The sequence below is a fragment of the Amphibalanus amphitrite genome, unplaced genomic scaffold, assembly GCF_019059575.1.
Source record: "Amphibalanus amphitrite isolate SeventyFive unplaced genomic scaffold, NRLGWU_Aamphi_draft 000956F_arrow, whole genome shotgun sequence".
NCBI lineage: Eukaryota > Metazoa > Arthropoda > Thecostraca > Balanomorpha > Balanidae > Amphibalanus > Amphibalanus amphitrite.
The window spans coordinates 146,300-275,445 of NW_024882450.1; the positions used below are offsets into that span (position 1 = coordinate 146,300).

The following is a 129,146-nucleotide window of genomic DNA, read 5'->3' on the forward strand; positions in this document are numbered from 1 at the left end:
CATATTTCAACTTTCTATCTTGATTTTTGCCCCCCAAATTGTAAAAAATAGCTCAAACATGCATAGGGCATAGTGACGTCATAAGCATTTTCGTGAATTATAGGCACTTCTGATCATCGCATGTGAAAACAAATGGCACCACTAGATTCCTGGGACAAAGCTCGTCTAGAAAAGTGCATTTTTATGTCAAAAATAAAAAGTTGAAAAATTGACCTTTTTTCTCAGCCCTCGTTTAGTTATGTATGGTATAAACGATTTTTTATGCTTTCAATGCACACTTATCACCAGCACAGTGACTTGGGGTCACATATAACCATTACCATCGGATTCGGCGTGAAAAATAAGCCATAAAACATGTGTCGTACGCCCATGTAGCAAAAAGTGAAAACCGTGACCTTCGTGTCCTGACCTGACCTTGACCCGTACTTAGTATGAACCCTATACGCACATGGTACCTTCACTAGGTCTTTGAGGTCATTTTTGGTGAGTTTCGAGCAGCAGCTATCGATTCCGCTGTCCGTAAGCCTAATCATGCCAAACCCCAGAATTTGACCTTTGACCTGACTTTGACCCGTAAGTTGACCTCAATCTTAAAATCTTAAGAGTGCTTTGGGAAGGTCTCGTAGAGACCTTTCGAACGCCGCCTCGCGGGGCTCGATGCGACCATTGGTTCTCGAGATAACAGGGGGGGGGGGGGTCGAATCCGAGCCCCCCCCCCAGGCTGTCGTGGGTACGGAAATAGCCCAGGCGGTGCCGGGTTAACAGGGTGAAATGTTACGTCGAAAAAGTTATGAGCATCATCAGATATGCTTGATATTTACAAGGTCATCACGAGGTTAAATGGACTATCCCACCTTCTAAAATGTTGTTAAAACTGTGACACGCCGTACTTTCTTTCGATATCGATGTTACCACCTTTTTTCAAAATTCCGAGGACGGAATTTTTCCAAGGTTGTTTCTGATGTGACACGCCGTACTTTCTTTCGATATCGATGTTATCACCTTTTTTCGAAATTCCGAGGACGGAATTTTTCCAAGGTTGTTTCTGATGTGACACGCCGTACTTTCTTTTGAACCAAAATCGATGTTATCACATTTTTTTCGAAATTCCGAGGACGGAATTTTTCCAAGGTTGTTTCTGATGTGACACGCCGTACTTTCTTTCGAACCGAGTTTCATGTAACACGCTGCCCTATCTCCGAGCCGTGTGGGCCGATCGATTCCAATCGATGCGCTTCGCTGCTCCATATAAGAGCAGCGACGACGCGAGCGCGGACACACTCTCTGGTTGGACACTCGAACCTCGTCACCGGACTCTACTGTTGGTGCCGTGTGGGTCGCAGGACCATCCGGTCCGGGACATTTGTCCTGGACGTCGAGACACTCGCTCTGTGTGACCCAGCCTGTGAACACCCGCTTCGGCCGATGCGGTGCGACGCGGTTGCCGATTTGTCAGCGTGGGTGCCAGTCCGGTGCTGAAACCGACGAACTGCTATCATGTAAGTCCGGCAGCGCGTCGCCGGTCATTCGGCGGCCTTAGATTCTCCAGCCTATTGAATGCTTTATTTTTGGCCCACTAACATAAAATCTGAATATGTCAATTGATCCAAATATCTCGGTAAAATGTTCACCTGCCTGTAAATTTCCGACTTCAGCATTATTTTGCGCACTCTTCATGCCGTTGCAAGCATTCATTTTGTAGCCGTTAGCGTTCGGTTCCCTTTGCGAAGTTGATTTTCGTCATGTGTGTGTGTGTGTGTGGTTGTGTACACCCAAGTGTTTGATGGTCATACCAGCCAAATATGTCGTGCTCCCACTGCCACCCCTCCTCCCTCCTCCTGAAATTAGCACGTAACATACAAAATAACCCACTGACGAAACTAGACTATGATGGTGAATGAGGGGCTATAACGAAAGGGGAATGATCGAAGCGATGGGTTGACGAGGTCGGGTAGATGAGTAGAGTAGAACGGGGTTCGGAAATTGTGGTCTATAATTGGGTAGCAAGGCTAACAATGATATATCTTGGTCAAATATCAAGGGGAGTGGGTCGATTTGAGCGTTGAGGATCTGGGGGTTGTCCTCTTATTACTTTGCTATTAACCCTCGCCCCGTTGGGGGGGGGCCATTTTGGCCCCCCCCCCTGTGGTTTTTCCTGAATAGCAAGAAAACGGCGGCGCGCAGCGCCGCCAAAATTTCAGTACCTTCCCGGGCATCAATTTGACACCTTCACACAAAATTTCAAGTCTTAGGTCACCTTAGGTCAGGAGTTATTGAGGTCAAACTGAGGTCATGTTCGAGCAAAAATGAGCAAAAAACATGCAATCTTGAAACGCTCACCAAATCTACAGTTATCAAGCAATTTTAAAGTTCTTCATATGGTCTAGTAGACAAAAAGCGGCGCTACAAAACTGCAATCTCGGATTTTCAAAATTTTGGGTTTTTCACCCCAAAAAATTCAAAAAATTGATTTTTTTAGAAAAACTAAAAAAAAATCCAAAATTTTTCCGAATTTCGAAAAACCGGAATATATGTGATAGTCCCTGCGCTCTTCTATATACATACCAAATTTCAGATCGATATCTCGTTTTTTTGGCCAAGTTATAGCAAAAAAACTTCAAAAATGATGATGTCAAATTTTTGAACTCAATTTTTTAGCGATTCTACACCACGTACGGCAAAACAAAGACCACCATTGAACTCCCCGTGACGAGCTGCATCGATTCAATACCATTTTATGCAAAAATATCAACTTTGAAATTTGACCTAATTTGACCTGACCTTGACCTGACCTTGACATGACCTTGACCAAAATGTGACCTAGGCTGGCCCCAAAGGCTGCCTGACCCACATAATCGCATTTGTCATGTGAAATGGACCATAAAACATGTATCACACGACACTTTCATATTGTGACCCCCCAGTGACCTGACCTCTGTGACCTGACCTGGTATCAGTGACCTCATATAGCAAAATATGTGTCTGAAGAACATTTCCCCATCGATGATTTTCAATGAAATGCATTTTACTCGATTTTACAACGCATTTCTTGAAATGCCTATAAACGGTGAAAATTGGACCTTTGACCTGACCTGTGACGTCATCGGTTTGACCTAGGTCAATAAAATTGGGTCACAAGGTAGTTCCCTGATAGGGCTATCCAACACCGTTTGCCGCTTGTCGCTAGGTTGCGTGGTTCTCGAGATCTTAGGGGGGGGCCAAAATGGCCCCCCCCCCAACGGGGCGCGTTGCTCGGCAGAGCCCAACGGGGCGCGGGTTAACCTGCCGTCATTAGCTCATATTAACGCTTGGATGACGTCAACTGACAATACCAGATAATTTCAGTAATCAACATCTTTTTAAAAAATTTTTCAGAGCTCAGCATGCCATTTGACGGTAGTTGTCCTGTATGCAGTCGCAATTATCCGGATAGTTCTTACTTGCTAGTAGGTCTCAGTTCGCTTATTCATCAACTGCAGCTCAAGGAGGTCCAAAATGAAACACCTTTCCAGATTTGAAGTAATGATTGAGCGTTCGATTTTTCTGTTTTGTTTTTCGTAGATGACTCGTTAACGGATTAACGTATACTGTCGAGTAATTTGGGGTTCTCAAATCTGCAACAAGTAATTCAATGGATTGTGTACAACTATAATTCACAGAGCCAAATCGAAACCACTATACCAAGGTGGCAATAAAATCGTTCAAGTAACCGGCCCTACCGATTTACTGATTTCCGCGGTTCGAACTAACATTTTCGCCACATTCCCTCCTACATTGATGAGAGCCATATTTCATTTTGCACTAGCTTACTTTAAAATAGCGTGGTACTCAGAAACTTTGCAGTAAGTTCATTATTGATGAATTAAAAAAATCAAAGGCTGATTTTAAGAGAACTGAAGTAAATAACGAAAAGTAATGAAAACTTGAATTACAGACCGTAATTACTAACAATCGTGATTACAATCCACGAAACCTCTCAACATGTTACAAACGAGTTACGACAACCTTATAAATTACTAACTATTTCACCAAGAAAACCTTGCAAATTTGACAACGAACCCAGCACGCTCTATTATACGAAGTTTCGGAAGTTTAAGCAAACTTGTCAAGTAATTTCCGCCATAAACTGAAACCCCCCCTGGTACTACTTTTTCATGGTTACAATCGTGTTAACGGGCAGCGATGTAAAACAATGAGCAATTCTGGCTTAATTATTTATGACTATCATTTAAACTCCTACGTTTCCAACAAAGCAAATTACGCAATGCTGTCAGTCAATTACGCCCTATACACGCATTCAATGTTTTGCGGCTGAACGTTTTGCATTATATTTCATATAATACGTCATGGTTAAGTGCGGAGTACGTTGGTTTCCAACCTTACTATATTTCTCGGTAAAGGCACGTTTTCTATATGAAACCCAGGCATAGAAAAACGCATCATCAGTAACGGATATAGTGTCTAGTTTTATTACTGGTTAGCTTTCCCTCAAAACGTAATCGCGATGCTCGCTTTAATTTTGTGATGAATTCTACCATCAGTGCAGTGACTCTCAGCAGTGAAATTGATGCCAATGGGGCATTACGTAGATGTCAATTTATTCTATTGTCAACTTGTTCTGTTGTTCTTGTTGAAGTACCCTCTTATTGTCATTCAGTGTGACTGGTAGATTTGGTTAGCTACGTCAATATAACTTTGCCTAATTCAGTAAAATTCCAGACGCGCCGTTCACCCAATTAGTCGCAGCCGCTTAGTTTCGGGGACACCGTATCATTATCATTTAGTAATGTCCTATACTTGCTTAAGGACCATTCACCTAATTGACATTCAGTGCGTCTGGCATATTTGGTAAACTACGTCAATATCACTCCGCCAACCTCAACAGAATTCCAGGCGCGCCGGTTCGCCTAGTTAGCGTCAGCCATTTAGTAGGGGACGCCGCATCGTTATCATTATGTAAATTGTTAGTGCAGCAGATAACCGAACGATTTTGGGACCAAGTCAATAAGATAAACAATCATTGTCAGTTGGCTCCATTCCTCTATTCAGCGACTAATTTACGGGACAACAATCGTAGTGGTTAAGAGAGACATACGGCCTGGCGTTACACCAGCCGCCCTTACCAGGAAAATAGTCCAGTCGTTACCATTATATCGAATGGGGTAGATTATTACCAGTAAAACGCCTTTTGGGCGAAGAACGAGCGAGCGAGATAGTGAGCCCTGCACGTGCGGAAGGGCGAGAGGGTACTTCCAACGGGCTTGTGCAAAGCACCCTTCTAACCGGTCGCTAGGGGTGTACCAAATTTGAACGCAATCGGCCCAGCCGTTCCTGAGAGCTGGAGGCGGCATTCTGCACGTGCGCACGTGCAAACGGGGTCCAAACTGACTTTTGCACGGCACCCTACTAACTGGTCCCAAACCGTGTACCAAATTTGAGCGCAATCGGCCCAGCCGTTCTCGAGATCTGGAAGCGCCCCCTGCACGTGCGCACGTGCAGTAGCACCTTAACCGCAACACATGGGAATGCATTGCTTGGAGGGTGCCTACCTGTATGCCAAGTTTCAGCGAAATCGCCCCAGTAATTACCGAGTTATTAAAATGGGAACAAATTTGACACCTCTTATTGTTGTATTTTGCACGTGCACTGGGGGTGACCCACATGCATCGAGAGTATCCTATTTTTGGAAGAAGGGATGCTGCTACCCTACAAAAATTACCGCAAGTCAATCGCCCAAGCGGCTGCTGAGATATGAGCCTCTCAAAATCACTACTTTTGCAAAACAGCTTGAACACCCTTGACTTTTCACGTGGCACGTGCCACGACGGTCACTGAGATGTATCAAAAGTAGTCAATTACGGGGTAGAAGGGATGGGGCTACCCAGCAAAAAAGACCGCAGGCCAATCGGTTCAGCGGTTGCTGAGATATAAGCCTCTCAAAAGCGTTACAGGCCGGGCCGGGCCGGGCCGGGCCGGGCCGGGCCGCTCATACTGAGATTTTTCCCTTATATTGAAAAGACTCGCTTCGCTCGCTGCGCTCGCTCGCTCGTAACTACCAATTGTCATTATTGACATCATGCCCTGCACCAGTGAGAGCTGCGACGAGTCCACTTCTAGGACACATGTAATAGTGTGTGACGCCTATTTACTGTAAAGTTTCTACAGCACCAGCCCAGATCTCCCGACTGCTCTGTGAGCGCTGGGTTTACTGCCCCCATAAATGAGACAGCGACGGCTGGCCATGCGTGGCCGTAATTACCTCTCTATGGAAGTGAGCTGAAGCGTATTGGTACGGTATACACAATCGACTGGATTACACTTTTTCAATTGTCGGGGAATGAGAAATGAGTGCTGTCCCCCCTGTTCTGGTCAAGGTAGTGCAATTGTACTTAAAGCAGTGTTGGTCGTTGCGTGGAGATACCACTTGCATGCCTCCACACATTTCCGAATGATTGGAGACGTGCCATTGGCTGGCTGAAGGTCAGATCCAGTTTGGGGGCCCGTACTGTCGTGAGCCGGCAGTGAAAGGGGCAGGCGTCGTTGTTCGATTGCCTGTGCTGCCGCTGGTGAGAAGCGGCGGTGCAGAGTGCGTGCCTGATTAGCTAACCCGGATGTAGGGTGATGCATCACGCTGACGCGCCGTTGATGGATATCAGGGTGAAGTCCGCTGTGGTATTCCGGACGGTCCCGATGTGGTTTCCGGGTGTGGTCTGCTGTGGTATTCCAGACGTACCCCGTTATGTTGCCGGGTTAAGTCCGCTGTGGTATTCCGGACAGTCCCGATGTGGTTTTCCGGGTGTAGTCTGCTGTGGTATTCCAGACGTACCCCGTTATGGTTTCCGGGAGTAGTCCGCTGTGGTTTTCCGGACGTACCCCGAGGTGGTTAGAGTTCCGTGAGTCTAAGGAATCACGACAAAAGGGTATCTCATGTAACGGGGCTACATGTTGGTGCCATGATTAGCCGCATGGAGGGGGCTACTAATTTCTGGGATTCACTTCCGAAGTATGGTTGTCGTGCGAATGTGATTATTACTAGCTCGTTCCGGAAGCTCCTAATTGCCTTCAGAGTGGGCTGACTCTGTGGTCAATTTCAGCTGCAGGCTGCTTCCAGGATGACCTGAATAATGATTGAGAGGTGCATGCATGCAATAATGTCAGTTGCGGAAGCCCAGAGATAATGATGCTAGCTGCCCATCCCGACCGTTAAACACTTGCCAAAAAGGTTGATTGGACTACTCCATATAATCGGATCGATATTGTTCGGACCGCTCTGAGTGGGCCTGTATTGCCCGGGCGTGTCCACCAGTCGCACAGCATCACCAGCTGCTCGTTTATGACGATGAAACAGTGAAATCGATACTCAATCCCAGAGAGAATAGCACCGCTCTCAGTACAGCCGACCGACAGTGTGCAGGTGCCACTGCACTCATCGCTTGGTAACAATCCAATTCGGTAATCGTTTTACAGAAGCGCCGAGCCGCGCGCGCCGCAGGACCGGTGAGGCGTCATTTTATTGTGATTGTTGTCTCGTTCCACCCAGTACAGAATTGACAAGTGTCACCACCACGTAGGTACTTGACTGATACAACTTTGGCTCGGAACGAAACGAATTAGTAACTTGCTTCTAGCCTGTTCTCTCCGCGCGTCTAACAAAGTCTCGTCAGGTCACCCGGGCCGACAAGTTTTACAAGTAAGACGGTAGTACTGAGCAGGTGCGGCCGGGATCACTCGGGGTGTCCGCTGTCCGTTTTATGGCATGAAAACCGAATCGATAGTTGTCGACGAAACTACCCCCCCTCTCTCCCTCTCCCTCTCCCTCTCCCTCTCTCTCTCCCTCTCTCTCTCTCCCTCTCTCTCTCTCTCTCTCTCTCCCTCTCCCTCTCCCTCTCCCTCTCCCTCTCTCTTTCTCTCTCTCTCTCTCTCTCTCTCTCTCTCTCTCCTCTCTCTCTCTCTCTCTCTCTCTCTCTCTCTCTCTCTCTCTCTCTCTCTCTCTCTCCTCTCTCTCTCTCTCTCTCTCTCTCTCTCTCTCTCTCTCTCTCTCTCTCTTCCGTAACACGGGACAGTAAATGGTGCCATTGAGTTTCACTAACATTATTGGGACGCTTTTGTTTAGTTGACATCTTATTGTGCAGAGACTCTGAGCATTTACCGAGATATGAGAGTGCAAATTGGCACAATTCAGACTTTAACAAAATTAGTCAGTCACGACAGCTTGTTGCTTTTATGCATTTTGGGCTTTGGGAATCTTAACTGCTTAATGATCTGCCGACAAACTGACGGGCGAGCGTGAGAGGCGTTACGCGGCGGCGATGATGTTGAACAAAGAAAACAGGAAGACTAGTTGAGAGCATCACGACTCGAACCAAAGGAAACAGGAAGGGAACCACGACAAAAATCAGCATCGACACATCTTCATCTAAATATCAATGCGAAACGCCGCGTAACAGTATCATCATCGGATTCTTTAGATTCCCTTCTGTCGCGTCCCGGTCTGTTTCAACCTATACATGTATCCAGCCGTCCTCAGGAACACATCGTTTGAGATCACTACACATTGATACAAATTGACCTGAGGTCAAAACTCTTAGGTGCATTAGAATCTTATCGTAGAGTGCTTTCATTTGGTTCCTTTGTTGTTTCCGTAGCGCCTATATTTACAGAGTTAGACTGGGGGGTAGATATTGCCCCCCAGGCTGAGATAGTTGGGATTACCTACCTCCGGGCCCGGCCGGGTTAACATAACTGTCATGTCTTCTAAGCATAAATTCCGGATTCCAAAGAAAACAAATTTTCGAGAAGCTTTCGGCATTGCGCCATACTCAGCTCTTCATCGCCATCATCAGGGGTGATGTAGAGCTGATGATGGCGCAATGCCGAAAGCTTCTCGAAAAGTTGTTCCCTGTCGAATCCAAAATGTATGGTTAGAAAGGATAAGAGATCATTTAACCCTCGCCCCGTTGGGGGGCCATTTTGCCCCCCCCCCTGTGCTTTTTCCTGAATAGCAAGAAAAAGGCGGCGCGCAGCGCTGCCAAATTTTCAGTACCTTCCCGGGCATCAATTTGACACCTTCACACCGATTTTCAAGTCTTAGGTCACCTTAGGTCAGGAGTTATTGAGGTCAAACTGAGGTCATGTTCGAGCAAAAATTAGCAAAAAACATGCAATCTTGAAACGCTCACCAAATTTACAGTTACCAAGCAATTTCAAAGTTCTTTATATGGTCTAGTAGACAAAAAGCGGTGCTACAAAACTATTATCTCGGATTTTCAAACATTTTGGGTTTTTGACCCCTAAAAATTCAAAAAATTATTTTTTTTGAAAAACTCAAAAAAATCCAAAAAAATCCGAAATTCGAAAAAACCGGAATACTTATGATAGTCCCTGTGCTCTTCTATATGCATACCAAATTTCAGATCGATATCTCGATTTTTGGCCAAGTTATAGTGAAAAAAAAACTGTTCAAAAATGATGACGTCAAATTTTTGAACTCAATTTTCAGCGATTCTAGACCACGTAGGGCAAAACAAAGACCACCATTGAATTCCCCGTGACGAGCTGCATCGAATCGATACCAATTTTATGCAAAAATATCAACTTTGAAATTTGACCTAATTTGACCTGACCTTGACCTGACCTTGACCTGATCTTGACCAAAACGTGACCTAAGCTGGCCCAAAAGTCTGCCTGACCCACACAATCGCATTTGTCATGTAAAATGGACCATAAAACATGTATCACACGACACTTTCATATCGTGACCCCCCAGTGACCTGACCTCTGTGACCTGACCTGGTATCAGTGACCTCAAATAGCAAAATATGTGTTTGAAGAACATTTCCCCATCGATGATTTTCAATGAAATGCATTTTACTCGATTTTACAACGCATTTCTTGAAATGTCTGCAAACTGTGAAAATTCGACCTTTGACCTAACCTGTGACGTCATCGGTTTGACCTAGGTCAATAAAATTGGGTCACACGGTAGTTCCCTGATAGGGCGATCCAACACCGTTTGCCGCTTGTCGCTAGGTTGCGTGGTTCTCGAGATCTTAGGGGGGGCCAAATTGCCCCCCCCCCCCACTCGGCAGAGCCCAACGGGGCGCGGGTTAATTTTCTTACATTTTTGCTATGTCTCTCAAAATATCGTTGGATATTTTGACCTGAAAGGTCAGCAACAACAACAGGTGATAAAAAATTGACCTGAAAGGTCAACTAATAAATTGAAATTGGGTAAAGGTCACAGAAAAGGTCATAATGCTTAGGCTATTTGTGTACCGTTAAGCTGAACATATCTATTCTATGGTGTTTTCAGCGCTCTCTATCCAAGTTATCTCCTCTCTTCTCTTCTCTTCTCCTTCTTCTCTTCAATCATAAGTAATTTTAAAAAAAAAACTGTTGGAGACGTTTCATGTGCTGAGATGGCCTCAGGGACATAAAGGGGGTCACGGGTGCAATCTTCCGATTCAGTGTGTCATGCTTACCTCTGTCCCGATGTTAAAAAGTGTTCGTTCAAAAGAACATTTCAGTGTGCTCCGATTGATATTATGGGCATTAGAGAGATCGCAAAATGGACCTGACCTTAGATCACCGATATCAAAATTCCTAGAAATATATATTGTTCACACTGATCCCTTCATGCAATAGTCTGAGTTTCAAACTTCTATAGAAGTTTCTATAAGTTCTATAGAAGTTTTTAGAACTTCTTTAGGGTGTAAAGTGTGGCCTGACTTTATGCAACCTGGAATCAAAACTTTCATACACGATGCGAAATTGATTACCTATCACAAGCTATAGGTACCATAAGTCGCGGCGCTGCATCCGACGTTTTTTTACACACGAAAAAACTGGCTGGTGTGGCCGAAAACGTCCGCCCCCCCCCCCCCCACTGACCCGGTTGAAGTTTATCACCAAGAACAATAAGAAAAAAATACATATTCTTTTGTGTCTCCCGTGGTGCCGATTCATTGAATTACTCGGTATGAAAAAAAAACACATTTCCGTCTCCACCGCGGCCTCAATTCTCCTTGCAAGGGCTGGAGCTGCATGATTCCGAGTAACCACTGTTAGATGCCGTACACACGATGTGTGTATTTATGCCATGCGCCAGGCTTGCCAAGACGGTGGAACGTGTCACGAGCCCGGGACCACCTCCGGGCACCCCCGTCCTGCACGATCAGGGTCACCGCTGACGAATAGCCAGATCCCAAACTGCGCTGTTAGTGTTGTGGCGGAACGGAAAAGTGCCGACTGGCTGACTGGGCCGCCGCGCTGGTCCGACTTACGAGACCAGCTCGAACCGCGCGGAACTGGTAATACAGTGTGCGAACACAACATCGTGAATTACCTATGAAAAGCAGCATAGTGAAAATATAATGATCATTACCTTTTATAGACGACATTTGGCTAGATGTGTCAAACACCAACAACCACAAAGCAGGTCCAAACGCCATTTAGATGATAGATCAAAGCCTATCGATATGACTCGACAACCACGACGCTATCTTTAGTATGTGATAAACGAACAAGACCACAACGCTGCACAGTAAGCCCCGTTCGCGTTGGCTACGTGTCCAATCTCCCCGGCGTTCCCCATTCCGCTCTCCACGGAGAAGGGAGGGGAGGGGAGGGGAGGGGGGTCTGGCGGGCCGAGCGCTGAGCGCTGACGAGGCCTGTGCTCTGTTTACCCACGGCATAGGGTTATCGTGGCCACAGAGCACGGGCATGAGTAAGGCGCCTTATCTGCTCCCCCTCAACTACGGAGTCACTGATTAACAGATGGTGAGGTCCCGGGGGAACAGCGAAACACCCCGTCTATACAAAGAGGATTACCCGCACATCTCCCAACACTCATGGTACTTTTTACTCTAGATGAGGCCCGGTCATATCTTATCGAACTGCTTCACAATGCACAAAACAAAACAATGCTCGTGGGTAGGTACCCACGAGCCTCGTTGGACATATCAATCCTCTATTAATATCCAAGAGGGTGGGGATTATCGACTCCCCCCATCACCGTTTGCCCCAAAAATGTCTACAGCCACATAAAAAAACAGCGAGTGTGTCCGTCGTTAAAAGGTGCAACGACTGCTACCCGAATTTTATATTTCAGGTCAGTCGGTGACCTCTGAGGGTAGGTCTAGGCTGCAGTGCAGGAATCCAATTTACGGCAATTAACTCATTTAACGCCGAGTGGCAAGTTTCCAACTACAAAAAACCTAGTGCTGAAGGCAAGGTAACAACTTAACCAGCGCATGACTGGGGTATTTTCCATAACGCGAGTGACAGAGGGGGGGCTCTCCAGAGCCCCCCCCCTCCTATCTCCGAAACTACTGGGACGATCGACGATCGTCAAAATTCAAAGGGCGTCTGTCTGATAGCCCTGGAAAACTGTCGAGCGAAACCTATTTTCATTGACCTCGATGTCACCGATGACGTCACAGGTCAGGTCAAAGTAAAAATTATCGGCATTTTTGCTTGTTTACAATTTAGGCTTTGGCCGCCGACTGACAAGTCCGATCAGGCTCATTTTTGGTTTACGCACTCCTTGATATATACCTTAGATATCCTGAGGGTACCGAACTTTTACTTCGAATTTTTCAGGTCAAGGCCAGGTCATCCTAGGTCACGAAAACTGTATATCATGTATCGATCACGTGACGCATGTTTTATGGTCCATTTTACACGTAGATTTCAAAAATAATGTCTGTGTCATTTGAGCATTTGTGCACATGAACAGCATTTGTGGGATGCCTAATCAGCATAGTCTATTCTTATCATGATCAGACGGTTTTGGTCATGTCCTGTGCGCAACATGCTTCACAAATTAACCCGCGCCCCGTAGGGGGGGGGCCGAAACGCCCCCCCTGTCCTTTTCCGTCCATATCTCCTAAACGGCTGGAGATATCGCCACCGAACTTTCAGGACCCCTACGGACATCAATTTTACACATTGTGACCAAATTTTTTTCTCCAGAGGCTATAATAGGTTGGCCACAAATGACGTCAGAATGACGTCATGTTCTGCCATTTTGGACCGAAAAAAGACCTTCGCGAGAAGAGCTGTCAGGCCTACAGCTTTGAAGATACAGAAAAATGATCAACACGTAAAAGGTGTAGAATTGACATGGCTACAAAACTGCTATCTCGGATTTTTGATTTTTTTTTTAGTTTTGAACCCCCAAAATCAAAAATGCAATTTTTTGGATATATAAGCCAAAAAATCCAAAAAGTTTTTTTGAGTTTCGAAAAAACGGAATATATGTGATAGTACCTACCATCTTCTATCTAATCTACATACCAAATTTCAGATTGATATCTCGTTTTTTGGCCAAGTTATAGGGTAGAGTGGGGCAAAGCGCCCAGGGCGGGTCAAACGCCCACCCCTCTTTTTTATGAAGTGTTCGACTTTTCGAAGAATTCTTGATAGCCATTTTCAAGAACGAGCAGGAATCTACTTTTGCCCCCTTTTTCGGTTCTACAAGTGCGTTGTTCTAGACGTAAGATAAAAATTAGTTTATTTCAGACAATTTTTAGAAATTACATGTTTTCATACTACTAAAACTTTGTCTGATAGAGATTAAAGTAGGCAATGAAATTTAGCTACGCAGAACCTGCGGATTGAAGCTATGTTTTGAGCATTTACTGGTTTGCAACACAATCGTCACACGCTTAATTTTGGTGGACTTCGTTTTGAATGTGCTGTTGGGGTAACACACCCACTTTTGTGTGGGGCAAAACGCCCATCATGGGCGTTTTACCCCTAATGGGAGTTATACAGTACGGGTATTTGCGAACATTTTTGGCTGAAAGTGAGTGTCGGGATACGTTTCTAATGCTCAGGAGTCTTATGAAATATGCAATATACTGGTTAGTATCGCCTGGAACAATTTATTCGCACGAACTAATCTCCGCTCTCCAAGGCGGTGACAGCCCGTTGACTGAATGAGGAGTGGGGTGGTAACAACAGTGTTCAAGATGTGTTTAGTGGTGTAATCTATCGATTTAAAGTCAAACGAAATGAGAATGGATAAATACTGCATTATTTTGTCAGAGTACCGAGCGTGTAATGAAACGTTCAGGACTGGGAGTTATGCCCCACTCCACTCATATGGGCGTTATGCCCCATGGGTGGGGCAAAACGCCCGATTTGTAGTCCTCTCAATTCGGATGGCATATCTCAAAAACCATGCATGCCACTTGTTTCTGATGTGTTATTCGAAGAAAGCCAAGGTAATGAGCTACCAGATCAGCTACCTAGTTGTCTTTCAAATTTGTAAGATAAAGAGATACTGGGGCTGGAAAGTTAGGGTGGGCGCTTTGCCCCACTCTACCCTAGTGTAGCGAAAAAACTGTTCAAAAATGATGACGTCAAATTTTCAAACTCAAATTTTGGCAATTCTAGACCACGTAGGGCAAAACAAAGACCACCATTGGACTCCCCGTGACGAGTTGCATCAAATCGATACCCATTTTATGCAAAAATATCAACTTTGAAATTTGACCTAATATAACCTGACCTTGACCTGACCTTCACCAAAACGTGACCTTAGCTGGCCCCAAAGGCTGCCTGACCCACATAATCGTATTTGTCATGCAAAATGGACCATAAAACATGTACCTATCACACGACACTTTCATATTGTGACCCCCCAGTGACCTGACCTCTGTGACCTGACCTGGTATCAGTGACCTCAGATAGCGAAGTATGTGTTAGGCGAACAATGTACCATCGATGGTTTTCAATAACTTACCAATTTACTCGATTTCACAGCACATTTCTTGAAATGCCTGTGAACGGTGAAAATCCGACCTTTGACCTGACCTGTGACGTCATCGGTTTGACCTAGGCCAATGAAATTTGGTCACAAGGTAGTTCCCGGGTGGGGCTATCGAACGCCGTTTGAATTTTGAAAATCGGCCGGTAAATTTCCGAGATCTTAGGGGGGGGCCGAAACGGTCCCCTCCCCCCTACGGGTGGTAGGGTCCGCCGGTAGCCCTACGGGGCGCGGGTTAAGAAATACATAGACGGGGCAGAGACGGCCGCCATATTGGCTTGACGGTCCCAAAAAAAACGACCCTGATTTTTCAGGGTGCCCGATATTTCCGAGCATTTTCGGCTTATTTTGATCCAGAGAGGATGTAGGCATGCTACCAGCGTCTCAAAACTTCAAAGCACTCTACTCATTATTTTTGAAATCTACGAGTAAAATGGACCATAAAACATGCGTCACGTGGCCGATACATGACATACAATTTTCGTGACCTAGGATGACCTGTCCGTGACTTGAAAAATTCGAAGTAAAAGTTCGGTAACCTCAGGGTATCTAAGGCATATATATCATGGAGTGCGTAAACCAAAAATGAGCATGATCGAACTTGTCAGCCGGCGGCCAGAGCCTTGTGAACAAGCAGAAATGCCGATCATTTTTACTTTGACCTGACCTGTGATGTTATCGGTGACCTCGAGGTCAATGAAAATAGGTTTAGCTCCACAGTTTTTTCCAGGGCTATCAGACACCGTTTGAATTTTGATGATCGGCCCAGTAGTTTCGGAGATAAGAGGGGGGTCCTGGAGAGCCCTCCACCACCACCCCAGTCACTCGCGTTATGGAAAATATCCCAGTCATGCGCGGGATAAAAAATGAAGCTTAGCTAAACATCTATAAGCGACAATTTTGACTTGATTGAGAGGATATTGGGGAAAGATATTGGGGAAAGATGTCATTGCCATCGTGCTTGTCTGTGTTGCAGACTGCAGTAGAAGGAAAGGTTTTGGTTCGTGTCAGGCACGTAGCTAGGATTTGGCCAAGGGAGGGGCGGAGGAATTCCGGGGGGCCTCCTTTCTACAGAGGGCCTCCTCCCTAAAGGGGCCTCCTTTCTACAGAGGGTCTCATGCCTACATAATTACATATACAACATAATGCAGACTTTTGTTCAGCTTTCATATGGCCAGCGCACTGGTATGTTTTTTATTCTTACCGCTGTCGCGGTAAGAAACATACGCATATCACAAGTCTCCGAGTGGCATGGTAACTGGCAAAAAAAAAAAAATCGGGCGCCGGCGGCGGCGGCGGCGGCGGCCGGACCGCAGCAGGAGGGGGAGGATCTGCGAGGAATGGGTGGATACTGGATGACGGTCAGAGTAACACTTGGTGTATTATCATATATCGTTCAAGCGCTTAACCGTATTCCGGGCGGGCTCTGAAAGACTCTGAATCGGGCGGGGGCCTTTTTGGCCCCCGTCAGAACTCGAAAAGCACGAATCGTAGCGACAAACGGCAACGGCGTTTGATAGTTCGTTGAACGACTTACAACCTTTGTAAACAACTTTTTTGGGTCAGGTCAATATTGAGGTCGCCAGAGGTCATAACAAATAACATGGTTTATAACGACCTACATAGATAGGTCAACTTCAAAATCTGACCTAGGAAGGTCACTCTGGGTACCAATCGGCGCGTCATGACCAGGCGAACGGTTTGGTACACTAACAACTATTTAGCCCCATCATGTCGTGATTTATTGGCTAAAAGCTGTTGATGACCTCACCTCACCTCAGATGATCCTTCCCGGTGCCCCTGTCAGTAAATGCCACCTGGGTGCTTACAGATCAGATAATCTGACGTAATTCAGAAAGAATTGGGTGGTTTTGACTCGTTTTCTCGAAGCAGGACACAGTTCATTATATTTTCCAATAGGCTTGTCACGATTCTGACCTCACTGACGTCTGCAAGATTGAAACTATACGGTTATAAATTTTTTTTCTGTGTGAATGATGCCACGTTTATGCTGTAAGTAAAACATGGTTTCGTTAGTAAATTTTCCTAGGTCCAGGTGGTTTGCTTCATTTACGCCGTAGATGAAACAAACAATCGATGGATAGGTATATATTAATTTCCCGGTCAAATAAATTATTATGAGTTGTGCGAAGCATGGCTATGGGAATATCACCACGGTCTGATAAATGGTTTGGGTAATTGCATCCATCGTAAAAATACCAACACAGCCACAGGTACCTATATATTACAGAAATGGGCTGCTGTGTTCATGCATTAACCCGCGCCCTGCCGGGGGGGGGGGGTGTTAAACACCCCATGCAGTTTACCGTGAATATCTCAAAAGCGGCGGCGCGGCACACTTTATCCTACATCATTTCTACATATGTTGTGAAAATTTCAGACCCTGGTCACTTAAAGTCAGGTCACCAGGTCAGGTCAAATGACCTCACTACATAAAAAGTTTCAATGTCTGCCAAAGCTACACGGAGTGATCAAACGCTTTGAAACTTTCAGAGATGCAAATGCACAAGAGCGACAAAATGCAAAAAAATGTATGTCATGGAATTTTGATATCGATGACATAAGGTCAGGTCAATTTTGCGACCTTAAATTGAAAGTCGCCTTTTTAGACGGAAGTCATTATAAACACTCTAAAATACTGAATTATCTTATCTTTGACACACTGAACATGAAAATGGCACCCATGACCCCTTTTTATAACCCTGAGGTCATCTCAGGTCACCAATGGTATCTGACTTTTTCGCAAATAACTTTTGATAGAGGCATGCTAGAGCAATGAATACACCTTAGTTGTGTTTGGCTCGACGATACGGATGGACTGATATGGAACTTAGCCCTTATCGGTCAGGTCATGACCTTGACCTGAGGCCAAATTTTCAAGTTGACCTTTCAAGGTCAATTGATAGTTCATTCCACACGTCTTGACGAGAGGAACACGATGCTGGTAAAGGGAAGTTCGTGCAAATTTTGAGACGAAAGTTATTGCCGAAAACTGGTTTCCGAAAATATCGGCTATTTTGGCAGTTTTTGCGGCCACTGCAGGTAAAACCGTTGACGGCAAAACCGTTGACTGCACCCGGCATGATTTCTCTGAGCGCATTTATACAAATAATTTGTCTACACAGGATAGGGCCTTCTGTTTACAGAGGACCTCCTCCCCTGTCCCTTCCTACAGTGGGCGGCGACGCAGTTGGGAGTCTATTCTGTACAGTTTCCTGAGTTCTCAGTTCTCACTATAGTGAGAACTGAGAACTCTCTATAAAGAGTAGCAGGGAACAGAAGCCAGAAGGTAATTTGCTAACAGTGGGCCTCCACTCTATGTACTTAATATACGACGCTGTCTTTGACTACCGGGGGCCTCCTGCCCACAGAGGGCCTCTTATCTACAGAGGGCTTCCTCTCTACAGATTGCCTCTTATCTACAGAGGGCCTCCTCTCTGCTGAGGGTGTCTTTCTCTCCAGAGGGCCTCCTTTACAGAGGGCGTCCTCTCTACAGAGGGCCTCCTCTCTAGTCTCTACAGGGACCTCCTCTCTACAGAGGGCTTCCTATCTATGTAGGGCCTCCTCTCTTCAGAGTCTCGTCTCTACACAGGACCTCCTCTATACAGAGGACGTCATCTCTGCAAAGGGCCTCCTCTCTTCAGAGGGCCTTCAATCTACTGAGGGCCTCCTACCTACAGAGGACCTCCTTTCTACTGAGGGAGTCCTCCTCTACAGAGGGCCTCCTCTCTTCAGACGATCTCCTCTCTACAGAGGGCCTCCTCTCTTCAAAGGGCCTTCTTATTTCACACGGTTTCCTCTTTACAGAGGGCCTGCTCTCTACAGAGGGCCTCCTTTTCACAGAGTGCCTCTTTTTTACAGAGGGCCTCCTTTTTGCAGAGGGCCTCCTCTCTACAGGGGGTCTCCTCTCTACACAGGGCCTCCTACCCACAGAGGGCCTCCTCTCTACTGAGGAGTCAGAGGGGCCCTAGCGGTCAGACACAGACACTAGTGGTTATTCACAGGAGATGAGAAGGGCCCTAGCTGTCACTTGTCAGGCTGGTCAGAGGGCCCTGATTGTTCTGACGTCATTTTTTTAGATTCCCGCGTGAATTTCGTTCGCCTCCGACGTGATTTTGGGCAACGTGGGCCTTCGGCCCACGTTGGATTCAGGACGAAAGGATTCAGGCCAACGTGGGCCTTCGGCCCACGTTGGCCTGAATCCTTTCGGGGGGCCTCCTGAAAACCCCAAGGGAGGGGCGGGCGCCCCCTCCGCCCCCCCCCCTTGGCTACATCCCTGGTTCGTGTCTAGATAAGACCAGACCCGGGAGTAGGGCTCGACTCACGACGTCGCATTTAGCTCGCACCGTCACAGGTTACCCAGCCACGCTACGAGCACCTATTGCCCCGCGCAGCTTGCTCAGTGTTTCGGCTAAAGCTCAACCAAAGGATTTGACGGCTGTGTCGAGGCGAAACCCGAATGCAAACATCCGTCCCCGTAGATCAGTTGGTAGAGCGTTGGACTCCGTGTGGTAAGAGCGCACGTCCCGGGTGCAAATGTCCGGGCTCGAAACGCGACGTGCGGCTTGACGTTATGACGACGTTATGCTTGACCTTATGTCACCCATATCAAAATTCGTAGATATGCAATTTGTACAGCACTCGGCAAACTGCGTGGTAGGTATTCTTTTTTTTCGACAAAACCGAGAATAACGTGAATACTATGCTATCGGTCACTCGGAAAGCGTAACAGCAAGACGCGGGAGACTCCGCACCTTAGATTAGCATTATCATCGCATTAATTTTTCATCCAATTTGGCAACAAACTTGAAAGTTTATATTTGCCCCCAAAACAAACTTTTGCATTTTATTGCCACACAAGGCGTATACTTTGCTTAGTGTTAGACCCAATCGAAGGATTGGAGCATGGCAAATAGGGGAAGGAGGGTGAATTGCGGCACCTTAACCCTCGCGGGCCCGGGGGGGGGGCGTTTTTCGCCCCCCCTGGCGAATATTTGCGATAACTCCCGAACGCTTAGGGATAGGAAGGCGAAACTTTCAGTACCTTTTCTCCCATCAATTTGACATCTTCTGAAGTAAAAAATTTGGACCTAGCCCCCTTGATGACGTCACAAGGTCCATTTTTCTAGACCCCTGCACGGCAAACTTCGGCGTCACAGACGCAAACTTCAAATAGCTGCTAAAAATAGAGTTTTGGAGATAAAGACAAATTACGAGCACGGCTGTGTAGCTTTTGACCTAGAGAAAAATAGAAAAATAGTTTTGGTGACCTGAGGTCAGAGGTCAGGTCAACGACCCCGAAATGTGGTTTTAGTTTTTCGCAAATAACTTCGACAAAAATGGTCCTAGAGCTACGGCAGTGGTACCATCGCATTCGCCTTGTCAAGCCGCGTCGAATGATATATGTTTTGTTCGGAAAAGGTCAAGTTTCATGTTGACCTCATGTGACCTCGAATGACCTCTGGTTGACCTTGACACATGAAAGGTCGTTTATGATGGATTTGTACCCGCTGATCACGAATCTGGCATCTATTTTTCTCTAAGCCTTCATTTAGAGCTTCCGGATGGCAAAACTGTCTTATTTATTATTACTAACTTAATAAGTGAAATAGCCTCTAGCAGGGATACTCTTCTGTGACCTTGACCTTTGAGCAGCCTTGTATCGTAAGATGAACCACAAATAGGGAACTGATAAGCCTCAAAACATTTCAAAACATCTTGGAAGTTAGCACGCAAGATGTGCGAAAAAGTGCCAAGTTTGAGGTCAATTTTGAGCGTGACCTTGACCTTGACCTTTGATTTAGAGCACATTTTCAGAATCCTCAGATTCTCTTCTTTCGTTTGACACCCAATTTTGCCGGTTTGATGCAGCCTGCCGTCCTCTAGAAGGCTTACTTTGAGATCACTACACATGTGCCGGTTTTGGCCTTTGACCTTGACCTCTGACCTTGAAAATTGACCTGAGGTCAAAAATTTTAGGTGCATTAGAATCGTCTCGTAAGGACCTTTCGTTTGGTATCGCTTTTGTTTCCGTAGCTCTCTTATTTACGGAGTTAGACAGGGGGGGCGAAAAACGCCCCCCCCCCCCCGGGCTGCGGTGGTTGGGATTACCCCCCGGGCCCGGCCGGGTTAAGGAAAAACGCTAATTGTAAGAAAACCACTGGAGATGTAAGCATGAACTGTTCACCATTTCAAAGAGGAACTCATTGGCTACGATTTAAGAGCCTCCCGATCAATTAAGAATGTTTCGTTTGCTTCTGACAGCCGCTTTTTCAAAAACATGCAAAAGGGCGCGTTTACCAACAACTGATGTAAATTGCGCCAGGGGGATGGCGCAATTAGAACCCAATTGCGCCCTATCCTTTAACATGGCTAAGCAAAGGAGACGGAATGCATACACTCCGGCAGTCTATGTCATTGTGGCTTGTTACGGACGATTCGATGTTATGCCGAGGTGAAACATAATGTTATGATGTGAATGAATGAGGTATGAATGAAAGAAGTTATGATCGAGATTCGAGACGAAGCGATGCGAAAACGAATGAATGAATGAATGAGTATACTCGAATGAATCAATCGATGCAGTACAAATAATCGAGTCGATATACACGATAAACGATACTGTGTTCCGAATTAAGGTTCGAATCAAGGTTGGCATTAAACGAGCGTGTTCTACTTATTTTAGCACAAATTTATCACTGCTTTTGTAAGCTCGAGAAACTGTACTCGCGCTCTGATAATGGTAATACCGCTGCGGGCGGTGACATGGCTTACTTGAACATGTATTATGTGAATCAAGCTCGATGCATAATAGATGTAGATATAAATCGCGATGTTTTTTTTTTGCGCAGGTAAATAACTTTACTTGTGTCCGGTATGCTTGTGAAGTGGAACGAAAACGTTTGATGTAACCGACTAGATATATATGAACGTATGCGCCTAGATTGTTATATTTTAAATCGTTTCTCTCAAAATTAATATTTTTTATTGTTTCGACAACTTTTTTGACATCAGTTTCTAACTTTGTATCATAGCTGTCACCTCTCACGCCTGAGTCCATGTTAAAAATGCCGTATTTCGTCAATTACACTGCAAGTTCATAGCCTAAATGGCAGCTACATTATAAGTTCGACGAGAGAAATAATTTTTGGACTGACGATGGCGGGTTGCTCCCCTACCTGACATAAAACTCTTTCTTTATCGCAATCAGTTAATGATGCATTCATACTGTCGTGATACAATAGCTACACCATTATTCTATTTGCGCCCCCCTGGCGCAATTGCCATGGGCGCAATTAAAATTGAGGTACTTTTTAATAAAAGCGTAGAAGTTACCATAAAGATACTGAAGGATGTTTACTGTTTCAGTGAAATATAATAAAAAAAGGATTTTTCTTTCCAAATATCACTCTCAAAATCACACATGTATCGCCTATTTTTATAGCCAACGGTTCAAAATGCTGCAAAAAAAGTAAGAAAACGCTGTAATATCTTTGATGGCGTAATGAGCCTTGCTGATTGGCTTCATCGGAGAGCTTGGGCCATAAAAGGAACTATCCAGTGGTGAAAATAATGTTTTCGAAAACAAAATACTAAACATGCCATTGAATTCGTGGGAATGTGGGCGGGCGCAATTGGTTAGGAGGGCGCAATACACCCACTTTCCCCTATATTTGCAGTGAGATCCGACCGACTAATAACATAGCATTTGAGTTATTATCGGTTTTGTCCAAAAAAAGAATACCTACCACGCAGTCTGCTGAGGAGCGATCGGTCACATGGTGCAGCTATGGCAGGCATTGAAACCTTTCATGAGGTGAGCTCAAATGACGTGACCTGACCTGAACTTGAGTGACCTTGGTCTGAAATTTTCACACAAGTGCAGAAAAGATGTGTGATAAAGTGTGTCAAAAAACGGTGACGCGAATCGCCGCCGTTTTTAGACATTCGCGAAAAACCGCATGGGGTGTTAAAACCACCCCAGCAGGACGTGGATTCAGCTCGTATTGTCCTCTTTTACTTTCAGCAGTCGGAGGGTCTTGCTTCCCTATCGCATAATGCAATGGATTTGTGCACCATTTTCTGTAAATCGCTTGCTCCTATTTCCCTTTTACCCTTCTGCACATCACAAATAGTTGAGCTATTCATCGTGTATTACAATATGATGAATGACAATACACACGGCATGTTGGTTACTCCCCAACAAACAATGGACAAACCTGGCAAATTTGTTCGCATACACCCGCAGCTGACCTTACAAACTGAAAGAAACTAAGGTGGTAGATACTACAGTCTCTGTCAGGCAACGCAAGCACCTGCCTAATGCCAACGTGTGTAACCTAATTTCGCGAGCAGCATCTTCAAAATAAAACGGTGTCGTCACTGCTGACAACTCAAAGCTGCCATCAGCTAAGAGAGCCGACAAAACACGATTTGATCAACACATATCAACTCATCTTATCGTCTATTCGTATCAATCCGCGATCGGTTGCTGACATACCCGATTTACGTCAAACTCAGATCTTACAAAATCTATATGGCAACAGGGCCTCTCGGCACAGAAGAGACAGTCTGTCTGTAAAATACGCGCCACTGATCTGGAAGCTCGCCCCTGCAGCACGCACCAGCCATCGGATGCCGAGTCGCCGGCTGCCGAGGCGCCTGCCGCAGCTCCTCGGTTATTGCTGTTCGGCCGGCGCCGCTGGCCGCCCGGCCGGGCCGCGCGGCGACAGATGCCTCTCCCGGCGGGCCGGCCGCCCGCAGCGCCGCGCCGCGGCCGCCAGAAAGACGAGGGAGGAGCGCGCGCGGCGCCGGCGGTCATCACGAGCCGCCGTTGCCACTGTCGTCCCCGTTGTCCAGGTCGTCTGAAAAAGGTAAAATATCATAATCCAAATATCACGCTGAGGTTTGACTATGTAGAGTGCATGCTATGCTAGTTGACTGGTTTCAAACAGCTATGTAGGTGTCCATCAGAATGTATCCAGGCCATCAAAAGAAATGATGAATATAACGTATCGTTCCACCTACATCGTAAGCAAGTGGAATTCGCATTAACATCATAGTTGGTGAAACATTTTCAAATGATCCTCGAAAGGCGATACGTGACACAGGTAAACCAGTATAGCGCCTTTTGGGGCGACTAACGGAGCGAGCGAGGGGGTGAGTCTTGCACGTGCGAAATTTCGAGGGGAACCTCCAACTGACTTGTGCGCGGCACCCTACTGACCGGTTTCTAGCGATGTGCCAAATTTGAGCACAATCGGCCCAGCCGTTCTCGAGATCTGGGAGCGGCACCCTGCACGTGCGCACGTGCAAAATGGGTCCCAACTGACTAGTGCAAGGCACCCTACTAACTGGTCCCTAACCGTGTACCAAATTTGAGCGCCATCGGTCCAGCCGTTCTCGAGATCTGGAAACGACCCCTGCACGTGCGCACGTGCAGCAGCACCCCAACTCTGGCACATGGATATGCAGTGCCTAGTGGGTGCCCACCTACATGCCAACTTTCAGCGCAATCGGCCAAGTAGTTACCGAGATATTGCAACAATTACAAAACTGACACCTCTTCGTTTTGCACGTGGCACGTGCATAAGGGGTCACCCACATGGATCGGGAATAGTCCAATACTTGGTAGAAGGAATGAAACTACCCTACAAAAATTACCGCGTGTAAATCGGTCAAGTGGTTGCTGAGATATAAGCCTCGCAAAAGCGTCCGCACGGCCGGCCGCTCATACTCAGAAATTTCCGTTAATCTAAGGAAAGACTACGCTCGCTTCGCTCGCTCCGTAATCACATGCGTAACGCTTTGGTGTACTTCATACAAGAATGAGCTACCTACTGCCTACATTAAGTTACAATATTCAGGGGCGCTGCTGAAAACTTGCTGTTCAGACTACGATTGTGCTCATGAATATGTAAGGATACTGACCTACGGTTACTAGACGGATATTGACCAACGGTGACTGGAATCCTTACATATTCAAGAGCATAATCCTAGTCTGAACAACGAAGAAAAATATTTGCAAAGGTAGGGCCCAGAGGGAGACCCATGCCCACCCCATCTTCACCCCATCTTGCAGCCTGAAAACAAAATATCAGCAGTGCCCCTGAGTATGGCAACTTTATGCAGGCAGTAGATAGCTCATTCTCGTGTGGAGTACACCAAAGTGTTATGCATGTGATTACGGAGCGAGCGAAGCGAGCGTAGTCTTTCCCATACATGCAACATTGCACGTTTAAATCGAGAAAGCCAGGCATTAAAATGGCACGTGCATTATGCTACACTTTTGAAACATACAAGAAGTCAATGCTGATTGGTTTCCGAGACATGCAGGAAAATATGTTTTCCTGCACCTTTCGACGTTTTCCTGCACCCCTCGACGTTTTCCTGCACCTCTCAAATATATGACGTCATTATGAGTGACGTCACATCATAAAGTTGAAGAGCATCACTTTGCTCCTTATAACTTATTTTATCTATCGTCCATTTTATTTGATTGGCTTATGATATACTTACCCACATTGTGTTTGATGCAAGGATTTTATTATTTGTCATGAATAAAGTGAAACATCACCATATAAAACTTAAACTTTGACGCCATTTCGCAACAAACCATAGCCACGAAAGACTTAACAAGGTTGAAATTGGGGCGTTTTGGTTCCTCCATGACATTTGCAACGCTCCCTATAATGGTACGCATGTATGGGAAATAGCTCCCTGCCCTGAGCTGCGAAAATTTAATTGTGTCACCTCGTATTTTAATTGAAAGTACCTCGGGCCTACCGGCCCTCGGTACTTTCAATTAAAAACCTCGGTGACACAATTAAATTTTCCCAGCCCCGGGCAGGAATGTATTTTCCCATACGCCGAGATATCCCTTTAGCATTATCCTAGCCGTGCGGGAAACATTTGCACGTGATCTTTCCTGCACTGTTTTCCGGCACGGGTTGATGACCTACAGTTCTGGTGATTTTTTGATAAAACTCTTAAAAAAGGTGATTTCAATAATTAAATTGTGAGTTTCTGAATAGATATTAAACGACGTATGGGAAATATCTTACTGAACTTGCTCTGGGAAGAAAAATGGAAACCTCGGTCTTCAAAAAATCTCCGGCACTCGGCTACGCCTCGTGCCTACAATTTTTTAAAGACCTCGGTTTCCATTTTTCTTTCCCAGAGCCGTTCAGTAATATATATTCCTTAGATTAACGGAAATTTCTGAGTATGAGCGGCCGGCCGGCCGGCCGGCCGTGCGGACGCTTTTGCGAGGCTTATATCTCAGCAACCACTTGACCGATTTACACGCGGTAATTTTTGTAGGGTAGCTTCATTCCTTCTACCAAGTATTGGACTATTCCCGATGCATGTGGGTGACCCCTTATGCACGTGCCACGTGCAAAACGAAGAGGTGTCAGTTTTGTAATTGTTGCAATATCTCGGTAACTTTTTGGCCGATTGCGCTGAAAGTTGGCATGTAGGTAGGCACCCACTAGGCACTGCATATCCATGTGCCAGAGTTGGGGTGCTGCTGCACGTGCGCACGTGCAGGGGTCGTTTCCAGATCTCGAGAACGGCTGGACCGATGGCGCTCAAATTTGGTACACGGATAGGGACCAGTTAGTAGGGTGCCGTGCACAAGTCAGTTGGGACCCATTTTGCACGTGCGCACGTGCAGGGTGCCGCTTCCAGATCTCGAGAACGGCTGGGCCGATTGTGCTCAAATTTGGCATATTGCTAGAGACAGGTTAGTAGGGTGCCGTGCTCAATTCAGTTGGAGGTACCCCCTCGAAATTCCGCACGTGCAAGGCCCACCCTCTCGCTCGCTCCGTTAGTCGCCCCAAAAGGCGTTATACTGGTTACGGAGCGAGCGAAGTCTTTCCTTAGATTAACGGAAATTTCTGAGTATGAGCGGCCGGCCGGCCGGCCGGCCGTGCGGACGCTTTTGCGAGGCTTATATCTCAGCAACCACTTGACCGATTTACACGGGGTAGTTTTTGTAGGGTAGCTTCATTCCTTCTACCAAGTATTGGACTATTCCCGATGCATGTGGGCGACCCCTTATGCACGTGCCACGCGCAAAACGAAGAGGTATCAGTTTTGTAATTGTTGCAATATCTCGGTAACTACTTGGCCGATTGCGCTGAAAGTTGGCATGTAGGTAGGCACCCACTAGGCACTGCATATCCATGTGCCAGAGTTGGGGTGCTGCTGCACGTGCGCACGTGCAGGGGTCGTTTCCAGATCTCGAGAACGGCTGGACCGATGGCGCTCAAATTTGGTACACGGTTAGGGACCAGTTATTAGGGTGCCGTGCACAAGTCAGTTGGGACCCATTCTGCACGTGCGCACGTGCAGGGTGCCGCTTCCAGATCTCGAGAACGGCTGGGCCGATTGTGCTCAAATTTGGCACATCGCTAGAGACCGGTTAGTAGGGTGCCGTGCACAAGTCAGTTGGAGGTACCCCCTCGAAATTTCGCACGTGCAAGGCTCACCCTCTCGCTCGCTCCGTTAGTCGCCCCAAAATGCGCTATACTGGTTGTATTTGTGTCGTGTATCGCCTTTCAAGAATCATTTGAAAATAAATGCGAACTATAATGCTAATGCGAATTCGACTTCCTAACGATGTTAAATATATCCCAACAAGTTATCTTATAACCTGACAAGTGACCAATCCCTTTTCACATGAACAATGATTTTATTCTACATGAACTGCTGCTTTCAGCGGTTTTACGATATGGTGCCAGGTGGGAGCCTCTGTCGATGGAACGAACGGACGCTCTGCAGTTACCTCAGACGGAGTGGAAAGGATCGGAGCGGCCACTCAGGAGGGCGGCCAGGACTGGGGCGGACGCAGGACGGTCTCTGGCGCCGAGGCGGCCCGCTCGGGCGTCTCGGCCGGCTCGGCGGACGGCCCGGCTCCGTCGGCGGCCGGCCGGGCGGGCCGCGGCTCGGCCGGCGGCCGCTGGCCGCTGTGAGAGCCCCGTCGGCTGGCCATACCGCCGTCCGAGGACACGTCGTCGTCGTCGTCGTCCAAGTAGTCGTCATCGTAGAAGTCTGTGATGTCGACCGGCTCCGAGTCGGGCCGCGCGTGCGTCTTGATACAGTAGTCCTCCAGTGTGAGGGGCACCACGACGTTGTCGCGCTCGGCGTCGACCCGGGAGGAAGACACCTGCTTTCTGCGGAGAGCGCGGGGGAGGGGGCGGTCACAGAGAGGGGTGGTGTGGTACACTCTGGGACCTGTGATACTACGGCTACGTGGTGCTGGGAGGGTGGCTGACGTTCGGTATGCGTAGATCAGGTCCCCGTAGGGACTGTTCCTTGCCAAACGTCCAGCCACTCGTTAACCCGCGCCCAGCTGGGGTTCCTGGATTTCCACACCCTGCTGGGGGGGGGGGGGTGTTTGAACACCCCCCCCTCTTCTAACTCGGCTCCTGGGCCACGTAGCGATACGCGGAAGGCGGCGTTCGAAAGAGCGTCAAAAATAATGACGAAATCACTTCGGTCACTTTTTTGGTCAGGTCAAAGGTCAGGTCACCAGAGGTCATTGAAGGCAATATTTCGCCGATTTCCAGGTCGAATGTCGACAATTTCCAAGAAGCCAACGCATAACTCGGGAACCAATAGAGCTACAGCGCTGCGGAAAAGCGCATTCGATAGTCCTATTAACGCCCTTTCTGAGTTATTTTCTCAGATTTGACCTAACGTCAACGGTTTTGCCTGCAGGGGGCAAAAACTGCAAAAATAGCCGATTTTTTTCGGAAAGTTTTTTTCTGCAATAACTTTTGACCCAAGCCTTGTACGAGCTTACTTTTACCGGCATCGTGTTCCTCTCGTCAAGACGCATCGAATGAACTGTAACTTGACCTTGAAAGGTCAACTTGAAAATTTGACCTCAGGTCAAGGTCATGACCTGACCTGAAAGTGTCATGTTGCATATCAGTCGATCCGTATCGTCGAGCAGCTGAACACATCTAAGGCGTTTTCATCGCTCTAGCATGCCTCTATCAAAAGTTATTTGCGAAAAACTGTTAGATAAAATCGGCGTAAAAACGGCGGCGAATTCGCGAAAGACCACAGGGGGGGGGGGTGTTAAAACACCCCCCCTCCAGCAGGGCGCGGGTTAAAGGGACCCTCCCACCTTAACATTAGATTTGAGTTGAGATAGCCAAAATGGGGTCCCTGGCTCGCAATTACCGGTTTCGGCACTCACAACATCGAGAAATGCCTTAAATCGGAAATATTGAATTTAAAAATTGCAGCATTTTGATTCAGAGGGGCTAACGCATAGGAATACCCCTCTGAATGTGTGACGTCAGCGCAGATATATAACGATTTTTAAATGTTTGACTAAAACGTTTTGTAGCACGCGGTGGTATATCCTGCTTTGCGCGCAACAAGTGCCGCACTTTCAGCTGCCAAACTATTGCTTCCAAATAAAGTCGTTAGGAACAGCGGAGATCCCAAAAAGTAAACAAAAGTAAAAGTCTAATATCTTGAAAACCGGTGAATATTTTTCGATGAAATTTGGTAGCTATTGGTTTTCGGTCTTTCTGAACCGAGCGACATCACTTTCATGCCAATTCATAAACTTTTTTGAAGGTGGGAGGTCCCTTTAACCAGGGCTGCGGAGTCGATGGATTTCCTGCGACTCCAACTCCGACTCCGACTCCGGCTTTCAAAAACCAGCTCCGACTCCGACTCCGACTCCGGGCAGAATTGTCGACTCCGACCGACTCCAACTCCCGACTCCGCAGACCTAGCAGGGCTGCGGAGTCGACAGATTTTCGGTGACTCCGACTCCGACTCCGGCTCGGGTTTCTAAAATCGACTCCGACTCCGACTCCGACTCCGGTCACAACTGTCGACTCCGACCGACTCCGACTCCGACTCCGACTCAGACTCCGCAGCCCTGCCTTTAACTATAGAATAAATATGGGTCGTAGCACGACAATTGGCACTCGTCACAGGCCGGATCTAAATGCGCTAGGGGACGCTTTCAGGAAAACTCATTACTCTGGGTGACCCACGTTTGAACATAACGTATTGGGACAATTTATGGTGTGTTACATGTTAACAACATGCGAAAACAAAGAACAATCTGGCATTTCCACAGTACGCACTCAATTTCACTGCCAAGTAATGGAGATGCGAGGTAAAATGAGGTAAAAGGCAACTTAAAACTCCGCTTAAAACTTAAAACTGGCCACACGCAGTTGCTAGCACCATCAATGGCGTTGACACTGTAATCATAAATGTCGTTGATTTCCGACACAACAAAAAGCTCTAGGTGCTGGGCGTTGGCACACATTACACGCTATTACTGACATTCTAAAACTTGGGCCGTTGCTGTGCAGCGCTCACCAGTTCACCACATCTTCAGGCCTTTGTCTCACCAGTAACAAACACATCCGTGGTACTCTCCACGACATTTCACACATCCGCCGCCGACAATATCTCACCTGATGATGTTCTCATACTCCTTGTCCTTGCCCTTGGACTCCCTCCAGCGCCGGTACATGACCGAGGCGTCCACATTGGCAGGACTGGACGTGTTGGGTTCGTTCAGCAGCGATATCACAGACAACAGAATCGTCCTGCCGGGTGTGGTGAAGCTCTGCGTCACATAATGAACGACTCATTGGGAGGAGAGGGCGACTAAATACTAGGGTAGATACTAGATAGTTCTGAGGGTAGCGGCTTCACGCAAGGCGATACAAGTAAGCATATTCTGAATCTTTTGTGGTCCAAGTCTTGGTCCTTCTGCAGGCTCAAATATTTTCATCACCTAATTATATTTCAAATAGGTTTAAGAGTTACTACTCTGGGAGGCAGACGTAATTGCAAAACAGGAGGACCTAAGCAAACATCAGTTAACTATTTATCGGAGGCACGTTGCCCAGAATCAGAGGGGAAAAAATCGAATAAACAGATGAAAATCTTAGTGTCTATCAACGTTCATGTCTAGTACGCACTGATGCTCTGCCGTTACTGTGGACGCACCTGACGTTTTGCGTAGGGTTCCAGCGTTCGCAGGGCAGCTCCCCGCTCTGCGGATCGTCCGTTGGAGGGTGCAGGATGCTGATACACAGATCGCCATTCTGGAACAGGTCAATAGAAACGTCACGGTGGCTGAAACTTCACAGTTACGCTATACATAATTCAATGTCACGCTTAACAGTAGACAAAGACGCAAACACCAACTGAACCTGAAATATTAACAAAAAAAAAATGTTAATCGTGGTAATGAAATGATGGAACCAGATCTGTTTCAGGCGACCTGCATATCCGGGCCATTGACACCGGACACGCACAAGTCTCAGAGAGCACGGGATCACGCTCAACGCATGGAATGGACGCCACAGCCGGCCCAGAGGCAGGCATGGGTGACTGTAGCAGGTGGCGCTAGGATCGCCTATACGCCCTTGGACAAGACCCTGTCGGGGACAAAGTGACTGGCGACGACAGGGACGAAACGCTGGAGACGCTTCAGACGACAGGGACGGTACGCTGGAGATATCTCAGACGATGTCCGAGACTCGGGCGACGGTAAAGGTGGTGACAAAGTTGTGCCATTCGCCTGATCCTGGCGAAGCCAGTTCACTGGAGCTCTCGGGCTCATAACGAACGCGTACATGTGGGGTAAACGGAGTCAGGGGCGGTAGTGGAAGTGGAAGTGATCACTGATGTCTCGGGGGACAGGGGAAGTGACGTGTCGTGTCTCCTCTCTCAGGCGGCGGCCTGGCGCGAACACTGCGGTTAATGACCGACAAGTCGCGCTGTCCATTGCCAGCCAGAGGACAGGGCAGGCGGCGGACCCGTGACCGACGCGAGACTCGGCCGAGCGCTAGGGTAGAGTCGACTAGGGGTCAGGTCAGCCACCAAGTGGCTAAAGTTGCATTCTTAACATCAGTGGGATCCTGTTTGAGTACCATATTGGAACAATATGCCTCAGTCATTTTGTAAGCTCTTGATGAAATGAGTGGTTGACAAATGTATGTGAAACTCACCTCATATACATTTGGATGCCACACTTTCCCAAGGAACTTCACTGTAGGTGGTGAATATGGGTAGTCACTGGGAAAATTCAGGTGAGCCTGAAAAACAAGAAAAAATGTGTCATTTCATACATAACCAATTAATCAACCACTGCAGGCATAAAATGGTTAATTGTGCAGAACTGGGATAACTTTTAGTCCCTGGAGCCTGGAGCATTTAATACACATGACATATCAAAATATTGCATGGTATATGCCATCAACTAGCCAGATAGCAATGCAATGTTTTCTTGGCATTTGGATGATTTTCCTTAGAATTAGCCATTAGGGTAAGCTACTGGTAAGGGCATGAGGCATCTATCCTTGAATAGGCACAAGACACATGTTAGTTGATCATTACTTTTGTATGATAATTTGATCATTATTTACAGTAATACCCAGGTGAGTCCACCTGGTGAATTAGCAAATGGAATTTGTTCAGGATTCCAGTGGACCTGTATGCAGCTGCTAGAGCTGAGCTAATCATTCTACTTTCAAGAATGGTGAAAGACATCAAAAGATCAACCACAGACCTTATACTAACAAACCAAACATTATATATAACAAGAAGGCTACATAACTATCTATAAATCATGTATCATGGGACTTTAAAGTCGTCTTATATGCTTTTACTCAGGTTGATAAATTAATGGTATACCATCCAATAATTAAAAGTATAGGCACCATTAATTCATGTATCATTCTTATTCAGCTGAAATGGGTCACAGGAACTTTAAAAACTGTACTTTCAGTAAATTGTAAACTTACAATTTGCGTGCTCACTTTACACAGAGAACATACACTGCACAATACCACAGGAAGCCCCAATGAAATGGAAGACTGGACCCTAGTTGCACAAAGAAGGCTGAGGCTGCAATAATGTTTCATAAAACTGGCCTCAAGTCCCTATTTCTTGAAACCATTTCAACCTGAAAGCAGGCAAGCAATAAAATTTATTTTACATCTTAATTTGGTAATGTTATCGTTGTGTATGGTCGTGCCCGACTGGAAAAAATGCACGCTTTCGTCGAGAACTCGAGCGTAGTTGGGCGTTTGCGCCGAAAATTTTCGGCGTACTTCGGCGTAAATCGACGGCTTGCGCCGAAATTTTCGGCGTACTTCGGCGTAAATCGACGGCTTGCGCCGAAAATGTCGGCGCACTTCGGCGTAAAAAATAAGCCTGCGCCGAAATTTCGCCTTGATCCAGTGCTTCCGCCCGTATTCGTATGCTCCCAGAGTTCCAAACAAATAAAAAATCTCACCGTGACTGCGCGATGAGCTATATTCGTATAGGGCGGACGGTGGGACAACACAGAAGTTCAGGCTCTCAAATTGCATGACCTCATTTATTTTATTATTTTTGGCCAATTTCAACAGCCATACCTGGGACCATGTAAAGTTAACCCTCGCCGGACGCAACAGTTTTCTCTATCTCTATCGCAAACGGCTCCGGAGCAGTCGCGAAAAAAACCGTCAGGGGGGGGGGGGGGTGGCACCAACCCCCTCGGCCGGCGAGGGTTGAATATCTTCGGGAGTTAAACATCTTAAATGTCACTTATCTTGTCTCGTGTTCGTCTCAGGGTATTTAAGTCATGTTCAGTGAACCTGATTGTGACTCTCCCACGGCGGGAACAGTTCACCGATCGAGAGTGAGGTTATGGATTGTCGGATCCCCTAGTTCAGATAACGTATGCTATCGTGTGCGTATTGACCGTTGTGATTCCTGTATTTCCGGCGTGTGGTTTGTGAGCGGACGCCGGCAATCGGTCCCGCGTGGCCTGGTATCTGCCCGATCCCATCGGCCGTGCTGGCACCACGCCTGTTGAAGGCCCCGTCAGGCGTCAGTCACCGGCTGGGCACTACTGCTGATCAGAGCCGGGCAACAAAATAAAGGTTATGTTATGGAACATGCCAGTGAGTTTGTGAGTCAGGAGATTTTGTGAATTGTGATAGCGAACGCTGGTGCTCGGTCCCGCATGGCCTGCTGATGTCTATTGGCTGCCCGATCCCATCGACTGTGCCAACAACCGTCTGTAGACAGTAGTCACTGGAAGACAGCCACACACACACGCCAGCCCCCCCCCCCCTCGACGTAAAGTGCGTGGCTACAGCCTGCAGCCATCAGTAAGCCTTGAAAATTTTCGGCGCATGAAGCATGGCTTGGTAAAATAATTTCGGCGCATAAACCCTTGCGCCGAAATTTCGGCGCATCACCTCCGCCGAGAACTACAGCGTAGTGGAGGCATTTTTTCCAGTCGGGTGGTCGTGCTAGGTATCATCTTGAAACTTGAAAAAGTAAATTATACCATCAAATCCTTTATAATCTCACTTCAATTATAATCATCAGGATAACCAGTTCTTTACATTTATGGATCTAATCTTGATCTGCTTCATGCATAAACAAACGTATTTGGCTCGTAACAGCCAAACTTTTATGGGTGCCCACTGCCCGTTGCTCTAAAATAATGATACTAACCTTGAAATATCCACCCTCATAAAGAGTATGTGGAGGTCCAAATAATGCAACTTCCCAACAAAACATATTATCATCATCAGCAAGTTTTACACGAAATCCCTCCACGGGCTCCTCTTGCAAGCTCTTATACTCCAATGATAATGCTCTCAAGGCACTACTTGTAGGCTGCTTAGACCCATGAGCCATCGCATGAATGCTTCGTTACTTGCAATATTTCAAATTACTTTCCTCTGTGCAGATATAATCCAAACAAATCAAAATATAATAGAACTCCTTCGCTTTTTGACCTAAAAACATTTGGGACGCCGGTGAAAACAGGGCGCCGGAGGGCATATTAGTCACGTGACATTTGGAACTTCTCCTGCTCCAACGGGCTTCTATATGCCAAACGTCACGTGTAAATTTCACGAACCTTGATCAAATCGCCCCAGGCGCCCTGTTTTCACCGTCGTCCAGGGTGACATTCATAAGTACCAGAGTACAATTGTACCCAGGTTACACCGGGACCACGGTTACACAGGGGCCCAGGTTACGTTCGGCCCCAGGATTTGAAGGGACCATGAAGACACAAGTACCATACTGTGATTGGTCGTTGGCAGACGGGAATGACGTAATGCATCCATGTGGCGGCCGTGACGTTGACCAATAGGAGGGGCGGATACAAATTTGGACCACCTTGGTACACTACTTGGCAGTGTGCTTGGGATTGATTTTCTCGCCGCGGCGGCGCCCAGGCCCGATGATCATCCGGTGTGGCGGGAGGTAGCGTCCCTCGGCCCCCCGCGCGGCGGGAGGTAGCGTGATGCGCGGCTGCGGCGTCCGAAGAAGAAGTGAAAATGACCCCTTGCACGAATTAGTGTTCGCAGCGGCTACTTAACCCGATGTTCATCTATTTGGCAACATATTCGGATTCAGATTCATATTCGAAATAAATGGTCTGCGGACTACTCAGAATGACTCAAAAATGATTTTGACTATACAATTTGACCTTCCCAATTTAATGAGGGTAAAATCTAAGCGCGGCACGGTCAATTTGCAGAGCGACCTCAGGTCAAAGTTACATGGGTCATGTACTGCGGACTATTTAGATTGCTTCAAAAATCATTTTGACCTTTTGAGTTTTAATTTTAAGCATAACTTATATTAAATTTAAGCGCGGCACGCCCCAACAGCAGTTTTTCGTAGACTTGAAATACAAGGTCGTTAGCATTTTTCAGTTAAGGGACTATCTCGAATTTCGTGAGAATAATTTTGGTTTTACAATTTTGCTTTTAATAGTCAGCAAAAATAAAATCTAAGCGCGGCACGACTCAAATATAGATATGTGAATAACAATAATTACAAGTTTTAATTCAAACATGGCCGCCAGGCGTCTTGACTGACGCGTTTGATTCGATCTCGGCGCGTAAACAAAAGACCATTAGGCAAAAATATAGCGTGTTATAGTGTATTAAATTGTGTTTTTAAGTGTTTTTATATACTTTGGTGAGGTCTGTGTATTAGATTGCATGCTCTGTTGATACGCTAGGGTGGTCCTTCGCATATTTTTTGCAAAGAAACTTATTAAGCCTTGCCTAGTCAATCCTAAAGCCCTCATAACACCCTCTTCAAAAAATCTACTTTATCATGTAGGTACATACCTACCTGTACAATGCAATATGAAGTCCTAATTTATCCCAATATAATGCCTACTGAGACTTAACACCTACCTCTGCTTTTTGGTATCTGCTGCAGTATAAATGGAGATGAACTTAGTCAAAGCTAACTGGCCAATGTCAATTAGAATCGGGGGCAGCTCGGACATATGCAGCATAGATGTAGTAGAGCTGCTCTGTCTGCGTCATTCCCAGGTGATGTCAGGTGATGTCAGCCGCCCACTCTGCTGGTATGCAGAGCCTAGGGCTGCTGAAGCATTTGAGCAATCTTGTTCCATATGCCCGCTGCTTAAAATGAGCCGCAACAGCTGATCCGATCTGTCCGAGTGTGCTCAACATTCTTCCCTCCCGTTATGTGTCCACTGTTCAGTGAGGAACTAGTGCATCGATCCCCAGCCGTAGCAGGTGGTGCTGGAGACTCAGCTGGAGCTGCTGGTGTTTCTGTAACTCCCCCTTCCCCAGTGAGAAGCTGGTGCTGCTGATGTCTATAACTCCCCCACCCTATTCAGGAGCTGGTGCTGCTGATGTCTGCCTCTGTCCGCCACTGTCGGCCTCTGTCCGCCTCTGTCGGCCTCTGTCGACCCCTGTTGACCCCTGTTGACCATGTCCACCTCTGTCATCCCTTGTCGACCCTTTCTGACCTCTGTCGACCTCTTCTGTCGACCTTTGTTGACCCTGCCCTACCCTGCCCTGCCCTGCCCTGGCTCGTGTCAGCTCCTGTCAGCTCCTTGTTGACCTCTGTCAACCCTGCAATGCCCTGCCCTGCCCTGCCCTGGCTCCTGCCCTGCCCTGGCTCCTGCCCTGGCCTGGCTCCTGCCCTGGCCTGGCTCCTGCCCTGGCCTGGCTCCTGCCCTGCCCTGGCCCCTGCCAGCTCCTGTCAGCTCCTGTCAGCTCCTTGTCGACCTCTGTCGACCCTGCCCTGCCTTGCCCTGTCCTGGCTCCTGTCAGCCCTCCTGTCAGCTCCTGTCAGCTCCTTGTCGACCTCTGTCAACCTCTGTCAACCCTGTCCTGCCCTGCCCTGCCCTGCCCTGGCTCCTGCCCTGTCCTGTCCTGGCTCCCTCCTGTCAGCTCTCCTGTCAGCTACTGTCACCTCCTGTCAGCTACTGTCACCTCCTGTCAGCTCCTGTCAGCTCCTGTATAACTCCACTTCCCTATTCAGGACCTGGTGCTGCTGATATCTGCCTCTGTCCACCTCTGTCCGCCACTGTCGACCTCTGTCCGCCTCTGTAGACCTCTCTCGACCTCTGTCCACCTCTGTCGACCTCTGTCGACCCCTGTGGACACATGTCGACCCCTGTCGACCTCTGTTGACCCTGCCCTGCCCTGCCCTGGCTCCTGTCAGCTCCTTGTCAACCTCTGTCGACCTCTGTCGACCTCTGTCAACCTCTGTCGACCTCTTCTTCTGTCGACCTCTTTTATCGACCTCTGTCGACCTCTGTCGACCCTGCCCTGCCCTGCCTTGGCTCCTGCCCTGCCATGCCCTGGCTCCTGCCCTGCCCTGCCCTGGCTCCTGTCAGCTCCTGTCAGCTCCTTGTCAACCTCTGTCGACCTCTGTCGACAGGGGCGATGCCAGGTACCAGCAACAGTGGGGAATGGAATGACTGACCGAGGTGACTCGAGGTACCGTAAACAGTGGGGCAGGGGCGACTCTGTCCGACCTGACCAAAGTCTGTCCGACCTGGCAGAGGTATGTGGGACCTCACAAAGGTATGTGTGACCTGACAGAGGTATGTGGGACCTGACAGAGGTATGTAAGACCTGTCAGAGGTCTATAGGAGCTGACAGAGATATGTGGAACCTGGCAGACGTCTGACAAACCTGGCCGAGGTCTGTCAGAGACCTCACTGAAGTCATCTGACCTCAGACAGGTCTAACAGACCTCTGTCATGTCCCACATACCTCTGTCAGGTCTCGCAAACGTCTGGCAGGTCGGGCAGACCTTGGTCAGGTCTGACAGGCCTCATTCAGGTCTGAGAGACCTCAGTCAGGTGTCTGACAGACCTCGGCCAGGGTTGTCAGACGTCTGTGAGACAGAGAGACCTCGGTCAGATCTGAAAGACCTCAGTCAGGTCTCTGACTGACCTCGGCCAGGGTTGTCAGACGTCTGTCAGGTTCCACATATCTCTGTCAGCTCCTACAGACCTCTGTCAGGTCTCACATACCTCTGTCAGGTCTGGCAGACCTCGGTCAGGTCGGCGAGACCTCGGTCAGGTCTGAGAGACCTCGGTCAGATCTGAAAGACCTCAGTCAGGTCTCTGACAGACCTCGGCCAGGGTTGTCAGACGTCTGTCAGGTTCCATATATCTCTGTCAGCTCCTACAGACCTCTGTCAGGTCTCACATACCTCTGTCAGGTCTGGCAGACCTCTGTAAGGTCTGAAAGACCTCTGTCAGGTCGGAAAGACCTCGGTCAGGTCTGAGAGACCTCGGTCAGATCTGAAACACCTCAGTCAGGTCTTTGACAGACCTCGGCCAGGGTTGTCAGACGTCTGTCAGGTTCCACATATCTCTGTCAGCTCTAACAGACCTCTGTCAGGTCTCACATACCTCGGTCAGGTCGGAGAGACCTCGGTCAGGTCTGAGAGACCTCGGTCAGATCTGAAAGACCTCAATCAGGTCTGACAGATCTCGGCCAGGGTTGTCAGACGTCTGTCAGGTTCCATATATCTCTGTCAGCTCCTACAGACCTCTGACAGGTCTTACATACCTCTGTCAGGTCCCACATACCTCTGTCAGGTTTGGCAGACCTCGGTCAGGTCGGAGAGACGTCGGTCAGGTCTGAAAGACCTCAGTCAGGTCTTTGACAGACCTCGGCCAGGGTTGTCAGATGTCTGTCAGGTTCCACATATCTCTGTCAGCTCCTACAGACCTCTGTCAGGTCTCACATACCTCTGTCAGGTCTGGCAGACTTCGGTCAGGTCGGCGAGACCTCGGTCAGATCTGTAAGACCTCAGTCAGGTCTCTGACAGACCTCGGCCAGGGTTGTGAGACGTCTGTCAGGTTCCATATATCTCTGTCAGCTCCTACAGACCTCTGTCAGGTTTCACATACCTCTGTCAGGTCTGGAAGACCTCTGTCAGGTCTGGCAGACCTCTGTCAGGTCTGGCAGACCTCTGTCAGGTCTGGCAGACCTCTGTCAGGTCTGGCAGACCTCTGTCAGGTCGGAGAGACCTCGGTCAGGTCTGAGAGACCTCGGTCAGGTCTGAGAGACCTCGGTCAGATCTGAAAGACCTCAGTCAGGTCTTTGACAGACCTCGGCCAGGGTTGTCAGACGTCTGTCAGGTTCCACATATCTCTGTCAGCTCTAACAGACCTCTGTCAAGTCTCACATACCTCGGTCAGGTCGGAGAGACCTCGGTCAGGTCTGAGAGACCTCGGTCAGGTCTTAGAGACCTCGGTCAGGTCTGAGAGACCTCGGTCAGATCTGAAAGACCTCAATCATGTCTCTGACAGATCTCGGCCAGGGTTGTCAGACGTCTGTCAGGTTCCATATATCTCTGTCAGCTCCTACAGACCTCTGACAGGTCTTACATACCTCTGTCAGGTCCCACATACCTCTGTTAGGTCTGGCAGACCTCGGTCAGGTCGGAGAGACCTCGGTCAGGTCTGAAAGACCTCAGTCAGGTCTTTGACAGACCTCGTCCAGGGTTGTCAGACGTCTGTCAGGTTCCACATATCTCTGTCAGCTCCTACAGACCTCTGTCAGGTCTCACATACATCTGTCAGGTCTGACATACCTTGGTCAGGTCGGAGAGACCTCGGTCAGGTCTCGCATACCTCTGTCAGGTCTGGTAGACCTCTGTCAGATCTGACAGACCTCTGTCAGGTCGGAGAGACCTCGGTCAGGTCTGAGAGACCTCGGTCAGATCTGAAAGACCTCATTCAGGCCTTTGACAGACCTCGGCCAGGGTTGTCAGACGTCTGTCAGGTTCCACATATCTCTGTCAGCTCTAACAGACCTCTGTCAGGTCCACATACCTCGGTCAGGTCGGAGAGACCTCGGTCAGGTCTGAGAGACCTCGGTCAGATCTGAAAGACCTCAGTCAGGCCTTTGACAGACCTCGGCCAGGGTTGTCAGACGTCTGTCAGGTTCCACATATCTCGGTCAGCTCCTACAGACCTCTGTCAGGTCTCACATACCTCGGTCAGGTCGAAGAGACCTCGGTCAGGTCTGAGAGACCTCGGTCAGATCTGAAAGACCTCAATCAGGTCTCTGACAGATCTTGGCCAGGGTTGTCAGACGTCTGTCAGGTTCCATATATCTCTGTCAGCTCCTACAGACCTCTGACAGGTCTTACATACCTCTGTCAGGTCCCACATACCTCTGTCAGGTCTGGCAGACCTCGGTCAGGTCGGAGAGACCTCGGTCAGGTCTGAAAGACCTCAGTCAGGTCTTTGACAGACCTCGGCCAGGGTTGTCAGACGTCTGTCAGGTTCCACATATCTCTGTCAGCTCCTACAGACCTCTGTCAGGCCTCACATACCTTTGTCAGGTCTGACATACCTCGGTCAGGTCGGAGAGACCTCGGTCAGGTCTGAGAGACCTCGGTCAGATCTGAAAGACCTCAGTCAGGTCTCTGACAGACTTCGGTCAGGCTCGACAGATCTTTGTCAGGTCCGACAAACTCAACAAGGCATCCTCGGACCGATCAGCAGGGAGCGCCGGGCTGCACCGGCCGAACTGCTGCCGCATGACGGGCCCGTGAGTCATGACCGCCGGGATGACGGTGCGCCCCGCGTCACCAGTCACCCCACCCCTACCGTCCCCTGTGTGTCTGTATCTGACACCCACGCACCCCCTACATTCCTCTGTCTGCCTGTACCTGACACCCCCTCCCCGTCTGCCCCACAGCGGCGCACCGCCAGTTCGAGGCCAAGCGCAAGTCGCACTACAACGAGTTCTACGCGGTGAAGCTGGCCCGACAGCTGATGGAGAAGGAAGAGGAGTTGCTGGAGGCCAAGTCGGAGGAGGGCGCCGGCCCGTCCTCGGCTGCCGGGCCGTCCTCATCGTCTGCCGAGCCGGCCCCGGCCCCTGACTCGGCTCCGTCGACCAGCTCGTAGACGGACGGCCCGCCGAGACCGGCCCGGCGCCGGAGCCCGTCTGTGTATTGGTTTGGCAGGCGCACTGTGTGTCCGGCCCGGTGCAGCCATTTGTGATACGGTTTAGCCAGAACGCTGCTGCTCCTGCTAACGGTGTGACGCGGTGGATGTCACGTCAACACCACCGTCACGTCACTGCAACCGTCAGTCACGTCACGTCTTGTCGCCGGATCGACAGCCGCCGTGACGGGACCGGGAGGGCAGCCCAGCTGTGTGCCACAGAGGCTGACGGAGGACTCCTCTAGGACAAAGGAACAAAGGTGGTGGCTCATCCCACCATGGTGGTGCCCCGGCGGCTGGCGCGCGCGGAAGCCACTCGTGGTCGCCAAGAAGCGTCATGCCGGTCCGACCAGCTCTCGGTGGACACATCCGTTAGCGCCGCGTCAGGCGGGCAGTGCGGCCGGCGGTCGCGCTGGGGAAGGCGGCGTGCCCTATCGACCCGGCGACGCAGTGATGGAGGCCGCCGGCGGACTCAGACGGCCGCGGGACACGTATGTGATGCCTCGCTGACCGAGAGCCGGCCGGCCACCCGCTCCGGCGCGGAGCCGAGGCTTTATTTACCGCTGGGGACGGACATGCGCGTACCGCTGGGGGCCCGTGCTGATTCCGCCGACGGCGTTGTCCTATGATGCTGCAGTGCAGCGCGTACTCTGTAGAGTGTAGGGACGTAAGAGGCATCAAATTACGGCGCGGAAGTGCGCCAGCTCGGAAAGTCGCCGGCCGTAACCGGCCTTCTGATACAAACTCGGTACCTACTTCCAGGCCGCCGGCTCGAGGGACCGGCCCAGTGCCGTCGCCAGGCTCATCAGTGGAATAGCGCGCTAGGATGGATGTTATGAATGTAAAGTCAACGTCTCCGCGCGGGCCTGCGTTAGACCATCGATAATGTCCTGTTCGCTCCTCGTGCATGTCTGTGTTTGTTTGGGTGCGTGTGCAGTGCAGATTGTGTGGGTGGGCGTATCACAGATAGCGTCTGATTGTCGCCGGTGTAGCAAGGATTGACCTTCCGAATAATCCTCGCTGATTGTCGTTGCAATAAACGTCGAATGCTGGTGTCACACGCCGCGCGCTCTTTTGTCCCCTTCCATCGACCCTGCGGCGCCACCACCCACTCCGCCGTTGGAGGACATCAGCTCCTGAATAGGGAGGGGGTTACAGACATCAGCAGCACCAGCTTCTCACTCTTTCGTTCTAATACTCGTTCTAATACTCCCAACACCCGTTGTTGTCCAGGAGTTGAGTTGGAATGGGGGGGGGTGTTCACTGTTCAGTAGCCCTCCCCCTAGCAGGCGTGGGAATCGTGTGGAGCCCCAGTGTAGAGTGGGATAGCCTTTTCCGCTGGATTGTGATCAGGCTTTGCGTCGAATAACACTGATCCATTGAAAGATGTTCCGATTTACTTGCCCAGGCACATTTTTATTCAGAAAGAAAACATACATATGGTTTGCTGATGGATAATAGATTATGGCAGCAGGTAACACCCAGGCGGTGTGCCATCTGCTGCAGGGCCAGCAGTGTGGTGCGTCCCGAATGTGGTCGCCAAAGACGCAGCTCGCCGCCCAGACAGCCGGAGACCAGCACACCGGCCGAACCGCCGAACGACAGGCACGAAACCGACTCCTCGTAGCCATGCAGCGTGCTGCCGGCGAGAGGTCACGGGAAGGTCAGCTTATAATGTACACACAGACAAGACAGCACACAGAGCAGAGCTAACAGAGCAGAGCAGTGTACAGCAGAGCTGACAGAGCAGAGCAGAGCAAGGCGGGGCAGAGCAGAGCGAGCAGAGCAGAGCTGACTTAGAGAGCTGACAGGAGCTGACAGGAGGACAGGGCAGGGCAGGGCAGAGGCGACTTCAGGTACCGTAAACAGTGCGGCAGGGGCGACTCCAGGTACCGTTAACAGTGCGAAATGGAATGCAATAGACGACTCCAGGTACCGTTAACAGTGGGGCAGGGGTAGTCAACAGTTTACATGGGGCAGTCAACTGTTAACAGGGGCAGTTAACATGGGGCAGTCAGACTGAGGTCGGAGAGACCTCGGTCAGGTCTGAAAGACCTCAGTCAGGTCTTTGGCAGACCTCGGCCAGGGTTGTCAGACGTCTGTCAGGTTCCACATATCTCTGTCAGCTCCTACAGACCTCTGTCAGGTCTCACATACCTCTGTCAGGTCTGGCAGACCTCGGTCAGGTCGGAGAGACCTCGGTCAGGTCTGAGAGACTTCAGTCAGGTCTTTGACAGACCTCGGCCAGGGTTGTCAGACGTCTGTCAGGTTCCATATATCTCTGTCAGCTCCTACGGACAGGGAGGGTCCACATAGGAGGGCTGTCAGAAGTCTGTCAGGTTCCACATATCTCTGTCAGCTCCTACAGACCTCTCACAGGTCTTACATACCTCTGTCAGGTCTGGCAGACCTCAGTCAGGTCTAAGAGACCTCAATCAGGTCTCTGACAGACCTCGGCCAGGGTTGTCAGAGGTCTGTGAGGTTCCGCATATCTCTGTCAGCTCCTACAGACCTCTGACAGGTCTTACATACCTCAGTCAGGTCCCACATACCTCTGTCAGGTGTGACAGACCTATGTTAGGTCGCACGTACCTCTGTCAGGTCCCACATACCTCTGTCATGTCCCACATACCTTTCTCAGGTCCCACAGACGTCTGTCAGGTCTGCCAGACCTCAATCAGGTCTCTGACAGATCTCGGCCAGGGTTGTCAGACGTCTGTCAGGTTCCATATATCTCTGTCAGCTCCTACAGACCTCTGTCAGGTCTCACATACCTCTGTCAGGTCTGACAGACCTCGGTCAGGTCGGAGAGACCTCGGTCAGGTCTAAGAGACCTCGATCAGGTCTAAGAGACCTCGGTCAGGTCTAAGAGACCTCGGTCAGGTCTGAGAGACTTCGGTCAGATCTGAAAGATCTCAGTCAGGTCTCTGACAGACTACGGCCAGGGTTGTCAGATGTCTGTCAGGTTCCATATATCTCTGTCAGCTCCTACAGACCTCAGACAGGTCTTACATACCTCTGTCAGGTCTGACAGACCTCAGTCAGGTCTGAGAGACCTCAGTCAGGTCTCTGACAGACCTCGGCCAGGTTTGTCAGGCGTCTGTCAGGTTCCATATATCTCTGTCAGCTCCTACAGACAGGGTGGGTCCACATAGGAGGGTTGTCAGACGTCTGTCAGGTTCCACATATCTCTGTCAGCTCCTACAGACCTCTGTCAGGTCTCACATACCTCTGTCACGTCTGACAGACGTCTGTCAGATCTGACAGACCTCGGTCAGGTCAGAGAGACCTCGGTCAAGTCTGAGAGACTTCAGTCAGGTCTTTGACAGATCTCGGCCAGGGTTGTCAGACGTCTGTCAGGTTCCATTTATCTCTGTCAGCTCCTACAGACCTCTGACAGGTCTTACATACCTCTGTCAGGTCTGACAGACCTCGGTCATGTCGGAGAGACCTCGGTCAGGTCTGAGAGACCTCGGTCAGGTCTGAGAGACCTCGGTCAGGTCTGAGAGATCTCAGTCAGGTCTCTGACAGACTACGGTCAGGGTTGTCAGATGTCTGTCAGGTTCCATATATCTGTCAGCTCCTACAGACCTCAGATATATCTTACATACCTCTGTCAGGTCTGACATACCTCTGTCAGGTCTGACAGACCTCAGTCAGGTCTGAGAGACCTCAGTCAGGTCTCTGACAGACCTCGGCCAGGTTTGTCAGGCGTCTGTCAGGTTCCATATATCTCTGTCCGCTCCTACAGACAGGGAGGGTCCACATAGGAGGGTTGTCAGACGTCTGTCAGGTTCCACATATCTCTGTCAGCTCCTACAGACCTCTGTCAGGTCTCACATGCCTCTGTCACGTCTGACAGACCTCGGTCTGGTCTGACAGTCCTCGGTCAGGTCGGAGAGACCTCGGGTCAGGTCTGACAGACCTCAATCAGGTCTGACATACCTCAATCAGGTCTGACAGACCTCAATCAGGTCTCTGACAGATCTCGGCCAGGGTTGTCAGACGTCTGTCAGGTTCCATATATCTCTGTCAGCTCCTACAGACCTCAGATAGATCTTACATACCTCTGTGAGGTCTCACATACCTCTGTCAGGTCTGACAGACCTCGGTCAGGTCTGGCAGACCTCGGTCATGTCGGAGAGACCTCGGTCAGGTCTGAGAGACTTCAGTCAGGTCTTTGACAGACCTCGTCCAGGGTTGTCAGACGTCTGTCAGGTTCCATTTATCTCTGTCAGCTCCTACAGACCTCTGACAGGTCTTACATACCTCTGTCAGGTCTGACAGACCTCGGTCAGGTCGGAGAGACCTCGGTCAGGTCTCAGAGACCTCGGTCAGGTCTGAGAGACTTCAGTCAGGTCTTTGACAGACCTCGGCCAGGGTTGTCAGACGTCTGTCAGGTTCCATTTATCTCTGTCAGCTCCTACAGACCTCTGACAGGTCTTACATACCTGTCAGGTCTGACAGACCTCGGTCAGGTCGGAGAGACCTCGGTCAGGTCGGAGAGACCTCGGTCAGGTCTGAGAGACCTCGGTCAGGTCTGAGAGATCTCAGTCAGGTCTCTGACAGACTACGGTCAGGGTTGTCAGATGTCTGTCAGGTTCCATATATATCTGTCAGCTCCTACAGACCTCAGATAGGTCTTACATACCTCTGTCAGGTCTGACAGACCTCAGTCAGGTCTGAAAGACCTCAGTCAGGTCTGAAACACCTCAGTCAGGTCTGAAAGACCTCAGTCAGGTCTGAAAGACCTCAGTCAGGTCTCTGACAGACCTCGGCCAGGTTTGTCAGGCGTCTGTCAGGTTCCATATATCTCTGTCAGCTCCTACAGACAGGGAGGGTCCACATAGGAGGGTTGTCAGACGTCTGTCAGGTTCCACATATCTCTGTCAGCTCCTACAGACCTCTGTCAGGTCTCACATGCCTCTGTCACGTCTGACAGACCTCAGTCTGGTCTGACAGTCCTCGGTCAGGTCGGAGAGACCTCGGTCAGGTCTGACAGACCTCAATCAGGTCTCTGACAGATCTCGGCCAGGGTTGTCAGACGTCTGTCAGGTTCCATATATCTCTGTCAGCTCCTACAGACCTCTGTCAGGTCTCAAATACCTCTGTCAGGTCTGACAGACCTCGGTCAGGTCGGAGAGACCTCGGTCAGGTCTGAGAGACCTAGGTCAGGTCTGAGAGACTTCGGTCAGGTCTGAGAGACCTCGGTCAGGTCTGAGAGACCTCGGTCAGATCTAAAAGATCTCAGTCAAGTCTCTGACAGACTACGGCCAGGGTTGTCAGATGTCTGTCAGGTTCCATATATCTCTGTCAGCTCCTACAGACCTCAGATACGTCTTACATACCTCTGTCAGGTCTGACATACCTCAGTCAGGTCTGAGAGACCTCAGTCAGGTCTCTGACAGACCTCGGCCAGGTTTGTCAGGCGTCTGTCAGGTTCCATATATCTCTGTCAGCTCCTACAGACAGGGAGGGTCCACATAGGAGGGTTGTCAGGCGTCTGTCAGGTTCCACATATCTCTGTCAGCTCCTACAGACCTCTCACAGGTCTTACATACCTCTGTCAGGTGCCACATAGCTCTGTCGGGTCCCACATACCTCTGTCAGGTCCCACATACCTCTGTCAGGTCCCGCAAACGTCTGGCAGGTGGGACAGACCTTGGTGGTCAGGTCTGACAGACCTCAGTCAGGTCTGAAAGACCTCAGTCAGGTGCCTGACAGACCTCGGCCAGGGTTGTCAGACGTCTGTCAGGTTCCACATATCTATGTAAGCTCCCACATACCTCTGTCAGGTCACACATACCTTTGTTAGGTCCCACATACCTCTGCCAGGTCGGACAGACTTCGGTCAGGTCGGACAGAAGAGTCGCCCCTGCCCCACTGTTTACGGTATCTCAATTCACCTCGGTCAGTCATTCCATTCCCCACTGTTGATGGTACCTGGCATCGCCCCTGTCGACAGAGGTCGACAGAGGACGACAGAGGTTGACAGAGGACGACAGAGGTTGACAAGGAGCTGACAGGAGCTGACAGGAGCCAGGGCAGGGCAGGGCAGGGCAAGAGCCAGGGCAGGGCAGGAGCCAAGGCAGGGCAGGAGCCAAGGCAGGGCAGGGCAGGGCAGGGTCGACAGAGGTCGACAGAGGTCGACAAAAGAGGTCGACAGAAGAGGTCGTAAGACGAGGTCGACAGAGGTTGGCAGAGGTCGACAGAGGTCGACGGAGGTTGACAAGGAGCTGACAGGAGCTGACAGGAGCTGACAGGAGCCAGGGCAGGGCAGGGTCGACAGAGGTCGACAGGGGTCGACATGTGTCCACAGGGGTCGACAGAGGTCGACAGAGGTCGACAGAGGTCTACAGAGGCGGACAGAGGTCGACAGTGGCGGACAGAGGCGGACAGAGGCAGATATCAGCAGCACCAGCTCCTGAATAGGGAAAGGGAGTTATACAGGAGCTGACAGGAGAGCTGACAGGAGCTGACAGGAGAGCTGACAGGAGCTGACAGGAGCCAGGACAGGGCAGGGCAGGAGCCAGGGCAGGGCAGGGCAGGGCAGGGCAGGGCAGGACAGGGTTGACAGAGGTTGACAGAGGTCGACAAGGAGCTGACAGGAGCTGACAGGAGCCAGGACAGGGCAAGGCAGGGCAGGGTCGACAGAGGTCGACAAGGAGCTGACAGGAGCTGACAGGAGCTGGCAGGAGCCAGGGCAGGGTAGGAGCCAGGGCAGGGCAGGAGCCAGGCCAGGGCAGGAGCCAGGGCAGGGCAGGAGCCAGGGCAGGGCAGGGTCGACAGAGGTCAACAGAGGTCGACAAAAGAGGTTGACAGAAGAGGTCGTAAGAAAAGGTCGACAGAGGTTGACAGAGGTCAACAGAGGTCAACAAGGAGCTGACAGGAGCCAGGGCAGGGCAGGAGCCAGGGCAGGGCAGGGCAGGGCATGGCATTGCAGGGTCGACAGAGGTCAACAAGGAGCTGACAGGAGCTGACACAAGCCAGGGCAGGGCAGGGCAGGGCAGGGTCAACAAAGTTCGACAGAAGAGGTCGACAGAGGTCAGAAAGGGTCGACAAGGGATGACAGAGGTGGACATGGTCAACAGGGGTCAACAGGGGTCGACAGAGGCCGACAGAGGCGGACAGAGGCCGACAGTGGCGGACAGAGGCAGACATCAGCAGCACCAGCTCCTGAATAGGGAGGGGGAGTTATAGACATCAGCAGCACCAGCTTCTCACTGGGGAAGGGGGAGTTACAGAAACACCAGCAGCTCCAGCTGAGTCTCCAGCACCACCTGCTACGGCTGGGGATCGATGCACTAGTTCCTCACTGAACAGTGGACACATAACGGGAGGGAAGAATGTTGAGCACACTCAGACGGATCGGATCAGCTGTTGCGGCTCATTTTAAGCAGCGGGCATATGGAACAAGATTGCTCAAATGCTTCAGCAGCCCTAGGCTCTGCATACCAGCAGAGTGGGCGGCTGACATCACCTGACATCACCTGGGAATGACGCAGACAGAGCAGCTCTACTACATCTATGCTGCATATGTCCGAGCTGCCCCCGATTCTAATTGACATTGGCCAGTTAGCTTTGACTAAGTTCATCTCCATTTATACTGCAGCAGATACCAAAAAGCAGAGGTAGGTGTTAAGTCTCAGTAGGCATTATATTGGGATAATTAGGACTTCATATTGCATTGCATAGGTAGGTATGTACCTACATGATAAAGTAGATTTTTTTAAGAGGGTGTTATGAGGGCTTTAGGATTGATTAGGCAAGGCTTAATATGCTTCTTTGAAAAAAATATGCAAAGGACCACCCTAGCGTATCAACAGAGCATGCAATCTAATACATAGACCTCACCAAAGTATATAAAAACACTTAAAACACAATTTAATACACTATAACACGCTATATTTTTGCCTAATGGTCTTTTGTTTACGCGCCGAGATCGAATCAAACGCGTCAGTCAAGATTGGTCAAGATGCCTGGCGGCCATGTTTGAATTAAAACTTGTAATTATTTTTATTCACATATCTATATTTGAGTCGTGCCGCGCTTAGATTTTATTTTTGCTGACTATCAAAAGCAAAATTGTAAAACCAAAATTATTCTCACGAAATTTGAGATAGTCCCTCAACTGAAAAATGCTAACGATCTTGTATTTCAAGTCTACGAAAAACTGCTGTTGGGGCGTGCCGCGCTTAAATTTAAGATAAGTTATGCTAAAAATTAAAACTCAAAAGGTCAAAATGATTTTTGAAGCAATCTAAATAGTCCGCAGTACATGACCCATGTAACTTTGACCTGAGGTCGCTCTGCAAATTGACCGTGCCGCGCTTAGATTTTACCCTCATTAAATTGGGAAGGTCAAATTGTATAGTCAAAATCATTTTTGAGTCATTCTGAGTAGTCTGCAGACCATTTATTTCGAATACGAATCTGAATCCGAATATGTTGCCAAATAGATGAACATCTTAACCCGGCAGTTGCTGGGGTGTTTCGCCACCCACCGTTTGCTGGGGGGGGGGGCGTTAAACGCCCCCAGCCGATAACTCGAGAACCAATAGGCGCAGCGAAACGCACGAGGCGGCAAACGAAAGAACGCGACGAGACGCTTCAGATGAGTACTTTAAAGTTGAATTTTGAGGTCACAGGTCGGGTCAAGGTCAGGTCAAACACCTGAAATCGGGCTTTCAGTAGCATGGACTTCAGGACTTCGCAATGGGCGCCTCTCGTCATAAACTCTGTCAAAACGGTGCACAATCCATCATATAAGGCCTACAAGAGTGTCAGCTCCATGTAGGGGTCAGTCATGCATAGGTCAGGGTCAAGGTCAGGTCAACCGGGTAGGCAAATATCCCCGAAAATCAAAACTGATATTCGCAGCCTGTGACACATGTTTTATGGGTAATTTGGGGCGTAGAACACGATGGTGACATTCATTTTATCATATGTGTACGTGTTTGGCTCAAAAAGTTCAATTTAAGAAATGCATGTATCATGGTCGTTAAGTAGTCACGAGAAATTGCCAAGATTCAGTTCAAGATTTTGGAAAATGCGGAACGATAATCAATAATCGAAGATGGCCATTTGATTGTTCATGGTATTGGCAGTCTAATGGCGTTTACGGCATGTCTGTATGTCTATTCTGTGATTTTATATGATTTTTTGAACATATGCCGTTTTCGGTCGAAAACTCAGAAATCATGACGTCACTAAAACCTCGATATCTCAAAAATTTTCCGACCGATTTTTTTGAAACTTTGTCACAATACACTTCATTCAATTCCCTACAGGTAATCAAAATTTGGCGCGCCTGCGGCGCGCCGTTTTTATGCTATGGCCCGGCGAAAAAAGTGGGGGCGTTTAACGCCCCCCCCCAGCAACTCGCGGGTTAAATTGCAGGAGGGGGAGGAGGCAGGGGCGTCGCCACGGCTTTTTTAGTGGGGGGGGGGTCGGGTTTCCGGTCTTCGTCTTGATGGGTAGAGGTGTTATTAGCCACACTCCCGGTTTTTTCATGTGTTGAGAAAAATCTCGGCGCGCAGCGCCACGAAAGCAGCGGTGTATCTTATTGTACATACTACATACATCACTTTTGCATCGTGCATAAAAATCAAGCACAGGCCACCTGAGGTCAGGTCACAATGTCATGTTCTGTTCAGTTTTAATGCCTCTAAAAGCTGCAATCTTGTCATTCCTATAGATTATCTCCTATAAGTCTGAAATTTGGTCTAATGAATGGGATTATAAGTGCCAACAGTTCATGAATCTGGGATTTTACATCTGAAAAGTGAAGTCAGGTCAAATAGGTATGTGACCTCACCAATCAATCATGATAAGATATGGGAAAATGCACGAATGCCCTCTGCTTTGAACGAATATGCTAAAAACGCTATAAGATACTTTTGTAGCCATGGCACCTCTGCTCATTTTAGAGACAAGGTGCAGCTAATGACCAGTGGTGACTCGAATGGTCAGTCATTACTATTAGTTAGGTCATCAAAGGTCTCTAACACATTTTCGACAACTTTTGATGGAGACGCTGTAGAGCGATGACAGCACCTGGAGTGTGTTCAGTGTGTGTTCAGTGTTCAGCACCATGTGTTCAGTGTTCAGTGCTGGAGTGTCAAGTGTGTTCAGCTCAGCAACACAGATCGATCGCACATTTTTGCAGCGGGTTCTTTTCCGGTCAGGACATGACCATTGATTAACATTTACCTGATGTCAAGTTGTCTAGTTAAGTTCTTAAGTTCAAATTGTAAGTCACGAAACAAACACGATGGTGATACCTAACATGAATATCATATACATTCACTGAATCATAGGTTGTTACAGAACAAATGTTTCGGCAAAATCCGTCCGTTTAACTGTTTGGCCTCTGTGGTACACAAGCCATAGACCCGAAGTCATACCTATCTGAGGCGAAGTTGGCGAAAGAGCTTTAAAAAAGCTATCGAGTACGCTTTCTGTGTCACTATAGCTCTTATTCGTGTTTTACGGGTCGCTAAGGTAAAATGTTTACCAACGCAACGCTAAAGGTATGCTTTCGGCCCCTGATCGAGGTAGAGCTTCGCGGAAAAGCGAGGACGCTGCCCGTGATGAGAGAAAGCCGATGATGCCCAATTTCAAGGTCTTGGCCGGGTCATCTTAGGTCAACGCCCAAAAGTAGAAAAAGCTGGCCTGCTAGAACTTTGTGAGCCGTAGCTGTTATCGGGGTTCCGGGTACGAGTTCGATGTTAGTTTTGGACAAAGATGATGACTCCATGCATTTGGGGTAGATCGGGTCGGGTCAGGTCAGGTGGACCAGCAGGCTTCCTGCCGGCCATCTACATAGAGTGGGTGACAACCACCAACGATAGCTTCGTAACATGTTACTACATAACCACCATTTATCAAAACTAGGTACTTCTTTAACCCTATTAGTGGCAGGCTCCTGACTACCCCTATTAGTGGCAGGGGGGCCTGTTTACGACCCCCCCCCCCTTGATATCTCGAGATCTAACGGGCCGATTTTCAAAATTCAAACGGCATTCGATTTCGCTCAACGTGATCTACATTTATAAAAAATAAAAATTAAAAAATGTCAATAGGGGGTAGAGGGGGGTAAAAACGGGCAAATTGCAGATACATTTTAGACTGTTTATCACGGCCAGGTTTCTGAACCAATCTTAACGCAACTTTTGCCGATCGATAGAGAATGAACCAGGAACTCACATGGATCCTAAAAATATGCATTTTCAAAAAGCATAGGCGGATACAGATCATTGAGATTGGGGGTACACAAAAAGTATAGTAAATAAGGTTTTCGTTGGTACTGTTTCTAAAAAGGGTGGTAATGGTCTTGTTATGTTACAATTTTCTTATGAGAGAACGACTACAATTGTATTGGTCATGCATAGGCGGTGTCAGGGCACCTATGTTGGGAGGTAAAACATAACCCCCCTTTTTGGACGCCTGGATCCGCCTATTATAGCAAAAACGTGTCAAAAGAGGATGCACAATAACTTTGTATATGTTATCACATGATACCTTTCATTCACTGTTCGTAAAACTGGCGCATACAGTTATAATACATCGGCATCGTGATCTTCGCCCAAATGACTCGCTTCACGAATAGGACCCCCCCAATTCCCAGTGCTCTGGAGCCGCCGCTGGTAAAGTTATGAACTTGAAATTTTCAGGGAATGTGCCCAATTTAGTTTTAGGAAAAGTCAGAAAATTTCAGCATCGTAGCTTCAGCGGTTTCGGAGATATTCCCGAAAAACCTGAGGGGTGGATGAAAACAACCCCCCCCCCCCTGCCACTAATAGGGTTAAGTTCAAACGGGCGCTAAACTCGAAATCAGTTCCAAAAACTTCACTTGTAAGTGGAAGCAAATAAAACTCAAAAAAGTGAACCAAGGTCATCTATATTCGAATCATGGCCAACAAATTTTTAGAGTAGGTGTAAAATTGATTAACTTGAGGTCACAGGAAGTTTCGTTGCAATAGGCTCCTTTTTGCGCGTCTTATTGGGAAAGCCCGAGAGGGGTCCACCATCTGACCCCATTTCCCGGCTACCTCAGGCAGGTCCGAGGGTAGTCAGGGCTGAGGCTAGTTAGGTACCTCGTAGTTACTGATATGTCATCCGACGAATCGACTGCAACCATTATTTTGACAATCAGACGAACGCTTGGGTCAGTTTTGGCGCGCTGATTTTGTTGAAGCTAAGGACATACCCCCGTTTTGGACCAGCGTTTTCATTGAAAAAAAAAACTGAAGAAGGCTGCTGCGTCAAAACCTGTTTTTATTTATGCATGCTATTTAAAAAGTAGGCACTTATTTGCAACATTGGCCTTGGAACGCGCAAAAGGTCGCTTCAGGCAAGATAAAAAGATCTCCGACAATAAATTGTATTTCATTATATGGACTTGCTGGGCAATGTCCGGAGTCGGAGTTAGAGTCGATTTTTGAAGCCGGATATTTTTTGCCGTAGTCGGAGTCTGAGCCTGAGTCGGAGTCACCTTAAATCGTCTCCGCAGCTTCATGTGATCTTGCACCCACCCTATCAACAAGTAAACACAGGTAGTTAGTTTATCCCAAAGAAGTGTGTAGATGACAAGATAATACCCATTTTTAGAACGGTTATCTGGAACACATTTTGTGACATTCGGTGCGATCTGGTTAAAATAGGTTTATAGCTGATTTTTAGTAGCTTTCATCTTTGGCTGCACCAGTTGCTCAATTCATGGATGACTGAGTGTCGCCACAGGAGGTCCCCCGGTGGGCCGGGGCAGCGCAGGGGACGGGCCCCGCCACTGAGCCGACCATCGGATGTGCCCATTGTAAGAGCGTACCGGGCAGCGGAGCAAATCTCGGACCCACCTCAAGGGTATCCTCATCAATCAGCTTCCCATCCCTGCTGTCTCATGACAGGGGGAGTATGTGAACGGTTTATCGTTTATCTAAGAATCTTACTCCCGTTATGGCTATAAGGGAGCCATCACTTATTTGTATGCGCTTCTGCTCCTCTGTTCGTGCAAGGTAAAGTTAAAACGTTGAAATCAAATATTTTTTTTTTAGAATAATCGAGCCAAATGGACAATGGATGTCCTCGAATGACCTGAACATTGACCTTATCTTAGCAATTTATTACGAACACATATATTTTATTGCGAACCACATCGGTTCCTACATATATATGGCCTTGATCGGTTCTAATGGGCCCCGCTGGCTTATGAGCGTCAGGTGCCGAGCTCTGATGGCCAATGCCAGCTTCTGGACCCACGTTGACCTCTGGTAGCCCACACTAGTCTTTCCTGTCCCCAGAGACAGACCACCAAGCTGAACTTACGATCACCCAGAATGGGAGCCTGCTTCATTACGATTAGGAGCTACTCTTGCCGCACACCGGTGACCGTTCAGCTAGAAGTTCGACGTCGCGTAGTGAGGCCGACGATGGGTAGAAGCAACAGATTGACGCCCCGAGGACAGAAACAACAGGAGAATACGTGAAAGATAATATGCGGGACACGGAGTTAGGTCGCCTGAAAACCCGAAATGTAACGTATTGCTGAGCAGTGAGCCAAGAAAAAAACAATGCTATCAGGTAAACAAGATACCTAAACACGTGAAAACAGTGAGAGGTACTAATCGGGTATATCAATATGCTCACATTGCATCCATGTTTCGTTTACTCATTTGTTTTTATGCGCATCGACGCCTTGGAGTAAAAATTCGTTTGCCTTTTCGCTTTTGCCGCCCCCCCCCCCCCCAGTAGTGACATTTTTACCCTGACTGGGGGGGGGCAGGCCGGTGACTGCGGGGGTTTGCCCCCCCCCCCAGTTAACATGTTAGACGAAGCCCTGCTACGATGTAGGGGTTGACGGTAGGTAGCCGTACCAAGGTCAAACCAATTAAGGTATTGACATGAATAGAATCAGTCTCTATTAATTTATGTTTAAATCAAAGCGTCAAAGTGTAGTCATCATCATTGCCTCAATGCTTTAATGTATCACCGACCGACCGATCTTCCTGATGCCATTTTCCCCTCCAAAACTGAGTCCATACTGGCGGTTCGAGTTAAGCTGGAAAGTAGAGACTTCTCTTAGATCCCTAGATCTTCTGGTGAACCAGTCTTCGTCAAAAAAACTGGTTTTGGGGTACCTCGTGCAACTTGAGTTAGCACCTGGGCGCCTATAACCCCACAATCATATGTATTCCGTTTTTTTTTTTTGGAAAAGTCAAAAAGTTTTTGAAAAAGATAAAAATACAAATTTTGAATTTAAATATATACATTTTTCCAAATTTTTAAAATTTTGAAAATTCGAGATGGCAGTTTGATAGCGCAGTCCATTCGGAGTCCTCTCATGCAAAGAAATTGGATCTAGCTCAAAAACTGAGCTCTTGGGAGCGATTCCCGTGGTTCAATGTTTTACGTCGAAATCGGCCGAACATGACGTCACTCTGACGTCATTTCCGGCCGACCTATGATGGATACGAAGTTCAAATTTTGACACAAGGTGTCAAATTGATGCAGCCGAAGGTACTGAAAGTGTGGCGGCGATACATCAAGCGGTTTAGAAGTTATTGCAGCAGAAAAACGGCAGGGGGCTATGAATAGCCCCCCTTCCCCCCCCCCAGTGGGGCGCGGGTTAATTTGCGAGTTACGCTGAACGTGTTGTAAAACAAGAGTACGCCTAAAAGCAGGGTTACTTTTACAGGAAAAGTCGAGAGGGGGAATAAAGTTCGGGGCAAGGGCGGATCCAGGGGCATCTGAAAGGGGGCCCAATGCCATTAGGTTTTTGTTAGGATGGCGCCTGCAGAACCTTACCTACCCCAAATCCTACTCTCTCCCCGGATTCTGGCCACTTTATATTGTAAGGTTGCCAAAAAATAAATTAGCTAAAAAATATACGTAGGTACCGGGCTTCTAAAAAAAGTAAGACGAAAAAAGTAAGAGTGTAACAAAACATAATTGGGTATCACCTAAAAGCCTCATCAAAGACATTTCATTTGAGGGGATTTCGACCCTCGGCAGTCGCCTTTCTGAGCCGCGCCGAGGTCATGTTCGAGATGATTCCCTTTTTGCTCGATGCATGGCACAGTTTAGCCCGGCGCAGCGCGACCTCTGCTGCAGCACGACCCACGGAAGGCTGCTGCAGACGGCACACCGCTGACTTCACTGCGTCCTTATGATCTTCGGAACTTTTTGGGTGGTTTCGGTACACCTGGGACTTGAGGTGGTCCTATAGGAAAAAGTCCGGTGGGGTTACGTTCGGAGAATTCGCCGACCACGGGTGTGTCTCGAACCTCGGAATCACGCGCTGCCCGAAGCGCTCCAACAGCCCCTCCCGGTTTTCTTTAGCGGTATTGGCGTGGCACCGTGTTGCTGGAACCATTGGATCTTAAGCGTTTCCGGATCTCTGCTCATCCTGATATTGCAGAACCCTCCAAAACGTCGCCAGAGCCACCCGATATCGCTGACCATTGTAGCGCATCTTTCACACGAGTGCAGGTGTTCGCCGTGAGCCTTTGATTGGGTTTATGGCCGCCGCTGTGTTCCTTGAATTGCGTGAATCTATTGTTAACACTTCCTCGAGCCAGAAATTTGTCAACAATGTGGAAAATTTTGTTTCAAGATGTTGCTTTCTTTGCCCTAAAGTGTTTGAGGATCTTCCGTGGTGTCGAACCGACCGACTTAGTCTGGGAAAGCATAATTTCACGAGTTTTGCTTTTACTTCCTAAGACCACGGCTTCATTTTTAAAGCTCACACCATGGTGTCATATAAATCTACGAACAATTCTCCGTTTTTCAACGTGCATTGATTTTGCTTAAATGTTGTAAGGGGTCCTCTATTCGAAAAAGAAATCCGTCTAACTTTTTTGAGAAGCCCGGTACCTACCTTCGCGGTAAGGGGCGGGGGAGGTCCCAACTTGACTGCGCCCTTGCAAATGTCAATCAGTAGTATCAACCTATTACCCTGGCCAAACATCAATTAGCGCCTTTCTAAATAGAGAGAGGTTAGCACGTGACTATTTTTGCTAGGCCAAGACCGATTGAAGGACCCTGGTTCGAAGGAAGGCCCTTGGTTCGAAGAGGTCATGACCCCCGTCCCCCGCCGGTTTCTACGCCTGTAGCGATATGTCAGTGATTGCGAAGAGACGGAAGAGACAAGACAAGAGACGGTCCCACCGACCATCCGATCGGTATCGGGTCAAATCTGGAGTTCCCGCTGCACTGAACGTAAAATGGTTGGATGGAACCTCAAATTGAAAATTATCTAAGCGCCAGCAACGTTGATTGATGGCTAGAGTCTGATCAACGATGATTATAGAATCTGAGTAGCGAATTGATTGAAAATGGGCTCAAAAATAAATTTGAGAGGGGGAAATTCCCCCTTCCCTCCCTAGCCGTTCACGCACAATTTGAAAGGGGGAGCGGAATTTTCGAAGGGGGAAATTCCCCCTTTCCCCCCTTTAAAAGTTACCCTGCCTAAAAGTAAAATTTAGGTGAGAACGATCTTATGGGACACCCTGTACATGCCAACTTTCAGCGCAATCGGCCCGATATTGCAATTGTTACAAAACTGACACCTCTTCGTTTTGCAAGTAGCACGTGCATAAGGGGTCACCCACATTCATCAAGAATAATCCAATACTTGATAGAAGGAATGAAGCTTCTTTACAAAAATTACCGCATGTAAATCGGTCAAGTGGTTGCTGAGATATAAGCCTCGCAAAAGCGTGACCACCGATCTTTCCAAGTTTAAAAATCAAGCGTTGGCATCGTGAGAAGCGTTAGGGTGGCCGCTTTGCCCCACTCTCCCCTACAACAAATCTTTTAAACGTCGAGCCGATATGGCGAGACGTTTAAAAGATTTTTCTACCTACGAGCGGTTTAATAATTTTATCCCGTGCCGCCGACATATTTCATGTAATGTCTACTAGACGTTTAACAGTTTGTTAATCGTCACAGTAGACGTTTAACAACTGTTACACGTCTAGAACCTGTTAAACAAATCATTTTCTCAACATCTGATAATTTTCTCTCTTAGCACGTGAAGCAATTGTAAATACTGACTACCATGCGGGATAAATGACAGATATAAGATATACCGCTACAAACAAGCATTGTAAAATTCACAAAACGCACCGGCATGGTTTCTAATAAGGCTGAAACAGACTCTTTCCGCAGTCAGGAAATCGCATGCGAGAGCCTATTCAAATAGATTAAATCACGCTCGCATCAATCGTACGCACCTCCCGCATGCGTTTGATGCGGGAAGGATTGTAATGTATTTGAATAGGCTCTCGCATGCGATTTCCTGACTGCGGAAAGTCTGTTTCAGCCTTGACCATTTTATTTGCTTAAATGCCACAATCCAGAAATGGCTATATTGTGATGCATTGTTGCTGATTTGGGTACATAGATGACGAAGACATTGAAAACAGTAATTTTTTGCAATGGGTGAATTTATTGAGCTAGGTAGCTTTGCTTGCAAATGCTGAAGTATTGTTTTTTTAACGGTTCTCCATCCAACCATATTCTCCGAAAGCACGCTACTGACGTTAATACGTTTCTGCTTACCTAAATAATAGAGTAGTACCGCCGAAACTGGAATATTAAATGCATTATCTATACAAACGGAACTCATAGGTACTCATAACCAGGTGACAACCAAAGTTGGGGCGTTTTACCATACCCGTAATTTCACGATCACGAATATCGTGTTAGTTTTGATCAGAGATGATGTCTTTAAGCATTTAGACCAGGTCGGGTCAGGTCAGGTCAGGTCAACCGGTAGGGGTTGTGACGGGTATTCGTAATACGTGTCAACTGCCTCTGACAGCTTCGTAACATGTTACGAAGGCACCAAAACTACTTCGTAAATGTTAAAATGATTGCTAAATTCGAATTCAGCTCCAAAAAAACTAGGCTAGAAACATGTAAAACACGAAAAGGTGAATCGAGGTCACCCGAGGTCACCAAAGGTCAATGACCTGACCTGACCTTCAGGTGACCTTAACACCCACCCTAATGTATGGGAGCAACATCAAATCACATGTTTGAACGTTTGAAACCACGAAAAGCTTGCAAACGCGCGGCTAATGCGAGCCGACATACATACGCCGAATCGCGATTCCGGCCAAACATGGTCTCGGAAAAGAGGTCACAGGTCAAAGGTCATTTGGGTCAGGGTCATGAAATTTTCAGGGTAGGTGTAAAATTGATCAATGCGAGGGTACTGAAAGTTTCGTCGCGATCGGCCGCTTTTTACGCGAGTTATTCGCGAAAAACCTCATCACCCCCCTCCCCCCTGTGCCGGCGAGGGATCCGAGATCCGCAATCATAAAATGTGGCTCACAGCAGGGCTGAAGCATGAAATACGCAAGCATGACCGGTTATTCAGGCTTGCTCAGTGCCACGACTCAGAAAGACATGCAGTTCAGTTCGCCGCCGATGATGATAGCATGGTCGGGTGGTTCGTTCCGCGACAGGGTCCGGCTGCTTTGTGCGGCTCGGCGGGGCGGGAGGGGGAAGGCAGGCGACGCGTCTGACAGGCGACACTTGAGCGTCCCGGGAATCAGCTGTCACCGTGAGGCGCGGCGGGCCGTCCCTCCGACCCTTCCCATTGTTACCTGACTGGGCGCCGGCCGCCGGTCCTCCGGAAGGGTCACTTTGGTATGCGAACTCTTCACCGCACTTGCCCACTGTCAGAGAGTGTACTGAGGTACAGTAGTTTCTAACAGCTCGTTCGATTGGTCTGCCTGCTCAGCCAATCATATTCTGGCATCCTTGAACCTTGGGACCCAACGTCGCTATGGTACTTCCGTATCACTTCCGTATAGCCTGAGGTACCTGGGTACTTATGAATCTTGGGTCCCGTTGGATTCTGGGTCCGACTGTACTTGGGTACATTTGATACACACCCGTCGTCCAACATTTGTTACCCAAGAAAACAGCTGTTGTGACGTCATCACAACAAGGCCATTTATTCGCTCTAAAATAATGCAACTTTTTAGCTGCTATTCTCTCATTAAAACACTGCAAATATATCCACGGCATGTGAATTGTGAAATATTCATACCTACACGCCTTTCATTGATGTTTTAAATGAACTGATGTTTTAACACTGCACCCTTTATTTTAAATCCGCTCGATCCGCTCAGTGCTTTTTGTCAAAATATGTGTTAGGTACTGCAGAAAATCCGGACGGGCGCCACGAAGCTCCGCGCACCGATCGCGATGAGTGGATGAAATGGAACCCCCTCGCTGATTGAGTTGCGCTGCCTCGCGGAAAAATAAGCGCGTTCACCGTTACGAGATGAAACGATTGGTACCCAATTCTAAGGTCTCAGGTCAACCGGTGACCTCTGAGGTCAGGTCAGCTGGCCTAAATCACGGGCTTGTTTTTTTGTGAATAACTTCGCAAAATGGCCAGTGGCCACAGAGCCGCGATTTTGGCATCATCGGGTTCGCCTAGCCCCGGTGCTTCTAATGGTAGGTATAGGTAGGTAAGGTACCTACTTTTTGTTCGGATGAGGTCAACTTAACCCGCGCCCTGGCCCCTGATGGGATCTGCCGAGCAACGCGGTCTGATGGGGGGGCATCTTACCCCCCCCCCCTAAGATCTAGAGAAACAAGCAATATAGCGACTGAGCGGCAAACGGCGTTGGATAGCCCCAACGGGGAACTACCTTGTGACCCAATTTCATTGACCTCGGTCTAACCGATGACGTCACAGGTCAGGTTAAATGTCAAATTTTCACCGTTACAGGCCTTAACCCGCGCCCCGTAGGGCTACCGGCGGACCCTACCACCCGTAGGGGGGGGGGCCGTTTCGGCCCCCGTAAGATCTCGTAAAGTTACCGGCCGATTTTCAAAATTCAAACGGCGTTTGATAGCCCCATTCGGGAACTACCTTGTGAACAAATTTCATTGACCTAGGTCAAACCGATGACGTCACAGGTCAGGTCAAAGGTCAGATTTTCACCGTTCACAGGTATTTCAAGAAATGTGTTGTGAAATCGAGTTAATTGGTAATTTATTGAAAACCATCGATGGTACATTGTTCGTCAAACACATACTTTGCTATCTGAGGTCACTGATACCAGGTCAGGTCACAGCGAGGTCAGGTCACCGGGGGTCACAATATGAAAGTGTCGTGTGATACATGTTTTATGGTCCATTTTACATGACAAATGCGATTATGTGGATTAGGCAGCCTTTGGGGTCAGCCTACTTCACGTTTTGGTGAAGGTCAGGTCAAGGTCAGGTCAAATTAGGTCAAATTTCAAAGTTGATATTTTTGCATAAAATGGGTATCCATTCGATGCAGCTTGTCAAGGGGAGTCTAATGGTGGTCTTTGTTCTGCTCTACGAGGTCTAGAATTGCCAAAAATTGAGTTTGAAAATTTGACGTCATCATTTTTGAAGTTTTTTTTTTGCTATAACTTGGCCAAAAAACGAGGTATCGATCTGAAATTTGGTATGTAGATAGAAGACGGTAGGTACTATCACACATTTTCCGTTTTTTTCGAAACTCAAAAAACTTTTTGGATTTTTTTTTGGCTAATATATCCAAAAAAATGCTTTTTTGATTTTTGGGGGTCAAAACTCAAAAATTTCAAAAATCCGAGATGGCAGTTTTGTAGCCCTGTCAATTCTACACCTTTTATGTCTCAACCATTTTTCTGTATCTTCAAAAATGTAGGCCTGACAGGTCTTCTCGCGAAGGTCTTTTTTTCGGTCGAAAACGACAGATCATGACGTCATTCTGACGTCATTTGTGGCCAACCTATCATAGCCTCTGGACAATAATTGGTCACAATGTGCAAAATTGATGCCCGGAGGGGTCCTGAAAGTTTGGTGGCGATATCTCTAGCCGTTTAGGAGATATCGACCGAAAAGGACAGAGGGGGGGCCGTTTCGGCTCCCCCCCCCCTACGGGGCGAGGGTTAAAGAAATGTGTTGTAAAATCAAGTAAAATGCAATTGCATGTCATTACAAATCATCGATGGGGGATTGTCCATAAAACATATATTTTACTATTTGAGGTCACTGCAGATAGGGTAGAGTGGGGCACATTCGTGCAAAAAAAAAATCCATAGGTATATCTGTTCTTTGGTTGCTGCAATTGGAAAATTGTTGATTGTAGCATGGAAAGGAACTATTGCAGATATTTTTCCTCTTTAAAATTATCCTCTAAAATTATCGCTTCTATTAGAAAAATGGCTTTTATTTAACCCTATTACTGGTGGGGGGGGGGTGTGAATCGGCCCCCACCTGTACTTTTTTTTTTTTGCTCTCGATGGAAAACCACTCTAGCTAGGGGCTTGAAATTTGGAGACTTTTCCTTGCCATTCATTGCGCACATTGTGTCAAATTGTTGAGTTTCTAGCTTGCGCAGAAGCGTCTCCAGGACGAGTTCCTCGGGGGTAGTTTTAGCCCAGCTTTGACTGTTCCGACATTTGCCGCTAAGCAGCGACTAGTGGCACCCCCCCCCCCCCCCCTCCCTCATATGCAGGGTTAGGGGAGAGTGGGGTGGGTTGTATCAGTTTTTACTCCGAGACCCATAACCTCGTAACTATCCGTGATAAACTCATTATTTCCATACTATCTCTTTCCTTGATTCTTCTGCTTTTTTTGTGCAAAGTAACTTTTCCGCTACCTCTACCAGTTTTTCTTCTACGGTCTGCCGAATAGAACAATGTTTTTGATACAACTTGCCCCACGGCTTGGGTGAGTTGTATCACATGGTGGGGTAATTTGTATCACTAGGTATTTCACGTTTCAGGGAGTGTGCTTGCTACTGATTTTGAACATAACAACAACATTAAATGGGGTTAATACAATGTATATGCTCAAAGGCTTCACTTTTATAAGACCAAACTTAGGTCAATGTAATCCGAACGAAACATCGAAACGAACGAAACATCAACAGACTAGACGCAAAAGTGGCCCGTTAAGAGCAAAGAGGTCAACACATTGTGCCGAAATGGAACGAGTATTGACTAGCTACCTACAAACGCGAGCCAGAGCTTAGCTTTCGCGATCAAAAGCAACATACCCATACATACATACATACATACATACATACATACATGTTACAACATACCCCACCCGGCTCTGATACAACATGTACCTCGCCGCCATCTTGGAAAAAAACATCGTCGTGCTCAAAAACAGCGGACAGCTGGAGAAATCCATTTTCACTCACGCAGCCTTAGAACCTACCCTCACCACCGCTACGGAGATCTTTCAAATTCGTGCACATCTAAATGCCCAAAACACACATTTTCTTGCAACTTATTTTTTTAGAATGACATTAAAAAACATAAAATCGGCTCTCACCTCGAGACGCGTCCACCCAGCCACACGACAGAACAGGGAAAGATGGCACCCGGAAAACCTCGTCGGCTGGTCGTGTCACGAGCGCCATCTATTGGATAAGTTTGGCACAATTCGCCCTGATACAACTTGGACATGATACAACTCTCCCCGCTCTCCCCTACTTTTACAGGAAAAGTCGAGAGGGGGAATAAAGTTCGGGGCAAGGGCGGATCCAGGGGCATCTGAAAGGGGGCCCAATGCCATTAGGTTTTTGTTAGGATGGCGCCTGCAGAACCTTACCTACCCCCAAATCCTACTCTCTCCCCGGATTCTGGCCACTTTATATTGTAAGGTTACCAAAAAAATAAATTAGCTAAAAATATACGTAGGTACCTACCTACCTTGGCGGTAAGGGGCGGGGGAGGTCCCAACTTGACTGCGCCCTTGCAAATGTCAATCAGTAATATCAACCTATTACCCTGGCCAAACATCAAGTAGCGCCTTTCTAAATAGAGAGTATTTTTGTGACGTGACTATTTTTGCTAGGCCAAGACCAATTGAAGGACCCTGGTTCGAAGGAAGACCCTTGGTTCGAAAAGGTCATGAGTGACCCCCGTCCCCCGCCGGCTTCTACGCCGACGCCTGTAGCGATATGTCAGTGATTGCAATGCGAAGAGACGGAAGAGACAAGACAAGAGACGGTCCCACCGACCATCCGATCGGTATCGGGTCAAATCTGGAGTTCCCGCCGCACTTAATGTAAAATGGTTGGATGGAACCTCAAATTGAAAATTATCTAAGCGCCAGCATGATTGATGACTAGAGTCCGATCAACGACGATTATAGAATCTGAGTAGCGAATTGATTGAAAATGGGCTCAAAAATAAATTTGAAAGGGGAAATTCCCCCTTCCCTCTCTAGCCGTTCACACACAATTTGAAAGTGGGAGCGGAATTTTCGAAGGGGGAAATTCCCATTTTCCCCCTTTAAAAGTTACCCTGGACTCATATGTATACACTGAAGACTATGTGACGTCATTCTACAATGAAAATATTGGAATAGGCGGACCCAGGTACCTGAGAAAGGATACCTGGGTCAATCAAATCTCACAATATAAATCGTCATGTAGGCTGCCCCCGCAAAATATAACGATATTCGTCGTGTTCGTCGCATATAAATACTAGGTAATCATGCACGAAAGGCGCTGCCAATTAAATCGCCCTTAGACCTCTTATTATACCTATTAGGTCGGTTTGACGGAAAACAACATTTTTCTCAATAACTCAAAATCTATGCATCTTGGCCCTATGAGCTCAAGGTGGCCATTGGTACGAAGGAAAATAAAGATAGTGAGTGCACATTGCACAAAGCAGCAGAGTAACAGCAGCTGTTCAGCCGGGAAGGCTGGTGGTTCGTCTTGCCCGCTGGGCCGTCTTACTCACGTTCCCCTACGATGTAGTTTAGCGTCTATTCAGATACGTCACTGAATCATAAAAAGCTGCGGCAGCCGTAAGATATTTTGTAGCGCAAGTGTAGCACTCATAATAGCACCTTTTCGAGCGGATCAGTTTCCACCATTGTTTCCATTTCGAAATTGAATATGGATTTTGATCGCGAAGTAAGTACGGATAGGTATAGGTACGTGCAAAGGACTTATGTGCAATGAAAGTTTATCTATGCTTAATCCGCTTCCTTTCATCGCTGCTCTAAACAACATTCGCCAGGATATTTAATTAAATTCATGGAGCAGATAAAGCAACATCGTGTGCCCTTAGTTGACATATAGAAATTAAAAAAAAAAAAACATTTAAGGCGGGTACAGAAAATCTTAACTGCTCCTAGAACACAACCTTTATAATATTCCGTGTTGCGGCATCACCTGAGTTGCAGCTCTAGCTCTCACACCGACACAGTGATGGCTGGACTGTGCGGCCTGTGCTGCGGGCCCAGCCCGGCTGACGGTGCCGCCGGTACCAGCTCCCCGGCAGCCGGCGGCGGCAGCGGCACCAACCCGCGCGTCTTCTTCGACATGACGGCCGACGGCGAGCCCCTGGGCCGGATCGTCATGGAGCTGCGCGCCGACGTGGTGCCGCGCACGGCCGAAAACTTCCGCGCCCTGTGCACCGGCGAGCACGGCTTCGGCTTCAAGGGCTGCTCGTTCCACCGCGTCATCCCCGAGTTCATGTGCCAGGGTGGCGACTTTACCAACCACAACGGCACCGGCGGCCGCTCCATCTACGGCGACCGCTTCGAGGACGAGAACTTCACGCTGAAGCACACCGGTCCGGGTATCCTGTCGATGGCCAACGCCGGGCCTAACACCAACGGTAGCCAGTTCTTTCTCTGCGTGGCCAAAACAGAGTGGCTGGATGGGAAACATGTGGTGTTCGGCGCCGTCACGGAGGGCATGGACGTCGTCAAACAGATAGAGGGCTACGGCTCGTCGCCCTCGGGCAAGACGTCCAAACAGATCATCATCCAGGACTGCGGACAGTTGTAGGTCAGAGGTGTAAGCGACAGGATGGCGACGGGCTACACCGCCCTGAAAAGACTGACTCAACGGAGACGAATGCATTGTGCAGCGTGCGCCGTGCACTGCGTAGTGTGCAAAGCTGCCTGCGACTGACTGGCTCACCGATTTATCCATGCCTCAAGTGTCAAATGGGTTCGAGAGCTGTATTCGTTTGTGCCGTGCCGCTTATGCGATTTGAGCTTGCAAATGGTGTACATTTATTTATACAGTACACATGAATTTGAGTAAGATAGCTATAATCCCTGATGGCGGTTTTTATGGTGTCAAATAAATGTAAATGACCGTCTCGCTCATTGCAGTGATATAGGGGATAACTGTCTCAAGTCAAGTCCCATACAGAAAGCTACGTTGACTAAAAAAGCTTAACCGTCATTGACCGAGAGGGAAGTGATATGGAAACTCGAAGTTATAATGTATGTAGGTCACGGGTGCATTTAAATTATTCAGCATTTGATTTTAAACAGGCATCTAAAAACATTGACTCTGACTTCTGAGTGCTTTAGAATTGTATTCGTCCGAATAAAACTCAGCACTTTATTTTCTCCCACTGAGTTCAAATAGAAAGATCGCCAAGCCGACCCGAATTTAGGTCACCAATGTAATAGGTACGAGTATAAGCATTCGTGCCAAAAACCAGACCAAAAACGTCTACTCATCAGCTAACAAACCTGACTGCGGAATGCTCCAACGTGCACAACAACAGCGTGCGGGCTATGCGAAAGGTTATTTTATGCTTTTGTAAATTTGTAGGTGACATCGAATACCTATATAACTGAGCATCTCTGAAAAAAATTTGCGCGGATTGTCTCTGAAAACGCAAGCGCGGGCAGTAACTTCCGACGACATTGATAAACCGATCTCTGTTGCAGAATCAAGCAGGCAGTTTTGCAGCACAGCGAATGGAATGAGACCGGGGCGGTGGCACGGTCATGGCTGGAAATATGTGACCACAGCGGTCAGGCTAGAAATGTGATCGCAGCGGTCAACTCAGCAACACCGACTTTCGGGGGTTGAGTTACCTGTACCGCCACGTTAGTCATTGAAACGGGCCGTCAACAGGCTGCTGCAACGCCGGTAGCAACAATGTGGGTTCTATGTATGTTGCTAACCATTACAGGCCAGTGAAGCATAAAATGACGAATTTATCGTTCTTTCCGTTAGTTTTCTATAGCCGTTTTCACGACGGGCTATCCGGCGAATGCACCTGATTTGACCAAATCTGCACCTAATTTCTTTTACAGCAAATATCTTCATTTTATGAATTTATTTCAGTGTTTTAATCGATGATGCTCTCTGATAATATGAGAAAGCAGACATATAAGATATTAGTGCAACCCTAGCTGATAGCTGCTAAGAGACACACTGAACCTGATTTGACCAGATTTGCACCTAATCTGTACCAGATGTGCACCAAATGTGTACCAGATGGCCGTCGTGAAAACGACTTATATCATGCTATTTTTATGTTTCTCTTGCATTTGCTTGAGAAAGACGTCGCCTTGACGAAAGACGCTGCTTGAGAGACGACTAGGTCGTGCGTCGCCATAACCTTTCCTAGAAAACGTTTCTTGATTTGATTATATGCAGAGAAGGGAACACTTCCCAGCACCGAAAACGTTGCACCGACGCCTCACCGCTTCAACCGATCAGCATGTGTAGCGAATTCGGACCAGACCAGCTGATCAGCATTCAGGTCCCTGTGCAGATGTGCACTGTGCGTGAATGTGCACTGCACGCAGCTCTGTGTCTGGGTGACACAGACTGGGTCAGTGGCCTGCACTCCGGACGGGCACGTGGCTGGTCGTAGAGGCTCGGATGCTCTGATCACACATTGTGACCATGTTCCCGGTGTATCGTGGCTGGAGTCGGGGCGGGAGGGTGCTGGGAACACCAGCAGCCGGCGCCTCCAGCCGCTCCCCTCGCCACTGATCTCCCCACGCACTCAGTCTCTCGGCCTCGACACGCAGCCCCCTCCCCGCTCCCCCCCCCCCCCCAGCGGGAGGCGAGGTGGTCTATTTATACAGAACAGCGGCGTCGGAGGGTGGCGCGCATCTGCGCAGAGCCGGCGGCGGATGCTCGGCGCGGTCCGCCCGCCGCAGCCCTGTCGACGGCCGCCCGTCGGGGGTCCGCCCGCCGCGCATCCGTCGGCCGGTCGGGGCGCCCCTGGCGGCGTTCGACGCGGGCGGCGGCGCTGTCAGAGACGCGCCTCGCCGGGGGACGCCGCGCAGACGGCGACGGAGGGACAAAGAGGGCGGAGCGAGAGGACGGGGGACCGACGATCGGGCAGTCTCGTCTCGGAGCGCGGCGAGGAGCGGTCCGTCGGCACCGGGACACTTCTCCAGCAGACTTTACCCGTCACCCGTGTTTGTCACTGACTCTTCGCGTGAACTGTGACCGCACTTGTGATAGTGAGCTGCGGGTGTGCAAACAGCGAGACTTGGCGTCAGTTGAACTGAGCAGCGAGTCGTGGCGGACGAACAGAGCCCTCCCCTGGCGGGGGACGGCAGCGCGGGGCCGCGCCTGAGGCGGCCGCAGCACCTCAGCCTGGCAGGAGGGAGAGCTCCGCTCCAGCAGGCGGACAAGATGTACTCCAGCTCGCCAAGAAGCACGCCAACGCGGCGGCAGTCGTCCGCCATAGAGCACATTCCATTCAGGTCAGTGTGTGGGGGAGGGAGAGAGAGACAGAGACAGAGAGAAAGAGAGAGAGGGAGAGGAAGAGAGAGAGAGAGTGGGGTAGCGAGAGAGAGAGAGAGTGAGAGAGAGAGAGAGTGAGAGAGAGAGAGAGTGAGAGAGAGAGAGAGAGAGAGAGAGAGAGAGAGAGAGAGAGAGAGAGAGAGAGAGAGAGAGAGATGAGAAAGAAGACAAAGATAATAGGAATCGGGACAGCGGGCAGATAAATATAAAATTTGTAAAGAAAATGAAAGACTGGTGAAAGAAAGAAGGGAATGAAAGCAAAGAACGGAGTCTCTACAAAGAGAACGGATTTATGGGACACTGACATTCGATTCCCTACTTGATTTCGACAGAGCAAATTTTCCCGTTTTCGTTTCACGGTTATTTGGCATTAAGTTATGTAGAGTTTCGTTACCTATCACTCGAGCTGTGACACTTTGTCGTCTACCTCGATGTTGAACGTGCCTCATCTCACGGACGGATTCACGGCAACCCCAAACCGTATGGACATGCATGCTACGTTGACAAGCACGGACAATTACTGTCGCTAGCGTTATCAGTTCTCGGCCTCTTGTAGTTTTTGAGCTACTTATGCTACTAGTAAGTTTGTCTAAAAATATGTCTAAAAGGAAGATATGGCGGCCGAGGGTATGGCGCTGGCCGACCGCTCCGGCCTGCAGCAGAAGGACGTTCTGGAGGTGCTCGGTCTCACCACGCTCGCCTGCCCGCTGCTGCTAGAAAAGGGCAGAGCCATCATCGAGGGCGGCTTCCAGACGCAGATGGCGCTGAAGCACATGCCGAAGGACCTGAAGCTGTCGCTGACCATGTCGGACCAGCTGGAGCAGCCGTTGCCCCTGACGGCCGCCGCCAACGAGATGTTCAAGCATGCCAAGCGGGTGGGCTACGGCGACCACGACGTGTCGGCTGTCTACATCCGCGCCCGGTTCTGAGCGCGCCGCGCACCAGTACAAGCTGCCGACTGGCTGGGACTCGCCGCGACCGGACGGCGGACGCACGACCGGCGCTGGGACGTCGGGCCCGTGACGATCGCCGTAACGTTAGGACTGTGGTGGCGCCGTGACTCCGCGTGATGTTCGACCCGTGACGGGCGCCGTGACGCCCAATGACAATACCGAGGGTCGCGAGTGGTTGTTCGGTGGCGCGACGTGCGACGTCGGTGCCGTTTTAGATATGTTAGCTGTGTGTGAGCGCGCTCGCTGTACAGTTGTCTGTCTGTGTGCGAGCCGGTGTCTGTTGCCGTTGCCGTACGGCTGTTGGCGGTGTGGTTGGTAGTGTACAGTCTTAAGTTTCACCCGCTGCCGTACTGGCCGGGCCCGTGTGGCGGCCGTGCGCCCTGCGTTTCGTTCTCAGCTGTCGACGGCGATATTTTTATACGTTCCCTTTGCCGGTGCATGGACCCGGAGCCTTGACAGTCCGGTTGGATTGATACATCTTTACAACACGTTCATCGCCCGCCTTATTTGAGGGCGGACAGAGCCCAGCAGGGGCGGATCCAAGGGGGGGGGTCACATGGGTCATGGCCCCCCCCCTTGAGGCCCGGGGGCCCAAATACCTTCCAGGGGCACCACCGGCCTATCAGGGGTATCACAGTCCTGACAGGGGCACCACAGGACCGCCAGGGGCACCACAGGCCTAGCAGGGACACCACGGGCCTGGTGCCCCTGGGCCCTGACAGGACTGTAACGCCCCTGACAAGCCTGAAGTGTCCCCGGCAGGCACGTGGTGCCCCTGACAGGCCTGAGGCGCCCCTGCAAGGCCGGTGGTGCCCCTGGCAGGCCTGTGGTGTCCATGGCAGGCCTGTGGTGCCCTTGCTAGGCCTCTGGTGCCCCTGACAGGCTTGTAATGCCCCTGGAAGGACTGTGGTGCCCCTGGGCCCTGACAAGCCTGAGGTGCCCCTGACAGGCCAGAGGTGCCCTTGCTAGGCCTGTGGTGCCCCTGGCAGGCCTCTGGTGCCCCTGGCAGGCCTCTGGTGCCCCTGACAGGCTTGCGGTGCCCTTGGAAGGACTGTGGTGTCCCTGGGCCCTGACAAGCCTGAGGTGCCCCTGACAGGCCCGTGGTGCCCTTGTTAGGCCTGTGGTGCCCCTGGCAGGCCTCTGGTGCCCTTGCTAGGCCGCTGGTGCCCCTGGCAGGCCTCTGGTGCCCCTGCGCCCGGAGAGGACTGGTGCCCCTGAAAAGTCTGAAGTGCCCCTCGGCAGGCCCGTCGTGCCCCTGACAGGCCCAAGGTGCCCCTGCGAGGCCGGTGGTGCCCCTGGCAGGCCTCTGGTGCCCCTGGCAGGTCTGTGGTGCCCCTGGCAGGTCTGTGGCGCCCCTGGCAGACCTGTGTTGACTGGTGTCCCTGCTAGGTCGCTGGTGCCCCTCACAGACCTGTGGTGCCCCTGGGCCTTGACAAGCCTGAGATGCCTGGCTATGACAGGCTCGTGGTGCCCCTGATAGACCAGTGGTGCCCTTGCTAGGCCTGTAGTGCCCCTGGCAGGCCTCTGGTGCCCCTGCTACCCCTGCGCCCTGAGAGGACTATGGTGCCCCTGAAAAGCCTGAAGTGCCTCTCGACAGGCCCGTGGTGCCCCTGGGCCCTGACAGGCCCAAGTTACCCCTGCGAGGTCGGTGGTGCTCCTGGCAGGCCTCTGGTGCCCCTGGCAGGTCTGTGGTGCCCCTGGCAGGCCTGTGTTGACTGGTGCCCCTGCTAGGCCGCTGGTGCCCCTCACAGGCCTGCGGTGCCCCTGGAAGGACTGTGGTGCCCCTGCCCCTAGGGGTGCTCATGGGCCCAACAGGCCCGTTGTGCCCCTGACAGGCCTGTCGTGTATACTTGCTAGACCTGTGGTGCCCCTGCTTCCTGGCAGGCCTGTGGTACCCCTGGCGGGCCTGTGGCGCCCCTACAAGGCCGTAGGTGCCCCTGACAGGTTTGTGGTGTCCCTGGAAGGACTTTGGTGCCCCTGACAAGCCTGAAGTGTCAAGGACAGACCCTTTAGACGCCAGGGTCAAGTTCGTCGGACTGACAACGATTTGCTTACCTGATAACGTTCCTGGTAAGTACTCATTACTCAGCGTCCACAACATATATACACATAGCACATTCATATATACTTGCTTACAATTGGTAAATGTGGTTGTGGCTAAGAGGTAAGATACTGACTAAAAATAAAAAATAAAAATAAAAAACTGAAAATCGGGGCACCACCAAAATGAAGTGGACGAAATCCGTTGAGTTTTTAATTTTGGGTATAGGTAGGGGCACCACTTCGATTCATGACCCTCCCCTTGGAGTTTTCCTGGATCCGCCCCTGGAGCCCAGTTAAATACAAACCCATTGAGCACGGTAAAAAAAGATAAATTTGGTAAATTTGATCCGAACTAGCTCAGTTCCCACCATTATTCTCCCCTCCCTCTTTCTATGTCCCTCCCTGTGTGGCATATGTCGGATCCGTCTACGTAGAATCCTATAGCCTCTGCTCTTCCCAACCCCTGTTACCGCCTCTGCGACTGAGTCGCTCCAGATCTGCCAGAGCGAGGCGTCCCTCCGGACATTAGGCAGCCCCGGGGTGCCTCCCCCCCCCCCCGCCTGCGGTGACTCAGACTCCCGGGACGACGGGACGTCTAAACAAAATGTCGTCAGCACCGCGGGCCTGTCCAGGCTGAGACAAATCCCGCCCGTTCGCAGCTGAGGAGAGTCCAGCGTCGAGAAGCAGTGCAGCTATAACCATTGCACGGCCCCAGTACTGACGTCAATCGGGACATGTTTCCCAGTGACATAAACTGTCCCGATTGATGATTGAAATTCAAACCGTCACGTCAACGAATGTTGACTTAGCCGATAGTGGGCCGATATTTGAAAAAGACGCGTGGGCGCCAGTTCAGTTTGCGTGTTATTTGCCATGTGCTGCTTTTATAGCAGGCAGCGCAAACACTCGAGAAGAGATATCTGAAAATTTATGATGCATATTTTTTGGTATTGTAGCATGATTGACGCTTGCAATGCAGTGTATGCATGGGAATACCTATTTTCGCTCTACAAATACAAAGCGAATGAAAATAAGTGTTGTAAAATCAAACGTTTCGACTAACTGGACACTTGGCCAGCCAGAAAAAAGAAGCAAAGTATGCTATTGCTAATGCCATGTATTCGAACCCAAACATCTTATTGAATTTTGACGTTATAAATGATCATCACCGTTCTGTAACGCCCCTAAATTGGCCATGTAGAATGCTTGCACGTGTGAATGCTTGTGGTCAGTGTGCAGTGCAAATAACCGAGACTGAGCTGGCACGGACCACCGGGTGATGGCGATAGCAGTCCAGCTCATAAAGACAGATCAGCTTTTTCGTCCTCAGACGATAAGATAGCAGCGCACTTCCGCTGTCGCGGTGTTTGCATTCGTGGCAGTATGTTTGCGGTTCGCAATGGACGCTATGGTTTATTACGGGGCCGCGTGCAGGCTTAGACAAACATACGATTTGAAAAAAATACTGCAATAGATAGCCACACTAGGTAGGGACTTGCCTTATGCTCTTAAGCCCCAAAAAAATAAAAGCCTCTAGGGGCTTATTCAACTCTAGCAACCCTCAGTAATAGACTTGGTCACCCGGTGAAAATAAAAATGTTAACAAACGATGAGTTTGACGCTTTTCCCGAGCTCAGTGGATTGAGTGCGTCATCCAACATGCTCATTGCTCACTCCCTCTTCGCCATCGTTTTTTGCTATTCCCAACGGAAAGACAGAACGCTGGATTGAAGTAAAATAATCATGTAGCTGTCAATTGGGTCGTCAGTTTCTCGAACAGGTCAACTCAGTTACCAGTTGTGTAGCTGGAGATTGATTCAATGTTGTAAGTCGATCGACTTGGAGATTGATTCAATCAGCCCTAGTCGACTGACTGCAGTTGACTACACATCAGCCTTCAGAGCCCTTCTAAATATGGGTCCAGCTAAAAAAGTACTGAGCAATAAAAAGTTGCTTCCAAGCGAGTAAAACGTAACATACCTATAGTATGTACCATATAAATTTAGAATGCATATTTGGTAGCCGCAGATGGGCTCAAACCGATGCAACCAATTTTACTCTTTCGGTCTACTAGCACATCCCATTCGCCTTTTTTCTTAGGACGTGGAGAGAGAGAGAGAGAGAGAGAGAGAGAGAGAGAGAGAGAGAGAGAGAGAGAGAGAGAGAGAGAGAGAGAGAGAGAGAGAGAGAGAGAGAGAGAGAGAGAGAGAGAGAGAGAGAGAGAGAGAAAGACTTTACCTCACTCGTCGGCGACTCCCCCTCAAACCCTTGCAATGAAACGCTTTTCCTCTCACCACTAGACAGTAAGCAGAAACGTTGCTGCTCTCGGCGACTGCCACTCCGTTTGCCGTGCAGTAAGTCTGACAGAAGTAGGTGCCGTTGGCTCCTCCCCACTGTCGACGATCCATCCATGTGATGAGTCCGTTCGACAGACGACACGTCAGCGACCACGACTCCGGCCCTGGCCTCAATGGCCCGGGTCCGGCCGATCGTTATTTTTGTATAATCTCATTAATATTCGTAATTTTTCTCAATCAAAAATCACAGCTGTTTAACCCGCGAGTTGCTGGGGGGGGGGGCGTTAAACGCCCCCACTTTTTTCGCCGGGCCATAGCATAAAGGCGCGCCAAATTTTGTGTACCTGTAAGGAATTGATTGAAGGTTATTGTGACAAAGTTTCAAAAAAATCGGTCGGAAAATTTCTGAGATATCGAGGTTTTAGTGACGTCATGATTTCTGAGTTTTCGACCAAAAACGGCATATTTTTAAAAAATCATATAAAATCACAGAATAGACATACAGACATGCCGTAAACGCCATTAGACTGCCAATACCATGAACAATCGAATGGTTATCTTCGATTATTGATTATCGTTCCGCATTTTCCAAAATCTTGAACTGAATCTTGGCAATTTCTCGTGACTACTTCACGACCATGATAGATACATTTCTTAAATTAAATTTTTTGAGCCAAACACGTACACATATGATAAAATGAATGTCACCATCGTGTTCTACGCCCCAAATTACCCATAAAACATGTGTCACAGGCTGCGAATATCAGTTTTGATTTTCGGGGATATGTGCCTACCCGGTTGACCTGACCTTGACCCTGACCTATGCTTGACTGACCCCAACATGGAGCTGACACTCTTGTAGGCCTTATATGATGGATTGTGCACCGTTTTGACAGAGTTTATGACGAGAGGCGCCCATTGCGAAGTCCTGAAGTCCATGCTACTGAAACCCCGATTTCAGGTGTTTGACCTGACCTTGACCCGACCTGTGACCTCAAAATTCAACTTAAAAGTACTCATCTGAAGCGTCTCGTCGCGTTCTTTCGTTTGCCGCCTCGTGCGTTTCGCTGCGCCTTTTGGTTCTCGAGTTATCGGCTGGGGGCGTTTAACGCCCCCCCCCCCCAGCAAACGGTGGGTGGCGAAATACCCCAGCAACTGCCGGGTTAATGGAAATATACCCATTGTTTGAGGAAGACATTTAGAAAAGTGCAGCTCAAAGCTCAAAGAAAAATTCAAAGCGATTCTATTTAAGTCAAAAGAAAACGGAACTCGACTTGGAATATGATGCATGACTCCGGATTTTGGCCATGTGCTTTGGCCATGTGCCTGTGAGGAACTGCACACCGTGCCAGCTGATGAAATCCCAAACACAAAGCTAATTTTGTGTTGCTCTGTGCCAAGGATATAGGTATATCGCACCTTGATATGACGAAACCATCCCTCGATTTCAAACTGACGAAATTCAGTGATCCAAAATAGAAAACAGAGGTGACCTGCTCCCTGCTTTCCCACACATTGTTTTTTGTTTTTGTTTACAGAATGTTTATTGAGTGAGTTGCAACAAGACCCGTCTAACGTCTGCCAATATAACTACCACCCAGTCTGCAATGGCCATGGAATAGACGAATAGACTTATGTTCGGTGTTATTTTAGAGAGCTGTGGTCGCTTGTGAATTATTCAGTATTTTTTATAGTAACCTTATGCCATCAAATAACCGATAGCAGAAGACGCGTTGCTTGAGATCCGTCCATTATACAGACCTGTCACCGCCACAGAATCGCCTATCCAACCAAATCCCCAGAGTCTCTGGCCTTACGCCTGTCATACTAGAACCTCGGTTCGCCTCCCTGGCTGCGAGCATTGACGCTGCGAGCGACAGACAAAGGCTGCGAGGTCTGGCAGTTCTGGCGCACAAAGCTGCCTGGAGTGTGCGGGGGAAGCGGGCGCACCTCGAGGGAGAGGGGAGAGAGGACCAGAAATAGAGGGGGAGATGGAGATGAAAAGGGTGGAAGGAGCTCTGCTAGTATAGATCTGTCTGTAGCAGGAAACTCATCTCGGAGAGAGTGAGTATAAGATGGCGAGAGAGACTGAGACAGAGGCAGAGGCAGAGGCAGAGGCAGAGGCAGAGGCAGAGGCAGAGGCAGAGAGAGAGAGAGAGAGAGAGAGAGAGAGAGAGAGAGAGAGAGAGAGAGAGAGAGAGAGAGACAGAGAGAGAGAGAGAGAGAGAGAGAGAGAGAGAGAGACAGAGACAGAGACAGAGAGAGAGAGAGAGAGAGAGAGAGAGAGAGAGAGAGACAGAGAGAGAGAGAGAGAGAGAGAGAGAGAGAGAGAGAGAGAGAGAGAGAGAGAGAGAGACAGACAGACAGAGAGAGAGACAGAGAGAGAGAGACAGAGACAGAGAGAGAGAGAGAGAGAGAGAGAGAGAGAGAGAGAGGGGGAGGGAGGGGGAGAGAGGGGGAGACAGGAGGCCCTGCAGGTGGGCCTGTGGCCTTGCTCCCATGAATACTGAGGGGACGTGAAAGATCCAAACACAGATCGCAGGGGTTCCTCCAGTGCACTGGCCCGGGACGGCAGGGGTCACAGACACCCCGGTCGGAGGGAAGGCAGACGGCTGTTACTGGGGATGGGGACGCCGCCAGCTGGTGCCGATCCGCGTTCCATCTGGTGGGACCGGGACCCGGCCTCTCCCAGTGTTTGTTCTGTAAGCAGGAGGCGCAGATTCGCCGTTGCCGACAGCAGGTCCCGTGCTCCCCGCCCGGTCGGCGGATGGGCGTGGCCGGGGCCAGGGAACCCTCCACGCTGCTGGCTAGTGCTGCTGACCTAGCCGAATTGAGCATACTGGTGCTCTATAATGTATTTTGCTCATACATCGCACTGTCCATGCGCTAGAATGTCATCACTAATATTTTTCAATATATAGAGCGCCATTGACATGTTTAGTTTCACCGGATGTAGGTTAATGTCAATATCAGGTGACATTGATTAAATACAAATGTAGAAATAGATAAAACTTCAGATGTATTACATTGCTAACCGTAATAACTCGACATAGATACTAAGATAAAACTAGAATTAACTTGAAGGAAATATTATTTGTTGATACAATACAATTTGATGTTCTTTAGGCATTTCTATAAAGCGCTATCATACATTCTTACAACACATGCCTTTCTTGCCTCACTGAGGGAGCGTTCAAAATCCTTGGGTGGGTCCCTTATCTGCTTCTTACGTCAGAGGAAGTGCCGGACTTCCCGTCCGACTTCCTGGCTATCGCCTCACCGCCGCCCGGCGCCACGGCACGGCGTTGTGTGTGTAACCTAATGAGTGTGAGGTTATCAGAATATAGGTATATGGCGCTGTGCTCGTGTGTCGCCTTTAAAATGTTTCTTTGCTTCTTTTGTGGAACATATACCTAGTCCTTGTCGTCAGTGTCTGTATTTTCTTTTCGCCGTTACTTATTTCCGATTACCATCAAAGAAGACGAACCAGAATGGCCAGAGCAGGATAAGAGCCATGCGGCACAGTATAATTTCAGGCGCTCACTGCTACTGCCATCTAGTGGCGAAATGCGCAAGCAGCCCGAACCGTAGCAACAAATAGTTTTACGGCAAAGTGAAGACAGTTTCCACCCTGGATTATAAATATATGTCCGTTTTTGATCCACCATACTTATTAGTTATTTCTGTCATTATCGTGAAGTTCATGCCATTTTTATGAGTATAATTATCATCATTTAACCAGTTTTATTAACCCTTGTTTGTAATTTAATTCCTCTGCATAACGTTTTAATTCACATGAGTCAACAATTTTCCCTAGGAATAGATGATGCTTATTTACGTCATTCAAACAACACCCCCTCGAACCCCCAGAAAAGAAAACAAACGACCTGTCTGAACCATAAACCGGGCGATGCCTTGGCACCGCTTATATCAGCAACTGGGCGCTATGTCTACATTCTCCCATCAATAAATTAAAGGCTGATATAAGCGCCATGGACCGGATGTTATTCACATCAATTGAATTTATTGCATGCAGTGCGTATCAGTTCTCATCATGAGCGCGTTCCATGTCAGACGGTGGAATGATGATTGTTTTTCTTTCGTTTTGCGAAGTATGGTGTATGTATGTAATGTCGGGTCATGGCTGCGGGTCAGTGGCTCCTCTGACTCGTGTGTCGGACGGGATGGGGTCTACCGCCCTGCGTGTCAGTGTGTCGGATGGCGCCCCAAGGGGTCCGAAGGGATCCACCGTCCTCTGACCCGCTCCGTGCCAGTGTGTCGGATGGGAAAGGACATCCACGGTCCGCTGACGCTCTCCGCGTCCCTGTGTTGCAGCACGAACCTGTCGCACCTGTCTGCCGAACTGGCGCGGACGGACAGCGCCGCCAGCTCCCGTGAGTATCCGTGGGGACAGCTCACCATGCACCGTGCACCATGTCGTGGTCTGGGCACGGCGGAACTCGGCTGGGGTCAGTACGAACTACAACACTTCTACCCCAGCGATACGTGACATGTACCGTAGAAGATAACTCGGTGTCATAACTGATACTCGGTGTCGTTCTTCTCTGAAACGACTGGTCCAGGGTGTTTCCTCCTCATTGGAGATAAAAAAAAAAACCATGGGCATTGAACACCACTGAAAAAACGAATGTGCTCAGATATTTTCTTATCTTTACTTCTTTGGACCCATCTCCCGCGTGGCTCTCGCTCCATTGACCTTGACCTCTCGATCTCCGTCTCCTATCCCTTAAAACACTATATGATAACGTTGTGAAAAACTCCCACCCACCACCTCCCAAGACGATTGGCAATGCGATCTACAAAGGACGAGCTGCGTTCCTCGGCCATTCGCAGTTCACAGCAGTGTTCGCCATGGGCCGGGCCAGCCCAACGGGCCATGGGCCGGGCTGGGCTACGGGCTGGGCCGGGCCCTCAAATATCATGGATTAAGGGTGCGTTTCACGCGTAACGCTATGAGAAACGTTTTTCGTAAATATCTAGAGCATCGTTGCTTCGATTGCCTTCATTTTTGGATATGTTATGAAAGACGTTAACCTCGTCATCACAGAGTGGTTACCGTTGTTCTGCAATCCACATATACTGAGCAATTGAGACAAACATATTGCAAAATCAAAATTTCAAACGAATAGAACTCAACAACGGATTGTCGTGCGACTGTGATGTTTGCAGTTTGGGACAGACGAAGTGGACGGGCCGGGCCAGGATCTTGATGGACTTCATGTGTTCGCGCCCAATGTCAATTTCAGAAAATTTGGAAACTGATGCAAACCAAACCAAACCCTCTGGAAGAATGCCAAAACTGAACAAAATTTGGCAAATGTGTAAGAGTGCCTACATGGTATTGAATTCAGGAAATTTTGTAAGTTAGAGGTATGTATTTAAAACATCAAAACATATCGCAATATGAACGGTTATCATTAAAAATCAGGCAACCGAAAAGCTATGATAATCTTTACATTATCAGTTTGTTTATGAAAGTAACAAATTATGTTGTCAGAATAACCTACTGAGAACTATAAGACCTGAACAATTACTAAACTACTCAACAATGATGCGCTACAATACAATTATTAGCAAAACCCTTACAAATGGCGACAGTGAGACAATTGCAGATACAGTCATTTTGACTGTCTTTGACAAACAGAAATTAAATAGGATACTCACGAAACACATTGTGAGTAACGAGAAATTACTATAGAATATATCGCGGTGAAATCTTCTTAAATTGTCCATGATTTTACCGAAAAATAAGTTACCAACCCCACCCTCCCAGCATCTATTGACGTTTATGCACAAGGCATGCAAACGATGCAAACGTTTATGGCGGCGATGGCGGCGATTATGGTGGCATCTATATGCAATACTAAATCAAACAAATCTTGTATTTTTCATTAGCAAATGCATTTTATTTTGTGATCTGAAATTGATGGAAATGAAAAAAATCAGTTTTTAAGCCAGGTTATAGAACTTCAGTAAAGTACAGCCATCATTAAATTTATCTTTATTTTAGAATAGAGTTTCATGACAACCTGACGCAACTGCGACATTCACATTGTGTTCGCTAGTAATTCCTTGTTGATAATGCTGCGTAAAAGTCGCAAAAGAACCCAATTAAATTTCAAAAGTGCCATTGCGTTTTGCCTATGTTGCTAATGATCTTTGAAGCTTGAACAGAGTAAATAACAAAATTATGAATAAGGCAAGAGATATATTTTTTAGAGTTTCGGTTCATAGGCTATTGGCCGTGGGTGTACTTTCTCTGAAATATTAGAAGATAATGATGAAGCCACTAGCCAGTGTTATTTTGTATAGTATCTCAGGCTTTGAATATTGTAGCAACATTCATTACACTCAGAGTGAATTAATCAGCAAGGCATCAACCATGAACCAGACCTACATAGATTCATCAATGCACATAAGTCAAGAGTTTTTCTGCTGGTAAATGCTGGGAAATATAGAGTAAGTTGCAAGCCCTTCCTTTAAGTATGAATGAGGGTTACCAATTAATAATTATGCACGCTAATGTTTTCATATTTGTTTTGTTTGCAAGAAAAGTTTGCTCATAGAATGGAATGATATACCTTTTTACTGATGTTTACTGATTATTTACTGATGTGTTTGCTGTTACTGTTGACCTTTGTGGCTTGTGCCCTACTAAAGACAATTGTATTCATTTGAAAGAAAGGTGTCATGATTGTCATGTTTATCTTTATGCAATGTTTTTTAGCAAATTAAGATTGACTTTAGAATTATCCTCAAAGTAGTGTAATCATGCTTGTTTTAGGATCAGAGACTAAGACTGTAACTTGATTATTTTAAGTTTGACGGGCCGGGCCGGGCTGGGCCTGAACATATTTGCCATGAACGGGTACGGGCTGGGCCGGGCTCTGAACCCATGGGCCTGGGCCGGGCTGGGCTGAGATTTTGTGGCCCGTGGCGAACACTGGTTCACAGTTGCAGATCGTCGCTGGCGAACACAAGCTACGATGTTGAGGAACGTTGAACGAATCATAAAATCAAAGGAAACGGATACGTTTGAACACACTTGAATAACACTCTGACGTCTGCCAGTCGATTCAATTTTGATGTTCATCCGCACTGAAACGCGTCATAACACTGAAATGAAGCGTTTCGTGTGGGTATTTGTGCAGGATGTAGTTCGACCACAATGGCAATATCATGCACACAGAAATAGATGCAGCCACCTAGGAAATATGAAATAAAATATCCATGCAAATAACTGAGCATATAGCCACATATCACTTTCCGCATCCTGTCTCATACTCGTATTCGCAGTATTAATTAACTATTCCAGATGTCCGCAAGCTATGCCGCCATGCACCTGACGAATATAAAGCTACACATTCCACATATGCTGTGAATTCAGGCATTTTATGTGCCACATGCGCTGCAGAACTGCCGTGTCAAACGCGACCCAGCTGGAGACCCGGTTTCCGAGCCGAGTCCGCTCCAAGCGGCTGCCAAGAGCAGCACGCTTTTGACGGACAGACCTCTTTCACGCAGCGTGGAGACGAATTTATATTCGTCGTCGGCCCGACATTTTCTCTCAGCCGACGTCGAGTGACGTCACCGTGGTTTCGTTCGGATCATTGTTTTTGACGCCGTGCGCTGACGCGAAGCAAGGGTGTCCTCTCGCCATCTGTCATGTATTTTCCGCGGCTGTATGGTGCAACTCTGGCCGGACTCCGTCCGTGATGAAATCTTGGCGCAGCGGCGGCGAGGACCGAGTGGGGATGGACGGCGGAGGACGGCAGGACAGGACGGAGACGGTGCAGGACAGGACGGGGCAGGACGGAGACGGGACGGAGACGGGGCAGGACGGGACTGAAACAGGACGGAGGTGGATCGGGACGGAACAGGACAGGACGGGGACGGGGATGGGGCGACGAGTCGCCGTCTTCTGTCGAGTGGCTCGGTCCCCGACTCCCCTGCACTGCCGATCCTGATGGTCCGGCCAATAGTCCTGTTTTTAGAGGCAAAGCTCCAGCTCCGGGGTGGGGCTGGCTGGTGGCCAGTCCGCGGAGGCGCTCGGCGTACTTTCAGCGCTTGCATCACTGCAGCAGCGCTCTGATCAGTGTGGGGGTAAACAGAAGGCACCCCCTGCCTGCGGCGCCGGCCGACCCCTCCGCTCCTGGTCCAGAAATACCTGCCTGGCCGGGGAGCCGTCTGGGCTGCTCGCAGGAGGTGTTAGGGACGGTGTTTTACTGCGCTCGTCCGCCAGTCTCGCGACGCATTTAGACCGGCGGCTCACGGCTGCAGATAAATCCTCACGGACAGATGTAGCGTCAAACATGAGGCGTTTTTGCATGCAAGAGAAAAGGTCACTTATTTGTATGTAGCTTAACCTGATATGGAAAACAAATGAGAGAATATTTTTGGCGATTATAGAAAATCAATTTTATTGGATCGTTGATTGCTTTATTAGAAGGCCACAGCACGCCTGTCCTGATGGTGCTTATCTCTCATTATCAACCGTCTACCCGTCCAACAGTCTCTGTTGCTGAAAATCTCCCCCGATGACTGCCTATATGCCGACTGCTATCTCCCCTCTAAACCCATCTAAAAAATATCCCATCTTCTACCATCTCCCCCGGCTGATATCTTCCGCACCCACCCGTACCTCCGCTGACATCCCCCGTCCGACCACTTCTCTGCTGACATCTCTCTCTCGTCCTATCTCCCCCGTCCACCGGTTTCCCCACGGACACCGCCCTGTGTCGGAGCCGTCACTGCAGTCCGTGTCCCACCCGTCAGAGCCGTCGTAGTTATACCGCTCTCTCTGTTTATGTCAGGGCGAGGTCGGCGCCTGGGGGGCGGCACTGACGCCGCGTCTGTTTATCTCTGACCGACCGGACTGGTCTCAGCTGAGTCGGCCTGGCCTCTGTCTCCACGGCCGATGTCCGCTGTCCGGCTGTCATATGTCCTATGTCCGCTGTTCAGCGGTCTTATGTCCGCTGGCCAGTGTCAGCGTCAGGAAAATGACAGGATCATGATGGTTTTGGGTCGGGACCGATCACGGGTCAGAAACGTGGCACTCCCGACTCGATGGATCTCATAGCACTAAAGCTGAACAAAACGGAACATATTAAACATATCCTCTTGGATTTTTCACCACATCCTTAGACAGCACCATTAGTTTTTCGTTGTTACGTTTCCAGGACCACTAATATGATTTTCAGCAGGTTCTGCCAACGGAAGCGATTAATTTCATAGTTCTGGAACATGAACTTTGTTTATGCTCGCTCATAATGGATCATTTTGGCAGGTGCCCTTGGACGCTGGCCAGTGGGGAGGTTGTATATTATGGCATGACCCCATGTTCCGAGCAATGAAACCGCCGCCTGTCGCCACATGTGCTGCGGATCTTGGTGTCCTGCCAGCAGCAAAGGTCGCCTCGGTCACGGATGTGGACATTCCTGCTCGTATGCTTCCTCTCGAGGCAAGACATGTTCCACGCGTGTGATACTTCTATGCCATGTGTATGAAAGATGGCCTTTATGTAGTGTGGGCGATTCTGCATACATTCCTAAACGAGCGTTGGAAACTCGTATAGGTCACGGTATCTGCGACTCGGCGTAGCTGCAGTCATTTCACGCTCCGCTCACATCTGCAGCAGAGCTGACGTACGCTCTGACGCGGGCGGTTCGTCTTATTGACCAGCGCGGCGCTCTGGCGCTCCGACCGCTCCCCATTTGACTCCGCAGCGAAACCAAAGCGAAACTACTGCTGGCTGTAACGGCCGGGCGTTTGAAACGTGCTGACCGGCCGCCTCGGTGTGGAGTTTGTACCGGCCGGACCGCAGCGCTGCCGCGCGGTTCAGCCGGGCACGCTGACATTGTCCACATGCCTGCGGTGCCGGCCGGAGGCAAGGAGGCCGCGGCAGGGGCGGATACAGGGAGGGGGCAGGGGCGGAGACAGGGAGGGGCGGCAGGGTGTGAAGGACGAGGGTGATGAGACGCCACGGCCTGGAATGGTCGCGAACTGCGCTGCTCCGCCCTGCGACGTCGGTCCGTCCTCTGGTGACCTCTGCATCTGGTGCAGACTGCCCGCCCACGGTCCACGGCCCGCCGCTGCAGCCGCGGGGCTTGATTAGCGGAATGAAAATGGACGGCTGCTCCCGGGCGGCCCGGCGGGGAGGGGTAACTGACCCGGTGGCGTGGCACGTGCCTCTGCCTGCCGCTAGACCGCCTCGGGGCGGCGCAAACCAGCCGGCCGCCCGGGGGTGGCTCTCTGGCCAGCGCGCAAATATGTAAATACCGATCTCCCGACAGAAATGTTAAGTTAACGGGCGGTTGTTTTTCCTTCATATAAACACCCGAAGCTCAGTACTTATGAAATTCACAGTGAACATATAGGGGAGAGAGGTCATATTGCGCCACCTTAAGGATATCGGCCTATTGCGGCTAAAGTTGACCAGCTGTCATGTTTGATGATATCTCAAGTTGTACCTCAGCTATTTTGGCATCAAATAACAACTCCCAATTTGTATCACACCCAGCAAAATTAACAAGAGGAAAGCTTTCCGGCACATCTGCAAAGGGCGCATTTACGGACTCCCCCATCAAAAAGCGCCCATGCCTCTCATGTAAAAGCGCCCTATTAAAAACAACGGTTTGCCACCTAACTAAGTAGCCTATTTGAACGTGTCAGCCCATTAACCATTTATGATGTGAAGGCTAAGGTAATTGTAAGGTGAGCGCTCTGATAATCAAAGTGTTCAATGAAATGTGTCCCAACCACCAGATGCTGTTTCTCTGGGTTGAAGAATAGGGCGCAAATAGGGTGGGCGCAATTACGAATGGAACACATTTTTCATGAGCTTCAAATATGGCGGCGACAGCGAAGCCACGGTGGTGACAAACTTTCAAAACTACCATTAAACGAGCAATTAACAATGATTATTAGTTGAATCACTATCTCTAAGATAAACCATGACACTAGCAAAGGTCGAAATAGACTGTTTCGCGTAAGAAAATAGAGGAAATCACAAAAAATGGTCTGCGAGAAAGCTGAGACACCTCACCTGCCCCCGTGGACCGGAATAAGAGCGAGTTATTGGTGGTGAAGTAAATGCACACATTCGAGTATTCGTTCGAATCGAATTTTGGGCAGGAGGAAGGTGTGGCGCATTTAAGAACATGGCGCAATATGACCTCTCTCCCCTACGACTATGCGATGAGACGTGTTCCGTTGCTGTATTGGGCGATTTTCAAATTTGTGAATGTTTACAGTCTTGTAAGTCGAAGCAGCTCTTTACAAACGCCTGAAGGCTCTACGCTGACGCCTGAAGGCAGGTGCGGTCAGCAGGCCTGCCGAGGGGGCGGGAGGGGTTGCCGCCCGGCATGTTTTCATGTTGGCCGGCTCAGGTATCGGCCTTGATTACCAGCCGCCACCGGTATGAGTAATTTGGCATTCGCCAGGATCAGCTTACCAGCGCCGGTAAAACGATATTCCTACACAGTATACACACAGGAGAGAAATGCGTCGCTGAAACGGCTAACGATTGACGGGGTGGAAGGTGTGCTCGTATCGGCTGTTCAGTGTTCACGTCAGTGACGCATGCCGAATGCGATGCTTTGTTTGAAGTTTCCATGCGAAAGGCCAAAGCTTGAACAGTTCAGTTGAATGGGGCTTTTAAGGTTTCATGCCGATGCTATGCTTAGGTGCCCTGAGTGGGATTCCATTAGGTATCATACATTGAACTTCAACAAACTCGGTTACCAGTCCGATTATCTCGCCAAATGCTCCAGGCCAAACCAGTACCAGATCGCTTTATGTGACTGGGGCCCGGGTCTCCAGCTGGGTGCCAGAGGCGCCGTTTCCGAACGCACCATCTCGAACGAACGGCAATGGCAGGGCACAGCTGGTGGCGATCAATTCGTACAGCGCCATCTGTCGACAGTAACGGCACTTTAACTGCGGCCATTTGCCACCAGCGCTGCCGAGACAGCTCACTCTGTTGCAAAACCTCAGAGCTTTGGAACGACTTGGGCGGATGGCAACGGAGGCGGGCTCCTCTTCTGGAACTGTCTCAAAGGAACGTAAGACGACGTTTTAGCGAAACCTGTCAGGGACGCTCATCCTATCCATTCAATTCTCCAGCTGACTGGACTCGATCATTTTTCACACGTCCTCTCCTTCCGAAGTTCTGAGACGGTCAAACCATTTGAATGAGTCTGTGCTCTGTAATGCGCAGGAGAGACGAGAGAGTCTGGTAGAGGTCAGAGGGACGTCTGGTAGAGTCGAGGAGCGTCTGCGCCGCTCCAGTTCCGGTCTCTCGGCACGTCTGCGGCTCGTCCGTCAACACCACGCCCCTCGGAGAGGGGAGGGGACACTCTCATCAGGCCTTCAGACCTGTTTGTTCCAACGAGCAGCCACTCGGGGGCTCGGACAGACGATGTGCCGACAGCTGCGGGGAGGGGTAACGGCTTCCGGCTGCTGAGATGGATGGACCTTTTGGTGGATGTCGTTGGACGTAGTCCAAGCTGCTTCATTTCAACTGTGACTGGTTATGATGATGATAATGGCACAATACCTATCAATTGGTTATGCTCGTCGCCCTGCATTGTGAAATGTAGCCTGACTGCTGAAATAATTAGAAGGATAACATCAGGCATGATGGTGTCATTCTGTGTCTCAGTCTGCGGTCATTGCAGGGTCACTTCCTTAACAGCCTCATTGCTCCTCGTTCTGCGGATGATGTCAGTGGTGTGCCTGCCCTCTACAGCCCGTTGACCTTCACGCTGTCGTTCAATTGTCCGACCCTGACGCGTCGTTGTTGCCTGTTTGCAGCCTGCCGGAGCGATGTGTCATTCGGCAGCCACTCCTTCCGCGAGCAGGAGCACCAGAAAAAGTCGCTCGAAGAGGAGAACTTCAAGCTGAAGCTGCGCGTGTACATGTTAGAGGAGCGACTCCAGCGTCAGGACTCCAATGACGGCTCCATTAAAGCCCTGGCTGAACTCAAGGTGCCTGATCTTGATAAATGCTTGCCTCTCTTTTCACTCGTGCAACTGTTTTATGCGGTAAAATCATAACAATGAGGATCTCATGTTAGTCATAATTGCCCGATTTAGCCATGTTTTTTTTCTCATGCATTCTACATGTTCGCCGCTTGGATCTCCTCTGGTTTTCCATGTTTTTGGGATTGGTTTAGACCGCCTTTATCGGTCCTTGTTCATAAAGATCAGTACCGGCCTTCAGTGCTATCCTCCCGCTGTCTGACAGCCTGTGGCGACCTTTGCTGACCTCTCCCGTCCTTCCGTGACGCCCTGCAGGTGCAGTCGGCGGCACTGCGGGAGGAACTGGCCCAGAAGAGCGCCCTGCTGCGGCGCGCCTCGGAGACGCTGGAGGCGCTGGAGCAGCGGCAGAGCGAGCAGCAGTCGCGCGCGTGTCAGGAGGAGGCAGAGCGGGCGCTGCTGGAGGACACGCTGGAGGAGCTGGAGGCGCAGTACCGCGCCGAGCTCGACCACCACCAGGCCACAGAGGCCGAGAGGAGTCGTCTGGAGGCCGCCCTCCGAGCGCTGCAGACGGAGCAGCGGCGAGCCGCCGCGGCGCGCGCCGTCACTGAGGCCGAGCGGGCGCAGCAGGAGAGGGACTGGGCGGAGGAGCGGAGTCGGGCGGAGCAGGAGAGGAGTCGGCTGCAGGAGGAGCTGGAGCAGGAGAGGAGTCGGCTGCAGGAGGAGCTGCGGGACCTCCAGGCGAGACTCGAGGAGGAGGCGCGGCGCGGCCAGCGACTGGCGCAGGAGAACGCTCGGCTGGAGACGCTGGCCGGCCGCCGGTCACCGCAGGAGACCAGCAATTCTCAGGTCAGAATCCCAATGGAATCCCAGAATCGAGTGCTACCTCAGGTTTTTCTTACCTTTAGCTTCTTTCAATTCGTATAAGTCTTTAGTCAGAATAGCGGTCACAAACAGATGACGATTTACTTGTCATTTGTGCGATCCTATTCCTATGCGTCGTATAGAGAGGCCTGACCTATGAAACATGTAAGGTATCCCAGTTACTCGGCGCCTCTGACGTGTTTCTCATGGCCTCCCGACCTGCAGGAGCCCCGTTCCGCCCCAGCTGCCGGCGGACAGACTGCAGAGGGGCCGGGGTCGGAGGCGGAGCAGCTGCGCCGGCAGCTGGCCGCCGTCGCCTCTGAGCGCCGGCTGGAGAAGGCGATGGCGGCGGCTGCGCTGCAGCTGCAGCTGGAGCGGGTCCGCTCGCTGCAGGCCAGCGTGCAGACTGTGTCGGAGCAGCTGCGCCGCGGTCAGACCGAGCTGGCAGAGTGCCGCGCCGAGCGGGACGGCCTGCTGCTGCGGCAGAGACGGCCGTCCGCGTCCCTCGAGTCACAGGTGAGGCTGCTGGGAGGCGGCGGAGCCGACTGCGCGGTGGTAGCTTCAGATATAGCGGGATATGAAGGGAGAGAGGACCGGCACAAAACATGCGTTCTCTAAAATCCGTACTGTACTTGTGCGCTTTGCTGGATATGCAACATAACTTGCTTCGTAACCGGAAACCCTTGCGACCTGTCTTAAGAAAACAGTCAAGTGTCGGTCAAATTGCCACTCTGCCGTCCGTTCACACTTCGAGTCAAACCGATACCAACACACCATGACACCTCCCACTCCGTTCTTGCTCCTCTGCACTGCTCTCCCTCCGTCACATCCCTGTGCAGCACACCTGCGTACCGCGGCTTGTGCACAGTTTGTCATGCCCCTAATGAGACCCCGTGCCCTTCCACCGCAGGCCGCGGCGTCCAGCACCGAGGGTGTCGAGGTGATCCCCGAGCCGTCGTCTCGCTCCGAGTCCCGCGAGGACCTCCTGCAGGGCTCCGAGAGCCCCGGTGTCGACCTGGCCACCTGGCTGGGCTCGATGCCGCGACTGCGCTCCGAGAGCCTGGACTTCCCGGCGGCCGGCCTCGCACACGGCCTGGTTCAGGAGCAGGAGGGAAAGGAGCTGGAGGAGAGACACGAGGAGTTGGATCAGTCCGCCGTAGAGCTGAGGAGTTCGCCCCTCACAGCCAGTCCGGCGCCCCTGACGGCGGCAGGACCGATGTCGGTGTCGTTAGCCCGCTGTGACAGTCTGTTCGTCCCGCCGACGGCCGATAACAGCGACTGGGAAACGTGGTCCGAGCCGGACCGCAGCGTCAGCCGGGCCAGGATCGGACTGGAGAGGAGCTCGCTGGAGCCGCCGCCGGCCGAGGCCACCACCGACACCGACACCCGGACAGGTCAGTGGCGGTCAGTCACCGACACCCGGACAGGTCAGTGGCGGTCAGACACCGACACCGGGACAGGTCAGTGGGAGTCAGGGTTTAATACAAACTCAGACACAGCAGGGGCAATGCCTAGTCAAATGGCAACCTGGTAAAATCAGATGTTCCTCGCTTCAGATCAGGTCAGCAGTCTATGAATCCTTCATGTTGCGCTGGTATCTCGGCATAAGCGTCTTGCAGCGTGCTCCATTCTTTTGTCACCTCGCACCCCGCAGTGTGCACTGGTGCTGTCTCTGACGCCGTTTTTTCCCCCTCCAGGCCGCTCCATCCACCGGCACTCCTCCACCGAGCTACGGGAACTGGAGGGTCGGATCGAGGGTCTGCGACACGTGCGGGACGGCCTCTGGGCAGAGGTGGCCATCTGCCAGAAACTGGTCACCGGCGCCGGGGACACCTCCCAACAACAGGTTAGTTATCCCTAATGCTGCGCGAGTGTGGCAGGAAACGAGTTCCAGTGGGATTCCTTTGATTGTTCGCAATCGCAACTACCTCCCCCTGATTCTCCTGTTGACTCCCCCGCTGACGCCGCTCTCCATCCTTCCTCCTCAGGGTGTGACGGTGCCGGTGGCGGTGTTGGAGGACGTCCAGCAGCTCCACCGGCGACTGGAGGACGCCGTGGCCGCCAGCGGTCGACTCCGCGGACGGAGGGAGGCCGAACGGAGGTCCCCGCCGCCGCCCGAACTGACACTGGCGCTTACCGTAAGGATCGGACTGATCGGTTCGAATACAGGGGACACGACACATTCAGGACCCACGGCCGAGCTTGTGTAGTTTCTGCTCATTAGTTTGCATAATTGTTCATGTCTTAGTTTTTCCAAATCTTATCTTAGGTTCTTTCTAAACGGCTGCAGGAAACAAGCAAGGGATGGTGGTTTGTCTCAAACAATCTCTTTCCTATGCAACTGATTTGATGTCGGCGGTAGTGATGCATCACGTAGTGATTAGCACACACCTATATAGTTGATTTAATGCACTCGGTGAGCATTTCATTAGCATTGCAATATGTATCGCAAACGACGGCATCGATGAATGAATGCGACATTCATATCTAACTCGACCACACTGTGTGCATCGTCATGCTCGCATCTGAATAGCCAACGTTCACATGATGCGCAGACTGCACAGCATGCAACAGTCGAGACAAAACTCATAGCTTACATGCAATCGCACGAACAGATGTGATCATGCAATTCCTTTGTGTTCAATAATGCAAACAGTCTGCAGCTTCCATTATATTTCATTTGATTCTACTTACCGCTGAGTCCTATGGAATGCGATACGAATCACCACATCCTGTAAATATTCCCCTAGCCCGTTCAGTCATCACACCCAGCCGCTCCTGCCTCCTACAGATCACCCAGGAGCAGCTGGCCGAGAGCACCCAGCAGCTATCGGCTGCGCAGCAGCGCGCTCAGCGGCTGCGCAGCCGGCTGCAGCTGACGCGCGACCGGCTGCAGCTGGCCGAGCACGAGCGTCAGCAGCTGCAGCAGCAGCGGGACGAGGCCGCCCAGCAGCTCAGCCGGCTCTCGGAGCGCCTCGAGCAGGTGAGAGCGAGGCCCGACAGGAGGGAATGAGTCTGACGGCGGACGGAAGAGATCAACAGTAACGGGGGTAGTTCGTCAGCGATGGGAAGCGGTTCAAGTACCTGATCCAGACCAACTATCTGACTGCTGTGTGTAAGGTTAGGTTGCGATATGTGTCCCGTGTATAATATGCTATCATCTCTGACACGTGTGTGCTGTGTGCCCTCAGACGGAGGCGGAGCGGGCCCGGCTGGCCGAGGCGGCGCGCCGCCAGCCGGACCGCTCAGACGGCGGCGCGCTGCGGCGGCTCCAGCTGCAGCTGCAGCGGTCCGAGCAGCGACAGCAGGAGCTGGAGCAGCTGGTGCGCCAGCTGTCGGCACAGCTGCGCCAGCTGCCGACGGCCGGCGGCGGCGCTGCAGCTGCCGAGCAGCGCGTGCGGCACGCCGAGCAGCAGCTGCTCCAGCTGGGCAGGCAGCGGCTGCGCGTGCAGACCGAGATCGCCCGGCTCCGCAGCCGCGCGCGCCTGCTGCACAGCCGGCAGAGCGTGCACGAGAGCCAGCGGGCGGAGGCAGAGGCCGAGGAGGCGGCGGCGGCCTTGGCGGAGGCGGCGGGTCAGTCCGACCACAGTCACTACCAGCAGCAGCACCAGCAACATCAACAACAACTGCAACAGTGTCAGCAGTCTCAGCAGCGACGGAGGCGGAGGAGCAGCAACACACCAGGTCCAGAGGAGAGCCGACTGGTCAGGGAACTCACAGAACAACTGGAAAAGGCGCGAGCTCAGATCGAGAAAATGCGCGCCAACGCCCACGACTATGACGGTTCGTTACCTTTGCACGAATTGTTCTTGCTTATATTTCCTAGCGCACTTTTATTTGTTGTTGAATTGACCAGGATCGTATCAGTTCTGCTATCTCACGGTCACCTCAAAAGTTTCATGTTGCGTTTAGTTGCATTTAACACCACATTTCTCTCTGCTCCCGTTTATGCCTGCCTGTGCGTCTGTGTACAGTCTGCTCCTCTCACGGCGTTATGCGCGCCCGCGCCGCCCCTCCTCGGTCCACAGAGGCGGGCCACTCGTGTCCGGAGTCGACACGCAGCTGTGAGCTGCCGCTGGCGCCCTCCTCCCCGGGCGGGCCGCGGCTCAGCAGCCACTCCGAGTCGGACCCGCTCGAGCCGCTGCGCACCAGGTGAGGGAAGGGCGGAGACCCGCGGGGCCGATAGACTAGGGGACGGACGAGCAGGTTTTCAGCTGGAATTGGGTGATCGAGTAGACTTAGTCGCTTCTTCGAATGTCGTTGTCCCTGACTGGATTTATCACCCCTGTCCGGTGCCGGCAGCTGCGGCCAGCCGGCCTACTCGTCGCCGGACCTGGGGATCGAGTCGGACTGCCAGCGCTGCTCCTCGCGGACCTCCAGCACCACGGTGCTGTCGCAGCGGCTGAGCGTTACCGGTAAGTAGCGACAACGCCGCCCGAGCGAGGCCACTGGCCAGCCCTGTCTGCCCAAATGAACACGAGCTCCGTCTTTGGTGTCGGTTCTTGTGATCGGACTTTCTCTGGCTGTCTTTGTGACGTGGTTCAACCCTTCTTCCAGAACGGACGCCGCTGCCGTCTGGAGGCGAGGCCACTCCCGTGGCGGGGGCGGGGGCGGGGGCGGCGGATCCGGGCGCCCTCGCCTCCACGCGCGCCGCCCTGCACGAGGCGCTGTCTCGCCTCAGCTGGAGCGATTACAGCAAGACAGCTCAGAGCGCCGCCTGTCGGCGTGTCGGACAATTTCAGCTCCTGTCCCCGCGCACCAGAGGTGCCCTGCGCCGGCCGGTCACCGGGGCAGTCAGTCCCGCCGCGAGGTGATGAGACAAGAAAATGAGGGGGGGAGGGGGTCATTTTGACGGAGAAGATCTCGGGGAGGTGGGATGGAGACGGACATGTGCCAAATGAGTGACTAACCTTGCCACCAGCTGGATGGTAGCGTCTTCCTTTCCAGTGATATCGCGCGGTCGTGGTGAGGTCAAATGTGATGTATTCGTTACCAATGTTCGCTGTGGGTATCGACTATGTTAGAATGAGCTGAAGAGTGTCTCCTACTCCACACGTTCCGCCTGAGTGGACCGTGTTGTCGATCACATGTAAGGTGCCAATGTTTGTGTGTACTGGTTACCGCCTGTGGCCCTGTTCCAGATGTGATGACGCATTTTGATACATGTATTATTCCTGAATACCGTCTTTGCACTGGTCATGATTGACAAAATATGAAGTCTCGCTGAGTTGATACCTGATGGTGAGCGGCATATTTCGTTATCATATAATCATATAAGAGATCACACAGTTGAGCAAAGGTGTCACTAATGCCCATAATATCCATAATATTCAGCAAATTCACAGGGTAAAAACTGTTATCAATCACGATAAATGTATTTGGGCATTACACGACAGGTGCTTATATGCTTGATAATATTACATGGGTACACAATATCTCCAATAACAGCTGACCATCAGCTTGAGATGATCTCACATTGCAGATCAGGACACGAAAGTCGGAAACTCTCCTACCCATAACATCCACACATGCGTACAATAATCTATCGACAAAGAAAAGCTCGCAACACGCGGGCATCGTCAATCACATTCCACGACGACCACAGACAAATCAGACGTTCTGGGTTTACGAGGGCTGAAAGCTCTGAAGTAAGAAAGGACGGAAGATAGTAAGTTAACATTAGGGAGGGGAGAAGGGTAGTTCGAGGAACAGACCATTGCTCAGTTATAGCTCCCCCACAGGACGTGCACACAACGGGGCAGTTGTACCATAGCTCCCACACAGCCTCCATGTCCACCGGGGTCCATCGCAGCGGCCGACTGCCCACGGCTCCATCCACCAAAAACCACTCGCCGCTCAGGCGGGCTGCGCCGGCAGCTCAGACACAAGACCCTCAGGCTGAGCCGCCTTCGCGTGCTGCCTGCGCGCGTGCGACACCATCTCGTAGTTGGTCCGGAACGCCTTCTTACACACCTCGCACACGTGCGTGGCGGGGCCGTGCATCAGTCGGACGTGTTTGACCAGAATGCGACGCTGTTTGTACATTTTGCCACAGATGTGGCACGAGTGCTCGTTGCTGGCTTTGTGCGTCTCGCGGTGTCTGAGCATGGTATCCTTGCGGTCGAATTCTTTGCCGCAGAGGTCGCAGCGGGACGCGCGGTCCGTGTGTAGCGTTCGGTGGCGCGCCAGAGAAGTGGACACCTGGAACGCCTTGCCGCAGTCCTCGCACTTGTAGAGTTTCTCGGGCCGGTGTCCGTCGGCGTGACGCGACAGCTCACTCCTGGAGGGGAACGTCTTGCCGCACTGCTCGCAGCGGTAGCCTCCGCCGCGGTGCAGCCGCTCGTGCTGCCGCAGCGTGGTCAGATGCGTGAACCGGCGGCCGCAGTCGGCGCAGCTCAGCTTGCCGGCCGAGTCGCGCCGGTGGGCGGCGGCCGGGCGGCCGGCGGCGGCGCGGCCCGACCGCAGTGCCACGCCGTGTCGCCGGCGCAGGTGCAGCTGCAGTTTGTAGTAGTGCAGGAACGGCGCGTCGCACCGCTCGCAGCGGAACAGCGAGCCGTCGTGCAGTCGCAGGTGCGGCCGCAGGAAGCGCCGGTGGCGGAACTGCTTCTGACACACGGGGCACTGGACGGCCGAGGTCGGGGCGGCGGCGGCGGCGGGGGCGGGGGCGGCGGACAGCGCGGCCGTGGAGGCGGGGGACGGAGCCGGCGCCGGCGGCGGCTCGGTGGAGGCAGACGGCGGCCGGCCGCCGCCCGAGAACGGTCGGTCGATCTCCTCGAAGTAGCCCTCCAGGTCCTCCAGCACCACGCCCTCGGAGATGTTGGACATGGTCTCGGCGAACTCCCTCAGCAGGTCCTCACCTGCGGCCGGGCGCCGGTCACCGGCAGGTCCGTGGATCCACCCGCACGCCACAGGGGGTACATAAAACAGCGATACCTGAACCCAACAATGGCTACCAAAAACCTGTAACTATACTCCTAACTCGAGTCGTAAGGAATCGAAGATAGCAAAATGATACGAGCTTTTGCTGCATGTCGACATTAGTTGACCTAAAACTTAAATTACCAATGATGCAAGTGGAGATAACTGGTGTCAAACTTCTGGCCAAATACTCAGTTTGGTTATCTGCAGATGTTACTATCAATGTATTTTCGTTCGCTTACATCTCCTCACCGGTCATCGAAATCCCATGAAAGAAAGTAAGAAAGAAAGAATGAAAAGACTGGACTGGGCAGCTATGCAAAATGGCATTCAACGACAAAAAGTAAGGTCAGCGATCAATAATCGACGTTTCATTCGACCGCTGACCCAGCGCAAACCGAACCGTCATAGCAACCAGCGGTAAGTGACTCAGCGATTTTGGTAGCCCAGTGTACTCACCTCTGTCGATGGTGCGTCTAACGGGTCGTCTGCCGCCGCCGGACGGCTCGGCAAACGATACGGACATGGTGCCCTGCGCGGACAGGTAACAGGATGTCAGTTACCGCCGTACGCCTCAGTCATGGATGAGTTAATGCTGAATTAGTGTCCCGTGAAAATTAACTCAGGGATCCGCGACATTAGGATCAGGCCTGCCATCTAGCGAGTTCATACTGAATTAAGGGAAACTCCTGAGTATGAGCGGCCGGCCGGCCGGCCGTGGGGACGCTCTTCAAAAGCTAATATCTTAGGAACGGGACATCCGATTGACAAGCGGTCTTCTTTACTGAATGTCACTTGGACGTAAAAGTTCTGTGGTGTGATGGCCACCATGCGTTCTTGCCAACCACCGCACGCGGCGCGTGGTAAAGTTGGACATTTTTTAAGAACCCAAAAATTGCAACCTCAATAACGGCACAACGGTTGGGCCGATTGAATTGAAACTCGGTACACAGTAAGGTCTCCATCAGATAATTCATCTGCATGTGTTAAGGTTCGGGTGCTACAGCACGTGCGCACGTGCAGGGGGCGCTTCCAGATCTCGAGAACGGCTGGGCCGATTGCGCTCAAATTTGGTACACGGTTGGGGACCGGTTAGTAGGGTGCCGTGCAAAAGTCAGTTTGGACCCCGTTTGCACGTGCGCACGTGCAGAATGCCGCTTCCAGATCTCAGGAACGGCTGGGCCGATTGCGTTCAAATTTGGCACACCGCTAGCGACCGGTTAGAGGGGTGCTTTGCACAAGCCCGTTGGAAGTACCCTCTCGCCCTTCCGCACGTGCAGGGCTCACTATCTCGCTCGCTCGTTCTCCGCCCAAAAGACGTTTTACTGGTCGTTAGGAAGTGGTAAGCTAGATAGGCATTGGAATCAGGCCTGCCAGCTAGCGAGAAAATTATCGTTAGGTAGTGGTATGCTAGATGGCAAGTCTGAGCTCAATGTCGCCGAAAACTGCTAAGACACCAATCCAGTATTGTTTCATCCATGCCTCAGTTACAGCAGGATACATCATTTACAGCCGGGCAAACGACACAAACGGAGTGTCATGTGCGGACAGGTAACATGGTGTCGGTTACAGATCATCCAAAGTCAACTTCCCACTCCACAGCCCACTCTCTCTGGTCCTGTCCCACCATCACGACCTCCCTCTGACGCTCTCCCCTGTTCCCTCCCCACGTGACTCACCTCTGAGGGCCTCTCCTTCACGAGAGGGATGGCCATGTCGGGCTCCGTGCCGCCCGTCACCTCCAGGGACGGCCAGTTCTCGTCAGCCAGCGTACTGAGGTCGGCCGTGTCTGCGGGCATCGGTTAGAGATCGGTCAACGACGAAAAAACAACGGCTCGTCGATAACAAAGGGGAAACAACGATAACAATGGGAAACGACGGAAGACAAGATATGACAGCGGGATCCAGGACCAGATCAAAAGACAATTAAAACCAACCACTCCAACAGTACACTTCGAATAACCATAAGTTCGATTAGACTTGAAGTGTGATGTTCATCGAAAACAAAATCATTCCGAAAGCAAGGCTTGATTGTCGTTCAGCACTATGGAACTACTACTGAGTTTTAACTACGAACTCGACCTGTGCAGCTGCCCACCTGAGAACACGGAGAGGGTCTCGGTGCGGTCCAGCAGACTGGCTGTATCCGCCACAGAGAGGATCGACAGCGTCTCCTCGAGGTCCCGGGCGCGCGCCGCCTGCTCCTTCAGACCCTCGAAGCCGACCCGTTTCTGGGAGGCCGCCGGCGGCCGCTGTGGTGCCGACGGCTGTACGTTGGTGATACCCTCCCAGCCTCGCAGACAGCCGAGCAGCGGCCGCGGCGACGGCTGCTCCGGCGGCGGCCGGGGCGCCTCCAGCAGCGGGGGCGGCGGAGGGGGAGGAGGGGGCTGCTCAGCCGGGCGGGGAGGCTGCAGGGCGGACCGCGGCCGCTTGCCGCGCGGTCTGCGGGCCGCCGCCGGCCGGGACCGTCCGGCCGGCTGACCGGCGGGCTCCGGCTCGGTGCCGACCGCTACTGTGGCCGGCTCGGGTTCCTGTTTCGGCACCACAACCGGCTCCGGGGTCGGTTCGGCCGGGGTCTGGCAGCCCACTGTCCTGGTGCCGGTCGGCGGCGGCGGCTCGGTGCGCGCCGGCCGCGCGATGCCGGCACTCTCCAGGACAGCAGCGGCCACCCGGCGCACCAGCTCAGGCCACGGCTGTCCGGCCAGGCCGCGCGCGTTCAGCAGGAAGGCGCCGTACGGGATCTGCACCACCAGCCGCTCCAGGTGCAGGCTGAGCACGCAGGCGGCGCGCCGCTGCCGCGCGCACCGGTACCGCGCCGCCAGCGCCTGGTGCAGCCGGCGCACCGTCAGCCGCGCCGCGTTCCACTGCTGCAGCGTGGCCAGGCACGGCGCGCACACGCTCTCCACAATGTCCAGCTCGTCGCGCGCCGCCGTGCTGATGTGACCGGCCAGCAGCTGGCGCAGACTGGCAGACTCTGTGGCACGCTCTGGGTCCGCGCCGGCCGCCGCCGCCGGTACCGGGACGTTACACACCAGACAGCACTGCAGGAACGCCGGCTTCTCCAGCTGATTGTCGACAGACATGGTGCTCATGGCTGCAGGACTGCTTCTGAGTCCCACTTACCTAAAATGGCAACACAGTAGCAGCTGAAACAAACAATACAAACCAAAGTCAATTTTCAGTTGGTGGCAGCTAGTGCAGGTCGCAGGTGGTGCCCTGCCAGGTGTCAGTTGTTGGTCTGGCTGGTCAGTGCTCTGTCACTCTTGTAGCTCTGTCACTCTTGTAGCCTTACTTTGCATTTTTTCTGACGCTTCACAATAAATCAACACCTATGGAAAATCACATAAAGAATATGAATATTAAACAGCCATGGAAACATTTTCCCTAATTGACTGCTATTTGCTAATGTGAAAACAAATATATTAGCTAGGCTTGTCCTTTGATGGTTTTAGAAGTAGAATAAACTTTAGTAAATAAAGTTTATTAGCTAGGCTGGTTGGTATTTTCATTCAGCAATTACTTTTTCCATATGACAGGAAAGGTGTAAGCAGCTGCAGACAAAACAATGCACCAGGCAACATTCCTGTAGGTAAATCATGCATGGTCATCCTGCTCTGCCAGGCAAATTCCACTCACTAGTCCAAAATGCTGCATTGATGGTAAGTGGTAACTAGGTTATTGTATATTTGTAGCATCATAATCTGGCAGCAGTCTCAAGCCTCAAGGCCATGGATTGTCACACTGCCTTCAGCTATTTATAGGGAAGTGTGATGCCTGATTTATGACTGCCCAAATGAACTGGAACTTGCTTTGTCAACAAACTTTGGTAATGACAATGGTAAAGCAGGTGTCCCACTTGACACTTCCCTGTCAAAAGTTGAAGACAGTAAGCAAGCTCTAGCCTTGAGATGGCTGCCAGTTTGTTACATCACAACACCAACTTGTTAAAATACCAGTAATAAAACTATACCATTGACAGCATTTACTATAAAGAGGAAATTGCCTGGGACTTGGAAGCAGGATAACACAAGATATCCAGGAGAAAAATGCTTAGTAGTGTAGATCTTAAATTTCAGTGTTTCAGCGGTATAACTATCTCGTAATGATATGGGAAATATCTTGCATTATGTAATTTTCAAATTTCACTTATTGTCTTGATGCACTGAAAGCAGTTTTTCAGACAATTGCAATCAGAGTAGATCTTGAGCAAACCAAAGCAGGTTCTTAAACAAACATTTAGCATCTGAGACACCAAATTCACATATCATTCAAAAACACACATCACCGCGATTTTTTCGACGATAGGAACTAAGCAAGTAGGTGGTCGAATGTCACCAAAAACTGTGAAAATCTACAATTCTTACTCTATCCTCTATCTTACCGCGCCGTTTTCGTCAAAGTTTCTGCTGGAATTGCCTGTGAAGATTTGTTTTCAAAAGAAGTTAAGTAATGACGTCATTAACTTTTAAAAGCAAAAGGAAAGGCAGAACACGCCCTCATCATTTTTGCTAGGTTAAAATTTGGAAATTTTGCCTTTTTTAGTGAAGATAAAAATTATGTCATGTCTGCACACTTTATATCTATGTCTGCACACATCAACCAAGTTTTATGTCCGTTCCCAATTAGCTTAATTTTTTAATTATTATATGAACTGATGACGTCATGACATCAATATTTTTTTTTGGTAACGCACAACACGAAAGCTGTTCATCTTGGCTTTTTCCACATGTGGAAGCTTCATAAGCGTACTCTGCGGCTTTTCATTGGTCAAAAGTTCGGATCATGTTGATTCCACCAATGAACAGCCGAGGAATAACAGCATTCTGATAAGAAAAACAGCTACCGCAATGCGCTCCAATGATTGTGGTGTCTGGTGGTGTTATTGGCGTGAACACGGTGACGGAGGAGAGTGTTACGAGGAAGGTGGGGGGATCTATGCATTTTATGCATGCGTTGCTTTTCAATTTTCGCGTATTGAAGCACTAAAAACGGGGTTTTAGACAATCAGAGTAGATCTTGAGCAAACTAATGCAGATAAAGTGAATCAGACTTGGACTCTTTCTGTAATTTTATCGCAGATTATTGTTGGCGTTCATAACTGTCTTGTGGATTCCAGGACAAATCTTCGTATGGCATTTCTCCGTCGCGCAATTCTTCGTCCGCATTTCTTCGTCCGCAAATCTTCGTCGGCGCATTTATTCGTGTCGCATTATTTCGTCTCGCATTTCTTCGTAAGCGCAAATATTCGCAGCGCATTTCTTCGTTTCCGCATTTCTTCGTCGGCGCATTTCTTCGTCAAGCATTTTTTCGTCCACGCATTTCTTCGTCTACGCAAATCTTCGTCCGCATTTCTTCGTCCACGCAAATCTTCGTCTGCGCATATCTTCGTCCGCAAATCTTCGTCCCCGCAAATCTTCGTCCGCAAATCTTCGTCCGCATTTTTTCGTCCACGCATTTCTTCGTCTACGCAAATCTTCGTCCGCATTTCTTCGTCCACGCAAATCTTCGTCCCGGCAAATCTTCGTCCGCAAATCTTCGTCCGCATTTTTCGTCCACACATTTCTTCGTCCACGCAAATCTTCGTCCGCAAATCTTTGTCTGCGCATATTTTCGTCCGCAAACCTTTGTCTGCGCTATCTTCGTCTCCGCAAACATTCGTCCACAACTGTGGTTCAATAAAACCATGAAGAAATATCAGACCATTGCAAGTGAATGACGAATTTAATGCATGGAATGGATGATCGAAACTTTTGAAGCCAGGTAGATGAGGTCAGTCAGGTGAAGCTATTGTATTTGGGAGCCGACAATTGTAACATTCCATATCATTTGTGTCCCGGACATTCTTTTTTTCGCGGTCGATGAATGACAAAATAATCTCTTGTACCCTCGCCGGCATAGGCGGCGGAACGGGGAGGGCACCGGGGCACCGTTCCCCTCTTTAATTTTGGCCTTTTAACAGTAGCCCTATGGTCGTTGCATGGAAAGAATGGGACTAAAAGTCGGCAGTGCCGTGCCCCCCCCCCTAATTGAAAGTCTTCCGCCGCTACTGCTTGCCGGACCTTTTTTTTGTCTACATACACGCCGGCCGAGGGGGGGCGGGTACGACTCCCCCTCCCCCCCATCGCCGTTTCGCCACTGGTGGAGCTAGCGCGTCGCGGCCAACGAGCGTGTGCTCCGTTACGAGACGCAGAGATTAATACCCGATTTTAAGGCCTTCTAGGTCAGGGGCCGGCGGCTTACGGCCCGCGGGCCGGATCCGGCCAGGTGGGTGACGGTTGGATCCGGCCCGCGACCATCTGACGTCCGGCCCGCGGCTGGTATCAGCGACTTACATCGTGTTCCGGCCCGCGGTTCTTTCAGAAATCGACTCCGATTTAAAAGTGACTTAAATGTGCTTTGGCACAATAGTTCTTCCTTCGAACACTTCATGAGTTTATAAACACTATTTGCGGCCTGCGGGCTGGGTTCATGTGGTGACCCTTGGTGACCTGACCTGCGACCTGACCTGGTATGACCAGTGACCTCTAATAGCAACATATGTACTAGATAACTGGCGCCCTATCGCTGATTTTCGACAAAATGCGCTTTACTCGGTGTTATAGCGCTTTCCCTAGAAGACCCGTGAACGGTGAAACATAGTTATCTTTGACCTGACCTGTGACGTCATCGGTGACCCCGAGGTCAATGAAATTTAGCTTCCTTCCACAAATTTGACAGGGCTATCGAACGCCGTTTGAATTTTCCGGATCCGTCCAGTAGTTTCGGAGATACGGGGGGGGGGGCAAAAAAATGCCCCCCCCCCACCGCCTGGAAGGTTAAACGAGTAGACCACGTGAAGCCGCCAAGTGCACGCAGCCAGCAGTCGTTGATGCTGCGCGCAAAAGCTGCTGACCAAATCTTACCGTTGCAAGTTTTGTCTTTAAGTAGAATTAGACAAAAACACCCGCAAATGGTGTTTATAAACTCATGAAGTGTGCGAAGGAAGAACTAGGTATTGTGCCAAAGGTCATTTCAGTCACTTTTATATCGGAGTCGATTTCTGAAAGAACCGCGGGCCGGAACACGATGTAAGTCGCTGATACCAGCCGCGGGCCGGACGTCAGATGGTCGCGGGCCGGATCCAACCGTCACCCACCTGGCCGGATCCGGCCCGCGGGCGGTATGTCGACCCCTGACCTAGAAGGCCTTAAAATCGGGTATTAATCTCTGCTTCTCGTAACGGCGCACACGCTCGTTTTTTCCGCGACGCGCTAGCTCCACCAGTGGCGAAACGGCGATGGGAGGGGGGGGGGTCGTACCCGCCCCCCTCGGCCGACGTGTACCTATGTAGAAAACAAATAGGTCCGGCGAGCAGTAGCGGCGGAACACCTTCAATTAAGGGGGGGGCACGGCACTGCCGACTTTTGGTCCCATTCTTTCCATGCAACGCCCATAGGGCTACTGTTAAAAGGCCAAAATTAAAGAGGGGAACGGTGCCCCGGTGCCCTCCCCGTTCCGCCGCCTATGCCGGCGAGGGCACAAGAGATTATATTGTCATTCAACGACCGCGAAAAAAAGAATGTCCGGGACACAAATGATATGGAATGTTGCAATTGTCGGCTCCCAAATACAATAGCTTCACCTGACTGAGTGATCTCATCTGCCATGACTTCAAAAGTATCGATCATCCATTCCATGCATTAAATTCGTCATTCACTTAAATGGTCTGATATTTCTTCATGGTTTTATTCAACCACATTTGTGGACGAATGTTTGCGGAGACGAAGATAGCGCAGACAAAGATTTGCGGACGAAGATTTGCGTACAAAGATTTGCGTGGACGAAGAAATGCGTGGACGAGAAATGCGGACGAAGATTTGCGGACGAAGATTTGCCGGGACGAAGATTTGCGTGGACGAAGAAATGCGGACGAAGATTTGCGTAGACGAAGAAATGCGTGGACGAAAAAATGCGGACGAAGATTTGCGGACGAAGATTTGCGGACGAAGATTTGCGGGGACGAAGATTTGCGGACGAAGATATGCGCAGACGAAGATTTGCGTGGACGAAGAAATGCGGACGAAGATTTGCGTAGACGAAGAAATGCGTGGACGAAAAAATGCTTGACGAAGAAATGCGCCGACGAAGAAATGCGGATACGAAAAAATGCGCTACGAATATTTGCGCTTACGAAGAAATGCGAGACGAAGTTATGCGACACGAATAAAAGCGCCGACGAAGATTTGCGGACGAAGAAATGCGGACGAGGAATTGCGCGACGAAGAATTGCCATACGAAGATTTGTCCGGTTACGGTCTTGTGAGTTGTGATAACTGATAACTTTGCTGTTAAAGTTTAATTTTCACAAATTTTTCTTTTGTTTTGGTTCATAATATCAGCCAGGATTGGACGTCCAGTTTGACCAACATTTTGACCCAGGAGGAGTAAAGGACAGTGCTCTGCCCTCTACTTGCAACTTGTTAAACTTCAGTCTTCATGCACTTCACCGGTCGGTGGTCACCCCTGCGCAAAAAAACACTCTGTACCCTGGCTTAGTGCTTAGTATCCCACGCTCCCTCTCGTCTACATATGCTCGAATCATTGAAGCTACCCAACAGGAAGACTTATAGCTTATAGCTTATAGCTCTTACTTATAGCTCTTATAGCTCTTGACTTATAGCTCATGCCTCATGCTGATAAAAGTTCATTTGTCTTAATTGTTTTCTTCCACATTAGATTGACCTGGATGGTACCTATGAGGCCATTCTATCAAACTAGATCAAGTTAGATGCTTAGTGTGTTCACATAGTCTCGGCAGACTGAAACGCTGTAATTCTGTAGGCGCACATCGTTTCTCATCGCTCTCCTCCCATTGACAGTCTGGCAGAGTATCAACATGAGCGGTGCCGGCGAGAGCGCGTGTAGTTCGCGGGGCGAGCCGCTGGCGCTGGGTGAGGCGTGCACCGACCTCACCATGTCGACGGGCAATGTCATCTCGATGCGTGGGGTGCGCCGCCGCGCCGGACAGGGTACTACCGAGGAGGTGAGCCGAGTTTTGGCTGTCATGCTGTCTGTGGTGTGTGACGTGACAGTCATGCTGAGTGGGTGCTGGTTTTGTGTTCAACATGCATTGTCATTGTTTGTTTACATTTCCTATAATTCTGCATCAGTGTGACTATAGTGATTCTTGCTTTTTTCGACAGCCCAGCTGAGCATACCTATTAAGTAATGACCATGTTCACGTTTTCTCAGTTTCGGTAAGCGCTGACTGCATTCCTATAATAACCAAAGTACCTGGCTGCTTTTCAGTTGATGTCATCCCTGGATCATATGCTCGACATCATTCGCCCGGCCAAGGGCGAACTGGACCGGCCGTCAGTCGTGGTAAGCCAGGCCCCACCGCTGTAACCAATTGGACGGCTTCTTGGCTACATTGACGCAGGAAGTGCTTAGCTATGGCCATGGGGTTATATTATTGATGACCTATTGTCTTACCTATGGTAGAACTGTCAAAACGTTAACCCATCGCGATAAATATCCACTTATCAGCACATGCAGAAGTTGGGGACTTAAACACCTATGAAAAGCCCAGATATCTGAAAAGAGCCAAATAATCACTCCAGTTGTCTCACCATTTGTCTATGCCTCTATTTGGTACTGCCTCTATGTGTGCAGCCAGCGCAGCGATGTGACGGTCAGTCTCGGTTTCTGTCCGCCAGATGGCAGTGCCGTGTGCGTGCTACAGCGTCAGTCTGGGTGAGGAGGAGCGGGAGCCGCTGAGCATCACCGTCAAACTGTTCCCGGTCGGGCTGGACACCGACGCCGTCCGACAGGCCGTCGAGCGAGGTACACTGTGCGGCCCGGGCTGGGAGACGGGGTAATGTGACCCGCGGGGTGGCGTCAGTGAGCTTTAGCGTCCACAAACAGCAGGCTCGTCAATGGTCATGACAGTGGGAACTGGGAAGCCTAGGCACATTTGTGCGATTTCTATGAGATTGCTCAGTTATTTATCGGATAGACGATTTTATGTTGATCTTGAACCTCGATTCAGATACCGACTCGGTAGAACGTATCCGCCAGCTCTGACGGTGTCCGGTTTTCAGTTGTCCAATCATCACACAGCTCACTGACTTCGACGGTATCCGGTAGCTCTGACCGTGTCCGTCCCCTCTCTATATCCGGCAGCTCTGACCGTGTCCGTCCCCTCTCTATATCCGGCAGCTCTGACCGTGTCTGTCCCCGCCTGTATCCGGCAGCTCTGACCGTGTCCGTCCCCGCGTGTATATCCGACACCTCTGACCGTGTCCGTCCCCTCTCTATATCCGGCAGCTCTGACCGTGTCCGTCTCCGTGTGTATCCGGCAGCTCTGACCGTGTCCGTCCCCTCTCTATATCCGGCAGCTCTGACCGTGTCCGTCTCCGTGTGTATCCGGCAGCTCTGACCGTGTCCGTCCCCTCTCTATATCCGGCAGCTCTGACGGAGTTGTCGGTGAAGCAGGTGGAGGCGATCGTGCTGTCCAACCCTCTGCCCTGGGAGGAGATGACGCTGGAGCAGCTGCTGCCCCTCTGGCGGGTGCTGGAACAGTTCCACGCGCAGCAGAAGGTGGCCTACCTGGGCCTGGCAGACGTGGAACAGTCGCTGTTCGAGGCCATCTGTCAGTGTGACCAGGTCAGTACTGCGGCGTCCTGGTTCGGCGGCACTGGGGTTAGGGCAGTTACTAAAACACTGGTCTACCAAACGACAGACTGGGTGGCTAGCGAATTCGGTGTCCCGAATCGTAGCGCTGTATTTTATAATGGTGTGTTCCCTAGACGTATCCTGATGTTCATCCTAGATGTATCCCGACAGTGCATCACTGCTTGACAATATATTCTCTAATAACCTTTCAATCTTGAATGACCCAGGTCTTATTTTGAGTGACTTATCAGACCATTTCCCAGTGTTTGTCGATCTTACTCTCAGAACAGACAATTCTCATAAACATATGAGGCAAACCATCACTTCTTTTAACTATAACATGATTCCTCACTTGCAAACTCGTTTGCAGTTGAAACTAAGAGACTTCTGTAATGAAACTGATGCGGAACACGCATGTACAACATTCATAGAAGCCTACACTTCCGAGATATCTAGGTGCAGCCACACCTATACTCCCACTCGGAAAAAGACACCTATTAAAGCATGGATTACCCCTGGCTTATTGGTTTCCATTAACAGAAAAAAACGAGCTTTTTCGCATAAAGAATAGACACCCGTCTCCCTTCAATATCAACAACTACAAACGTTATAAGAATTTGTTCACTCATATACTGAGGAAAGCCAAACAAACTTACTATCAGAATGCACTAAAAGATTGTGGCCCGAGGGAAACCTGGCGGCTACTGAACGAGATAACGAAAGGAAACATAATTAAACAAGAAAGTCCACCTTCTTTTAAGATTGGTGATGATGTTGAAAATGACCCAAAAATAATCGCCGAATCTTTTAACTCATACTTTGCTAGTGTTGGCAATGACTTAAAAGAGCGGATACCTCCTTGTTCCACCGACCCTATTGAAAATCTTCCTAGAGGACTAGGAAACCCACTATCATCATTCACCGAAACTAATGACATTGAAGTTACTGAGATAGTAAATAGCACCAAAAAAGTTGGTGGTGGAATAGACGGCATTAATGCACGTATTTTTAAAGCAGCTTACCAGACTGTCCTAAGAGAGCTTGTCTTTCTCTTGAATTTATGCTTACGCCAAAACGTGTTCCCTCGCCCTTTGAAAACGGCGGTTATAAAACCAATTTTTAAAGCAGGGGATAAGCAACGTTTTACAAACTATAGACCAATAAGCATACTGCCTTTTATATCGAAAATACTAGAAAAACTAGTACATACCCGACTTGAGCATTTCTTTAAACATAACAAAATCATCACCGAATTTCAGTTTGGTTTTAGAAAAAGCATGAGCACTTACATGCCCCTTCTTTTGGTTCAAGAAAAGGTAAACCAAGCATTTGAAGCAGGCAAAGTTGTCTGCGGCTTATACCTTGACCTCCGAAAAGCATTTGACACTGTGAACCAAACCATTTTACTTAAGAAACTGTATGCTTACGGTATACGTGACAATGCACTTATGATGCTGAAATCATATTTAGAAGGCCGCACACAGTGTGTTGAGGTAGAGCATGTTCGCTCCAGCCTTGCTTCGGTTGATATCGGTGTTCCCCAGGGCTCCATCCTTGGGCCACTTCTGTTTTTAATTTACATCAATGACTTTCCCTCCATTTCTGATGATATAACTGCATATCTGTATGCAGATGACACAGCCATTTTCATTGAAGGCAATGATGAAGCCCATTTGCAAAGAGTCATCGACGCCACAATGCCCAAGATAGCTGTTTGGTTTCAAGCAAACCAATTATCTTTAAATACAGACAAAACTTTTTGTCAGCTCTACAATAATTCTAAACGCGCTGTCAATGTGTCTGTTTTGCTCTCTGGTGCACATATTAAATTTGTTAAAACAGTTAAGTACTTGGGCATGTACGTAGATGACGATCTGAAATGGAAATCACACATTTCACACCTTTCTACAACGCTGACTCGTAACGTTGGACTCATAAGCAGAGCTAGGTATATATTGGTACCTAAACAGCTGCTTCTTTTATATAACGCACTTTTCCTTCCGTATATCAACTACTGCTGTATGCTTTACAGCAACACTTATATTACAAACGTAGATAAGCTCGAGAAATTACAAAAGCGTGTGGTCAGAACTCAGAATGATTGATGGCGAACATAGACTCGCACACACAGCACCAATTTTTAAGAAACTGAAAATACTTAAGTTGAGAGACATTGGTAAGCAGCAGATGCTTCTGCTAATGCATAGAAAGTTGAAAGGAACTTTGCCTTCATCTATTGACAGACTTTTTACGATACTCGAACCGCTTCGAGATACTCGCTCAACCCATCATTTCCACGAGTTCTTCTCAGAAAAAAAAATTATCGCAGCTACACTACTAGGTGGTCTGCACCTAGGATTTGGAACTCAATAATTGGTCCTAAGTTCACAGATATGGAAGCAGTTCCACTAACAAAGAGAGAAATCAAGGATTTCTCAAAGCAGTTTTTTATCGATCAATACTGATACCATTGCCAACACTGACATTATTGTTCTTGTGTTCCACCTGCGTTCATAAACATACTGTAACGAAACGACCGGCTCAGCTTGCTTCACCACGTGTGCTTATATTTTCTGCGCACATTACCGGCGCACAACCACCGCACTTCAACTTCACACATAATTTTGACTTCCAGAGTGTATTGGGTTTGACGTCCAATACAGATAACGACGAACGGTAGGTGCGTTATTGCTCAGCTCGTCCCGAGGGACCGACGAAACCAACGACGAAAACTGCTCGACACTGTCGTGACCGGCAATCGCACCGCGCCACGACACGAACTCGAATGAATGCTAATTCAATGCCTGCCGCTAGATGTCTCCCAAGCTAATTCAATGCCTGCCGCTAGATGTCGTCTACATTATTTACAACATCCTCCCAGCCTTTGAAGTCAACAGAACTTCAAACACAAGGTCACTGCCGCTATAAGTTTGTGTTAACGTACACTACAACATATGGATATCGACCGCGAACTAACTAACATGATAGGTACACAGACGGTTCAGGTCTAAACGCCAAGAAGTCCGACTACAGGCGGCTAATACGTGAAATTATACGCTAGTGACACTCTACCTCCAAGAGCGACAATGTATCTCAAACGCTAACCTTCAACGAAACACGTCTTAAGTGCCATTCAGCACGAGTTCTCGCAGGCGAGGCAGACAACTTAACACAATACGCAAGTCCAACTAGAGTACCTGCTTAGCCTGTGGGCGCTACATTTGACCCGAACGAGTACTAATCTCAAGCAAACCAAATTTGGTTCTACACTCACGGACTTTACTCCAAGCCCGATATAAACAAAGGAACCACCACAGTCACAGGCGACACCGGACCAAACACAGAATGGACACATATACGTCACCACCGCATTTAGTAAATGCTGAAGACAGTGATCGGTCCCGCCCTGCTGCCAGTATCACTGCACCTCCAAATCGTGCAGGCGTTGGATAGGACGAGTTTTCAGCCCTGAGGAGGTCCGCACCTCGACTGATCTCACTCGCCCGTCCCTCCCCATGTGAAGCTTCGTCACTACTCCGTGAATTCACCTCATCCTGGGCACCTTGTCTTCCCGAAGCAGGACAAGCGATCCGACTGCTAACCTGCCCCGAGTCCGGAACTTACCGACAACTGGCGGCAGTGAGCGGAGATATTCTGACGACCAGACCGACCAGAACTTGTTGAGCCGCTTCTCACGCACACGAGCTCTCTCTGATAGCTCTCTGGGATTCACAGAACCCGGGTCTTCCAAAACCCGTGCGGGAAAACCCGTCCCTCTGCCAGTCAGGAAGTGAGAGGGCGTCAGGGGTGGTACTGCTTCGAGCCCGTCACCGACGAAGGTTAAAGGGCGAGAGTTTATGCAGCACTCTATCTCGAAAAGGACTGTTTCAAACTCTGTCCGTGAGAGACACCGTGTCCCAAGTGTCTTACGGAGTCCTGACTTCACGGATCGCACGAGGCGTTCCCACCACCCGCCCCACCACGGCGAGTGAGGTGTGATAAATCTCCACTCCGGAGCCAGGTGTCCAAAGAAACGTTGCAGCTGTGCGTCAGCCCCCTTGAAAGTCGGCGCGTTGTCCGAGTAAACGACTCTGGGAACACCGCGCCTCGCCGAGAATCGTCTCAGCGCCATCATAAACTCTACCAATGACAAAGCCTCAGTCATTTCAAGGTGTACCGCGCGTGTGACAGCACACGTAAACAAACACACATAAAACTTTTTGCGCGGGAAATCGACACTGAAAATCGGCCCAGCGAAATCCACCCCAGTAACTGTGAATGGCGGCGACTCGGTCACTCTACAGCTCGGCAAGGGAGCCGCCTCCTCATTACACGGCTGCGAGTCGTGCCGCTGGCACGACACACAGCCACGTTTCACACGTTTTGCGAGGCAGCGCAGACCCAATATAAAATAGGCCCCTCTGAGCGTGGCTACCATCGTGTTCACACCAGCATGACTCAGTAGGAGGTGTTGTTCTCTGACCAAAAGCTCGGACAAGTGACCTCTGGGTAACAACACTGGGTACTTCTCCTCGTACTGTAGGTCAGACATTTGTAGCCTACTGCCCATTCTCAGCAGACCATCGTCACCCACGAAGGGGGCCAATCGGAAAATGCTGGAGCCCTTTGACACTGTCTTACCCTTCTCCAGAGCGGTCCACTCCTCGTGAAACTCGCTCCGCTGCTCCTGACGCAGCAGCTCGCGCTTGGCCTCAGCCAACTCGATGGAGGACAACTCATGACGCCTGGACCTCTGCTGAGCGCAGCGACAGTTTTCAATGAAGCGACGCACCCATGCTACGACTCGCACCGCCTTTGAAAACTTTCCCCAGCGCTCTACCGGAAAGACGCGCTCAGGTTGAGTCACAAACAAACTAACATTGCTGATTTCCTCAGACTCTTTCAACATTTCTCCCCTGACAAAATCAGATGAAACGAGATCTCTGTCCGGCGAAGATTCACCGGAGGGCAGCAGCGCCTCGCCGAGACAGCGCGCGCCTCCCGCGCCGCCGGCGCTGTCACACGCCGCTGTCTCCCGAGGAGACTCGGCCGGACCCGGAGCCGATACCAGAACGGCCTCGTCGACCGGAGTCTCGCTCACCTTCGACTCTATCTGTCGTGGGGGTGACCCGCGGTCTCCGACAGCCAGGCAGGTCCCACCAGCCACACATCAGACGCTAGCAGCTGCTCCGCCGATACGCCTCGAGTCGTCAGGTCTGACGGATTGTCCTCCCCTGGCACGAACTCCCAGTCAGCAGGGCTGGTCAAACTGTGAATCTCGATCACTCGGTTACGCACGAACTGCTTCCATCTTTGGGGATCACCTCGTATCCACCCAAGGGCGACCATGGAATCAGTCCAGCACTTACAAACTGTGCTGTCTGGCAGACACAGAGCGCGGCGGACATGAGTCACCAGTCGAGCGGCGAGAAGGCTGCCTAACAGCTCTAATCTCGGCAGACTCACTGTCTTCACCGGCGCCACTCTGCCCTTCGCCATCACCAGTGTGACACTGTGCGAGCCATCTGACAGCGGGGAACGGAGGTACACTGTAGCACCGTACCCACTCGGGGAGGCGTCGCCGAAAGCATGTAGCTCCGCCCCCGCCTCTGCGCCACTCCAGCCCTCGACTGAGTAGGAGCGAGGGACTTTGAACTGCTTTAGCGTCTCCAGACCATCTAACCATCTGGTGAAGACTGAGTGACTTTCAGCGGGCAACAACTCATCCCACTGCAGCCCCTGCTGCCACAATGTTTGGAATAGGCACTTAGCCACCATGGTGAATGGAGTTAGAAACCCCAGAGGGTCGAAAAGTCTGGCCATAAAGCTCAATACTACACGTTTGGTCGGCACGACATCGTCAGGAATCGAAACACCTTCGAACATGAACACGTCCTCCTTCGGAATCCAACTTAGCCCCAGCACTTTGATGCTCTGGCCTTCCCCACCAGACACAGCATTGTCGAACAGCAGAGTGCTGTTTGACCTGCATTTGGCCAGACACATGCCAGCATCAGCCACGACAGACTGAGCCTCCGAAAGGAGACTACGGGCTTCCTCCTCAGAGTCCGCTCCTGACAGAAAGTCATCGACATAGAAGTTAGACTGCATCTCGGTCACCGCACGTGACGCGTCATACCTGGCGAGGTGATGACGGAGGGTCGCGTTCAGAAGAAAGGGACTGCTGCACGTCCCGAAGCTGACCCTGGTCACTCTCATCACCCGTTCTCTGCCGCCGCAGAGCCAGATGAAGCGATGCACGTCTCGATCTTCTCTCCGAAGTCCAATCTGGAGAAAGGCTTTGACGATATCCGCTGTCACGGCATAACGCCAGCGCCGAAACCTTAGTCGGACATCGACCAGGTTAGGCATCAAACAGGGACCCACCTCCAAGCAGTCATTTAGACTGACACCGTTCGGACCACACACGGAAGCGTCAAACACAGGGCGGACCTTCGTGGTTTCACTGCTCTCCTTCACCACCGGATGGTGAGGGAGATAGAATGTGGGGTGAGAGACCACAATCTCCTCACTCGGGACCTCCTCGATCATCCCCGACTCCTCCAATTCACTCAGCACAGCATCATATTTAGAGCGAAGGTCGGGATCTCTATCAAGTTTTCGAGTCAAACTCCTGAGGCGGCACCTCGCGACCGGCAGGTTACTCTGAAGCTCAGGGGCATGGTCACCCTGCTTCCAAGGCAGTGCGACCTCATACCTGCCATCGCTGAAGCTGACTGAGGACTCGAAATCCTCCAACACCTTCGAACTGGCCGGCTCCTCATCAGAACGGATGCCGACGCCTTCCAGACTCCATAGGTTACGGACGGCGTCCTCGTGCAGATCACCAAGAGTCAGCAACTGGCACGATGTACTGCCTGCAGCACAGAGTCCAGAGGAGGTCACGCCAGACACGATCCAACCCAGTGAGGTCTCCTGGGCTACTAGTGACCCTTCTGAACATCGAATGAAGCCCTGCTGTACAAGACTCCAGTACACGTCAAGACCGACCAATATATCCACAGACATCTCGCGGTTCTCACTATAGCTGTCAGCCAACTCAACCCCTACGAAAGAGGCGAGGGCTGTCCGAGGGACTCTGGGTCGCTGCAGGGGGGAACAGATCACTGGTACTTCCACAGCAGTCAACAAACACTCCACAGGTTTGGACAAGTTGGCTCCACTCACACGGAGCCCCCTCACAGCCCTCTCACAAGTGGATTTTCCCCCACCAAAGGCTGCATACGAGACAGACTCAGAGCCGAGCCATGTAGCGCCCACCTTTTTCACCAACTCTTCCGACACATAAGTTCTGTCTGACCCTGTGTCGAACAACAAAGTCGCTAGGACTGAGCCATGCGCTCCATGTACCAACACTCGAGCAGTGGGGAGCACAACACATTGATCATCACCACTGTTACACGACAGAGACACACGAGTCTCTGAAACCTTAGGACTAGTAGAGCTTGACACACCAGGGGGCTCTGCTACCCTCCCCTGACTAGTCTTCCCCTTCGAAAAACAACACAGCTTGTGGTGGCCACCGCCACACAGCTCACACTTTGACTGGCACTCCCTCGCCCGGTGTGACCCGGACAAGCAGCGAAAACATGCCCCAGACTGCTTAATCAAGTCGTGTCTCTGCGAAACTGAGAGCTTGAGGAGCTCATGACACTCCACTGACCTGTGTGCCTTTCCACAAAATATACATACCCCTGATGATGCAGTCAGAGCGGCTCCAGATGGAGTCCGCGCCTGTCTCACACAGTCCCTGAGAGGCTGGTTCCTCCCAGCCGGTCGAACATCCTTGTGAGGCTGGCTCCTGCCAGCTGCTCGGACGTCCCGGGCCGGCTGAGTTGTCCCCAGCAGCTTGGTGAATGCTCCGGACCTTTCCCTCCTCTCAACTTCTGCTGCCAGGAAGTCCATCAGTGCATTGAGGTCCGCTTCTTTGCCTGGGCCAAGACGGGCCCACTCCATCCTCAGGTCAGGGTTCAGTTTACTGAGGATCATAGGAACCAAGAAAATGCCGTACTTATCACCAGTGACCTCAAGGGCTGACAGGCTACGCACATGGATCAGGACATTGTCAATGAGGGAGCGAAGGGACTGGGATGTTGAAGACAGAGGACCAGTGATAGCTAGGAGCTGCTGAACATGATTGAAGATTATCACTTCAGGCTTCCCAAACCTCTTTGACAATAAATCGCATGCTACTTGATAGTTCGCTGATGTGAGCGACAGACCAGCAACACATCTTGCCGCCTCACCTTGCAAGCATGACTGTAGGTACTCAAACTTGACCACGTCTGGCAACTCTCGTTCACCAACAGCTGCACCGAATCTCTCCCAGAAGGGAATCCATTTAAGTACATCCCCATCAAAGCTAGGGAGATCTAGTCTCGGGAGCTGAGGGCTCAAAGCTGACACAGATGCAGAGCTTACAGCTTCAGGCACGTTACCTTGTCTGCCATCAGAGACAGCAGCAGCTACCATCTTGTCAGCTCTTTCAATGGCTTCTGTCACTTCATCTCTGAACAATCCAGCCTTGATTATATCTTCCAGCATGTCATCTTCAGATTCGAACAGAACTTCCAACTCCAACTGGATGCTGTCCAGTTCCTCTAATCTGCTCTTAAGTTCACTGCGAACAGTCTGTATCCTTGTAACATCAACATCCTGTTCACAGTCATCCAGAACCTTAGAGAGCTTGTTCTTTGTTCGGCTTACCCAGGCCTTGGCAGCTACTCGTCTCTTCTTCGCTTTCTCAAGATCTGCCATATCTCAAGACAACTGAAAACAAATTGAAATGCACACTCGAATAGCACACTGAGTAAATCAATCCCGGTCTTGTCCCCGGCCTTCGGCACCAATGTAACGAAACGACCGGCTCAGCTTGCTTCACCACGTGTGCTTATATTTTCTGCGCACATTACCGGCGCACAACCACCGCACTTCAACTTCACACATAATTTCGACTTCCAGAGTGTATTGGGTTTGACGTCCAATACAGATAACGACGAACGGTAGGTGCGTTATTGCTCAGCTCGTCCCAAGGGACCGACGAAACCAACGACGAAAACTGCTCGACACTGTCGTGACCGGCAATCGCACCGCGCCACGACACGAACTCGAATGAATGCTAATTCAATGCCTGCCGCTAGATGTCTCCCAAGCTAATTCAATGCCTGCCGCTAGATGTCGTCTACATTATTTACAACACATACGAATACCTGCCAATGAAATGATCCCCCATTTTATTTATTGTGGGTATGTACGTACATTTACCTGATAATGTATTTTTTACCCGCTCTCTCACAGGTACATACTTGCACAGTACATAGTTATATGTACACAATTACAGAATTTGTCTATAATAAATGCATATCACTTATGCATACCTAGAACATTGTACATCTCTATAACTGGGTAGGTATGTTCTAACTGGGTACCTAGATCGCCACAAGAGGTGGTGGTATTTAGTGGTCTTATGTCTTTTCCCTGTTTGTCTTTTACTTCTTCTCGAACTTTTATCCCACATTTTTGTTTTGCCCTTTTCTTTTTGTTAAGCTTTGCTTTTTCTCCCTATAAACATCATACAGTACGTACAGTACTAACTGTATGTCTTTGAATCATCGCCATCGCTCAATGACCTATCTTTCTTGCTATTTACATTACTTGCTATTTGTATACCGGTCGTCTCGTCTTGTTTTGTGTACTTACAAGTCACACTTAAGTTCTCCTGGATACGTAACAATACGTAAATCAGCCCTACGATACTTCCCACCGACCTGGGTTTACCGAGCAACAAGCTTGCTTAGCTCGGTATCCCTTTTCGGTGAGGATCTGACTCCTCCGGGTGTGACTAGGCTCTGTCCCTCTTCTATAATGCAAGCTTTGCATGCGCTTATTACCACTAACCCCTGGATCACTCTCTCCTTCTCACTATCTTCTTTGGGAATGGTGTAGCGGCCAGTCAAGCTACATTTAGTCTTGACTTCTTTGCCTCTTCTTATGACATTTTACTAACTTACTAAGTATTGTATTTAGCTTTGTTTTTGTTTGCTTTCCTTTTTCTTAGCAGGGAGTGTCGCGACTTTCTTCATATTTTTGTCTTGGGAGGTGTTAACGTAAGGTGCTGTTGTCGCGTGGGTCAGTGGGTGGACACTCCTGGTCGTCTGATCATGGGCGGCGGCTTAGAAAAAAAAATGTTCATGTATGGCAACCCATTAAAACCCTTCACCCTCCTTTGTTAACAAAAATTACGTCGTTAAACACTGCACAGATATTATTGTCGTTATGCGTATTTAGGCATCAATTTCTACCTTTCTGATTGGACGCCGCCCGCGGGCTGCCCCTGACGTCCCCCCCCCTCCCCTTCTCCCCCTCTGACAGGTGGAGGTGAAGCCATCCCTGCTCCAGATCAACCTCACCAACTGCTGCTCGGTGCCCGACGACCTGCGGGACTTCTGCCGGCAGCGGGACGTCCAGATCCTGACACACAACGACGCACAAGGTGATAGTCCCTGCGGGGCGCCGGCGCCGGCGGGCGGAGTGGGTGACACGCGAGCTTACGTGCCAGCTCCCGCAAACAATTAGGGGTCAATGTCAACAGATGGGCGAGTGGTGCGATTGCCATCAGTTTTGGCCTTCGTCACTCTTTTACGACAGTCCAAAACAGGCTAAACAAATATTCTGGTCACGTCACTAGGTCAACATATATTACATGCATTTGGATAAGGACGGAAGACTGCTGAAGCAACTCCTCTCAAACGGACACTATAAGCCAGGTAGTCTCTGAAAATATACTGGGTAAAGATGACATCCATAAACTTCAGCATAGAAATGGGCATTTCTTAGGAACAAATGTCCAATGAAATTTATTTATGTTTGCGTACTGTAATAGTTTCATTCGCCTTTCTCGGCGTCAGAAGCGATCGCTAGCTCACTGAGAGTCATCAGCTTAGCAGTGTGCCGTTAGTAGTCACGATGACATTGTGCGACCATCGTTAGCAAGGGTGACGGTGCAGGCACAGCGCCAGTCACGGCGGCGGGGGCCTCTCAAAGCGCCGAGACACGGTGACTCAGCTAGACCGGGCCGCTCGTACGGCGTCAGAGCGGTGATCGTTGGCAGTCGCTCCTTGTTAGGTCGAGCTGCCCCGGGTGATTGGCAGACGTTTGTCTAGTGGAGTCGAGTCACTGTGCTTGTTTTTGCATCACGGGGAGTGCTGTCACACTGATATACTGGTGTGGTGGGATGATATAGTCACAACTGTCTGGTTAAAATCTGATTGTGGACATCTCTGGGTGATTGTAGTGTATTGCACTCACACATACATCACTCGCACTCAAGACTGAACAGTGAACATTCAACTCGACTAATGTGCCCCGCGCCCTTGCCGACGGCTCGCCGGCGGGCACCCGACTCCGTCTCCCGGCCGGCCCGGGCGCGGCGCCGCGGCGCGACCGTCCCGGTTACCTGACCCGGCCGGCTAAAGGTCGGACCGGCTCCGGCCGCCGCTGCCAGCCCGCGGCGGGCCCGGGGAGGGGTACTACACTACATTCCCTTCCCCCCGAAGCGCTCATCTCCACCAGCGCCTCGTTGCCCATCCCGCTCGCGTGCGGTACGGGCCCTCCATGTTTCCGGCGTCCGCGACGTCGACGTTAGAGGCATTTCCGGCAGAGTCGTTCCAGACGTCTCCACCTACGTCGACTTCGGCCGATCCGCCGTCGCCTGTCTCCACTGCGACGGTCCCAGCGCCGCCTCCGGCGCCGTCAGGAAGCTGGTCAGGCCCAACAGCCTCTCTTCTCTCGGCTGTCTCCACGCCGACAGTCTCGGCGCCGCCGCCGGCGTCGTCAGGAAGCAGATCAGGCTCGTCAGCCTGTTCTCGCCCGCCTCCTCCGGGAACGTCAGGCCGGCGGACAGATGTATGACACGGGGAGAGTCGCTCGGCATGGACTCTGATGCCACCCTCCAGCTCGAACGACACGGGACCACGCTGTGCGGTGACGACACATGGCTTGGAAAACCGAGGTTTTCCCTTGCGCGGCCTTGGCATCAGGCGATAGCGAACGACATCGCCTACCTTTATGTCGGGCTTCCTTGCCGTTCGGTCATGATACCGCTTCATCTTTCGCTGCTTCTTCCGGACGTGCTGTTGGATGGCGCCGTCACCTCTGCAGTCACTGCTCTGCACCACGGCGTTCTCCAGTGACGTCCGCAGCTGGCGGACGCACCTTGTGGACGAATCCCTTGATGGCTGGCAGCACCTGATCCTGCTTCACCTGGCAGACGACACTGCCACGGCTCACCGTGACTCCGAGCTGATGCTGGAGATCACGGCCCATGATCGGTACATCACCCACCGCCACGTACAGTTCCGCTGGAACGGAGAGCTGGTCCGGTCCTGTGACGTCAGCTGACATCTTACCCAGCACCTTAATGCCGCTGCCGTTCCACTGGGCGAGCTTACCCGCAGGACGGAGAGGGACGTGACTGAAGAGCTGCCAGTACGTCCTCGCTGGGACGATGCTGACCGCCGAGCCGGTGTCAACCAGCATCCTGACACGCTTCATCTCAATGAAGGCATCATAGTACGGGCACGACACTGTCTGAACGACCGGACATACGTCATCCTTAGCAGACACGGACAAAATCTGCACATTGTCAACAGCACCGGTCTTGTTAGAACGAGGACAACACTTGCTTAAGTGTCCGACAGTGTTACACTTGAAACATTTCAGGTTCCTCGCTCTGCACTCCTTGTCATTTGCCCAGTGACCCGGTCGACCACAGGCACGACACGTACCTGACTTCTTCACAGGAGGCTGACGCTGCGTCTGCTTACGCGCTGAGTCACTGCGGCTCGTGCTGCGCCGCTGCCCAGTATACGCCACCTCCACCGCAGGAGCTGAAGGTGAAGTCGCACCGGCAGATGAGTCGTGCAGTAGAGCTTTTCGCTGCAAGCCCCGGTCGTGGGCCTCGGCCACAGCCTCTAGCTTGGAGAGAGATAGGTCATCAATCATTATCAGCTTGTCACGAAGCTGGTCAGAGCGACAACCCTCGATAAACTGATCACGCAGTATGTCGTCAGTCAGGGCACCATAACTGCAACAGGCCACTGCCTCGCGGAGGTTGGCCAGGAAAATCACACATGACTCATCAGGGCCTTGGGTGCATTTCCGGAATTTCAAGCGAGCAGAACGAACATCAGAATCGCTCTCAAACAGTTTCTTGAAAACAGCTACAGCAGCATCGAACTGAGACACAATTACAGCACCAGCGCCGCCGGCGTCAGTGTCACTTATTCCAGGTTCGATGTTCTCCTGCTTGGTAGCTGAAGCAGCAGCTCGGTAGAGTCGACGTGCCTCCGCTCCGACTGCTGTCAACAGGAAAGCTGTCCGACGACCGTCCGTCCAGTCCAACCACCCGCTGGCCTCAGCGAAGACCAGGAAGTCCTCGTACCATTGTCGCCAGCTCCCAGGACGCTGTCCCGGCCGCGACAGGAACTCCGGTGGCGCCGGTGACTGGAACATGTCGTCTTGAATGCAGTCCGCTTATCTCAGCCTCTTGTCGCCACTTGTAGTGTATTGCACTCACACATACATCACTCGCACTCAAGACTGAACAGTGAACATTCAACTCGACTAATGTGCCCCGCGCCCTTGCCGACGGCTCGCCGGCGGGCACCCGACTCCGTCTCCCGGCCGGCCCGGGCGCGGCGCCGTGGCGCGACCGTCCCGGTTACCTGACCCGGCCGGCTAAAGGTCGGACCGGCTCCGGCCGCCGCTGCCAGCCCGCGGCGGGCCCGGGGAGGGGTACTACACTACAGTGATGAAGTGACGTAACCTATCTCAGACTGCTGATTCTCCGGAACCTCGAAATTGAGCGGACAACTTTAGTGTCATCGTGTGTTGAGCATTTTAGCATATAACCTGGAGTTATACTGGGGCGCGTCCAGTTTAGGTAATGCCAGTGCAGTGTACTATGACATGCTACGTTACTACCAATGTCTCACTCAACTCCTATCCATTATCGCCCCCTTATTTCCCCTTACCACTTCTTCTACCCCATTTACCCCAACCCCTGCGCTGACTCTGACTTGCCGTGACACCTACTCTGACCCTCCCCCCCCCCACAGAGGTGCTGCCGGGCGCCGTGCTCCGGCCGCTGCTCTAACTGCCCCCCCCCCCGCCCCCCCCCCCCCCCACAGAGGTGCTGCTGGGCGCCGTGCTCCGGCCGCTGCTCTAACTGTCCCCCCCGTCCCCCCCCCCACAGAGGTGCTGCCGGGCGCCATGCTCTGGCCGCCGCTCTAACTGTCCCCCCCCCCGCCCCCCCCCCACAGAGGTGCTGCCGGGCGCCATGCTCTGGCCGCCGCTCTAACTGTCCCCCCCCCCCCCGCCCCCCCCCCCCCCACAGAGGTGCTGCTGGGCGCCGTGCTCCGGCCGCTGCTCTAACTGTCCCCCCCGTCCCCCCCCCCCCCACAGAGGTGCTGCCGGGCGCCATGCTCTGGCCGCCGCTCTAACTGTCCCCCCTCTCCCCCCCACACAGAGGTGATGCCGGGCGCCGTGCTCCGGCCACTGCTCTAACTGTCCCCCCTCTCCCCCCCCCACACAGAGGTGATGCCGGGCGCCGTGCTCCGGCCACTGCTCTAACTCTCCCTCCTCCCCGACTGTCGCCCCTGCCCTGACCGCCCCCCCCCCCCCCCCCAGAGGTGCTGCCGGGCGCCGTGCTCCGGCCGCTGCTCTAACTGCCCCCCCCCCCCCGACTGTCGCCCCTGCCCTGACAGCCCCCCTCTCCTCCTTACAGAGGTGCTGCCGGGCGCCGTGCTCCGGCCGCTGCTCTCCAAACACCTGGCCCTGGCCGAGCCGCAGCGCTGGTCGCTCGTCTGGTCCCTGCGCTACCTGGTCATGGTACAACACAAGGGAGTCATCAAGAACAAGGGCTACGTCGTGCACGTGGCGCGCTCCTAGGCTCGTCCCCCGGCGCGGCTAGGCTGATTATCACTGGCTCGACAGGTAATGTGACACAGAAATGCCATCAGCCGAGCGCACCGGACGGACGGACGGGTACTCGGTGGGGACGCGCCGGTCTAGCTGCCAGTAACGCGCTCGTGGTGCCTTCACTTCACTCTGGCCATCTGTAGGCAGGTGTTTGTTGTGTTTCTGCACATTCCCCGCTGTGAGGAGGACGACTATACGCCTGTCGGGGCCAGGGAGTAAAGAGCTTAGGAAATCAAGTACTTAGTAATAATCAGGTCCTAGGATATGACGTGATTTTATACCTTGGGTGGGATTAGATACGATGTAACTAGTAATGCGAAAATCTATACGGGAATGATACTCTATACATTTATATTCATCGCTAAAAATCACTTTTTCGTGCATTTTCCCTTCAATATCTTAGAGATGGTAGTTTCATCACAGTTTCTGAGGGACTAGTTCATTAAAGTATTCTCACTAATAAGAGGGTAAGAGATTTGCGATGGTACCTTCCTAGAAAACCAACTAATCACGACGTGGCCATTTATAGACGCTAGTGACATTAACGAAGGTGTGCTATTATTGTACCTACGTATGGCGGTAGACGGGACTGCTGCTGTTGGCTTGTGCAGTAGTGCCCCTTTTTCTCCCATTCAGCTGAGTCGATTTATGAAACTAACTGGGAAGCATTCATGTATCGTGCAATATAGACCAGATGTGCTTATTTTAAGTGCAATATTCTATGTGTTTGTGGTAGTGAAATGTTCTGTTCTCATTTTTCGTTAGTAATGAGTTCGCATTGCCGACGCCAGTAACCAGTTGGCAATCAGGTAATGTGAATGTGGAAAATAAATGAACTCAGGCTCCGCTGCTCTATGCTGCTGGGCGTCGTCGCTGATGTGGCCTCTTTTGTGAGGCGATAAACGCGGCACAAAGCGCAGACGTCGGTTTATGAAAATGAATGGCCGACCTGGGTATTGTGGTGCGGGCTGCGAACTAGAATCGAAGGCGAACTTTATTCTGAAGGTGCTAGGAGGAACTTGGAAAGAAGGAGTGTATCACTCGACAGCACTACAATGAACCGAGGAGCTCGAGCAGAAGCTTTACTTGTTCGTACCTGAATTCCATATCTGCTTAACACGTTGGAGTTTGACGATATGTCTTCGAATGAAATACGAGCAACTGCAGTCATAAGACAGTTTCTTGCGCCGGTCACACGCCGTCCGTCTCGCGACTGGTCCATGCTTTATAATTGTATGGTAGCGGCATTGAAATTACTTTCGCCGCCCACGCTCGACCTTTATCCACTTATCGCCACATGACGGTCAGAATGTCTGACAACAACTTCCCGGCGCAGTTGTTGACGGACGTCTATCGGCAGTTTGAGTGGTTCCCCGTCCATTTAGCTGAACTGAAACGGGGCTGTATCGATGTCTTATTTCCGGTCCGGTCAATCGAGTGTGCTCCGTCCCCTCGGGCCGGCCGGCGCGCCACTGCCGGGCCCTCCCTCTCCTCTGAGCTGGCCAGCCGGGCGGCCACAGTCTCACCATTGGGTAGCGCTATTTATAACCGGCCCATATCGCAGCCGAAAGAGACTGTAATTTACTGCCACACCGGCCGAGTCACGGAATTTGGACATAACCGGTCACCGGACACCGATACAATTACACAATGCAAGTGAACAAAGCTGGATTGAGCCCACACATTACACAAATCATTAAATTCGTCATTCATCGCCTTTGCACAACACCCATCCCGACATCTCCCGAGATACTACAAAACGCATGTCTGATAGACAAGCCATCTCTTTCAGATATGAGCATGCATTCATTCATTCCTACAGAGATGCATTCACTGATGTATGCTGCTCGCATTCTAAAATCATCCCAGCTATGACGTTTGGAGTCGCCTCTGGGATACCCTTACATCAGACGGCAGTATGAGAATTTGTGACGGGTGGCCTTCTATGCAGATATATGCATTATTCTCCAGCGGAGGGCGGCCTGCACCGGGTGCAGATCTCTGATCCGCGGGCGTTGATCCGATATCGAACCCGGAGCTCCAGCTCTCGGCAGGTAGGTACTTACACACAGCCGCACGTGGCTCGGTCGCCGGTCCCATAGTGCTGTGTTCGAGGAATTTCCCGTGTCGGTACCGGGGAGCTCGGCCCGACCGGGCTCGGCTCGGCGGGGCAGGGGAAGACCCCCGAACCGGGAGAAGCGGTTCGCGGGTGCTCCCCGATCTCCAAGCTCGGTCGGAGCGAGGCTGTAGGATAGACAGTATGCTCCCCGATCTCCAAGCTCGGTCGGAGCGAGGCTGTAGGATAGACAGTAGGTGGGATGTGATTTGAACAATCCGGTGTACAGTCCACAGCAGAAGTAATGTGGGGTTTCAGTCATGGGTATGTTCTGCTTCTGAGTTCTGAAGCTTAGGAACGATTAACCAGACTACAATGAAACTTTGAATGTAGCTTATATGTATCGTCACCCTTGCAGCTGCAACTTTAGCTATTGACATCTTCTTTTCGATCACTCCGCATTAACCCGCGCCCTGCTGGGGGGGGGGGGGGTGTTTGAACACCCCCCCTTGTGGTTTTTCGCGAATATCTCAAAAACGGCGGCGCGGAGCGCCGCCGTTTTTGGTACACCTTATCATACATCAATTCTACACATGTTGTGAAAATTTCAGACCAAGGTCATTCAAGGTCAGGTCACCAGGTCACTTGAAGTGACCTCACCTCATAAAAAGTTTCAATGTCTGTCATAGCTACACCGAGTGACCGATCGCTTTGAAACTTTCAGCGATTGCTAAGAGCAATAGCATGTACAAAATGTATATCTCAGAATTTTAATATCGATGACCTAAGGTCAGGTCAATTTTGCGACCTCCCCATTATAAGTCAATGGGAGAAAATTGAAATGCGCCTCTTTTGGACGAAAGACATTATAAACACTCCCAAACACTGAATTACAGGTGGTTTAGACACACTGAACATGAAAATGGTGTCCGTGACCCCTGTTTATGCCCTGAGGTCATCTTAGGTCACGAATGGTATCTAACAGTTTTTCGCAAATAACTTTTGATAGAGGCATGCTAGAGCGATGAAAACGCCTTAGATGTGTTCAGCTCGACGATACGGATCGACTGATATGCAGCATGACCCTTTCCGGTCAGGTCATGACCTTGACCTGAGGTCAAATTTTCAAGTTGACCTTTCAAGGTCAAGTTATAGTTCATTCGATGCGTCTTGACGAGAGGAACACGATGCCGGTAAAAGTAAGCTCGTACAAGGCTTGGGTCAAAAGTTATTGCAGAAAAACTGTTTCCGAAAAAAATCGGCTATTTTTGCAGTTTTTGCCCCCTGCAGGCAAAACCGTTGACGTTAGGTCAAATCTGAGAAAATTACTCAGAAAGGGCGTTAATAGGGCTATCGAATGCGCTTTTCCGCGGCGCTGTAGCTCTATTGGTTCCCGAGTTATGCGTTGGCTTCTTGGAAATTGTCGACATTCGACCTGGAAATCGGCGAAATTTTGCCTTCAATGACCTCTGGTGACCTGACCTTTGACCTGACCAAAAAATTGACCGAAGTGATTTCCTCTTTATTTTTGACGCTCTTTCGAACGCCGCTTTCCGCGTATCGCTACGTGGCCCAGGAGCCGAGTTAGAAGGGGGGGGGGGGTGTTCAAACACCCCCCCCCCAGCAGGGCGTGGAAATCCAGGACCCCCAGCCGGGCGCGGGTTAACCCTCGCCGGCACAGGGGGGGGGGGGTTGATGCAACCCCCCTAAGGTTTTTCGCGAATAACTCGCGTAAAAAGCGGCCGATCGCGACGAAACTTTCAGTACCCTCGCATTGATCAATTTTACACCTACCCTGAAAATTTCATGACCCTGACCCCAATGACCTTTGACCTGTGACCTCTTTTCTGTGACCATGTTTGGCCGAAATCGCGGTTCGGCGCATGTCGGCTCGCATTAGCCGCGCGTTTGCAAGCTTTTCGTGGTTTCAAACGTTCAAACATGTGATTTGATGTTGCTCCCATGCATAAGGGTGGGTGTCAAGGTCACCTGAAGGTCAGGTCAGGTCATTGACCTTTGGTGACCTCGGTTTACTTTTTCGAGTTTTACATGTTTCTAGGCTAGTTTTTGGAGCTGAATTCGAATTTAGCAACCATTTGAACATTTACGAAGTAGTTTTGGTGCCTTCGTAACATGTTACGAAGCTGTCCGAGGCGGTTGACTCGTATTACGAATACCCGTCACAACCCCTACCGGTTGACCTGACCTGACCTGACCCGACCTGGCCTAAATGCTTAAAGACATCATCTCTGATCAAAACTAACACGATATTCGTGATCAGCACCCCGGAAAACCACATAGCAGCCACACTTTACGACTTTCTAACAGGTCCCGATTTTCCCGGTTTTCGGGTCATTGACCTGACCTGGAAGGTCACCCGATGACCTAGGACCTTAAAATTGGGTATCATCGGCTTCCTCTCGTGACGGGCAACACGCTCGTTTTTTCCGCGAAGCTCTAGCTCGATCAGGGGCCAAACGCGAGGGGGGGGTCGTACCAACCCCCCCCCCCCCTTGTGCCGTCGAAGGACTCAAAATGGCCTGTGCCGACTGCCGGCGAGGGTTAAACAATCGCCAGTCAAAGCCAACCGTTGAGATTGGTAAAACCCTACATTACTTTGGCGGTGGGCTGTACCTACAGATTAACCCTCGCCCTGGCAGGGCATTTTTCATAACACCGCCTGGCAGGGGGGGTCGATGCGACCCCCCCCCTCGCGATTGGCTCCTATGGCACCTAGAAACACCAAATTTGGTAGGTAGGTGGGACCCCTTGAGTTCTCGCCCCTGTGCAAATTTGGTTGCTCTAGGTCAATATTTAGCGGGGTGTTGGGGGGTATAAATGTAAAAATTTCGCTAAAAACAGGTGAAAAGTTTTTCGCTTATAACTTTTGATCTAGTTAAGATAGAGCAAAAAGAAAAGCACCAGTGAACTCAGCACGTCAAGGCACGTCGAATGATATACTTTTTAGCTTGCACTTAAAGTTTTTCTTAAACTTTAAGTAAACTTTAATTAATTAATTAAGTTCAAGTTAACTAAATTGCATCATATCGCATATCATTCGATTCGGCTGATCACCAGGAACACAATGATACCATTTTTTAAGCTCTAGCGTCATTATGTGCCAAGTTATTGGCAAAAACGTCATTTGACCTCAGTTGACCTCATTTGACCTGACCCATGGATAAGTACACCAAACAAAGAAGCACCAAGTGACCTGCTGCTATGTACTGTGGTTTCAAAGCACAAAAGTGATAGAACGAAGCGGATATCTCCAGTATTTTCCGAATTTAGTATTTTCCCATAGGCTTAACATTACGACGTAATGACCTCTAACTGACCTCAGGTCAGTGACCTCAAAAAAACCGAACTATATGTTATACAACTCGGTGAACTTAGCACACCCTGAAAGTTTGAAGGAAATCAGTCCAAAACTGTGAGTTGGACAGGTGCAAAAAGAAAATTGAAATCTGACCATGACCTTGTACCGGTTTTTCTGACCTGGTGACCTGACCCAAGGTCACCCGGACCTGAAATTTTCAGGTCATATGCAAAAAGGTTGCCCCAAAGGCTGTGCCAAATTTGGCGGCGCTGCGCGCCGCCGTTTTTACGCTATCTTCGAAAAACCTTAGGGGGGGTCGCATCGACCCCCCCTCCCCTGCCAGGGCGAGGGTTAAATCATGTTGGAATGATTCACTAGCTTATAAGTCGTGTTTTGATTGAAAAATGGTCCCTGTAAACTTCCAATGCTTCTCTTGACAATGATTATAGGTATTCTTATTCAGTAAAGGTGCGAGCCATTGATGGGAAATTATTGGTCGCTCTTACTACCATCGTCCATCATTTCATTCCTACGGAATAATTCATTTGCTCCTCCGTGGTAAATGTAGTGATTACTGACTTTCATGACCATCAATAGCGGGGTCCACTAGCGAACCCTGCTAAGGCCAGAACTGCAGAGTCGGTTTCCTGATCCTCGTGGCGGCTGCGGCCCCGAGTGGCGAGCCGCCGAACCGGCCGAGACTGCCTGCGGTGGTAGGCTGTCCCGCAGCACTCCCGTGCCCGGCGGAACAGGCCGGACCGCCCGACAGTCTGTACGGCCGGCTCTTGGCTGAGGTGCTACAGGTGCACACTGCACTGGAACTGGGAACAGGAAGATCAGCCGGTAACAGTTGACATTGTGTTTTACTGTACTATGCCGATGCTTTGCTATTGGCTATCACAGTCGTATAGTGCACGCTTGATGCAGGTATACAAAACCCCAAATTTATATGCTTATGCGGCATCAACGAGGCTTTCCATACCAACCAAGCCTGACAAAACACGTCTAATGAATGCAATTCACCCACAGTAAAACGCTGAATCACAGCCCAAGGCCCTTACATTCAGCATTTCCAGTGTGGCCTCCGCCGTCGATATTGTCCGGTTGCCGCTGTGATTTTGTCCGGGCGGCTCCGCTGTAATTCCGTCCAGGTCACAGTACCGTTCGCGCAGCTCACTCGGTGTCTGCGGGCCAGCCGCGCAGTGCACCGACTGCTCTGCTCAGTAGCAGCCGAGCCGAGATCGGTGGGGCGCGGGCGTCGTTCTGTTTACCTGGTGACCATTATCGGTCGGGTGCCGGGTGCCCCGCCCCTCTGCGAGCTGCAACAGCGGCAGCCCGGCGGCCGCAGCCACCTGTGGAGCGCGGCTACCACCGACGAGCAGCGCGGCGCGGAGGGCGGCCGGGTGGCCGGAGCAGTACCGGCGCCCGCCGCCGCCGAACAGGTGGGCACGGCACCGAGCCTGCCGCAGCCGCTGGTGACGGTGGTGACGGTGTTGCTGCTCGTCTGGCTTCCCGTGACCGGCGGGCGGTAGTTCAGTGCGCTCACAGCCTCAGGCTTGGCCGAGGAGTGAAAGACTGAAACAATAAGCCGCACATCAAGGGGTGATCAGTGACGAGTGCGCCTCTGCGGTACTGTTATCTGGGAGCAATCAGAGACTGGGTCTCCAGGTAGAGATGAACGGCATGGCACCATGCTGAGGCACGGCGGAACAGTGATCGAAGGATCCTGTAGAGATAGGCAGACGGCACGGTGGTGGCGGCAGAGGATTAAGTGACCCCCAGTGACCCTAGTGACCTCGGAGTGGCCCCAGTGACTCCGGACTCCTCTCAACCGCAACACGGTTTCCGGATTCCAGCAAAGGTAAGGCGATCTTGTCGCCAGCCATCCTTGCACAAAATGCCCTCTGAAGCTTGAGTCAGCAGAATTGTTTGTGGTGTTTTGGAAAACATCGGTGATATTGATAAGATAAATGTGATGAATTTCATGAAGCTAACAAGAATCGTCCATTTTGCCTGGAAGTGTCGATCAAAGATTCTCGCTATCTTCATTCTTCACTTAGTTTTTTTTTTTGCACTTTGGACCGTAAGAAGAATCTCCCAAGGGACTTGGACGGTGATTTTCTGATTTTTTCCAGTGGACACGCTTTCCTGCCCTGAGAACGCCGTCATCGTACCCGGGACTCATAAACCTACAAATAAATACGAAACTGATTCAGAGCTTGGCAGTCATTTAACCCTCGCCCGCACATGCCATTTTCCCATCCTAGAACGCACATGGGGGGGGGTTGCCACCCCCCGCGCCATTTCGTTCCTGTTGGAAATAGAGCTTCGCGGTAAAGACCAATTTTTTTTTTTGGGGGGGGGAAGAGACAAATCCAATGATACCCAGTTTTACCTTCTCAGGTCAGTCATTGACCTTCCAGGTCAGGTCAAACTAAAAAATGTTGCTGTTTTGGGTCACCGTTGGATATCAAGTGCGCTGCTTAGCATATACCGATGACAATGCCGTTTTCTGGTGCCAAGTCAGCTAGAACCTCTTTGTAACACTACCCGACCAGATTTTTGCTGGTGAGGTCATTTCAGGTCAAGTTAGGTCAAGGTCAATTATATGTGTTTGTATGTCTGTGTGTGTCTGTGTGTATACTGATGTGTGCACCTAGTGTTTGTGTCCATCCTACATGAAATCATGATATGAGAAGCTTTTACCAAAAATGCAATAAAAAAAACTTAATGAAAAATAAATTACGCTTGCCTAAAACGCAATTATTTTAGATGACCTAGGTTGACCTTGACCCTGACCTTGACATGTGTACATCGTCGAACAACATGTTCCATGATAGGTGGGAGGTAAGACTGGCAAAAAAGGCCGAAATCAAGGTGTCAAAAGCTCACAAGGCCCATAGCCAACGCAAGATGTTGAGAATTGGTCATTTGGGTCATGACATGACCTGAAAAATAAGGTCATATCTCCGAAATCAAAAATCACAGAAACTTGAAATTTTCAGTGGACATCAAGAAAGGATTGAGGAGCAGCTATACCAAAAATCGGACTTCTAGCTCTAAAAATGTTGAGTGCAGAGCAGAAAGACTACCTGGGGGGTGGTAACTCCCCCCCACCCCCCATGTGCGGACGAGGGTTAACCCCGCACGTGGCTGGAAGCCTGATATGCTCCGCACTAGCGCTTTGTCGTCGGTGTGGAACACACATTATGGGGCTGGCTATAACGTCGAACCCCATGCGGTGTGCACTTGGCTGGAACAGCGTCTCCGATCCTAGTAAAATCTAACTCGGCACTGAACTGTCTCGGAGCGCATAAAATCGATTTGGGCCCACTTGCAAGGAGTTTGATACGTTATTTTGCTAGTTCACTCTTGTCGTTTCATTTACATCTGTATTGCTTATACGACCATACTTATTTCTCCGTTTTCGGTATTTTTTCTTTATTT

At 50.4% G+C, this 129,146-nt stretch overlaps 5 protein-coding genes and 2 long non-coding RNA genes across 9 annotated transcripts in view; 4 read left to right on the forward strand and 3 right to left on the reverse strand.

The window, feature by feature from the left end:
• The window catches only part of LOC122368547 (sphingolipid delta(4)-desaturase/C4-monooxygenase DES2-like), a 29,505-nt gene extending 17,546 nt beyond the window's left edge, over nt 1–11,959 (reverse strand). Inside the window, exon 1 of the mRNA XM_043342568.1 lies at nt 11,944–11,959. Within this exon, the coding sequence (XP_043198503.1) occupies nt 11,944–11,959 (16 nt within the window). The remainder of the gene's footprint in view (nt 1–11,943) is intronic.
• Nucleotides 11,960–22,929: 10,970 nt separating this feature from the next.
• LOC122368554 (ubiquitin-conjugating enzyme E2 R2-like) lies at nt 22,930–34,737 on the reverse strand. 2 transcript variants are annotated; one of them, XM_043342575.1, is made up of 7 exons: nt 34,719–34,737; nt 34,307–34,593; nt 31,804–31,890; nt 30,797–30,894; nt 30,256–30,390; nt 27,794–27,972; nt 22,930–23,658 (listed from the first exon to the last, which is right to left on the reverse strand). In XM_043342575.1, the coding sequence occupies exons 2-7, from the start codon at nt 34,490–34,492 to the stop codon at nt 23,615–23,617; spliced, it is 729 nt and encodes a 242-aa protein (XP_043198510.1). In that variant the 5' UTR covers nt 34,493–34,593; nt 34,719–34,737; the 3' UTR covers nt 22,930–23,614. The 2 variants fall into 2 exon arrangements, with proteins under 2 accessions (XP_043198510.1, XP_043198509.1); XM_043342574.1 differs by having other exon boundaries at nt 27,585–27,972.
• A 975-nt stretch (nt 34,738–35,712) lies between these two features.
• On the forward strand, nt 35,713–42,120 carry LOC122368543. Its single transcript, XR_006254263.1, has 2 exons — nt 35,713–35,796; nt 40,813–42,120. It is a non-coding gene; the product is annotated as an uncharacterized LOC122368543 (long non-coding RNA).
• A 335-nt stretch (nt 42,121–42,455) lies between these two features.
• Nucleotides 42,456–46,955, reverse strand: LOC122368552. The gene is made up of 2 exons (XR_006254265.1): nt 46,887–46,955; nt 42,456–42,699 (listed from the first exon to the last, which is right to left on the reverse strand). It is a non-coding gene; the product is annotated as an uncharacterized LOC122368552 (long non-coding RNA).
• An 18,009-nt stretch (nt 46,956–64,964) lies between these two features.
• Nucleotides 64,965–66,189, forward strand: LOC122368553 (peptidyl-prolyl cis-trans isomerase-like). Its single transcript, XM_043342573.1, has one exon. It carries the CDS (start codon nt 65,284–65,286, stop codon nt 65,866–65,868), a length of 585 nt encoding a protein of 194 aa, XP_043198508.1. The 5' UTR covers nt 64,965–65,283; the 3' UTR covers nt 65,869–66,189.
• Nucleotides 66,190–68,121: 1,932 nt separating this feature from the next.
• Nucleotides 68,122–92,929, forward strand: LOC122368545 (trichohyalin-like). Of its 2 annotated transcripts, XM_043342566.1 has the most exons (14): nt 68,150–68,555; nt 78,224–78,282; nt 86,723–86,895; nt 87,205–87,555; nt 87,589–87,735; nt 87,976–88,266; nt 88,661–89,144; nt 89,448–89,596; nt 89,739–89,888; nt 90,542–90,733; nt 90,942–91,533; nt 91,779–91,902; nt 92,053–92,165; nt 92,308–92,929. In XM_043342566.1, the coding sequence occupies exons 1-14, from the start codon at nt 68,485–68,487 to the stop codon at nt 92,562–92,564; spliced, it is 3,153 nt and encodes a 1,050-aa protein (XP_043198501.1). In that variant the 5' UTR covers nt 68,150–68,484; the 3' UTR covers nt 92,565–92,929. The 2 variants fall into 2 exon arrangements, with proteins under 2 accessions (XP_043198500.1, XP_043198501.1); XM_043342565.1 differs by having other exon boundaries at nt 68,122–68,555; nt 87,205–87,735.
• A 6,593-nt stretch (nt 92,930–99,522) lies between these two features.
• On the forward strand, nt 99,523–121,170 carry LOC122368546 (glutamate--cysteine ligase regulatory subunit-like). The gene is made up of 7 exons (XM_043342567.1): nt 99,523–99,591; nt 103,527–103,690; nt 103,957–104,031; nt 104,367–104,493; nt 105,119–105,315; nt 115,717–115,837; nt 120,131–121,170. The coding sequence occupies exons 2-7, from the start codon at nt 103,544–103,546 to the stop codon at nt 120,292–120,294; spliced, it is 831 nt and encodes a 276-aa protein (XP_043198502.1). The 5' UTR covers nt 99,523–99,591; nt 103,527–103,543; the 3' UTR covers nt 120,295–121,170.
• The last annotated feature ends 7,976 nt before the right edge of the window (nt 121,171–129,146 follow it).

What these genes read in the sequence shown, in the direction of transcription:
- LOC122368546 (XM_043342567.1), top strand. Translation starts at nt 103,544, where the DNA reads ATGAGCGGTGCCGGCGAGAGCGCGTGTAGTTCGCGGGGCGAGCCGCTG. An exon ending in CCGACAGGCCGTCGAGCGAG is followed by an intron (nt 104,494 to 105,118) that starts GTACACTGTGCG and finishes TATATCCGGCAG; the next exon opens with CTCTGACGGAGTTGTCGGTG. An exon ending in GACACACAACGACGCACAAG is followed by an intron (nt 115,838 to 120,130) that starts GTGATAGTCCCT and finishes TCCTCCTTACAG; the next exon opens with AGGTGCTGCCGGGCGCCGTG.
- LOC122368545 (XM_043342565.1), top strand. Translation starts at nt 68,485, where the DNA reads ATGTACTCCAGCTCGCCAAGAAGCACGCCAACGCGGCGGCAGTCGTCC. An exon ending in CGACACCGACACCCGGACAG is followed by an intron (nt 89,145 to 89,447) that starts GTCAGTGGCGGT and finishes TTCCCCCTCCAG; the next exon opens with GCCGCTCCATCCACCGGCAC. An exon ending in GGGACACCTCCCAACAACAG is followed by an intron (nt 89,597 to 89,738) that starts GTTAGTTATCCC and finishes CTTCCTCCTCAG; the next exon opens with GGTGTGACGGTGCCGGTGGC.
- LOC122368554 (XM_043342574.1), bottom strand. Translation starts at nt 34,492, where the DNA reads ATGGCTCATGGGTCTAAGCAGCCTACAAGTAGTGCCTTGAGAGCATTA. An exon ending in GGCATCCAAATGTATATGAG is followed by an intron (nt 30,895 to 31,803) that starts GTGAGTTTCACA and finishes GACCTGTTCCAG; the next exon opens with AATGGCGATCTGTGTATCAG. An exon ending in AACCCTACGCAAAACGTCAG is followed by an intron (nt 30,391 to 30,796) that starts GTGCGTCCACAG and finishes CACACCCGGCAG; the next exon opens with GACGATTCTGTTGTCTGTGA.
- LOC122368553 (XM_043342573.1), top strand. Translation starts at nt 65,284, where the DNA reads ATGGCTGGACTGTGCGGCCTGTGCTGCGGGCCCAGCCCGGCTGACGGT.